At 41.3% G+C, this 144,179-nt stretch overlaps 1 long non-coding RNA gene across 1 annotated transcript; it reads left to right on the forward strand.

Moving 5' to 3' along the window:
• The first annotated feature begins 28,508 nt into the window (after positions 1 to 28,508).
• Positions 28,509 to 116,295, forward strand: LOC139545958 (uncharacterized). Its single transcript, XR_011669162.1, has 2 exons — positions 28,509 to 28,864; positions 115,721 to 116,295. It is a non-coding gene; the product is annotated as an uncharacterized lncRNA (long non-coding RNA).
• Positions 116,296 to 144,179: the final 27,884 nt, after the last annotated feature.

Consider the following 144,179-nt stretch of genomic DNA (forward strand, 5'->3'; position numbering starts at 1 on the left):
AAGGCTGTTTACTCAATCGCCATGCACACAAAAACTAGCTGCACTGTTAGCAATCTTCTCACATGCGACCTTTACTGAAATATTAAGCAGTGTTGGCAATTAGACTTTGGCTATGTGTGCTCGGTAAATATGAACAGAAAATCATGTTATTCACTGGTTTTACATACATTTATAAACCACCCGGTAGGCAACGCGTTTTATTGGTTACAATAGAATTATATTATTATGTTTGCTGTTTAAATAGACGTTGTGTGTGTGTGTGTGTGTGTGTGTGTGTGTGTGTGTGTGTGTGTGTGTGTGTGTGTGTGTGTGTGTGTGTGTGTGTGTGTGTGTGTGTGTGTGTGTGTGTGTGTGTGTGTGTGTGTGTGTGTGTGTGTGTGTGTGTGTGTGTGTGTGTGTGTGTGTGTTTCACATTAAGTTGTGTGGAGCCTGTGGGGCTGGCTGTGATTAGAGCCTGCATGTTAAAATGGGAGGCAGTGGAGGCTAAATCTGGAGCTGGTTAGCGGCTAAGGATGAGTTGAGAGAGACCAGGAAGATTTTTATCAAACACACGTAAGTGGGCTGGATGTCATTTATTTTCCCAGGATGGCAACACACACATGCACGAAACACACACGAATACACAAAATAGCTGACACATCCTGCATCTTTATGAGGACATACAAGCACATATAGTTCACACACACACACACACACACACTCCCATAAAAAACGTAACCAACGAGAGCGCTATACCTTAGCTCAGCGGGACAGTGAAACGACAAAGAAATTAAATTCTAAAAAACAGAACAGCAAAACTCCTTCAATGATATTAGGGGACTTTCCATTGTTGCGTTGCTACAGTAGCAGTGATATGTCACGGTTTCATTGCAGTTCCTAATCTGATCAAGCTTTATGGTTCTTCCTGCTAATACCTTCATCCATTCTGGTTTGAGGTGACGGGGGCAGCCAGTTGCTCTGCCCTCACACTGATCAAATTCTCCCACAGATCTGAGATTGAGTTAAGACTCACGCCACTGCTGGCATAAACATTTGAATGGGGAGCAAAGGAGATTGAGTAATGGTTGTTTTTTGGATGGGGATGTTGTGAAGGAGGGATGAGGCAGGATGATGTTTCCCATGTCATGGCACCCCCTAGAGGTAGGAGAAATTCTTCCTTCTCTCCCGTAACCCCTCACCCTCCCTCCCTCTCTCTCTCTCTTTCTTTTGTTTCCTTTCTCTCTCTCTCTGACTTTTCCCCATAGTCTACAATCGTTTTACAGTATCACTAACATTCTGAGCACACAAAAATGTCCAGTCTTACATTCTTTCAAAATCAAGCCATATGAATTTATGTAGGTCCCGTCTACATTTTCAGAGTAGATGTATCTGCACAACCCAATGTCTCCACGTGACCTAAATATCGATAATAAATCCAAAGAGAATAGAGAATAGCATCTCATAAGATCCAGTGAAATGGCTCTTAATACATTACTTAGAGATGGATATCCTCTTCCAATATTTTCACTTAAATAAACACGGACCTATATGTTTGGTCCTGCATATTATTCCTCCCTCAAAAATTAATAACTGTTAAGATCATGTTTCCACCTAGTATTCGCATGGAGAGAATGGCCTTCAATCCACCGCATCCTGTTCAGAATTAACCAGAAACATGTGTCCACTGATATCTATCTGAGAAGACTTTGGATCTTAGAACACACAATTTTTTTTCCATTCCGAACTAGCAGATAAGACAACACCAGACAAACACACTCCAGATCCGCCTGCTGACTCAATGTAAGGTCACATACTCCTTCTATCCCACGGAGGGAAGTCCCCGAGAATAATAAATTTTCAAATTAATTTGATACTACTTTACTTGACCGCTTCGGAAACATGTTTTGTGTTAGACATCATACGTAATGTATCTGTACTTTCATACAGGGGTTAAAAAGGCAGCTTAAATAGCCCCTGCAAGGTCTGTCTGATATAAAAGTACTGTAATTCTATACACTGCTGATGGATGTAAAGGATGCATTAGAGGGATCATTGATAAAACACCATGTACATTTTAATAATGGTCTAAATGCTAAAAGCTTTGAACTTGTTGTGCCCAACGTCCAACGATAAAGGAGCTTTAACCGGCTGTAATAGGTGGATGAGACGGACCAGTAAAACTAAAAGAGTGTGTGTGGGTGTATGTGTGTATCCCACAACTGTTGCGAAGGAGTAAAAGATGTTAGAGACAATAGAGGATGATCCACAGCTATATATAATACAAATCGAGGTGAGGGCGATGGAAATGCATTTGGCAGTTGATCTACTTCGATTCGGTAAATGGCACTGTCTGCTCTTTTCAAAGGATGGATCTCAGTCGGTTCAGGGCTATGGGATACAGGGGGTCGAGGGTGGTCTGACGGGCATTGATATGACTACCCGACTCGGGATGAGGAGGGCTTTTAGCGGATGGAATAGTAGGGACCAATTGGAGACCAATTGGAGGCCAATTGGAGGTTTACTTAGTAGCAATGCAAATATCATGGTACAGCTATATAGACACTCAATCATCATGTTACTTTTTAATGGTACGTTTACAAACATATATTTTGATAAAAAGTTGTGTCTCATTATGGTAAGTGGGGAAATAAGTATAGCCAGTTACAATTGTAATGGCCAATTGTAATGGCCTAGCAGATAATAAGAAAAGACGATCAGTATTTACCTGGCTAAAAGAGAAGGAATATAATATCATTCAACAGTTTTAGATTCAGTTTTGTGGAAAAAGAAATGGGGGGGGGAAATATATTTCTCCCATGGGCAAAGAAATTCAAAAGGGGTGATGGTTTTAATTTTGATCCAAATCTGCAAATTGTCCAAACAGATCCTCAAGGTAGATGGATTATTTTAAATATGTTATTGGACAATAAACATATATGGCTTATTAACCTATACGGTCCGAATAATGATGATCCAAGCTTCTTTGAAAATATATATAAGAATGTATCAACTCTACAAGCAACACTAGACTATATTATTATGGTGGGAGATTTTGATACGGTCTTAAATACCTCTATGGACCGGAAAGGAAATCACACTACAAACTATCACCCTCAGGCACTTAAGGAAATCAAGAATGTCATGGATATATTGGAATTAGTGGATATATGGAAACTTAAATACTCTGACCTAGTGAGATATACATGGCGGAGGCTTAATCAAGCTAGTCGTCTTGACTACTTTCTTATACCATTCTCTCTGACACCAAAAGTTTAAAAAGTGTTGATAGGGGACAGAATGCGGTCGGATCATCACATAATTGGCATATATATTACTCTTACGGAATTTCCACGTGGGCGAGGATATTGGAAATTTAATCAAAGCCTAGTAGATGATAAATTGTTTAGAACTAGGACAGAAGAATTTATAACTGACTTTTTCAGACATAACATAGTTACAGCAGATCCCCATATTGTATGGGACACTTTTAAATGTGCCTTTAGAGGCCATGCAATTCAGTACTCATCTATAAAACAAAAGCAGTTTAGATCAAAAGAGTCCATATTAACAAAGGAAATTGAAGGACTAACAGTACAGTTAGATAGCAATAAAAACGGTACCATAGAGGCACAGAGTAAGTTAGAGGAAAAACTGAAAGAAATGGAGGAACTTATTCAAGAAAGATCCAGTGTAATATATTATAAAAATAAAGCAAACTGGATGGAGTATGAGGAAAAATGCATCAAATAATTTTTCAATCTTCAATATAGAAATGCTACCAAAATGTTTTTATTAAAACTACAAATGATGGAGTCACGCATGATTCACCAAATTATATTTTGAAAGAGGAAGTAAAGTACTTTAAGAATATGTTTTCATTTCAGGCTCCTCCATCTCCACTAACTGAAACTAATTGTATGGATTTTTTCCCTAATAATAATGTAAAATGAACATCTGTACAGAAAGACTCATGTGAAGGCCAAATTACAGAGGAGGAACTGCTTGATGCAATTGGGGCCTTTAAGGATGGGAAAACTCCAGAGCTGGATGGCATACCAGTGGAAGTATACCAAACTTTTTTTGATATACACAAAGGACCATTATCAGCATGTTTTAACCACTCCTATATAAATGGTAGATTATCAGACACGCAACAAGAAGGTCTGATATCATTATTACTGAAACAGGACCCAAGTGGTATATATAAAGATCCACTCCATTTAAAAAATTGGAGACCTCTTACACTTCAGTGGTGTGATGAAAAAATCCTAGCAAAATGCTTGGCTCATAGAATTAAAAAAGTATTGTCGGATATTATTCATCATAATCAGACATTATATTATGACATTATATTATGAAATATCGGGGACACCAGGCCTGGTTTTCATAGCTGATTTTGAAAAGGCTTTTGATAAAGTACGACTGGAGTTTATATATAAATGCCTAGAATATTTAAATTTTGTGGAATCTCTTATATAATGGGTTAAAGTTATGTATAGTAACCCTAGGTGTAAAATAGTAAATAATGGCTACATCTCAGAAAGTTTTAAACTATCTAGAGTAAAACAAGGTTGTCCACTATCGGCATATCTATTTATTATTGCCATCGAAATGTTATCTGTTAAGATTAGATCAAACAATAATATTAAGGGATTAGAAATCCCTGGCTTAAAAACTAACGCTGATGATTCATGTTTTCTTTTAACTTCTCTAGGGTAGGGGGCAGCATTCGGAATTTTGGATGAAAAGCATGCCCAAATTAAACTGTCTGCTTCTTGGGCCCAGAAGATATGATATGCATATAATTGGTAGATTTGGATAGAAAACACTCTAAAGTTTCCAGAAATATTAAAATAGTGTCTGTGAGTATAACAGAACTGATTTGGCAGGCGAAAACCTGAGAAAAATCCATTCAGGAAGTAGTTTATTTGGGGGTTTTGTAGTTTTCTATTCAATGCCATTACAGTATCCATTGACTTAGGACTCAAATTGCAGTTCTTATGCCTTCCACTAATGTCAACAATCTTTAGAAATAGTTTCAGGCTTGTATTGTTAAAAATGAGAAAGTAAGAGCAGTCTGAATGAGTGGACCCTAAAGTGTCATAGAGCTTTTTCATGCGCACGACCGAGAGAGTGCCTATCTTGTTTACCTTTTATATTGACAACGTTATTGTCCGGGTGAAATAGTATCGATTATTTAGGCTAAAAACAACCTGAGGATTGAATATAAACATCGTTTGACATGTTTCTATGAACTTTACGGATACAATTTGGATTTTTTGTCTGCCTGTTTTGACTGCGTTTGAGCCTGTGGACTACTGAAGAAAACGCGCAAACAAAACTGAGGTTTTTGGATATAAAGAGACTTTATCGAACAAAAGGAACATTTATTGAGTAAATGAATGTCTGCTGAGTGCAACCATATGAAGATCATCAAAGGTAAGAGCTTAATGTATCTCTATTTCTGACTTGTGTAACTCTTCTACTTGGCTGGTTACTGTTTGGAATGATTTGTCTGCTGGACTATGTTCTCAAATAATTGTAAGGTATGCTTTCGCCGTAAAGCATTTTTTAAATCTGACAACGCGGTTAGATTCACAAGAAGTTAATCTTTAAACCTATGTAAAATATGTTTTGTTTTCAGAATTTTTATAATGAGTATTTCTGTATTTGAATTTGGCGCCCAGCAGTTTCACTGGCTGTTGAAGAGGTGGGACGCTAACGTCTCACGTACCCTAGAGAAGTTAAAACCACAATTAGAGTCTCTCCACGACCTCATAGGATCTAGGTACTTTTGCTATCCTCTCTGGATTAAAACCAAATGATGATAAATGTACCATATTACGTATTGGATCACAAAAAAATTCAAATTTTACATTACCATTACCATGTAGTTTAAAATTAAAAGGGCCTATTTATATAACGAATATGAATTCGGAGGGCGGAAATGATTAAATATTAAAGCAGTAGACCTCTCACTAAAGGCATCAGTCATACAAAAGTTATACTTAAATCCAAACTTGTTCTCTAGTAAATCTGTACGAATGTCTCATCCTATGTTCAAAAAGGGCCTTTTTCCCTTTATTCAGATTACACCTGCTCACTTTCGGTTGTTTGAAAAGGAAATAATCTCCAAAATATCTTAATCTTTTAAACAAGCCTTAGAAAGTTGGTTGCAATTTTAGTTTAATCCACCTGAAAGACAGAACAAATAATACAACAAATATTGTGGCTAAATTCAAATATACTAATTGATTAAAAAAACTGTATTTTTCTGAAAAAAAAGATTTAAAAAAAATAATTTTAGTGAATGACATCATAAATAGGACTGGTGGAGTTATGTCACACATGCAGCTAACACAGACATATGGAAATGTCTACTCTACCCAAAATTACAACCAATTAATTGCAGCATTACCACAAAAATGGAAGAGGCAAGTAGAAGGGGAAAAAAGTAAGGAACTTGTATGTCGGCCCTGTATTAAAGAACATAAATGGTTAAAGAAAAGTGTGATAAAGAAAAACATATAGCAATTTCATTTAAGAACATAAAAACTGTTCCATATAAATTGCAAAATAGTTGGGGAGAGATTTTGGGTGATTTGAAAAGCCATAGTCAATCAATCAATAATATAATAATTATTTTAGCAAAATAAAATATTTTTAATTTACAATCTGTAGAAGCTATGAGAAATGGAAGGTTCAATTCTTTTGTGAAGCATCACAGCACAGTTGATAAATATATGGCAAATAGAAACCCGAAATGGATGATGTTGAGAGATAGATGGGAGGGATTGAATGGAGCTGAAGGGTGGGACTAATAACAAGATAAACAATGTAAAACATATGGGATCTGTAAAATGTATATAGGTTCGGAACTTTTGAAATAGCACAGTTACAAATAGAAATCAAACTGGATGGACATCAGAAATAGAGGAAGGACTAAGAACAAACAAGAAAGAACTATTGTAAAGTAGACTGTGTCTGTAAAATGTGTATAAGATGTATAAATTGAAGGTAAAAGCAGAAGTGTTTATTAGTTTATTCCAATTGGGGGGATCGGTGGTAGGGTTTGCGGGGAATAATAATAAAGGTATATTCTTTTAAAAAGTATGTATGTCTATACAGGTATGTGTATGTATATATGTGTATATACGTATATGCATGCGTGTATGGATATATATATTTACCCCAAAAATATAGGGGATTGGAAATGATGCAGACAATTACATTGATGGAAGCAACATTCTTTCCGCAATATTAAGTTGATCCACCCCTTAGAAAAAAAAGAAAAATATCTTGAAACACGGTGTATCTTTATGAAAGCGAATATCAAATGTGCAGTCATTTATTCGTATTTTAGTTAGCCACTAAATTATACATTTTGACATTAAACAGTTCCCGGGCAAATGCATTTACAGTTGGAATTGATAGGATAAAGATTAGATTGTCATTATTTGAATCATTAATGTGTTGTAGAACAGACGCAAATCAAAGTTGTATACTTCCTACACAGCTTGTACCTGCTTGAGCTGAGATTTGTGGGAATTGGATCATGGGTAGAGGTAAGGTGCAGGTAGCCTAGTGGTTAGAGCGTTGGGCCAGTAAACGAAAGGTTGCTAGATTGAATCCCCGAGCTGACAAGGTAAAAATCTGTTGTTCTGCACCCGAACAAGGCAGTTAACCCACTGTTCCTAGGCTGTAATTGTAAATATATGTAAATAATTCTTCCCTGACTTGCCTCATTAAATACTGGTTAAATAGAGAGTGGGTTCTCAGCTGTTTTGTATCACCGATAGTGAGATGCTCTGACCCTGGCGGTCAGTCTGAGACTGACACACACACACACACAGTCCTGGCAGTTAGTCTGTGCATAAAGTTGATCTATGAGATTCTCTGCTAAACCCTTGTCTGGTGTTTGGTCTCCCAGTCAGCTCTACATCTGGAAGAAGACTGATGTCGTGGATGTGACAGATTCTGTAGCTTAGTGTGTTACTGCCAAGCCAACAAAGTATTTGCCTTCTTGCTTAGGTTTCCATGCAAAAGCACAACTCTGAACTTAGACACGTGATTTGTGGTGTGATGATATCAAAGGTTTTATATTAGATTTTTTTCAAGGTTTAAAACCTCTTAGGACTAGGGGGCAGTGTTCGGAAGTTTGGATGAATGACGTGCCCAAAGTAAACTGCCTCTTACTCAGGCCCAGAAGCTAGGATATGCATATAATTGGTAGCATCTCTTAAGTCCCTCTTCTACAACTGTGAAGGGGTTCTCCAAAGTGATTTACAGTCTCGGGGGGAAAATACTGACAATCAATGTTCTGTTCATCAGAGAAGCCATCAAGTTGAATGACTTTGCCAGGTCTGCAGTTCAATGCAAAACTGAAGCATGTATAGCTAGCATGCTAGCATGCTAGCAGATATCCATAGACTTCCGTCATTGCATGCTAGCAGATACCCATAGACTTCCAGTCATTGCGCTAGCGCTAGTTACCAACTTCCTTCAAACTGCATGCAGAGAAAAAAAATGGCATCCACAAGTTCATCTGACTCTGTGGAAGTAGATAAAGAGCCTCATTGTCAAAATACTGAAGTATCCCTTTAATATTTCATGCAGTTTAGACGTTCTGTCTGTAAAATTAAACATTGAGTGTTCCTACGCTACTTCTCACTCTAATGTAACAGCTTAATTTAGCAATCATTCGTTGGCAATGATTGGAGCTAATTATTTGACAAAATAAATATGCCAGGCAAGGAGCAGAATGATTTCCTTTCGGGGGCTTCAGGTTTCGGGGGGCTTCAGAGACCGACAAACAGTCTTTTAGTGTCCCCTCAAAGAAATAAACAAAGTGGAAATACGGGGCTTCCTACTCCAAATAATGAATGTGTATATTAATTAGTGATATGCCTGCTAGCTCAGCAGAGAGTTAAGTAGCGCTATCGTCATAACTCAATCATCGATCTGCGACGGCATCCTCTGTAGAGTCAAACTCTACAATGAATGTTACTAATTAGCTTCCTTTGTTTAACCGCGTCTGCTGCCATCAGCAACTTGATCATACGTCCAATGCCTGCTGGCAACTAGGGCTACGTATTATGTTTCTGTAATACAAATCCAGTTGTTTTCTTGCCTTGTTAAAAGACAAATACAAGTTGCTTCATCTTTTTTCAGGAAAACTGAATGTGGCCACTATTCATGATATTAACTGTGCTGCATACAGTATATAACTGTATGCACTGTTGTGTGTGAGTGTATGTGTGATCCCATGCCATTTTAATTCTCTGTATTCAGGGCATGGTGGGAAACTGAGCAGGACCTGAAGATTATTAGTTTTGTTAGGCTCCCTGAGTAACCTGCTGCTTGGATTCCACCTGGTGATCTGTTCACCGTCTGCCATGGACTGTCTACCCCTGTCTGGTACAGATACCCTGCCACACTCCCCCCTCTCTCCCGAGTTCTCGCTCGCCTCCAGCACACACACACTGTTGGGGCGAGTGACTCTGAACTTACCATGGCTAGCCCCAAGTCGTTATGTTTTTTTCTTGTGCTTTATGCTACTTGTCTCATGACTCCTGCGTTCTTTGTTGACTATGAACTTACTGTCCCCCGACCGTGGGACAGACTATGTTTGTTCCCACACTCGGGACTCTGACTCTCTATTGGTTACATTGACTCTTGGCCTCCAATCCTATTTTAACCACCTCTCGCCGGCTTTGTATTCATGTCACATGATGAAATTGCTGTACATTATGATCTTGTTGCCATCTGATGCACATTCAAATGTCATGAAAAAAATCAACACCGCAGAGCTCTCCTTGTCCTCTGCCGTGCCCTGATTGTATTACTGCTGATGATATCTGGAAATGTGCATGGTATACCCTGGCCCATCTACAGTTGCTAGCCCCAATTCTGACTTGAGCTCTGATATCTGCTTCACTGATTTTTGCTCTCGTAAAAGCCTGGGTTATCTGCACGTTAACACTAGAAGCTTATTAACTAAAATGTATCAATTGAAAGTTTGGGGTCACAGCTCCAATCCAGATGTGTTGGTCATTACTGAGACGTGGATAAGAAAGAGTGTTTTAAACACTGATGTTAACCTTTCTGGTTCTAACCTTTTTCAGCAAGACAGATCTTACAAAGGTGGTGGAGTGGCAATCTTTGCTGGTTTAAGGATTACACTTTCAAATTGCTCTTTGTTGACTGTTTCTGGGTGTTATCATCCACCATCAGCACCTGCCTGTATCCTAATTACCCTAAGCTTCTCCTGGCCACTTACACTAAGTCTGAATTTGTCCTGCTTGGTGACCTGATTTGCTAATTACCTCTCTCAAAGAGTGCAGTGTATGAAGTCAGAACATCTGTTGGCTCAGCCACTGCCTGTCACCAAGGGAGTACCCCAAGGCTTGATCCTAGGCCCCACACTCTTCTCAATTTAACTCAGCAACATAACTCAGGCAGCAGGAAGCTCTCTCATCCATGTACAGTGGGGAGAACAAGTATTTGATACACTGCCGATTTTGCAGGTTTTCCTACTTACAAAGCATGTAGAGGTCTGTAAGTTTTATCATAGGTACACTTCAACTGTGAGAGATGGAATCTAAAAGGGGGAAGGAGGATCTGGAGAAGGTCTGTATGGAGGAGTGGGCCAAAATCCCTGCTGCAGTGTGTGCAAACCTGGTCAAGAACTACAGGAAACGTATGATCTCTGTAATTGCAAACAAAGGTTTCTGTACCAAATATTAAGTTCTGCTTTTCTGATGTATCAAATACTTATGTCATGCAATAAAATGCAAATTAATTACTTAAAAATCATACAATGTGATTTTCTGGATTTTTGTTTTAGATTCCGTCTCTCACAGTTGAAGTGTACCTATGATAAAAATTACAGATCTCTACATGCTTTGTAAGTAGGAAAACCTGCAAATTAGTCAGTGTATCAAATACTTGTTCTCCCCACTGTATATGTAGATGATACAGTCTTATACTCAGCTGGCCCCTCCCCGGATGTTGTGTTAAATGCTCTACAACAAAGCTTTCTTAGTGTCCAACAAGCTTTCTCTGCCCTTAACCTTGTTCTGAACACCTCCTAAACAAAGGTCATGTGGTTTGGTTAGAATAATGCCCCTCTCCCCTCCGGTGTGATTACTACCTATGAGGGTTTAGATCTTGAGGTAGTCACCTCATACAAGTACTTGGGAGTATGGCTAGACAGTGCACTGTCCTTCTCTCAGCACATATCAAAGCTGCAGGCTAAGGTTAAATCTAGACTTGGTTTCCTCTAATGTAATTTCAACCCAGCTGCCAAACTAACCCTGATTCAAATGACCATCCTATCCATGCTAGATTACGGAGGTGTAATTTATAGATCGGCAGGTAAGAGTGCTCTCGAGCGGCTAGATGTTCTTTACCATTTGGCCATCACATTTGCCACCAATGCTCCTTACAAGACACATCACTGCACTCTATAATCCTCTATAAATTGTTGTTCTTCTCTGTAAACCCGTTGCAAGACCCACTGGTTGATGCTTATTTAAAAAACCCTCTTAGGCCTCATTCCCCCCTATCTGAGATATCTACTGCAGCCCTCATCCTCCACATACAAAACCCGTTTTGCCAGTCACATTCTGTTAAAGGTCCCCAAAGCACACACATCCCTGGGTCGCTCCCCTTTTCAGTTCGCTGCAGCTAGCAACTTGAACAAGCTGCAAAAACCACTCAAACTGGACAGTTTCTTCATTCAAAGACTCAGTCATGGACACTCTTAGTGACAGTTGTGGCTGCTTCGCGTGAATGATAGTTGTCTCTACCTTCTTGCCATTTGTGCTGTTGTCTGTCCCCAATAATGTTCTTCCCATGTTTTGTGCTGCTACCATGTTGTGTTGTCATGTGTTGCTGCCATGCTATGTTGTTTTCTTAGGTCTCTATTTATGTAGTGTTGTGGTGTCTCTCTTTTCGTGATGTGTGCTTTGTCCTATATTTTTTTAATTATTTTTTTATCCCAGCCCTCGCCACAGGAGGCATTTTGCCTTTGGTAGGCCTTCATTGTAAATAAGAATTTGTTCTTAACTGTATAAATAAAGGTTAAATAAAAATAAAAACGTTCCTGATAATCTTCTGTGTGCTCATTCTTCACTAGAGAGTAAGGTCTCTATTTAATCTGTATGGCTGAAGTGTTACAGATTGGGAGCTGGAAATGTAAAGGTAATTTCCAATTGCACCGACATACTGTATGCAGTGTTTACTGTGAATGCATTCTCCGCAAACGCCGGAACATTGCCTTTACAATTTCAATCATGCTGTAACACTGAACCTCAGCGAAAGAGATTGAATAGAGCCCAAATACTGCTCACACTCAGCCCAAGAAAATTAACAAAGAGCAGCATTTCTGAAATTCAAAAATTCAATACAATAGGCCAAAATTGATTGAATTATCACAATAATACAGTTTATGCTATTTGATTCATGTCGTACTACCATGAAGATCAGTGATTTTAACTTTACGAGAGATTCCTTTGACGATAGAGCACAGGAGGTTGGTGGCAACTTAATTGGGGAGAATGGGTTCGTGGTAATAGCTGGAGCGGAATCAGTGGAATGGTATCAAATATGTTATGATGCCATTCCATTTTCTTCATTCCAGCCATCCACCGAGATAGAGTTCTTAAAGTGTAATTCCTGCAGTTAGTAGTAATGGCATGTTGAGTGGTGTGGGCTTGCTTTAGGATAGTTTATTTGTGTGTGTGTGTGTGTGTGTGTGTGTGTGTGTGTGTGTGTGTGTGTGTGTGTGTGTGTGTGTGTGTGTGTGTGTGTGTGTGTGTGTGTGTGTGTGTGTGTGTGTGTGTGTGTGTGAGAGAGGAATAGAAAGACAGAGAGACACACAGAGAAGGAGGAAGAGGGAAGAGAGAAGTGAACAGGGAAAGTTAGATGTGATTCATGGCGTTCTGCAGGTTATAACTCATTTCAAAGTGAATGTTCTGCCTGTGTGAATGCATCCTTCCGTAATGCCCTTGACAGAATGGAAAGCACAGCCGATGTTCCATATCTAAAGACAGACATTTTGGGTGTGACTTTGAAATCAAACCCAATAAATTACCCTTATTGTCGCATCAGAAAAGTCCCATTCATAAAGAACCTTTTGCAATGGGGACATTTTGTCATAGAGAAAAGGCTATAATTTGAAATCTAATGAGGCCTATTAAAGAATCAAATGAATAACCTATGAATAGAAATGGTTTGACAGAGCTTCAATATCTCTTGGTTGATCCTTTTCAACCCGAAGTTATGGAGCAAATGTATTCAGCGACAAACAGAACAAAATAAAAACAATAACAACAATAACAACCCTGAAAACAATCGAGTAAAGAGACAATTAGCCTGTCTTTATGAGACGAGCTCATTATCATTAAACTGTTATAGAGGAACACCCAGTAGTCTCCATTACAGCACGCTAGGAGAAAACTCCCTGTTGGCCAGGCTATTTTATTCATTTTAATTCATGACTGATTTAATTTGTTTATAATTTAAGCAAGGTGGAGTGTGGTGCTAAACTCTAAGTTTAAATTTCCATTTCTTAGGCAGATGTGAACTGTTATCACCTGTCTCACTCCTTGCCCATGCTACCAAAGGGTAAACAATCACTAACAAAAAATGTGTGTGTGTGTTTCTGCATCCTACTGCATCCTTACTTCTGTTTTTTAATAAAGGCAGAAATATACAGCCAAAACCCTGGTGAAAAAAATAAATGCACATCAATAAACACTCACCGGACAGTTTATTAGGTATACCATCTAGTACCGGGACGGACCCCTCTTTACCTCCAGAACAGACTGAATTATCCGGGGCATTCTACAAGGTGTCGCAAATGTTCCACAGGGATTTTGGTCCATGCTGACGTGATGACATCACGCAGTTGCTGCAGATTGGATGGCGAACAGACCATTCTATCTCATACCAAAGATGCTCTATTGGGTTGAGGTCTGGGGACTGTGCAGGCCACTCAAGTAAACTGAACTCACTGTCATGTTCCAGGCTATGTTTTTCCACTCCTCAATTGTATAAGCGTCTCACTGAAGCTGCTTATTTTAGCTGATTGGAGTGGAACCCGGTGTTGTTGTCTGCTACAATAGCCCATCCATGACAAGGATCAACGAGTTGTGCGAGCCAAGATGACGTTCTGCATGCCACTGTTGTACTGCGCAGTTATTTGTCTGTTTGTGACCTGCCTGTTAGCTTGCACGATCCTTGCCCTTCTCCTTCTCATCAACAAGCTGTTTTCTCTCACAGGACTGCCACTGACTGGATGTTTTTTGTTTGTCCCACCATTCTCTGTAAACCTTAGACACTACTGTGGGTGAAAAGCCCAGGAGGCCGGACGTTTCTGAGATACTGGATCCGGCACAACTGGCACTGACAATCATACCATGCGCAAAGTTGCTTAAGTCACTCATTTTGCCCATTCTAACATTCAATCGGTAACTGAATCCCTCGATGCCTGTCTGCCTGTCATGTGACTCACTACTTACTGTCTGTAGGAGGGATCCATTTACGTGAATGGGTTGGTGTACCTAATAAACCGTGTATTTGCTTATTTTGCTGTCAGAGTTTGGTATATGTTATGCAGGTACATAGCTGGGATATTTGTGGACAACAAAGTGTGTCTCTCTTATATGTTCAGTTATGATTATTATTTTAATCTCGCATGTCAGTTACTGTTGCAGTAGTGGACTACTCATAAAACACTACTTTTTCATGGAGGAAAGAACTTTAATACAATTAAGTGACGTTATGTGTAACAAAATGACCCAGCCTTTTGGTGCGATTAAATCCAATATAAATGCAGGTCGTGTCTAAACCTGGTGTCTGAAATAATGACTCAGCCCTCAGTACAGGAATGTGTCGGTTGTGGCGCTCTGGGGTTTATGAATCTCTTACACAGGGTTAACTGCTTTAATAATGAGGGTGCCTTTATGTCAGTGCCCACACGCACACACGTGCACACACGCTACTGCACCACAGCACTCCATGAATCAGCACAGCGCCCAATTTCTCAGCACATTTAGAGGGAGGACGGCACCTTAAGTCTCCAAATGAAAGGTCTAATGCCCCTCATTGATTTTTCCTTCTTTAATTTGTGGCTTATTATGGCTGTCTCTTCCTGTGTAGAGTAAGAGGAGGGGGGGGGGGGGGTACAGAGAGATGGAGAGAGAGAGATGGTAGGGAGTGATTCCAGTAATAAGTGCATAAACTGGTGGATAGCTATAAACTCCAGAATCCATAGACCATGAAACCATCCCAGCCTCCATTTTATCTTTCTCCATTCAGTCTCCACTGTCTGATATGAGAAATCAGAGAGGGAGAGAGGTGCTGATGTGTGATGAGCAGAATAGTAGATGGACCTGTGTGTCTCAGTTTGAGTTATTTTTTTATTTAACCTTTTTTTAACTAGGCAAGTCAGTTAAGAACAAATTTTTATTTACAATGACGGCCTACCCCGGCCAAACCCTCCCCTAATCCCGGACGACACTGGGCCAATTGTGCGCCGCCCTATGGGACTCCCGATCACGGCCGGTTGTGATACAGCCTGGGATCAAACCAGGGTCTGTAGTGATGCCTCTAGCACTGCGTTGCAGTGCCTTAGACTGCTGCGCCACTCTGGAGCCCCTAAAGGTAAAAGCCTAAAGGATTTAAAGGTCCAATGCACCCATTTTGATCTTATTATCAATATTTTTCTGGGTAGCAATTAAGTAGGGGAGAGCTGGGACAAAAGTAACACGGGACAAAAGTGACACGCCCTTTTTCTCATATAACACAAAAGCTAGAATGACGTAGTGAAGTCAGCACGTTCCTAATGCAGAGGATACACTCCCTGCAGAAAACAGCCCAGTCCGACTATGTTTTGCCAAGTTATCAACAAAATGTGGTTTTGAGCAATGTAAGTAGAAAAACGGACCCTGAAGGGTTTTTCGGTTGAAGAGTTGTGTTTATTTGTTACCAAATTTTTTTTTTTTCTTAACCCGTCTAGTGACTAAATGACAGCATAGGTTTCAAATATCATACTAGCTAGTCTTAGGTGTTAGCATGGGAGAAGTTACAGGAGAGACAGGTGGGACAAAATTAACACAATCCTAGCTGATGGCCTGGAATAAAATGTAAATAATAATTTATGCACACACAATTATATCCGATTGTATCCTATTCATATTGCTTTTATAATGTTAGCAAAATATCAACAAATGAACAAATATTTTAAAATGATATATGACATCATTAGAATTTTGATTGAATCAATTGACTTGATGGATCAGCTTCTCACATAAGCTTTTATCGACAGGTTAGTGGTGAAAAATATATATCTTTATGATTCTGGGTGTCAATTACCTTAGCCAGGGAAATGTGTTGAGCATGATGAGTTTGCCGTTTGTGAAGAGACATGAGGAGTGCACATGAAAAGGACAGCTGGCGCACACCCGATTGATCCAGCTAAACATGAGGACCAATGAAAATGGTGAAAAATATCTCCTACTGCATTTCCATTACAGTGAGATGAGAAAATGATGGTTAATATACAGTAGCTATTATGTGATCGATTTTAGTCCGATTAATGTTGCAAACAAAATATTGTGGTTGTGCAACATTGCAATGTGGACGCATGGTTCATTTTCATACATTTCAAACCTATAGCATTATTTATTAAAATCGACATGAACATGAAATTATGGCTGATGAATGTAACGAGTTTTACAAACCAGAAACATGGCGATAAGACAGATATTGTGCACTTCTTGCCAGCTGTTACTTCCATCATAAGCCTGTGTTACTCGCGACCTACTGGCATGTACAAAAGTAACGCTGCTGTAGTTCTGTTCTCTGTCTATTTAATTTAATCTAATTTACCCTATAAAGGACATTATAGTTGCTAATGGTAGAAGACATACACTACTGGTCAAAAGTTTTAGAACACCTACTCATTCAAGGGTTTTTCATTATTTTGACTATTTTCAGCATTGTAGAAAAATAGGGAAGACATCAAAACTATGAAATAACACATATGGAATCATGTAGTAACCAAAAAAGTGTTAAACAATTTGAGATTCTTCAAATTACCACCTGTTGCCATGATGGCAGCTTTGTTACTACATGATTTCATATGTGTTATTGCATAATTTTGATGTCTTTACTATTATTTGACAATGTGGAAAATAGTGAAAAATAAAGATAAACCCTTGAATGAGTAGGTGTTCTAAAACTTTTGACCGGAAGTGTGTATACGTTGTCTCTGAGTAATTACTTTCTTCCCAGTTCTCCCCTTCCTTACTGTGATTGTTTTCAATTAATAAAATGGATGAAAATAAAGCAAAAATAGCTTCTTAGCAACAACAAAAAACATGTTGCTAGGGCTGTCTGGGAGTGGTCTGAGTGGGGAGGGGAAAACTGAAAAATCGCTGTTATTGGCAGAGAGTTCTTGGAACTCTCTTTCTTATTGGCTATTACCTTATTCACCTCCTGGAGATTTCACCAGGCAGGCCAAAACTCATTGCCACCAAAACAGGTGGTGTTTTCAGACAGATCTTACACTAAAAGGGCATTATCACACTCAAAAAAATGCTGGGTTGTTTGAATGGCCCATTTGCTTGGTTGCAGGCATTGATTCACTTAGTTGGGTTATTTTCTTTAAAACGACCAAGGTTGGGTTGTTAATGCCAGGTTATTGATGTTGGGTTATTGAGATATGACCCAGTGGATGTGTTAATTCTCCCACCAAATCCAGGTGATCAAAATGATCCAGCAAGCTAGTCAATGAGAATTGTTGCATTTGTGTAACAAGTCAGCCAGACACTGCAGCCGGGTCTGATTGGAATTATTTTTCGATGGACAAATGGGTGGACAGAAGTGTGGCTAGCTAGCTAGCTACATCAGTGCCTGTAGGAAGCTTGTCTTCTGTAAGCCTAATGTTAACATTACTGTGTGGTGCATTGTTTCACTTCAGGCAGCTAGTTAACTCACCCGGTTTGGCTAGCTAAATCAGATAGCTAGCTATAGATTTAACTAAGCTAGCTAGGCCTATTTTTTTTACCTAATTGTTTCTGACTTAGCTAGCTGGCTAGCTAGTCTCAGTCTGGATGCAGGCACAGTTACTTTAGGTAGCAATAGCTATCTAGCTAGCTACATATTGAAATGAAAGGAGTGTCTAAATTTTTCATCCAAGTTTAAGCTATCTATTTTGACTCTCCACTTAAAACTTCTTTGGGATAAGGGGCAGTATTTTCACGTCCGGATGAAAAGCGTATCCAATGTAAACTGTCTGTCACTCAGGACCAGAAGCTAGGATATGCATATAATTGACTTAGACTTAGATAGAAAACACTATACAGTTTCTAAAACTGTTAAAATTATGTCTGTGAGTATAACAGAACTGATATGGCAGGCGAAACCCCGAGGACAAACCATCCCAAAAAAAAAAAATGTCACCTTATCACGGTTTTCAATGGCTAGTACTATAATTATAAGCCCATGTCTTCCCAAATTGCAGTTCCTAGGGCATCCACTAGATGTCAACAGTCTTTAGAAAGAGTTTCAGGCTGGTTTTTGGAAAAATGACCCAGATATTGTAGTTTTTCTACGTGGCTCCCATTTTGACTGTAGTGTTTCCAAGCGCGTGGAGGAAAGCGCGTTCTTTCTTATTTTTCTCCGGTAATGAACATACTATTGTCCGTCTTAAATGATATTGTTTATTTGCGTATTAGGATACCTAAGGTTTGATTATAAACGTTCATAGACTTGTTTGGAAATGTTTATTAGTAACGTTTGGGATTAATTTTGAATGCATTTTGATGGAGGGAAACTGAGTCGATTATTGACTGATAGGGGTTGGTAAAGTGTTTATTTTCTTCTGTGATTTTCAAATGATGTATTGTGCTTCTAAATGTTTGGTTTATTTGTGTGTTTCTTTTGAATGATTTCATTCTGTAGCTGAAATTAACATCTGAAAATAAACATTTGTATTTTATCTACAATTTGTCATGGTTGGCCCTATGTCATTTTAATAATTTCATAGACTGTGTAGTAACGTCGTAACATTTATTGTTATTGTTAGAAGTATATGTACCTTTAGAAAATTAACAGATTATGTAATAGAGAGAAGGTATAAAAAATATCCCAACAATAAAATAAGAAATAACTCATTTCTGGTTCAAAAATACATGAATAATAATAACCTAGCAAAAGAGTAAAAAGCAACCCACTGCTTGGTTAAAATTAACACATTTTTGATTAAGTCAAGTACTATTCCAACCTCATTGTGTAGAATAAATAAAACACGTCACGACTTACGCCGAAGTCGGTCCCTCTCCTTGTTTTGTCTTTGTCTTACACACCTGGTTTCAATCCCACAATTACTTGTTCATTATTTAACCCTCTGTTCCCCCATGTTTGTTTGTGAGTAAATGTTTATTGTATTGCGGTCCGTATTTGTGGCCTTGTATTTATACGATGTGTATTGTGATATATTTGAGTAAAATTGCTTTCATTACTCATATCTGCTGTCCTGCGCCTGACTCATCTCACCAGCTACACACAGACGCTTTACAACACAGAAAATATGTTTTTGACTGTACTGGGTCATTAAGAGTCTGGTACTAGCAATGCTAGGGCAGTGGGTTTGTATGCTGCTGTGGTCCCAAATAATATGTATGCCTATGTACTGTACTCACTCTTCTGTATGTCTAAAAGTATCTGCTAACACCTGAGCCATTGCGATACTAAGACCTCTACAATGCTTGTTATTTAGATTCTAAACTACAGCTATTTTCCTTGTAACCTATTCTTTGCTTGGGAAAACAGAAATGTCTTAGCCCAAAAAAGAGAGAGGCTAAATATCGTTCTACTACTGACCTTTAACTTGAGTGGGCATAGCAGAGTTGACTGACAACTGTAGCAAGAGATGGATACCATCAGATGACACTCTGTTGGTGTCAGTTCAACAAATAGTACAGTAAAATCTACTGTAGAGATACAATGTGTGTGTGCGCACATGTGTGTGCGAGTGTGTCTGTGTGTGTGCATATGTGTGAGCATGTGAGCATGTGTGTCTGTGCGTGTGTGTATGTGCGTGTGTGTGTGTGTGTGTGTGTGTGTGTGTGTGTGTGTGTGTGTGTGTGTGTGTGTGTGTGTGTGTGTGTGTGTGTGTGTGTGTGTGTGTGTGTGTGTGTGTGTGTGTGTGTGTGTGTGTGCGTGCGTGGGTGCGTGCGTGTGCGTGTGCGTGCATCCATTTTGGGTGTGTACAAGTGCAAACCCAAATACAACAACATTTAATGTAGTTCAAATTACCTTTAAAGCTTCCACGAGGTGATACAATATTTTGACAGCCTAGTTGAATTTATGCAGTCATATCTGTTTCACTGTGTATTTATTTCAAATGGGGATTGAAAACCGATAGCCCAGCTGCTTACATTTAGAAATATGGCAGAGGAACGTTTACACTTTGCCCCCTTTTCCTTACCCCGGCGACAATGCCATTTTGTCTCCCCCGTCCACTGTACAGATATATCTTAATTTGAGCCAGTTTGCTACAGCAGAAAAATTATCCTGCAGCAACAGGAAATGTGAATTATGTGGATTATATACAGTGGGGAGAACAAGTATTTGACACACTGCCGATTTTGCAGGTTTTCCTACTTACAAAGCATGTAGAGGTCTGTAATTTTTATCATAGGTACACTTCAACTGTGAGAGACGGAATCTAAAACAAAAATCCAGAAAATCACATTGTATGATTTTTAAGTAATTAATTTGCATTTTATTGCATGACATAAGTATTTGATACATCAGAAAAGCAGAACTTAATATTTGGTACAGAAACCTTTGTTTGCAATTACAGAGATCATACGTTTCCTGTAGTTCTTGACCACGTTTGCACACACTGCAGCAGGGATTTTAGCCCACTCCTCCATACAGACCTTCTCCAGATCCTTCAGGTTTCGGGGCTGTCGCTGGGCAATACGGACTTTCAGCTCCCTCCAAAGATTTTCTATTGGGTTTAGGTCTGGAGACTGGCTAGGCCACTCCAGGACCTTGAGATGCTTCTTACGGAGCCACTCCTTAGTTTCCCTGGCTGTGTGTTTCGGGTCGTTGTCATGCTGGAAGACCCAGCCACGACCCATCTTCAATGCTCTTACTGAGGGAAGGAGGTTGTTGGCCAAGATCTCGCGATACATGGCCCCATCCATCCTCCCCTCAATACGGTGCAGTCGTCCTGTCCCCTTTGCAGAAAAGCATCCCCAAAGAATGATGTTTCCACCTCCATGCTTCACGGTTGGGATGGTGTTCTTGGGGTTGTACTCATCCTTCTTCTTCCTCCAAACACGGCGAGTGGAGTTCAGACCAAAAAGCTCTATTTTTGTCTCATCAGACCACATGACCTTCTCCCATTCCTCCTCTGGATCATCCAGATGGTCATTGGCAAACTTCAGACGGGCCTGGACATGCGCTGGCTTGAGCAGGGGGACCTTGCGTGCGTTGCAGGATTTTAATCCATGACGGCGTAGTGTGTTACTAATGGTTTTCTTTGAGATTGTGGTCCCAGCTCTCTTCAGGTCATTGACCAGGTCCTGCCGTGTAGTTCTGGGCTGATCCCTCACCTTCCTCATGATCATTGATGCCCCACGAGGTGAGATCTTGCATGGAGCCCCAGACCGAGGGTGATTGACCGTCATCTTGAACTTCTTCCATTTTCTAATAATTGCGCCAACAGTTGTTGCCTTCTCACCAAGCTGCTTGCCTATTGTCCTGTAGCCCATCCCAGCCTTGTGCAGGTCTACAATTTTATCCCTGATGTCCCTACACAGCTCTCTGGTCTTGGCCATTGTGGAGAGGTTGGAGTCTGTTTGATTGAGTGTGTGGAAAGGTGTCTTTTATACAGGTAACGAGTTCAAACAGGTGCAGTTAATACAGGTAATGAGTGGAGAACAGGAGGGCGTCTTAAAGAAAAACGAACAGGTCTGTGAGAGCCGGAAATCTTACTGGTTGGTAGGTGATCAAATACTTATGTCATGCAATAAAATGCAAATTAATGACTTACAAATCATACAATGTGATTTTCTGGATTTTTGTTTTAGATTCCGTCTCTCACAGTTGAAGTGTACCTATGATAAAAATTACAGACCTCTAAATGCTTTGTAAGTAGGAAAACCTGCAAAATCGGCAGTGTATCAAATACTTGTTCTCCCCACTGTATATATATATTTTTTTAAATGTGTAGGGGTTCATAATTTTTTGATAGGGCAAATGAAGTCATTTTAAAGTGGAAATTACAAACTTTAAAAGCGTTTATAAACCTCAATTACGGTACAAGTTATAACATTTCTGCTGTACAGGAAAATACTAAGGAACAAAACAGTGATCAAATTAAGATCCTACATCTACACATCAAGGCAAACAGTGCAACTCCTGTCCCGGTGAATTTCTGGCACACTCAACAAGTTTTAAAACTAATTCATTACCAACCTCCTACTGTACATTTGTAGGGCAGAGTGATCTAGAAATACTTACTGTGACGCAAATACACAGCCTGTTGCTTTTTTTGCACCTGGAAACCTGTTGTTAGATTCAATTTGTAGATCTCGAACATGTTGAGTCTGAGCATGTTGATGAAGTTTGGCTGTCACAAAGAAAAACAATTCTCATTTAAATGTGATTTACGATTCAACTTCTGTATGATTCTGTATGGTGTTTTTCAGTTAAATCAAACTTCAACGTTTTTTTTTTCTCCCGTCGTCAATGACTACGTTAATACGTTATGAAGAAATAAAATGGAACATAGTTCATATTTTGCAATTGAATACTAGATAGATTAAAATGAGTCCAGACATAAACAGTAATATTGATCCATCACAAGAATACATACACACTGAGTGGTCAAAACTTCAGAAACACATGCTCTTTCCATGAAATAGACTGACCAGGTGAATCCAAGTGAAAGCTATGATCCCTTATTGATGTCACTTATTAAATCCACTTCAATCAGTGTAGATGAAGGGGAGGAGACAGGATTAAGAAGATTTTTAAGCCTTGAGACAATTGAGACATGGATTGTGTATGTGTGCCATTCAGAGGATGAATGGGCAAGACAAAATATTTAAGTGCCTTTTAATGGGTTATGGTAGTAGGTGCCACGCGCACCGGTTTGAGTGTGTTAAGAACAGCAAAGCTGCTGGGTTTTTCACGCTCAACAGTTTCCTGTGGTCCACCACCAAAAGGACATCCAGCCAACTTGACAACTGTTGGAAGCATTGGAGTCACCATGGCCCAGCATCCCTGTGGAATGCATTCGACACATTGTAGAGTCCCGACAATTTGAGGATGATCTGAGGGCAAAAGGGTGTGCAACTCAATATAAGGAAGGTGTGCCTAATGTTTTGTACACTCAGAGTACATGTCATTAACAATACACATACATGTCACTAACAATACACATACCAGCAGGAACTTCACAAGCTGAGAGCTGGTATCCACTAATGACAACACAAGCAAAACAAATCTACACAGCGCCTGTCAAGACTGTCACCCAAGGTCTTCCAGCAGCTCTGAGGTGCAGTCCTTACTGACCTCTCCATCTAAGGATTGCCCCTAAAGTCTGTGGATTTCCCCTAAAGGATTTCCCCTAAAGTCATAATGCTGTGACAATTCTGCTGAGAGCTGGTCACCCATGGCGGCCGCTCGTGACACACGTGACAGAAGTGCTGACCCTGTTGGTTCGACAAACAGCTGCAGTGCTTACACCTTGGTTTGTAGGCTACCTCTCTATCCCCCTGTAGGCTACTTTCACTCTGTGCACGACCCACACCTTCACAGAGTTAGCTGTGCTTTGTATGTCGTTGTCTTAGTCCAACACACACACACACACACACACACACACACACACACACACACACACACACACACACACACACACACACACACACCACACACACACACACACACACACACACACACACACACACACACACACACACACACACACACACACACACACACACACACACACACACACACGCACACACACACAACAATTTGGTGTTGTCCTGGCTGGTTTAGTATGACAATTCATCTTATGTCACTACCAGTTTCCCACTCTGTCCTCAATACAGAGCATTAAAATGGCGTGTGATTCAAACAGAGATGGATAGACTTACCAATGTTATCTCTGCTATTTCTCCTCTCTGTCTAACCCACAGATATCCCTTCCTCGTGATTTATATGTGGGCCTATTCCCTGCTCTCTCTCTCTATCCCTCTCTCACTCCTTTTTTCTTGTGCACCACATACATATGCCTTAAAAACTCTGAATTAAGTTCAAATATGAAAAAGTCCATCAAAGTAACACATTACTAAAACATATATTTTTGGTATGTATCAAAGTGTACCTGACAAGGTTGTTATGTATCAAGGATTTGGGAGCAGAAATATCTCTGTTCAAACAAACACAACATGCACAAATACACTAATCAGCCTAACCAGTGTAACACATGCTGCCTGGGCCTCTGCAGAGAAGAGAGACCTGTTTAGCTAACTGGACCTCGGGCACAGCTACAGCTAGGGACCACAGACCATCAACACTGACATTGGCTGTCTTGGCAGCAACGGCCATCTACCTATCAAGAGTGTTTACCGCTACCTGCCTTGTGATGTCATCCCCATTCCGCTTGCCAAATTAATAACTGTCTCAGAACCCAGAATGTGTGTGCGTGCGCATGTGCGTGTGTATGTACGTGCATGTGTCTGTATTTATGTGTGTGTGTGTATGTTTAAGTATATGGAATTCAACATGTCAGAGGAAAGCCTGTCAGAGGAAAGCGTTCCAGGCGTTCCTAATGAGTCCTGAACCGGAGTAAAGGATAATAAAGAGTATGGAGAAAGGTCAGACTCATAAACGGCTCTGATGGGTTTCATTTCTTCCTTTATCCTCTCTCTTTTTTCTTTCTCGGCAGTTACTTATCAAAGCTTAAAAAATAATCAGGTTGTTGGAAGAATGCAGGGAGGCTTGTCGTATCTGGTGTCTATAACGTCTGAAAGGAGGCAGACAGGCAGGCAGGCTGAGATAAACGCAAAACAAAGGGGTATTGTCATAAACTTCTGGACAGTATTTCTCATCTAAATACATATTCTATGATAATATTTTAGTTATGCTATCTTTGTATCAGTTTCCGTGAGATAAGCAAGCTCTAAAAGCATTATGTAATCTGATAGTGCCACAGAGGAGTCAATCAAAAATATTCGTGAACTAGTGAACTAGTTAATTGAAAAAGTTTTGTGAAAGACAACTGTGACTTGGCAGGCTGAACCCTAAAGGTCAAAGGTTAAATTGATAGAAATCTTTCAGGCGGAAATGAGGATGAGGACTGTCTTACTTACAGTAAGACATTATTCTAGTCATAGTTGTTTGGGTCACATCTAGAAATATGGTGGAATAAAGATTTGCATATTATTAGTCATGGAAAGAAAGAAAGAGAGAGACAAAGAGAAATTGTGAATGAGAGACGGGAAGAGATGGACGGAGAGAGGGCATATGGTTCAATTATAGCGATAGAATATGTGACAGGAGAAGAAACAGAATGTCTTCAGTGGAGATGGAAACAACGTTTGTGAAGATGAGTGGACTCTATTGGTGGAACCCCAACCTTGTGTCTGACCTCAATGCTAACTGCCTGCTGTCTGATAAAGACAACCTACACAGTGTCATTGTCTGAAGAGAAAACACTTTGTAAACTTCAGCATGTGTGGAGTGCATGTCCTTGACTTATAGACAATGACAATGAAACAAATTATTGGTTTGAGGAAGACTCTTTATTGTATCACTGCAATGTATTACCAAGAATCCTGAAACATAGGCTGCGTTTAGATAGGCTTTTGAGCAATCACATAAGATCTTTTCATATCAGATCTTCTTCAGAACTGATCTGATTTGTCAAAAGACCAATTTGGGGTGGGGAAATTGAATTTGGATCCCTGTGTAAACGCAGCCAAAAGAGAATATACTGGTTAGAGTAGCGCATTTCGTTTTTTAACAATGCTAAGGCACCAACGTTGAGTGTTTGTTGTGCACCCCAGTTACTAAAACAATGTAACTTGTTAACCATGTTTCCACTGTGTATAAAGCTGGCCATTTAAAAGTTCCTGCTCTAGCAATGTGAAATATATTATTAGAATAACGATATAAGTGTTGGTAGAATATATAAGTGATAATTCCCTTGATACCGGTGTTTGGAGGATATATTGACACGGGTGTTGTTAGGCCTGAGACGGTCGTGGGCCGGCAAACCGTGCCAATATATACTCCAAACACAGAGGGCATTATCACTTTTATACAACGGGTTACCAACATATTCAAATTATGATTGACATATTTGACTTATTTTCCATATTTTCTGTATCTATGGACGCAACCCAGTCGTTCGTTCCATATGTTCCATTGCCATGCTGGCTGGCAACGTCCTTATCCCTTGCTTGCTAGCTAGACAACTACGGCTAACTTACAGTTACAACTACAGCTAATTTACAGCCAGATTAACAGTAAAGTAGCTGCATTTGCATTTGTTTAAGCTGTTTTCTAGTGACATTTATTTGGATACATCCATAATAATGAGCTACTGAGGCGCGATTTCGCCTGGCATAGAAAATGTGTTCACTCGTCAGGACACTGTTCTTCCATGGAGCTAGCCAACAATACAGCTAACACAATCACTTCAAACTGAAGCTGGAAAGTCTGCAAAATAGCTGCACTTTGTTTCATTTTACCTTTTTTCAATTTACATTTCTTTGTATTAATCGCAAAATATTATGCCAGCTGATTTATGATTTAGACTGCCTGAGAAACGTTGCCTACTATGGAATAACTGGAGATCTAATTTGAATATTGAAATAATGTTTCAAAGGTCGGAGAGACAGACAGCAAGGTTTACACAAATCTCCGCTGTTGAAAACAAAATGTTATTCTAAAAGAAATGTGAGATAACGTCTAGATACTTTTTATAGTTGAGATCAAGTTGATAAATTCCCTGGCTGGGCTGATGAGACAGTGAATTGCGCAGTCAGATGGAACAGAGTAAATAGCCATTTTAACGTCATAGATTTAGCCGGTGGTAACTTGTCGTTCATTTTATCTGTTCGGTTGACAGAGACGCAACCCAGTCGTTCAGTCTTTTTGTTCTGTATCCATTGTTCATTCTAAATGTTACGTTGCCATAATGGCTGGCAACGTTCTTATCCCTTGCTTGCTAGCTAGCCAACTATGGCTAATATACAGTCACGTCAAAAAGTGCAGCCAGAATAACAGTAAATAATAAGCTAATGAGGAATGATTTTGCCAGGCAGTGATGCAACCGGTCAGGATGCTGTCGATGGTGCAACTGTAGAACATTTTGAGGGTCTGGGGACCCATGCCAAATCTTTTCAGTCTCCTGAGCGGGAAAAGGCATTGTCGGGCCCTCTTCATGACTATCTTGCTGGACATTGATAGTTTGTTGGTGAACACCAAGGAACTTGAAACTCTCGACCCACTCCACTACAGCCCTGCTGATGTGAATGGCGGTGTGTTCAGCCCTCTTTTTCCTGTAGTCCACGATCATCTCCTTTGTCTCGCTCATCTTGAGGGAGAGGTTGTTGTCCTGGCACCACTCTGCCAGGTCTCTGACCTCCTCACTATAGGCTGTCTCATTGTTGTCGGTGATCAGGCCTTCCACCGATGTGTCGTCAGCAAACTTAATGATGGTGTTGGAGTAGTGCTTGGCCACGCAGTCGTGGGTGAACAGAGGGGACTAAGCAGGCACCCCTGAGGGGCCCCAGTGTTGAGGATCAGCGTGGCAGATGTGTTGTTGTCTACCCTTACTACCTGGTGGCGGCCCATCAGGAAGTCGAGGATCCAGTTGTAGAGGGAGATGTTAAGTCCCAGGGTCCTTAGCTTAGTGATGAGCTTTGTGGTCACTATGGTGTTGAACACTGAGCTGTAGCCAATGAACAGCATTCTCACATATGTGTTCCTTTTGTCCAGGTGGAAAAGTGCAGTGTGGAGTGCGATTGAGATTGTGTCATCTGTGGATATTTTGGGGCGGTTTGCGAATTGGAGTGGGTCTAGGGTTTCCTATCGTCATTTTTAAAAGAGCCAACGCTGTAGTGGTTTAACTTCACTCTCACTTTTCCTGTCCTGCCAAGGCTATCACTTAAAATGTTGAAGTTTGGTTAGTTCCAGTGCATTTATATCATTGTCCAATTCCTGAGGGGAACTCTAGATCAGGGGTGGGCAATTCCAGTACTCAAGGACCTGATTGGTGTAACAGTTTTGCCCCAACCCCAAATAACACACCTGACTCCAATAATCACCGAATCATGATCTTCAGTTTAGAATGCAATTTGATTAATCAGCTGTGTTTGCTAGGGATGGGGGAAAAGTGTGACACCAATCAGGCCCTCAAGGACTGGAGTTGCCCACCCATGCTCTAGATAATTCCAAGTGTGAAGGCCTACAGTTTAGGCCTACCATTTCTGTATGGACCTCGCTTTGTGCACGGTGGCATTGTCATTCTGAAACAGGGAAAGGCCTTCCACAAACTGTTGCCACAAAATTGGAAGCACAGAATCATCTAAAATGTAATTGAATGCTGTAGCTTTAAGATTTCCCTTCACTGGAACTAAGGAGCCTAGCCCTACCCATGAAAAACAGCCCCAGACAATTATTCCTCCTCCACTGAACTTTACACTTGGCACTATGCACTGGGGCAGGTAGCGTTCTCCTGGCATCCGTCAAACACAGATTCATCCGTCGGACTACCAGATGGTGAAGTGAGATTCATCAATGTTTCAACGTGTTTACACTGCTCCAGAGTCCAATGGCGGTGAGTGTAAAGATGTCTACTGTAGCAAGGGAATATAAATCCACGAGGGCAAAACATATATTTTGGAATGCCACATGGCACTGCAAATGAGCTTTTTACCATAACTAGCTGGTCAGGCTGTTGTTGTGTAGGCCTACAACTTCCTGTATTACGATTGGCGATGGCAACAATAGCAAAAACATTAGCAAAACTACTTCATGTCGATGCAACTTGATGTTTTTTGGATCCCATAAGAAGCAGCACCCATACAGATTTGACTTTTTCACTGACACAATGAGCTGTCATTCACAATTAGAAATGTTTGCGAGTACCGCCCCTGCCTCCAACTGACTGGGCAGCTGTTATTTTTCCATTTGGAACCGGGCTGCCTCCCAGACGAGATGTGCAGATTACTGTTTGATTTGAGCAGGGCGTTTCTCCCTCAGCGGCTTCGCCCGGCACATTATGGGCCACAGCCCGGTTCAACCTGGGGCTGCTTAACCAAATATTAACCAAATCTCCTGCATTTTCGTTAATTGGGTTAAAAGAGAATTCCAGTCATGTGTAATGAGGGAATAAAACTGGAGATATTGTTTATTTTGTATCTGACTAACGCATGCAAGTTGTTGAAGGTGAAATGTAAAGGACTTAAAATGTAACAGAGCACAGCACTGGGGTGTTTAATTGGAGGTTTATCTCTTGTGTTCCATTGTGTATTTATATATAGGAGAAAAACACATAATTGATTCCACACTGTCAAAGACAATAAATGTAAATAAGACTGGGCTAAATAAAAAAACTTCGGTCCTAACGAAAGATGCTTGGATTGGGACTGGATAATGACATGCCTTTCTCTACAAAATGAGTTAATATTTTATTCTTGGAATGGTGAGAGGATCTACTTTATATGTCTAGTTCCCACCCGGCATTCTTTATTTATTAGTAGGAAAAACAACAAAAGTGTGGCGACAGGCAACCTGTGCAAGGACTGTTTCCCTAATGTTTTCCCATTTCGCTCTCCAAAAATAAGAACACGACCAACTCAATTAAAGACCACCGATCTCTGAGTGTTATACGTTGTCATCCTTACATTCAATGGCAATGATCTCTTCTTTCTTTCCAAGAATACAAACCAAAATGGACGACTAAATTAAAGAAAGCCCCGTCCTGAAAGCAAAGTGTTGGTTGGGTACAATCGGTGTGTTGTCCTTACATTAACATGGCTGTGTAATTGTTGAACATGGCAGTGTGTTCATTCATTAGTGAGTACATACCTCTCTGGACCTACTTCTCATTTTCTCGAAAGGCTTTACTCTTTTAACCTTTCTCAACCACCCATCCCGGATCCGGGATAATTGTCATCAGCAACGCTGAATAGCATAGCGCCACAGTCAAATAATATTACTAAAAATATTTATAATCATGCAATCACAAGTGAAATATACCAAAACACAGCTTAGCTTGTTGTTAATCCACCTATGGTGTCAGATTTTCAAAAAATATATTTTACAGCGAAAGAAATCCAAGCTTTTGTGTAGTGTAGTGTAGTTTTCAATGCTACATCAGCTAACCCCAAATTAGCATAGTCACGAAAGCGTGAAAAACAATCAAATTCATTGCTTACCTTAGATAATCTTCAGACGTTTCCACTCACGAGACTCCCAGTTACACAACAAATCTTCTTTTTGTTCGATAAATATTACTTTTATCACAAAAAAACGCCATTTGGGTTCTGCGTCATGAAGAAAAAAACGACAGCCTCATTCAGGTCCTGAAAGGAAGACAGAAATTTCCAAAAGTATCAGATTAAAAAATATTCCTAAAAATATTTATAATCGTGAAATATACCAAAACACAGTTTAGCTTGTTGTTAATCCACCTATCGTGTCAGATTTTGAAAATATATTTTACAGCGAAAGAAATCCAAGCTTTTGTGAGTGTAGCTTTCTATGCTACATTAGCTTAGCCTTATATTAGCTTGGTTAGCTTGGTCACGAAAGTAAGAAAAGCAATCAAATTAATCTCTTACCTTTGATAATCTTTGGGTGGTTCCCACTCACGAGACTCCCAGTTACACAACAAATGTTCTTTTTGTTCGATAAATATTACTTTTATATCCAAATACCTCCGTTTGTTTGGTGCGTTATGCTCAGAAATCCACCGAAAAGGGCGGTCACGAAAACGCATACGAAAATGCCAAATAATATCCATAATGTCCACAGAAACATGTCAAACGTTTTTTCTAATCAATCCTCAGGATGTTTTTCAAATATATATCAACCGGGAGTGTTGTTTTTTCAATCGGACCAGGAGAAACAATGGCCGCCTTTCTCTGTTGCGCACAACTCACTCTGAGAGCCCCCACCTATCCACTTACGCAATGTGATCTTTCACGCTCATTTTTCAAAATAAAAGCTTGAAATGAGTCTAATGAGGTGTCAAAAGTCTAATGACTTTTGACACCTTAGGGAAGCCATAGAAAAAGGAATCTGGTTGATATCCCTTTAAATGCACGTTAGGCATGCATAAGAACAGAGAGGTTTCAAAAAAGAGGGACTTCCTGATTGGACTTTCCTCCGGTTTTTGCCTGCAATATCAGTTCTGTTTAACTCACAGACAATATTAAGACAGTTTTGGAAACTTTAGAGTGTTTTCTATCCTAATCTGACAATTATATGCATATTCTAGTTTCGGGGGCTGGGAAATAGTCAGTTTCAAATGGGTACGTTTTTTAGCCAAAAACGAAAATACTGCCCCCTAGTCTTAAGAAGTTGAACTTAAGTGATGCATGCTTGTGGCAACCCCTCTAAATCTGCTCCAGTAAAATGGAAACATGCTGTTTCTTCTCCCCCTACTTCCCTATACATCCCTCCCTCTCTTTGTGCAAGGACCTGACGCCGGAGATGAGAAGCAGGTACGGGGAGTCAAACATTTATTCAGGAACACGACGGGAACAGCGTCAGCACACGGGTAACACAGACATAAGACAAACAATCCCGAAGCAGGGAACAGAGCTAGGAAACAGAAAGATATAGGGAAGGTAATGACACAAGTAATTGAGTCCACGTGAGTCCAATGAGCGCTGATGCACGTGACGGGGAAAGGCAGGTGTGCGTACTGAAGGTGGCTTGAGTGCGTAATGTTGGGGAGTCTGGCGCCCTCGAACCCCAGAGGGAGGAAGAGCAGGAGCAGGGGTGACAGTAACCCCCCCCCCCCCCCTCTAGGGGCGCCACCTGGCGTCCCACCTGGGCGAGCCGGCCGAGGCATGGGCGCCGGGCATGCCGGCTGGGGGTAAACTCCTGGCGAACCGGCAGGGGTGTGGGAGCCTGGCGAGCCAGCTGAGGCATGAACACACATACACACACACACACACACACTGACAAACACACACACACACACATACTCTCTCTTTTTCTGTAATTGTTTTTCTATTTTCAGACACCACTATTCAATAGGAAAAATGTGGGCTGCTGTAAGGCTTGGTTGAGGGGGAATAAAAACTGAGTGAGAGAAGTGCAGTGCTGTCTCAGAGGGATGTTATCTTGGATCGGACATCTGTCTGCGTATTCTGATCTCTCTGAGTTCCAATGGCATTCCCTCAGATGATTCTGATCTCTCTGAGTTCTGATGGCGTTCCCTCAGATGATTCTGATCTCTCTGAGTTCTGATGGCGTTCCCTCAGATGATTCTGATCTCTCTAAGTGCCGATGGTGTTTCCTCATGTCGTATCTAGCCAATTCACTGAAAGGGCTAGCGTCATGACACTCAGATGTTTCGGATCTCTCTGAGTTCTGATGGCATTCCCTCAGATGATTCTGATCTCTCTGAGTTCTGATGGCGTTCCCTCAGATGATTCTGATCTCTCTGAGTTCTGATGGCGTTCCCTCAGATGATTCTGATCTCTCTGAGTTCTAATGGCGTTCCCTCAGATGATTCTGATCTCTCTGAGTTCTGATGGCGTTCCCTCAGATGTTTCGGATCTCTCTGAGTTCTGATGGCATTCTCTCAGATGATTCTGATCTTGTGGCGGCTAGAGAAATTACATGCAGGAGGGAATCCTTAAGGCGATAAAGTCACCCCACCATTTAATAAAGAGCACACGTGTTTCCTGTGTACACAGAGGAATAGACTGGTACTGTAGGATCAGCTTCCCTTCTCCCAAATTCTAGCCTTAACCAATAGGCCAGAAAATGCCAAACTCACATTAGACCAGTATCCGCAGAAGGCAGGCAACCATGATGTTTGCGTTTAGAGCAGGTCGGTAAGGTCCAGCCAATCACTTACAGTTTTTTGCAATCACTTTGGCACCAATTTCAAAACCTCAATGTCATTTTTCAAAACTCTAGACACAAAACTCACAAGCGATGACCAAAGATAATTTGTTAACTGAACCAAAATCACCTGTTCAAAATGATACATCGAAGTACTACCATTTCAAAATGTAATTCACGCATTTCCTCTTAAGATGACGGTCTATTAATTTCATTACAATGATCTAACTATCAATTGACACAACTGCTCAAAATGAGCAGGTGTATGTATGCAGGCCCTTGTAATTGCTTTTACAATACTGCCAACTCGTTACTGATGATTGAGTTCACATTTTGGTACGAGTATATAGTGAACTGAGTGGTATCCACCCACAACATAGCGATAACATGGAGCCGGTAGGTGATCCAGGTCACAATAGACGTCAAGCAGTGGGAGGAGGAAGACTAGGAAGATGTGGTGGTCACCCCTTCTGAGAGGTGGTCGTGGGCCTCGTTTGAGATGTGTGGGGGAACGAGGTAGAGGACAAGGCCACGGACCAAGACAGCGGCAGTGACAGCAAAGAGTGTCCAATGAAATCCGAGCAGTAGTTATAGACCATGTCATAAATCATGGCATGACAATGACTGAGGCAGCTACAATGATTCCACCTCAGATCAACTGTGGCCTCAATCATCAGAACTTTCCGCAATGAGAACCGGTTAGTCTTCAGCATGCACTAAACATTAGGCTACTCTCAATTGTCAAATGACTGTATACTGCATGCCAATGTGTACCACAGAGTAGGTGATGTGACTAAATGTGTTCTTACTGCAATTTTCCCTGCAGAATTGAGACTAGGCCAAATAGGAGAGACGGAGGCAAAATTCTTGCTGTCTAACAAGAGCGGGCTGTGGTCAATTTGGTTCGGGACAGAAATAATTTTTGCCTTACAGAAATTCGGCAGCACATCTTGGACAATGACGACATTAGACGCCAAAAATTTGCCGACTATTGCATGCATGCTTAAAAGGCACCAGGTGTCTCTAAAATACCGGATATTGTCGAATTTGATCCCGCTAGAAGGAGTTGCACACTAAGAGGTTAACTTCTTATAGATAGGGGGCTGCAAACATCAAGTTTGGATGAAAAGCGTGCCAAGAGTAAACTGCCTGCTACTCAGTCCCAGTTGCTAATATATGCATGTTATTAGTAGATTTGGATAGAAAACACTCTGAAGTTTCTAAAACTGTTTGAATGATGTCTGTGAGTATAACAGAACTCATATGGCAGGAAAAAACCTGAGAAAAAATCCAACCAGGAAGTGGGAAATCTGAGGTTTGTAGTTTTTCAACTCTTTGCTTATCCAAGATACAGTAGAAATGGGGTCATATTGCACTTCCTAAGGCTTCCACTAGATGTCAACAGTCTTTAGATCCTTGTCTGATGCTTATACTGTGAAGTGGGGCCGAATGAGAGGGGAATGAGTCAGAGGTCTGCCAGCAGCCACGAGCTGGTCATGCGCATTCACATGAGAGGTAGCTCCCATTCCATTTGCTTTTCTGAAGACAAAGGAATTCTCCGGTTGGAACATTATTGAAGATTTATGTTAAACACATCCTAAAGATTGATTCTATACTTAGTTTGACATGTTTCTACGTCCTGTAATATAACTTTTGGGACTTTTCGTCCGTACTTTCCGCTGGACTTGCACGCGCGTGGTGAGTCCAACAAAAGGAGGTATGGTTTGTTTGGACATAAATGATGAACTTTATGGAACAAATCAAACATTTATTGTGGAACTGGGATTCCTGGGAGTGCATTCTGACGAAGATCATCAAAGGTAAGTGAATATTTATAATGCTATTTCTGATTTATGTTGACTCCAACATGGAGGATATCTTATTTGGTTGTGTTGGTCTCTGAGCGCCGTACTCAGATTATTGCATGGTTTGCTTTTTCCGTAAAGTTTTTTTGAAATCTGACACAGCGGTTGCATTAAGGAGAAGCATATCTTTAACTTCTTGACGCTAGGGGCCAGAATTTTAATTTTTATTTTTTAATAACGTTACCAAGGTAAACGGACTATTTCTCAGGCCCAGATCATAGAATATGCATATAATTTACATATTAGGATAGAAAACACTTCAAAGTTTCCAAAACTTGTCTGTGAGTATAACAAAACTGATTCTGCAGGCGAAAACCTGAGGAAATCCAACCCGGAAGTGCTTTTTTTTTTTTTTACCCTGTTTCATTGCCTGCCCCTCTTCTATTTAAAGGGGGTATCAACCAGATTCCTCTTCCAATGGCTTCCTCAGGCTGTGACAAGGCTTTAGACATTTATTTTGAAAAATTTGCGAGATTTTTCAAAACGAGTCAGGTGTCCTTTGAATAGTTCCTGCGCGCGAGAGGGGTAGCTCGACATTTTCTTTCTCTCTTTTATTGTATAGGTTACCGTCCGTTTGAAATATTATCGATTATGTATGTTAAAAACAACCTGAGGATTGATTATAAAAAACGTTTGACATGTTTCTACGACCATTACGGATACTTTTTGGAATTTGTCTGCCTTTCAGGCACGGAACGTGGCTGTGGTTTTCTGAACATAACGCCAACCCAAATGGCGTTTCTTTTTGTTATAAAACTAATATTTATCGAACAAAAAGAACATTTATTGTGTAACTGGGAGTCTCGTGAGTACAAACATCCGAAGATTATCAAAGGTAAGCGATTCATTTTATTGCTTTTCTGACTTTCGTGACCAAGCTAATTTAAGGCTAACTGTTCTAGCGTTGATTGATACACTCACAAACGCTTGGATTGCTTTCGCTGTAAAGCAAATTTTCAAAATCTGACACGATAGGTAGATTAACAACAAGCTAAGCTGTGTTTTGGTATATTTCACTTGTGATTCCATGATTATAAATATTTTTAGGATTATTTTTTAATTTGGCGCTCTGCAATTCAGTGGTTGTTTAGGAAAATGATCCCGGTAACGGGATCCGTAGCGTCATGTGAATAACGGGATACGTAGCGTTATGTTAATAACACTTGTATCTTTTATCAATGTTTATTATGAGTATTTCTGTGATTTGATGTGGTTCTGTGCAAATTGACGGGATGTTTTGGAGGCAAAGCCAAATGTAAATTAAGGTTTTTGGATATAAATATGAACTTGATTGAACAAAACATACATGTATTGTGTAACGTGTTGTCCCAGGAGTTTCATCTGATGAAGAATATCAAAGGTTAGTGATTCATTTTATAAATATTTCTGCTTTTTGTGACTCCTCTCTTTGGTTGGAAAATCTCTGTATGCTTTCTGTGACTAGTTGCTGACCTAACATAATGATATGTTCTGCTTTCGCCAAAAAGCTTTTTTGAAATCGGACACTGTGGTTGGATTAAGAATTATATCGTTAAAATGGTGTCTAATACTTGTATGTTTGAGAATTGAATTATGAGATTTCTGTTGATTGAATTTGGCGCCCTGCAATTTCATTGGCTGTTGGCGCTAGCGGAACCCCAGTCCTAGACAGGTTAATCCAGTCACTCTGTCAGATTTCAAAAAGGCTTTACGGCGAAAGCATCCATGTGATTATCTGAGGACAGCGCCCTGCATACAAAAGCATTACAAACATTTTCCAACCAAGCGGAGGCGTCACGAAAGTCAGAAATAGCAATAAAATAAATCACTTACCTTTGTAGATCTTCCTCTGTTTGCAATCCCAAGGGTCCCAGCTACATAACAAATGGCCCTTTTGTTTGATAAAGTCCTTATTTATATCCCAAAAAAGTTAGTTTAGTTGGCGCGCTTGATTCAGTAATGCACCGGTTTCCCTCGTTCAAAATGCATACAAATGAATCTCAAAAGTTACCAATAAACTTTGTCCAAACAAGTCAAACAACGTTTCTAATCAGTCCTCAAGTACCCTAATGTGTAAATAAACAATACAATTTAAGACGGAGAATAGTATGTTCATTACCGGAGATAAATAACGAAGTGCACGCTCTCATCCACACAATACTACAGCCAAAATGGGAGCCACCTAGAAAAACTACATATTCTAGCAAATTTTTCAAAAAACAAGCCTGAAACTCTTTCTAAAGACTGTTGACATCTAGTGGAAGCCCTAGGAACTGCAATCTGGGAGTTATTCCTTTGATTTTCCCATAAAAAGGATTTGGATGGGCAGAAACACCCGGATGGATTCTCCTCGGTTTTCGCCTGCCATATCAGTTCTGTTATACTCACAGACATTATATGAACAGTTTTAGAAACTTCAGAGTGTTTTCCATCCAATACTACCAGTTATATGCATATCCTAGCTTCTGGGCCTGAGTAACAGGCTGTTTACTTTGGGCATGTCAGTCATACGAAATACCAAATACTGCCACCGGCCCTCAAGAAGTTTAAGATGATTCACTGTGTTTTGGGGTGGAGTTGTCCTTTAAGATGATTCACATAATTTTTGGTGCTATTGAGCAAAATACAATGTGCTCAAAAAGGTAAGTTGGATCATAAAAACACTATTTTTATTCAATTTTGCTTGCTGTAACACTCAAACACAATAACCCAGATACAATACTTTACAAAACAAAGCACATATCCATTATGCTGATTCAGTAGTAAGTGATGATTTTGTCTTACAACAGTGCAGCAAGACAACAGTGCAGCAAGGAAACAGTACAATGTGGCCAAGAAAATCTGTCCAGTAGAAGACGGACAACTCTCTTCCCTCTTGTGAAGGATTTGTTGTCTGGTCTAATCGCAGACGCAGATCCATCTTGGCCCAGGCGATTTGCTCAGCATCACAACCTCAAACTGAAATGTTACTTCAGCTCTCTGCCAGCGCTTGTTGAGGGCCTCTCCCACTCCTACCTGTCCAATACCACACACGCGCACACACACACATACACACCCACACAGGTCATTGTTGTAAAGCCTCCAACAGTACCTGTTCACTACCATCTCTCAGGAAGTTCCCTGAAATTGTCTGGCCTAGCTCCAATATCACGCACATACAAACACAACACAATGCAACCCCACACACATACACAGAGAGAAAGACACAGACACACATCTTTTCCCCCCCATCAAGTAAGCAATTTCAACCAACCTGACACCTTGTATAGGCTCTCGCTCCATTCTCTCTTCCCTCGTTCTCTCTCGCCATCCACCACCCTCCTTTTATCTTCTCCTCCTCACCTGTCAGGATGCAGAGAAGTCAATTTATTTTTGAGAAGAGGAACTATTTGCAGCTCTTTCATACAGTAATGTCCTGCCAAAGACTCTGGATAGAATGTATTAATACACAGGTCCCCATTGGTGTGTGACCACAGTGGTGCGAAAATGGTTATTGCTCAGGCTATGAGGCCGTTGCCTAATACTTTCTCTCTGTTTGTCACCTTCACTGACAGGTAAAAAGACTGAATGGGTCCACTTCAAGTTAACCTATGTCCCTCCCTATCTGGGACACATGAGGGTTAAATCTTTAACTCATATCCCTATATACTACAGTCACCCTCTCTGTTCCAATCTGGTCAGCATATTGCAGCATATGGCTGGTTTATGACCACTGGCCAATAGCAGCCAACCTCTCTGGGATATGTGGGACGGTAGCGTCCCACTTGGCCAATAGCCAGGGAAAATGTAGAGCGCCAAATTCAAAAAAATGATATAAAATCAAACTTTCATTAAATCACACATATAAGATACCAAATTAAAGCTACACTCGTTGTGAATCCAGCCACCATGTCAGATTTCAAAAAGGCTTTTCAGCGAAAGCATAAGATGCTATTATCTGATGATAGCACAATGTCAACAAAGAGAGAGTAGCATATTTCAACCCTGCCGGCGCTACTCAAAACGCAGATATAAAATATAAAACATGCATTACCTTTGACGAGATTCTTTTGTTGGCACTCCAATATGTCCCATAAACATCACAAATGGTCCTTTTGTTCGATTAATTCCGTCCATATATATCCAAATTGTCCATTTATTTGGAGCGTTTGATCCAGAAAAAAACAGCTCAATTTTTGAACAACGTCACCACAAAATATCTAAAAAATTACCTCTAAACTTTGCCAAAACATTTCAAACTACTTTTGTAATACAACTTAAGCTATTTGTAAACGTTAATAATCGATCAAATTGAAGACGGGTCTATCTGTTTTCAATACAGGAGAGCAACAAACTAACGCTACTTTTTTTAGTCTTGCGCAACTCTCAAACAGTACACATGACGTTACACTGCTTCCTGATGGCCTTCTTCTTCATTGCACAAATGAATAACCTCAACCTATTTCCTAAGACTGGTGACATCCAGTGGAAGCAGTAGGAACTGAGAACAGGGTGATTAGAAATCTGGCTTCCCAATGAAATATCATTGAACAGACAGTGACATAAAAAAATAAAAAAAATCTGAATGGTTAGTCCACAGGGTTTTGCCTGCTACATAAGTTCTGTTATACTTAGACATGATTCAAACAGTTTTAGAAACTTCAGAGTGTTTTCTATCCAAATCTACTAATAATATGCATATCTTATATTCTGGGGATGAGTAGAAGGATGTTGAAATTGGGCACGCTATTTATCCAAAAGTGAAAATGCTGCCCCCTATCCTAGAGAAGTTGGACTGAGGACCCACCATCTGCCCTGCAGCAGACCACAACTGATAATGTATATGATGATGCAGATCACAGCCAACACTCTACATCTGTCAAACTCAACTCTGGACCTCGAAGCCAGTTCAACTGCTTTTTAAAAATTGTTCCCCTCCAATCAGAGATTGATGCATAACTGAGAGCATCCTGTCGGGCTGTATCACCGCCTGGTATATCAACTGCACCTCCCGCCACCACAGGGCTCTCCAGAGGGTGGTGCGGTCTGCCCAACACATTACCAGGGGCACACTGCCTGCCCTACAGGACACCTACAGCACCTGATGTCACAGGAAGGCCAAAAAGATCATCAAGGACATCAACCACCCGAGCCACGGCCTGTTCACCCCACTCTCATCCAGAAGGCGAGGTCAGTACAGGTGCATCAAAGATGGGACAGAGACTGAAAAACAGCTTCTATCTCAAGGCTACCAGACTGTTAAACAGCCATCACAAGCCGGCATCAACCCGTTTATGCAACCCGGCACCTTAGAGGCTGTTGCCATATATATATAGTTGAAGTCGAAAGTTTACATACACTTAGGTTGGAGTCAATAAAACTTGTTTTTCAACCACTCCACAAATTTCTTGTTAACAAACTATAGTTTTGGCAAGTCGGTTAGGACATCTACTTTGTGCATGACACAAGTAATTTTTCCAACAATTGTTTACAGACAGATTATTTCACTTGTAATGAATTCACTGTATCACAATTCCAGTGGGTCAGAAGTTTACATACACTGAGTTTACTGTGCCTTTAAACAGCTTGGAAAATTCCAGAAAATGATGTCATGGCTTTAGAAGCTTCTGATAGGCTAATTGACATAGTTTGAGTAAATTGGAGGTGTAGCTGTGGATGTATTTCAAGGCCTACCTTCAAACTCAGTGCCTCTTTGCTTGACATCATGGTAAAATCTAAAGAAATCATCCAAGACATCAGAAAAATAACATTAAGACCTCCTCAAGTCTGGTTCATCCTTGGGAGAAATGTTGAAACGCCTGAAGGTACCACATTCATCTGTACAAACAATAGTACGCAGGTTTAAACACCATGGGACCATGATGCCGTCATACCGCTCAGGAAGGAGATGCGTTCTGTCGCCTAGAGATGAATGTACTTTGGTGCGAAAAGTGCAAATCAATCCCAGAACAACAGCAAAGGACCTTGTGAAGATGCTGGAGGAAACAGTTACAAAAGTATCTATATCCACAGTAAAACGAGTCCTATATCAGCATAACCTGAAAGGCCGCTCAGCAAGGTAGAAGCCACTGCTCCAAAACCGCCATAAAAAAGCCAGACTACGGTTTGCAATTGCACATGGGGACAAAGATCATTCTTTTTGGAGAAATGTCCTCTGGTCTGATGAACCAAAAATAGAACTGTTTGGCCATAAGGACCATTGTTATGTTTGGAGGAAAAAGGGTGAGGCTTGCAAGCCAAAGAACACCACCCTAACGGTGAAGCGCGGGGGTGGCAGCATCATGTTGTGGGGGTGCTTTGCTGCATGAGAGACTGGTGCACTTCACAAAATAGATGGCATCACGAGGCAGGAAAATTATGTGGATATATTGAAGCAACATCTCAAGACATCAGTCAGAAAGTTGAAGCTTGGTTGCAAATGGGTCTTCCAATTGGACAATGACCCCAAGCATACTTCCAAAGTTGTGGCAAATGGCTTAAGGACAACAAAGTCAAGGTACTGGAGTGGCCAACACAAAGCCCTGACCTCAATCCTATATACAATGTGTGGGCAGAACTGAAAAAGAGTGTGCGAGCAAGGAGGCCTACAAGGCTGACTCAGTTACACCAGCTCTGTCAGGAGGAATGGGCCAAAATTCACCCAACTTATTGTGGGAATCTTGTGGAAGGTTACCCGAAATGTTTGAACCAAGTTAAACAATTTAAAGCCAATGCTACCAAATACTAATTGAGTGTATGTAAACTTCTGACCCACTGGGAATGTGATGAAAGAATAAAAAAGCTGAAATAAATCATTCTCTCTACTATTATTCTGACATTTCACATTCTTAAAATAAAGTGGTGATCCTAACTGACCTAAAACAGGGAATTTTTACAAGGATTAAATGTCAGGAATTGTGAAACTGATTTTAAATGTATTTGGCTAAGGTGTATGTAAACTTCTGACTTCAACTTTATATATATATATCTGAATCACTGGCCACTTTAATAATGGAATACTAGTCATTTTAAATCATGTTTAAATAATGTTAACATACTGTTTTACCCATCTCATATACTGTATTCTATTCTACAGTATTTTAGTCAACGCCACTCCATTGCTCAATCTAATTTTTATGTATTTCTTAATTCCATTCTTTAACTTTTAGATTTGTGTGAATTGTTAGATACTACTGCACTGTTGCAGCTAGGAACACAATAATTTTGCTACACCCGCAATAACATCTGTTAAATATGTGACCAATAAAATGTGATTTGATTTAGACCTGGGACACCAGGTGTGTGCAATTAATGATCAGGTAACAGAAAACCAGCAGGCTGATGATGATGCAGATCACAGCTGATACTCTACATATGATGTTTACAGCCATCAAAGCTTGCATCATGAAATACATACACATATTGCATTAATTTAATTCCATTCCGCTAAAATAAGGACTACAGAGCTACAAAGCTGAAGCAACGTCAATTAACTAAATACACACGCATATGAACACATTCACACACACACACACACAGACTGTTTTTCCCAGCTTTTATTACGCAAATGAGACCTGCAAAGAAAGCAAGGGATGGTTGTTAGCAGAAAACCATTATTGGTCGCCCATAGGTCACGGCTGTTTGAATTTGCAGCTTTACGGTGAGAACATCATGTCCTTATTTCCTTAAGGAGATGTCTCGTCCTTTCATCCTATTTCGTGTGTGGTTATTTTCTTTAATATCCATGGTTACAAGGTCTTGGTTCTTTGAGTTGTTTTGACAGTGTTTGAGACTGGAAATTATCTATAGTGTTTGGAAAACCTAGGCATGGACTGTTTCCCTCCCACACATCATTGTGTTGGATCTGTGACTGTTTGCTTTTATCTGTAAAAGAAAAACAATCTCCGAACACTCCAGTGAGGGTGACATCATCGGAGTCCAACTTGTGTAGGATGTGATGTTTCCTTAATATGTTTTGTTCTGGTGTGTGTGTGTGATTCTGTGCATGTGTCTGTGTGTGCATTCGTGTCAGAGTACCTTTCCTGGTTTCTCACACTCGCAGCCACACTAATGACTACGGAACAGAAGTGGACATTGTTTCTTGGCAGAGGCGCAGAATGTTCTAGAAAGGGCTGATGTCCCATCTGTTCTGGTGTTTATAATTAGTGGTGAACACTGAGGGGAGAAATGTATCCAATTTGACAAAACAGCAGTAGCAAACTGCATAGACTGGCCGGGCGCAGTGATTAGAAACACTGCACAACAGAATGAATCATCCACAGTGTCTCCAGTAACAGTCACTCAATGAAAGAAAAGCAGAAATGGAGAATGACACTGCAGAATTATCTGAGTGTCTTTTACCCAAAGACTCAGATGCATGAATACACACACACACACACACACACACACATCCTTACCTCACCTCAGGAGTAAGAGAGAGTGGCAGAGGTGGAGGAGGCGTGCAGGGGTAACAAGATTTAGGTAACGTGTAGATTAAACAGTCTGTCTCAGACAGTGGCGATGCTGCTGCCCTCTGGCTTCACTACATTCCCTTGTTCAACTCCCTGATCACCTTCTGGTCCCCACAAGTATAGTTAAACACGTACACACACACACACACAAACAAGCCATGCTTGCAGGACACACATCTCTCATCAATCAGCAGATCCTATAATCAGTGGCAGAGATGTTGGTATTGCTAGGCAGCTGATAAATGTTGGAGCCACGGAATGGGAGACTAATGGTGGTCTGTGTATTGTTCTGGCAGTGATATTACATGGAGGTACACTTGGCAGAGTGTGGATTTCACCATTTGTGAAGCTTGACTTTATGAGTTTGTGATGGAGGTATGTCATCAAAAAGGTGGGGTTGCATAGATGGCATCAATTGTTCTGTGTGTTGCAGTGGTTGAGCTGACATTGCATCCAATGAATTCAGCAGTGAATTCCCAAACTACAATTCTCACTGAGACATTCACAAAAGTGTGGATTTTAAAACATAGAATGTTTGGATGTTGAGTGCATAGGTTCTTTAATAGTAACCATGCAAGTTTCACCAGTCATCCAACAGGCATCCCCCCCACAGCCAAGATTAATGTTCCATCTCACAGGTTAGGCCTGTTGTGTGGTTTGTCCATCACCACTTCATTACATATGCATCGCTCACTGTCGGCCTCCACACACACACAAACACACACACATTGCTCACTGTCAGACAGTTCTAGGGGGTGTTCAGACAGTCACCCTGTGAATGACTCTAAGCCGAACCTGAGATGGACTGTAAGTACATGTTACAGCTCACCACATCCCTGCCCTCACTTCCTTCTTCTTCTCTCCCTTGAGCTAGATGTAGCTCTCATTGTGTGTTAGTGTACAGGTTATGGGTCTTCTTTTCCCACCCCGTGGTACAAAGGTGTTGTGATGAATGTGGTTGTTTTTAACACCTTTGACTGTTTCTCCAGTCTCTCCCGTACCTACGTAACATCACCACCACCCCCACCACAGGGCTGATGACAGAGTATAACTAATATCGCTGTGTCAGTGCAGCGGTAATGTATGGCTCCCTGCAGCTGTGAAAATAGGTTAATGGCTAATATCATATTTTTTTGTGTGTGTGTTTGTGCGTTTGCATGTGCGTGCTAGCATGCATGGGGTGTTCGGCCACGTGTTGGTCAGCCAAGATTTGTTAGTCAGGAATGCGGGCTTATAACCCTACATTTTACCTTCATAATAATGAATGGACTGGTAAATAATTCAAAGGGAATTCTACGTGCAGAACGACAAGTTATTGTGTTTCTGTGGATCCATTTGTCTTCATAGGGGCTAATCTGTCTTGTGGTGTAATGGTTATATGGGATTCTGACGGTATAATGTAAGTCAATGGCATTTCCAAAATGTGACTGTCTTGTAGCTTCACACACAAACACACACACGTGAGGCTCTCTGTGGGTATGGTAGCAGTCAATGGCATTTCCAAAATGTGACTGTCTTGTAGCTTCACACACAAACACACACACGTGAGGCTCTCTGTGGGTATGGTAGCAGTCAATGTCATTTTCTGCAGACTTCACAATAAAGGCCCATAAGCCTGAATTAATTCTCAGGCTCAATTCCTCACTGGAATGTGCCAATTTATCTAAGCAAGCTACAAGTAATCTGCTCAGTATGACGTGACTTCATTGTGAATAATGTGATTTAAAGAGCTTCTCTCAATAATAATGCATGAAGTGGTAATGCGCATTAGGTTTTAAAGCTATCAGCGGGATAGTGCTCATGTGTTGGTCATACATATTCATGAGTCTAGGGAAGAAAAAGGAAGGAGGCCTATAGTCAGTGCATTAGTCTTCATGGCAGTCTGATGCACTTGGCTTTGATTATCAGGTTAGTCATCTCCCATGACAGATTAAAGAGATCAAAATCAGGCTAATATGGTAAAAGGTTTGACAAAATGCCATTCTCTATAATCACAGCGAAACCACAGCAGTCTGACAGACACAACTCAGGTGCACTTGCAAACTCTGCTTAATAACTGTCTGTGTCCATTACCATTACGGTTGAATGAATGTGACGGCCGCACTGCGAACTGCACATTAAAAGCCGCTGCCTAACAAATATCCTTATCCTTTATCCACGTTAACAATCACTTTGCACTATACACATGGTGATACACATAGTATAAAAAAATGACACGACACACAGCTTTTGTTTCTTATATCCCATCCGTAACTTTATTATAGAAATGCGCTGTCTTGACATTTGTTTTTATCGTTTCTCTATGTCGAGTCGATGGATCATAGTTTACATTGTAACAGTCACTGGTATCATCTAATGTTATAATTTAACTAATATCCTTATCTACAAACAGTCAAAGCTCTAGGCAATGTGTTCTGTTTACGTCCATATCTCTGCAGTTTCCGGCCCCATGTCTACAGCATGGAAGCCAGCTGTGTTCTGGTAAAGGAGGTCCAACCGGAAATCAGTTGTTAAATTATGGTTCCGGAGGGGTGCTGGAAAGTGCCACCCCTCTGTTCACTGAGGGGGGAACACTTTTTCCTTCGTGTATTGAAAAAGCACCTTTCATATGGGCGGCGGGCAGCCTAGTGGTTAGAGCATTGGACTAGTAACTGGAAGGTTGCAAGATTGAATCCCCGAGCTGACACAGTAAACATCTGTTGTTCTGCCCCTGAACTAGGCAGGTAACCCACTGTTCCTAGGCTGTCATTGAAAATAAGAATTTGTTCGTAACTGACTTGCCTGGTTAAAAAAATGCATTGATGCTGTTTACTGTTAATGATAAAATAACATGACGTTTTGAAAATCTGATCAGTACCCTGAAACTTTCTCATGTGTATTCAAAAATGAATGTTTTGCAAAACTTCCCTTCTTCCTCAAAATGGAACTGACCACTCCCCATATATTCTCATACAAAACTCCCTCTTGTCAGTTTTTGTATATATGAGTTGATTTTTTTTGGTTGATTTATGTTAAGTTCTGTTCTGCATTTTTTGACTTCAGTTCTTTTTTAAGTTGAAGATTTAGGACAGTTTGTATTTCTTGCAAATTGGAGGAGAAAAAAAAAGAACTACTATTGGCACCCTATCTCAGTGTCATCCATGACAATAACCCATTCATTTGGATATTTTTTAATTCAACCCATACTTTTGCAGGTAAGTTGATTGAGAACATATTCTCATTTACAGGGGAGAGGAGGTAAGCCAAATGTAAGCTGGGGTGGATTAGGTAACCATGATGGTCAGATTGTGAATTTAGCAGGTACACCAGGGTTTACACCCCTACAATAAGTGCCATGGGATCTTTTACTGACCACATAGAGTCAGGACACCCATTTAAAAACATCCCCCTAAAGGATTTGTTTTTGTAGACCAGAGGAAAGGGTGCCTCCGACTGGCCCTCCATCACCACATCCCGCAGCATCTGGTCTCCCATCCAGGGCCTAACCAGGACCAACCCTGCTTAGCATCAGAAGCAAGCCAGCAGTTAGATGCAGGGTGGTATGCTGCTGGCTTATGAAGTTGATTCATGTATACCATTGATCACAAACCCTGGATGTGGAAATCCACAGAGTGTGCCTTTGTCCCAGAATTGTATGGTTTTCATCACCTAACCATCAATTTCCTTGAATAGCTAAATCAGATCTGTCACTGCTTCTTACTAGGGTAGACCAAAGACCTGCACTGTAACTCTCCGGGAACAGGATTGGAGAGCATTGCTTTACAACTGTGTTGTCCTGATGTCGATAGATCCTATTGTCTTGAGAATTAACAAGCATCAACCAGAAAATCAAAACTCATTAGATTTTTGCTTCAAATGTCAACCTTGCAGCTAGTAGTTTATTATTGTCAATGCTTTATATTGAGAATGAACATCACTGAGTTATGCCTTATTCAAAATGACAGCTTATGTTGTAGTAGAAGTTGCTGTTATTTCCCTTGACAGACCAGACCATATTGTTCTTCTCTGATGTGGATTTGGCTGAATGGCTTTATTGGCAGACAACACTATGGATTCTGGGAGGAGATGATGGGGTGAGAATGAACTATATCAACCCCCCCTCCATCCCTCTGTCCCACCCCTCCATCCCGCTGACAGAAATACATTAACTGAGTCAGTCTCTCCTTGAAGTTCCTCCCTCAGCACTGTCTATCTCACACACTTTATTGAGTAATTGAACGGAGACGGTATATGACAAATGGATTCAGCAGACAGACATACAGAAAGACAGGTAGGGGCTTTGGTTTACATCCCTTTCCAAACACACCGTGTTTACTCTAGGAAATCACAATATAAATCTGAGCCAACAAAAATCCACGGATCGATAGTCTGGTTGGTTACCTTCAAGTGTCAGTCAACAAACACATGAATAATATTGTGATGACTACCGAAAGGCTTCGCCTCAGACACTCTGTCCAAGGCTAACAGAAATAGATTTGTTTTCACAGACTGTTCTGATTATCGACACCTAGAGGCAACAGAGTTTCGACTGCTCTTTGAGAACGTTTCATTTTATGAGGATGCTAGAGGTCTGAGTTTTCTGTATTCACATACAAGACTCTCTAGAATTCATCCATAAGGCTAGAGATGTCTGCCAAACAGGGTGGTGGAGGGATGCTAAGGAAGACATGGGTCAGTCAAGTATTGTGTGTGTGTGCGTGTGTGAGGTGAGACATGGGCCAGTGAGCTTAGAGCCCAGACAAAAGCAACATCTGCCAGACATATCGAGCCTCGTCCTCCCTGGGTGACTATGTGTCTGTCAGCACAGCCCCTCATCTGTCCAGGAGGGCGAGGGATTGACCAGAGGCAGCAGGGGGACCCTGTTCACCCCTCTATCGTCCGTTTGAAAAGCCCATCCCAAACTGGCCTTTGATCTCTGACTTGGCATGTGTGTGTGTTTGAAGGGGAATGAGAGACCAGGAGAACAAACATAGTATACAGATGCACACATACACACACACACACACACACTCCTGATCCATCCATATTGATTACTTCAGGAATGACCAAAACACATTGGTGAAGTTAACTTCTTGCAACTATAGGGGGTGCTGTTCCGCATTAGCATATTTGGGTCTCCAAATTAAACTGCCTCGTGCTAAATTCTTGATCGTACAATATGCATATTATTGTTATTATTGGATAGAAAACAGTCTATAGTTTCTATAGGAGTTGAAATTTTGTCTCTGAGTGGTACAGAACAATTTTTACAGCACTTTTCATGACAGGGTTCAGATTTCAGAAATTTTTACCTCTGATCTGGGGTCTGTTTATAAGGCCACAGTGAATGCTATGAAGAAACCGACACTGCCTACGTCTTCCTCTGGGTGTCTGTACGTCATCACGTTTTCAATGAAATCGATGGGACGTTCACAGCCATTATAAATGACCAAAATGTACAGAGACCGCCCTTTCTCAACGTGCGCCTCAAGCGTGAAGGCCATCGGACCTGCCTCGTTCCAAATCGTTTTCTAACCAGCTATATTTCTCCGGTCATGTTTTCAGTCGTTATAGTTGTTAAAAACATCATAATGTAATTAATTTTAACCGTTTTATAGCAATTTATATCCGTTTAGTGCGATTCTGAGGAATTTATTTGTCGTGCACTTTCTAGCTTTGGGAACGTTTCGCGGTCTCGGTCGTTGTTAGTGGACATTTCGAAGGACAGAGGACATCTATCGACCAAAAGACGTTTATAACATAGAAAGGATACATTGCCCAAGAATATGATGGAAGATCAGCTCAAAGTAAGCAATATTTAATATGATAAACCGTGTTTCTGTCGAAATATTTTAAACGCATACATCGCCATTTTGTTTGGTATAGCTTCACTTGGCCAACCCTGTATTGAAAAGTAAGGATAATTTTAAAAATGTAAATCAGCGGTTGCATTAAGAACTAATTTGTCTTTCGATTCCTGTCAACCCTGTATTTTTTAGTCAAGTATATGATTAGCTTTTAATTAAACTAGATCACTCTGATAGATGACGTCAGACATATTGAGGCTTGATTTCCTAGTATTTTTATTGTGTAACCACGGTTTTGTATGGCTAAATATGCACCTTTTCGAACAAACTGTATATGTATGTTGTAAAATGATGTTACAGGAGTGTCATCGGAAGAATTCTGAGAAGGTTAGTGAAAAAATTAATATCTTTTGGCGGTGATTACGTTATAGCGTTCTTTGGCTGGAATCGATGCTCTGGTAACGTTTTCACATGTAGTATGCTAACTTATCGATTTATTGTGTTTTCGCTGTAAAACGCTTAGAAAATCTGAAATATTGTCTGGAATCACAAGATCTGGGTCTTTCCATTGCTATGCTTTGTCTATTCTTATGAAATGTTTTATGATGAGTAAATTGGTCATACACGTTGCTCTATCTAGTAATTCTAGTCGATTTGCGATGGTCGGTGCAATTGTAAACTGTGATTTCTACCTGAAATATGCACTTTTTTCTAACAAAAACTATCCTATACCATGAATATGTTATCAGACTGTCATCTGAAGAGGTTTTTTCTTGGTTAGTGGATATCAATATCTTAGTTGAGCCGAATTGGTGATAGCACCTGAAGGAGTAAGAAACTGATGGAGTTAGAATAGTGGTGTATTTTGCTAACGTGTTTAGCTAATAGATTTACATATTTTGTCTTCCCTGTAAAACATTTTAAAAATCTGAAATGGTGGCTTTATTCACAAGATCTGTATCTTTCATCTGGTGTCTTGGACTTGTGATTTAATGATATTTAGATGCTACTATCTACTTCTGAAGCTATGCTATCTATGCTAATCAGTGTGTGGGGGGTGGGGGGTGATCCCGGATACGGGGTTGAGGTTCGGTAAAGGTTAAAGGCTGATTTTAACTTAATAATCAAAATCCTCTATGCCAGTGAATATGTACAGTCCTCAAGTCCAGAACAGATTATGGGAAGCGCACAGTAATACATAGAGCCATGACTACATCAACTAACTCATGCAAGCAGTAAAATTACATTTAAAAACAGATAAAAATACACCTTATGAAACAGCGGGAACTCTGAAGAGACAAACACAAACACACACACGATAACATACGCACTATACACAGATGTACACATGGATTTCGTGTCGTAGATATGTGGTAGTAAAGTAGAGGCCTGAGGGCACACACATGTGTTGTGAAATCTTTTCTGGTCTCCAGGAAGAGTAGCTTGGGAAAATACAAATACAAATGTACACCGTCAGAAGCTCCATGTAATTGATGTGTAGCGTGAATCGAGCTGACCGCGCACAGCTCACCCAAACTTTATATGTGACCGACCGCTCTATTCGGTCATATGTAGCAATGAAATTGTGTTTTTTACATTGGATAAAAGTAGAGACTCAGAGCTAGAAAATTGTATATCATACAATACAGTTGAGGAAGAATGGGAAAGTATTCTGCTATAAATTTTTGGGAGAACCATTTAAGAACTAGAGTTATTATACAGTCTGATAGCAATGGGTAGAGTGGCGTTTCTCAGGTGGTTCGTACGGGCAGTTATACAGGAGAGTTATACAGGACAGTTTTACAGGACAGTTATACAGGACAGTTTGTGGCTGTTTCTCAGGAGTCTGGTGGTGCAGTTACCTCTTTTTGGAGGGAGCAGGTCATTCAGTGGATTGTCAAGATTGTGCATGTCTTTCACCAGATGCACTGCATTCTGCTCTTGCCTGCTCTGCAGTGAGGGGAGTCAAGCCCCTCTGCACCCTGTCTAGTTGGGCCTGCTGCTTTTTACTGCATCCAACTAACAGCACTCCACCGTATTCCAGACAAGGTCTGACCAGTGTAGTATAGACTGTGACCAGATCTTCAATGGGTAGAACAGTCAAAAAGTGCAGGCGTCTTGAGGCCTTCCTCACTGACTGCTCCACATGTGTGTCACCACTGAGGTTAGAGTCTAGATGAAAACCAAGATACTTAGTTGTTGTTGTCACTGGTATTTTCTGTCCTCCTAGGATTAGTGGTGCAGGTTGTGGATGGTCTCTAGAAAAATGTATCCACATTTCCACAGACCTTTTCCCATTCAGGAGCATGTTGTTGGATGTGGCCCACTCTTCCGGTTGCTTTGCCTCCAAGCCCATGGAAGTGTCCTCTTTGATGCTGGTTAATGGTATGGCTCGGGACAGCCCTGCATCGTCTGCATACCCAGTGTCCAGTGTATCACTGAAGACAACTTTTCGGGGGGACATGTGAAGGAGAAACAGATATGGTGAAACCACACCCCCTTGTGACACACCAGAGGTGACCTCTGACCAAGGGCTAAAAGTGCCATTTGCCATCACCCTCTACCTTCTTCCTGTGGTGTAGCTGTGGAGACAGGCTAGTAGCTTTGGACACAGTTCAATGTCAGACCGGTATTGCAGGAGCTTTGCATGATCTACTCGATCAAAGGCTTTGACTGTTTTTTTGGAGTCTGTAACTGTCATCCAGGAGTGTGTGGCTTTCACAAGGGCCATAGTAGTGCTGGACTTTGGTAGGTAGGCATACTGATGTGTGCACTCAGATAAAACTGTTGGCATGAGGTTTTTGTATGATGAAGCTCTCCTGGACTTTTCCAAGGCATGAAGTTAGAGAGATGGGCCTCCAGTCACTCGTTGTATGTGGGTTTGACACTTTAGGTATGGGACACACATTGGCAATCTTCCAGGCAGCAGGAACAGTCCCCTGCCAATAGGAGGTGTTAACAATGTGTGTGATGACAGGGGCTAGATTTTCTGCTCTTTTAGTAGCCAGGCTGGAGTGCCATCAGGCCCAAACGCTTTATGTGGGCTCAGTCTGGTCAGAGCTTGCTTGATCTGGCCAATGCTGCACAGGTCTATCTGCCTTGTAGGAATGGGCAGGTTGTAAGATGGCAAGAGGTGGTGCTTGTCCATGCTTCTGCTAAAAATACATTAAAAACATCAGCCGCATCATTGTCTTCAATTCCTTCGACCTGTATTCTCCCTCCTGATGATTTCTGTCGTCATAGTCTTTTATTAATGTAGTCCCACCACTCCTTAGGGTTTTTCTTCTTTAGGTCCTGGATTTCAGGTTTGTAGTAATTTGTCTTTGCTTCTTGATAAGCGTTTGCACTGTGTTTCTATATTTTCTCCATTTCATTGTTTTACCCAGTCTCTTGAAAATCTTCTATCTTTTCCTGATGGCTGCTTTTATTCGTTCAGTCATCCAGGGCTCGTGTTGCTGTTTTCTTATTTCTTATTAGCATGCATACATCAAGTGCAGTTTGAATGCAGGAGTTGAACGTCTTCACCTTTGCATCGATGCTGTCCACCTCATATATGGCAGACCAGTCAGTACTGGCCATACATCGTGCCAAGGCCTCCTTTCTGTTCTGGTTTACCAGACATTCTTTTTTCCGCTGCACCTCGCTTCTCCCTCCTGATGTTGTTTTTGAAGAGAACAGCAGACATTTGTGATCACTGGATCCGAGAGGAGCAAGTACGGTGGGGGTGTTGGGGATAATTTAGATGGAGTACACAAGAGGGAACCTGTATTTTTGCAAAGTTTCAGACTGATAACTTAAGGAATGAGTGAGATACATGACATTTTAGCATGAAGTCACCCATGAAGTCACAAGTTGCCCAAATGTACCCAAGTGGCCGAATTGGTGAAGTGATACATTTTATGCAAATAACTATATACAACATAACCAAATGCTATTCTAACACAACAAACATTTTTGTAATATATATATATATTTTTTATTACAAATTAAAATAAAAAAAATAACAAGGGTAGACCCTTGGAAGACCCTCAGTCCTCTACACAATATTTTGCTGCTGATGTCATGTCCCAAAGCAGTCTCTTTCTGCTGTAAATCAGAGGCAAACCGAACAAGTGGTGGAGGTGATGGGGGACTTCATGCGACAAAGAACACAACGACGCCTACATGCTGTGCCCTTTTGGCCCTGAGGCACATTCATGCCTGAAGTTATGAATTTTGGCATGTGAACACCACTGGTGGCAGAGGTAGAGTGGGCCGAGGTAGAGGGGGCAGAGGTAGAGGGGGTAGAAGGTGATGCAGTGGGTTTTGTGCTGTAGCCAGCAAGCTCCCGGATGAGCAGCTCCCTGAAGGCTAGCTGTGAGATGGGGGGCTGTCCACAGCTCTTAGCCATTTCCTTCTGGAGGATGAAGGCATTCACTACAGCAATGTCAATGAAATGATAGAACAATGTCTTGTACCATTTCATTGTCTTGTGGAGAACATTGTAGTATCCTATCAGCGCGTCTGACAGGTCCAGACCTCCCATGCCCTTGTTGTAGTCCTTTATAGCTGCAGGAATGGGGACATTTTTGATGGTCCATGCCCCAGTAGCATCCTTCACACGCCTGACGACGTGATCGCCACTGAAGGACTTGTAGATAGTACTGCACATGACCTCTGTGGTATCCATCCACTTCACAAAGAGCAGGGCATCTTCACGAATCCATCGCATGGTACCCCGATCAGCCCGCTTAGGCATGTCGTTCACCTTTGTCTTTGGAAAGCCCACTCTGTTGGTTCGAATTGTGCCACAAGCCAACACATTCAGCTTCCTCAGTTCTGTGAACAGGGTAGGGCTTGTGTAGAAGTTGTCCACAAACAGTTTGTAACCCTTCCCCAGCAGTTGAAAATCCAATAACTCCATAACGGAATCATACCTAAGTCCATTACCGGTCGCACAACTGTTTTTCCCCTCATAAACAAAAAAATTGCAAGTGTATGCACACACAGAATCAGCCAAAACAAACAGTTTGTAACCCCATTTTGTTGGTTTGTTACGCATGTAATGTTTGAGGCAAATTCTGGCCTTTGAGGCTACCATCCTCTCATCTATGGGCCAGTTCTGGGCGGGCTGAAAATAGGGCTTACAGGCCTCAACCATGCTGAGGTAGAGAGGTTTGATTTTGCAGAGCCTATCAAACCTTGCGGTGCCTCTCCTCTTGGCATTGTCCTCATCAACTTTGAGTCACTGATGTGAAGCAGTTGATAGAGTGGGGATGTTTTCCAGTAATCCTTGAGGGGTTTAACTTCACCAGCGTCATGTAAATGACCAGCGAAAGGTAGTAGAAAAGGTCTTGCATGAAAATGGGCTTCCATGTCACTTTCTTGCCTGCTTGCTTCTTAGCTCCATACTTGTTGGTGTTCGACACAAGGGAATGAACAGCTGACGGGGTGAAAAACAGTTGAAGGGTGCTGTACTTTGCAGGCATGTCTAGTTGAGGTCCTGGCTACCTTTTTGGTCTAAATACTGGTGTAATTGGATCCACATCCTCTTCTAACACAGTGTGCCATCGCCCCTCTGCCAGCAGGTTTCACACCCCTCCTCCGCTTCTTTGTTCGTGCCTTCACACCTCTAGATGGCCAGGCGGGGGTAGGTGTGGAGCCGGAGACAGCAGGGGTCCGGCTGGATGAACCAGCTTCAGTGGGGGATGGGCACCTTGGCACCGGGGGCTCCCAGTCGGAGTCGGTATCACTGTGAAAGAAAACATTTCAGAAAATAATATTTGTTATGTATGAGCCTTGTATCATCACGAAAAAAAAAACAGATGTGTATTATATAGAGCAGAGGGAACACAGTCACTGTGGTTAAGTGCTGTCCATTCCACTCCTGCCATTGTTGTGGGCCTGCCCTCCTCCAACAGCTATTTCATATGGAAATGGGGTGCAGTGGAGCAGCGGGCGCACGCATCTCAGCACAGTGGCCGTGTGTTTGCTGTTCAATTCTAATCCATTCCATTTTTATAAAAATTAAGATTTTTTTTTTCGATATATATATATACATAAACACCCACACAAACAAACACAAACAGGTTATGGATCATTGTCACGCCCTGACCTTAGATATCTCTGTGTTTCTATCATTTTTGTTTAGGTCAGGGTGTGACTAGGGTGGGTACGTTAGTTTAGTATGTCTAGGGTTTTTGTATGTCTAGCGTTTTCGTATGTCTAGGTTTTTTTTATGTCTATGTTGGCCTGATATGGTTCCCAATCAGAGACAGCTGTTTATCGTTGTCTCTGATTGGGGATCAAATTTAGGTAGCCATTTTCCTCGTTTGTGTTGTGGGATCTTGTCTGCGTATAGTTGCCTTAGTGTACATCAGTAGCTTCACGTTTTGTTTGTGCTTTTTGTTTTGTTTATGAGTTTCTCTTTATTAAATATGTGGAACTCTGCTCACGCTGCGCCTTGGTCTCATCATTACGACGATCGTGACAATCATACACACACACACACACACACACACTATGTATAGCCAATGTGTACTTTACACATTTCATTACACATTTCATTACTGATTATATTTCTATAAATTGCAACAACAAAAAAATATTTGGCCAAAAATCTCAAATGAATATTATTTCATATTATTAATTTCAAACAACGGCATTAGCATTAGAACTTACTAGTCCAAAGTGATGTCCTCTCCGTGCATAAACATCTCTTCTCTATGCTCACTCAGAGACTCGTCCTCTTGTAACAATTCCATCTCACTTTCTCTATCTATTTCTTTTATAATTTGGTGCAAATTTGTATACCTGGACTTTGACTTTGCTTTTCCCGATTTAGTCGCCATAATGTTTTCTATAAAATTGTTGAAAATACTCTTTACAAAATACTGCTGTGTGTAACGCGTGTGCCTGCAACAAGTCTGATCTTGAATGGCGAATGAACCTTCTTACGCGTGTGTTTACTAACAAGGGCTTGTCTTCCAACCCATAACCATCACATACTGGCGTTTACCTCAGCTCATTGGCTATCTACCAAGCTAGATTTCAAGACGATCAGTGGTCATTGGACCGAAATACAGTCAATCAACGAAACTTCGCTAATATTATTGGTGCGCAATGAGGTCATTGCTCGATGTCTTCAAATCAGTTCCTTTCGGTCAATACGCCCCACAAAAAGAACAATCAAGTATGGCTGTGTTACAAACAGGATTACAATGAAACCAACCATGAGTGGATAAGCGTATGTTTAGTGTGTGTAATTAAGTCGAATGCTTCATCGAAAGTTGATAGAGACGGAATTCACTACACAAGCGGTTTACAAAATGTTTCGTGTTAGGCTATAAAAATGGATTTTATCAAAGAAAACGGCACTGCATTTGATCACTGGGACCATCAGAATGACAAATTAGAGCAAGATTTCAGAATGTAAGTCATTATTTTACCTTCAGATGTGAATGTGTCAAACCTGTCATGGCAGAAAAAGTGTGTTGTTGATCGCTCTTCTAAAACAAAAGCATGGCATTTTTTCTCTGTAATAGCTATTTTAAATCAGACAACACAGTTCGATTACCGATATTCTAATATTTTAATGGATGTAAGACACTTCTATTTTCAAGCATGTTTAATGTTACGATGTTGTATTTTTAGTTTGTCGCTCTGCAATTTTCCCCGGATGTTGTCAAATCGATCCCGGTAACTGGATTCGAGCGTTAAGGATCCCTAAGAAGCTAGCAAGCCAGCACACCAGCTAACATTAGCTAGCTAGCTAACATTATGCTTTGACTTGCAATGAAAATTACTTTCTGACTAAATTGGAAACATATATAATATCTGAAAATGTAGCTAGCTAGACTCTTACCCATATACATGGATGAACGCTTCTCCTTCTCTGTCACGGATGCCATGGTTGCCCTTAGTTTGAAGATGTAGTCTGGAGACAGGTGTTTTAGACAGGTGTGTTCTCTTTTTGAAATCCTCCGCATGTTTGCAATCAAACACCAGAATTGTCTCCATCTCCTTAGCTATCATACTCTGCTTCCACCGGGTATTCCACTGATTTCAAAATTCTGTCCTCCAGAAAGTATACAGCAACACTTTTGCAGTTATTCGTGATATCTTTTTTAAAAAGCATGTTAGAAAGGATTACCTATACATACTGAGCAGCCCTTTGTTTAGACAGAAGCGTGCTAAATGGCAGACCAATCCAAACTCATCTCTCGGCATGTCTAACCCATCCATTACCTCAGCCAATCATGGCTAGCGGGAAGGTTCCGGTCTTTTTCCGTGACTAAACGAACTAGGCTTGTAATTTACAGATGGCATACACGTTTTTTGTTAAGGCACATTTTCCAGAAAGCATTTCTGCCAGAAACGAATTTTGTGAGTAGTGATGTGCGACATACGCCTAGTTTCCTGTCACATATGTGCTGCATGTTGAAACTATATTTTACAAAATCTAGGGGGAGGCAGTGTCTGTGTGTGCGTGTGTGTGTGAGTCTGAGTGAACGACTAGCTGGTGGACAATCACCCCTCCACTCTCAGTGAGTGATGAGGCAGGGCTTTGTTTACAGATACATTAGAGCACCAGCATCCCTCTTTGGCCAATTAGCTAGTGGCATTGCAGCTCTCATTCCCCTGCTAATCATCTCAGTCAATTAGATTCAAATGAGGTGGATTCATCTACTACATTAAAGGAGCGATCTAAAAATGTAGGGACTTATTAATGATATGTACCCAATGATTCTTGAAGAATATAACTTATAAATGCCTCAGGAGCTTAGTTCAACTCTCGTACACCATCAAAACCCAAAATATAAGATTGTTTGGTAACACTTTACTTGACAACGTGCGTCATAACATGTTATAACATTATCGTAACCATGTCATAACAGCTAACAAAACTTGTCATAACCTTCAGGACTATCGGTAATCACCGTAGCATCCACATTAATGTCGACGAGCTACCGCATAGTGACATAGTGATCTTGTATGCAGGTTTGGTTAGACTAGAGTGCCATAGAATGAGTGACATTCAATAAAAACTACTTCATGAAAAGGGGGATATTTTTTTATGAAAATGTTGAAAGTAGTTGATTTAATGACCAAATATGTGGATTTTACAGGCAATCAGTTCCTACGGTGGGTGCCAGGAAAGCAACCTCTGGTTGGCCAGATAGAGACCAGTAAAACAAGGTTACTGGTTTTATGACATGTACATTTATAGTGTGAAATCAATAAGTGCATCGAGGACGTCGTCCCCACAGTGACTATGTACATACCCCAACCAGAAGCCATGGATTAAAGGCAACATTCACACTGAGCTAAAGGGTAGAGCTGCCGCTTTCAAGGTGCGGGACCCTAACCCGGAAGCTTATAAGAAATCCTGCTATGCCCACCGATGAACTATCAAACTGGCAAAGCGTCAATACAAGGCTAAGATGGAATTTTACTACACTGGCTCCGATGCTCGTCTTATATTGCAGGGCTTGCAAACTATTACAGACTACAAAGGGAAGCACAGCCGCGAGCTGCCCAGTGACATAAGCCTACCAGACGAGCTTAATCGCTTCTATGCTCGCTTCGAGGCAAGCAACATTGATGCACGCATGAGAGCATCAGCTGTTCCGGACGACTGTGTGATCACGCTCTCCGTAGCCGACGTGAGTAAGACTTTTAAACAGGTCAACATTCACAAGGCTGCGGGGGCAGACTGATAACCAGGACGTGTGCTCCGAGCATGTGCTAACCCACTGGCAGGTGTCTTCACTGACATTTTCAACATGTCTCTGCTTGAGTCTGTAATACCAACATGTTTCAAGCAGACCACCATAGTCCCTGTGCCCAAGAACACGAAGGAAAGATGCCTAAATGACTACAGACCTGTAGCACTTACGTCCGTAGCCGTGAAGTGCTTTGAAAAGCTAGTAATGGCTCACATCAACACCATTATCCCAGAAACCCTAGACCCACTCCACTTTGCATACCGCCCCAACAGATCCACAGATGATGCAATCTCTATTGCACTCCACACTGCCCTTTTCCCTCCTGGACAAAAGGAACACTTATGTGAATGCTATTCATTGACTACAGCTCAGCGTTCAACACCATAGTACCCTCAAAGCTCATCACTAAGCTAAGAATCCTGGGACTAAACACCTCCCTCTGCAACTGGATCCTGGACTTCCTGACGGGCCTCCCCCAGATGGTGAGGGTAGGTAGCAACACATCTGCCACGCTGATCCTCAACACTGGAGCCCCCCAGGGGTGCGTGCTCAGTCCGCTCCTGTACTCCCTGTTCACCCACGACAGCATGGCCAGGCATGACTCCAACACCATCATTAATTTTGCAGACGACACAACAGTGGTAGGCCTGATCACCAACAATGACGAGACAGCTTATAGGGAGGAGGTCAGAGACCTGGCCGGGTGGTGCCAGAATAACAACCTATCCTTCAACGTAACCAAGACTAAGGAAATGATTGTGGATTACAGGAAAAGGAGGACCGAGCATGCCCCCATTCTCATCGACGGGGCTGTAGTGGAGCAGGTTGAGAGCTTCAAGTTCCTTGGTGTTCACATCACCAACAAACTACAATGGTTCAAACACACCAAGACAGTCGTGAAGAGGGCACGACAACGCCTATTCCCCCTCAGGAAACTAAAAGGATTTGGCATGGGTCCTCAGATCCTCAAAAGGTTCTACAGCCGCAACATCGAGAGCATCCTGACTGGTTGCATCAATGCCTGGTAAGGCAATTGCTCGGCCTCCGACCGCAAGGCACTACAGAGGGTAGTACGTACGGCCCAGTACATCATGGGGCTAAGCTGCCTGCCATCCAGGACCTCTACACCAGGCGGTGTTAGAGGAAGGTCCTAAAAATTGTAAAAGACCCCAGCCACCCCAGTCATGGACTGTTCTTGTCTACTACCGCATGGCAAGCGGTACCGGAGTGCCAAGTCAAGGACAAAAAGGCTTCTCAACAGTTTTTACCCCCAAGCCATAAGACTCCTGAACAGGTAATCAAACGGCTACCCGGACTATTTGCATTGTGTGACCCCCCCCAACTCATCTTTTACGCTGCTGCTACTCTCTGTTTATCATATATGCATAGTCACTTTAACTATACATTCATGTACATACTACCTCAATTGGCCCGACCAACCAGTGTCCCCGCACATTGGCTAACCAGGCTTTCTGCATTGTGTCCCGCCACCCACCACCCACCACCTGCCAACCTCTCTTTTACGCTACTGCTACTCTCTGTTTATCATACATGCATAGTCACTTTAATCATATATCTACATGTACATACTACCTCAATCAGCCCGACTAACTGGTGCCTGTATGTGGGCTCGCTACTGTTATAGCCTCACTACTGTACATAGCATCGCTACTGCTATTTTTCACTGTCTTTTTACTGTTGTTTTTATTTCTTTACTTACCTATTGTTCACCTAATACCTTTTTGTACTGTTGGTTAGAGCCTGTAAGTAAGCATTTCACTGTAAGGTGTGCTACACCTGTTGTATTCGGCGCACGTGACAAATAAACTTTGATTTGATTTAAATGTAACCCTGCCTTGTTACAAAGTGCGGGAGCAATACCAGAGGAAACAGTTTTTATTATTAGAGTTGCAAAAATGAAGCAATCAACCATTACCAAGAATGGTTCAGAGATGAAAGCTTAACAAGCATAGTCGGTTTTCTGCTTCTTTAGCTAAAGTACAACCTCTTTTGTCTATGTGGTAGTTCAGCAGATGTGTGGAAACAGGGGCGCAACATAGTGTAAAAGGCGATTCATTTGTCTGTGCAGATTAAGATAGGTTGAGGGCTCAACCGTGTAACTGTGTTTTGTCAAAGTTCACACTGTAATGTGCTCCTTTCTGCAAGGTTCCACACAGCTGACTTCCTGCAGATTCTAAACCCACGGGATGTCTCACATGCTGCGGCCGCACATAAACGGATCTTAGCTATATGCCCAGTCTTATGACTAAGTCACACAAAGACAAGTTTGTATCAGGTTAGAAAAAACACTATCATATAACAAGATACTATTCTTTAAGCAGTAAAACACGGGATAGCATGACTGCATGATGTAATTTTCCACAACATTTCCTCACTTTGAGACTACGTCTCAACCTAATAGAACATTACTTTCAAGCATTTTCATTAAACAAGCATTAACATTAGGAAAAAAAGGAAAGACTTTCTTACACTGTCAATGACCTCTGTTGTCATTGAGTTTCAACCCTTCACATAGTGCAATTCATTTTCAGAAGGGGGAAAGGAACATATGAATTTTAACATTAGTACATACTTTATCACCACACAGAAAACAATTGCTTCGTTGAGACTGTCCATATTGCCACAGGGTCACCATGACGATAGGCCCTTAACTCTACTTTGAGAGCACCATTCACATAACCCCCACTGTGAGCATGGTCTATGGACACGCTGCGCCATTAACTCAATGTTTTTACATTGGTGTTATGGATTATCATCGTCTTCATCAGATATGTAATCAGACATAGGAAATAAACAAGGTAAATATGGTTCTGAGGCATCTCCTTCAGGGGTCAGTAATGGCATGGCAAGAAAAGTCAACGGCTTTAATGCACAATTTCTTAACACAAGTTATAATAAGCATTATTGTAAAAAAGATAACTAAGCCATAAATCAGTCAATGAAATATTGTAGCTACCATTACACCAAATAATGACTGAACCCGTCCAAACGGATTCCAATCGTTGTCTGGTTGGTGTTCGTTTACGAGATCACCATTGAGCTCTTTCATATGTTCCACTACAATAGTCAAGTTACCCTCACCCCGGGGTATGAATGTACAGCCATGGTCCTATCATTTGGTACACTCCCCCCTCCTGTGCTAGCAACATGTCAAGTGCTACCCTATTCTGTATAGCCGTGAGGCGAGCGGCTTGCAATTCCGGTCGTATTATCGGAAATCATGAAGTGGTTAAATTTACCAAAAATTCTAAATTATATCTAAATCATGGACATTTTCCGATGCCCCATACCAAGGAATTAACCCGCGCCAAAACCTTTCAAGTTTCGAGGATCGTCGGGACTCAATTGGAACATTATTCAATTGTGAAATGATCCTTCTAACCCGTCTTAATCTGCTTGCATTGGAGGAGTTAGTTTTGTGCATTAAAACATTGGAGATATTTATTTTACCAAAAACACAGCACCCTGTCCAATTTGTTGGTAAATAAAGATATGCCTTATCACCACAGATTGCATAATGATCAGTAAATGTGGCTGAGCCATATTGATGTGGAGAGTGAATGTCTGCTTCTGTCTGAGTAGTGGTGTACCCCACATCCAGTTTAACTATTAGAATAGGTTCTGGTACACAGTGTCTGGATTCCAAAATAAAAAATGTGTGGAAAAAGACTACATACATAGCAGGAGGTGTTTTCTACAATCAGTTTTTACTGAACGATTAAGCAGTGATTCCAGGCTGTGATGCTCGTCAAGTGGATGCATCAACCTCCTGCTTCGTCTGGTATCAGGACGGCTATTGTTTGCTGGACTCCCATCCTGAGCCTGCCGTTGGCTCGAGCTGGAGCGGTTGTTATTTCAGTCCCGCCGTGGGACTATGCTGGTGTTGTATACCTCAGTTGCATTGTGGGCACTTCTCGCTCTAGGCTGTTCTGCTCCTCCCAGGGCCCATACAACAACTGCAATGAGAAGACTGACCACAAAAGCAACAAACATGATGCGTAGAGTCCAATCCTGGTGCTCCCATGGCATCTTGGGCTGCCTACGACGGGACATTGGCTGGTACATTCTTGTCTGGGTTGTGGGGCACCTTCCTGCAGTGGCTGGCGTGACATCACAAAGACCTCTCTCTCAGATAGTCCCTCCAAAAAAATGAAAGGAAGTTTGTTCTGAAGTGTCTGTCTTATATCTGTGAGATACAGTAAACTGTATTTCCATTTTTAAAAGTTCAACTGTGTTAGCAATTTGTTTTTCTTCAATAACACAAACTCCAAAGCAAATCAGGGGGAGAAAAATAGGTTTATTCAGAGGACAAATCAAGTTGTTATGCTGGGAGGTAGATGTTCAGATGTTCAGTCTCCCCTGTCCTCACCTTTCCCCACTGAACAAAGGAACTGGATGCCATTTATAACCTCCCCACCCTAGCCTGGGGTTGACCAATCAGAGGTTCTTGCAGGACAACTGAGCCACTGACATCCCACAGATCCTAAACAGATGTTGAACTGAAAACCAACTCCTATTGATCGTTAATCCTAGTCCTCTCGTCCTCTGTGTTGTGTATTTATCGTCAAAATATTCTTACAACTGGTACCGAGGGGACCTTCAGACAGGTCTTGTGAGGCCTGTGGGCAACCTAGAGCAGCTGACATGTTCGTGAGAGTCTTACCTTTCCACATAGGGGTCAAATTAGCGTGTAGCCCAAACTGTTGGGTCACTACAGACAGAAGTTGGCAGATTGGCTGTACCAACTTCAGATGAGTCCCAAGACTCTTGTGGGGGTTGTAGAGCAAAAAAACACCATTGGGTTCTTGAGTCTAATCTTTCCATAGAGGTGTCATAATAGTTCCGGCGCTACAGACGATTTTGTGAGAAGACCGATTTTCGGTATGTCTCATGATCTGACAAACTCTGCTCTAGCTCTGCAGATGCAGAAGTGCGACATCAGGGGAGGTGGTAGATTGAGACACAGCCCTTGCAAAAAAAAACACATCTCTAGCTTAAAATTACACATTCTTTTGGGGAATTTATGGTAATTAGATTTCTGCGGGATCGTGGACACCGACTCTAGGGGGTTAAGGAGTAAAGGGTTAGTTGGTAGGGTAAATAAAATAATGTATTTTTTTACCAATTTCCCCATTCCCATTTTGTATCACAAAGTGTAATGGATCTATACTATGCATCAGTTGGGGGCGGTAAAGCAAAATATTGGATATCATCCGACATTAAACCTCACCGAAGAAGAGCACATGGCTAATATGCAGTTAGTATGATAAAACAAAACAAATGAAGAAATGGTTGCCTACCTGCTGAACTGTGTCACTTCCTGTGCTCCTTTTTGTTTGGTTTGTTACGTTTTATTTAAAAAGTAAAGGAAATATTGTGAAAATGTGTGTGTGTGTGTGGAAATGATTTACGGAACTGAAACACGAATGTGAACCAATAACCTGCTTGAACTTTGATTTCAACTTGTGGAGAACATGCCTTACTAAGGAAATAAATGTTACCTGTCCTTTTGTTGTCTGCTTCACTCTGCCAGCTCAACGCAGACCTATAACTTGTCACTTTCCATCCTGTGACATGTCTTTTGAAGTTGTCTTAGGCTCTTTTGATAACAGATTCGGAATGAATAATAACAAGGTGTGTGGTAGTTTGAAAGGGTTTGATCCACCTTACAGTAGGTCATGTGAATTGGACTGTTTCCAATTCACATGACCCGACAAGAAAAAACCCAGCCCTATAGTCATAGCACTGAGGAAAAGGGAAGCTATCCATAATAATATTTTGTCAAAGCCTATGAATAGGACCCTGAGTTTTACATGCAAAGATGGCGTAGCAGTGCAGGAGTGGTTTGTTGTCCTCTCGTTTACCTTTTGTATTTTTCGTCTTTTTTTGTATATATTCAAATTTATTTTTTTTATCTCTTTTTCCATTTTAAAATTATATATACCTTCCGGTAACCCGCCTCACTCAATGTGACATGGATCCGCTATTTTTTTAATAAAACCTTCATCAGAAGGGAGCCAGCTAATTAGCGAAGTTACTAGCTATTTAGTCATCGTTAGCCACTGCTAGCGGCCTTTACCCTCTGCTCAGGCAGCAGCCGTTTTTTGCCTGGATAATACCTTCCAGCCTTGGACTGTTTTTCTCAACAACAACGCCAGATTCCTGCCGTAAACCCTGGACCATTGATCATCACAGCTAGCTAGCTGCCACTGAGTGATCCAGCCCCGAAGCTAGCCCTGAGCCAGGCGCATCTCCCGGCTAGCAAACAAAATTATCACAACTACAATACCTCTTTCGCCATCTGGCCCGGTCCCTTCGTCGACACGGCGCCCCGCCGTACCACCACGACTGGTCCGCAGACGTAATTCCATCAGCTGTGCCTTCAACCGACCTTTGCCGAACGACGGAGCAGACGCTTCTACTTACCCCGGACTGCTAACTTTAAACGCTGTGTCTCCCGCGTGCTACCGTAGTAACGACTACCTAGCGGCTTCCCTGTTTCATCTATTGCTGTACACTGGATCCTATGATCACTTGGCTATATAGCTGATGCCTGCTGGACTGTTCATTTATCAAGGTACTCCACTTTGTTTACCTGTCGGGCCCTAGCCCCGAACTCAGGGCCTGTGTGTAGTTAACCGACCCTCTCTGCCCATTCATTGCCATTTTACCTGTTGTTGTTGTCTTAGCTGATTAGCTGCTGTCGTCTTACCCGTTGTTGACTTAGCTAGCTCTCCCAATCAACACCTGTGATTGCTTTATGCCTCGCTTTATGTCTCTCTCAAATGTCAATATGCCTTGTATACTGTTGTTTAGGATAATTATCATTGTTTTAGTTTACTGCGGAGCCCCTAGTCCCACTGTACATGCCTTAGATACCTCCTTTGTCCCACCTCCCACACATGCGGTGACCACACCCAGTATAACCAGCGTGTCCAGAGATGCTATCCCCTATCTGTACCCCTATCTGTACATTATGATTGAGCTAATCATGTAAATGTAATTAACTAGAAAGTCGGGGCACCACGAAATAATATATATATAGCTGTTATCTTCCGAACAAACTCTTAAAGACCTAGTAATATTTTACATCAATAGCAGTCAATATTAATCGTCACCTTATTTCAGTCTCATCTGAAAGTTGTAAATTCTTGGTTATCTTCACGAACCCTGGTTAACAAGTTGAATCAGCAATACAAAATTGGGTTTAATTATTTATTTACTAAATACCTAACTAATCACACAGAATTACATATACACAGAATTAATCATACGTTGACTACAAATTATGTCATAAAGGAAAACGTCCCTAGCGAACGGAACAGATATGACAGCTGGTTACACAAAGAAAAGGGGGCTGGGTTTGAGTGAAAGAGCGGGAAAATTGAAGAACAAAGGGAGAAGCGATGTCTCCATTGGGCCATAGGCAGCTACTCTATCATAAATACAGAATCTTATGCATTCTAAATTACCGCCCATTTGGAAAAGGAAAATGCAATAAATATTTACTCTGAGCTGCGCTTCAATAGGTTGGTGGTAGATGGAAGGCCGTGTTTCCCAACATAGTCCTTTGTCCTTTGAAGAGTGTCTCTGGTGGTGAACGGGAAACGTTGTAGTGTCGTCGTTGTGTGGTAGACGGGATACTCTGTCTGTCCTTTCCTAGCCCACGTTTACAGCGGCCACTGCTAACTCAATGACTAGGAGATATCACTTCTGTAGCAAATAAGAGTTCAAAGTTCATATCATTCGCAACCGAAGCTTATGGTGAGGTTGGCTTCGTTCTGTAGTTATTATCTGAACCCTTCTGACATCGGATCGTCATCCTAATGTACCCGGAACAGAAGGTTACATTTTCATCAAGGGCTTATATAGTGGAGGGAGAAGGGTGTGTTTCATAGTTTTATAACCCCTGTCTCTTCACAGGGGCGGGCCACTGATTGAGCAGAGCCCTAACCTTATAAAACCCAAATCTCTCATTTGGAAGCTAAAATTACATTTAATCTTTTCACCAATAATTGTATATTTTCAACATTTGAATTGCACAACAATTCCATGTGAATCTGATAACTATAATGTGTAGACTTTCCCAGATACAGTTTAGGTCATCAGTCATAATGTCTCAGATGACAACCGAACTGATATCATATTCATTAAGTACCAACGCATATCTTCAACTGGTTCTATTACCGAAATATGGTTCCTTTCCCTCCACTTGTTTGATGTTCCCAGACTCTCTATGTTTAACAAAGGCTATTCAAGAGAGAGAGGGAAGGGAGAAAGGTATTTATGGGGGGGGGTCATAAACCTTACCCACAGTCCAACGTCATGACACCCCCCATCTATCTTCAGAGTTCGTTCTGTTAGGTGACCTAAACTAGGATATGCTTAACACTCCAGCAGTCCTACAATCTAAGCTAGATGCCCTCAATCTCACACAAATTATCAAGGAAACCACCAGGTACAACCCTAAATCCGTAAACATGGGCACCCTCATAGATATCATCATGACCAACTTGCCCTCCAAATACACCTCTGCTGTTTTCAATCAGGATCTCAGCGATCACTGCCTCATTGCCTGCATCCGCTATGGGTCCGCGGTCAAACGACCACCCCTCATCACTGTCAAACGCTCCCTAAAACACTTCTGCGAGCAGGCCTTTCTAATCGATCTGGCCCAGGTATCCTGGAAGGATATTGACCTCATCCCGTCAGTCGAGGATGCCTGGTCGTTCTTTAAAAGTAATTTCATCACCATCTTAAATACGCATGCCCCTTTCAAAAAATGTTGAACTAAGAACAGATATGGCCCTTGGTTCACTCCAGACCTGACTGCCCTTGACCAGCACAAAAACATCCTGTGGCAGACTGAAATAGCATCGAATAGTCCCCGCGATATGCAACTGTTCAGGGAAGTCAGGAACCAATACACACAGTCAGTCAGTAAATCAAAGGCTAGCTTTTTCAAACAGAAGTTTGCATCCTGTAGCTCTAACTCCAAAAAGTTGTGGGACACTGTAAAGTCCATGGAGAACAAGAGCACCTCCTCCCAGCTGCCCACTGCACTGAGGCAAGGCGACACGGTCACCACCGATAAATCCATGATAATTGAACGTTTCAATAAGCATTTCTCTATGACTGGCCATGCTTTCCTCCTGGCTACCCCAACCCCGGCCAACAGCTCCGCACCCCTTGCAGCTACTTGCCCGAGCCTCCCCAGCTTCTCCTTCACCCAAATCCAGATTGCAGATGTTCTGAAAGAGCTGCAAAACCTGGACCCATACAAATCAGCTGGGCTAGACAATCTGGACCCTCTCTTTCTAAAATGTTCTGCGGTAATTGTTGCAACCCCTATTATCAGTCTGTTCCATCTCTTTCTTTTCATCCAAGATCCCTAAAGATTGGAAAGCTACCGCGGTCATCCCCCTTTTCAAAGGTGGTGACACTCTAGTTCCAAACTGTTACAGACCTATATCCATCCTACCCTGCCTTTCTAAAGTCTTCGAAAGCCAAGTTAATAAACAGATCACCGACCATTTCGAATCCCACCGTACATTCTCCGCTGTGCAATCCGGTTTCTGAGCTGGTCACGGGTGCACCTCAGCCACGCTCAAGGTACTAAACGATATCATAACCGCCATCGATAAAAGACAGTACTGTGCAGCCGTCTTCATCGACCTGGCCAAGGCTTCCGACTCTGTCAATCACCGTATTCTTATCGGCAGACTAGCCTTGGTTTTTCAAATGACTGCATCGCCTGGTTCACCAACTACTTCGCAGACAGAGTTAATGTGTAAAATCGGAGGGCCTGTTGTCCGGACGTCTGGCAGTCTCTATGGGGGTGCCACAGGGTTCAATTCTCGGGCCGACTCTTTTCTCTGTATATATCAACGATGTCGCTCTTGCTGCGGGTGATTCCCTGATCCACCTCTACGCAGACAACACCATTCTGTATGCACCTGGCCCTTCTTTGGACACTGTTAACTAATCTCCAAACAAGCTTCAATGCCATACAACACTCCTTCTGTGGACTCCAACTGCTCTTAAATGGTAGCAAAACCAAATGCATGCTTTTCAACCATTCACTGCCCGCACCTGCCCGCCCGACTAGCATCACTACTCTAGACGGTTCTGATCTAGAATACGTGGACAACTACAAATACCTAGGTGTCTGGCTAGACTGTAAACTCTCCTTCCAGACTCGTATCAAACATCTCCAATCCAAATTCAAATCTAGAATCGGCTTTCTATTCCGCAACAAAGCCTCCTTCACTCACGCCGCAAAAGTTACCCTAGTAAAACTGACTATCCTACCAATCCTCGACTTTGGCGATGTCATCTACAAAATAGCTTCCAATACTCTACTCAGACTACATCCAATTTGCTATCACAGTGCCATCCGTTTTGTCACCAATGCGCCTTATACCACCCACCACTGCGACCTGCATGCTCTAGTCGGCTGGCCCTCGCTACATATTCGTCGCCAGACCCACTGGCTCCAGGTCACCTACAAGTCTATGCTAGGTAAAGCTCCGCCTTATCTCAGCTCACTGGTCACGATAACAACACCCACCCGTAGCACGCGCTCCAGCAGGTATATTTCACTGGTCATCCCCAAAGCCAACACCTCCTTTGGCCGCCTTTCCTTCCAGTTCTCTGCTGCCAGTGACTGGAGCGAATTGCAAATATCGCTGAAGCTGGAGACTCACATTTCCCTCACTAACTTTAAACATCAGCTATCTGAGCAGCTAACCGATCGCTGCAGCTGTACATAGTCCATCTGTAAATAGCACACCCAATCTACCTACCTCATCCCCATATTGTTTTTATTTTCTTTGCTGCTCTTTTGCACACCAGTATCACTACTTGCACACCATCATCTGCTCATCATCATCTGCTCATCTATCACTCCAGTGTTAATCTGCTAAATTGTAATTACTTGGCTACTATGGCCTATTTATTGCCTTACCACCTCATGCCATTTGCACACACTGTATAGATTTTCTTTTTTTTCTATTGTGTTATTGACTGTATGCTTGTTTATTCCATGTGTAACTCTGTGTTGTTGTTTCTGTCGCACTGCTTTGCTTTATCTTGGCCATGTCGCAGTTGTAACTAGCTTACCTGGTTAAATAAAGGTGAAATAAATTAAAAAATATCAGAAAAAACTCCAGGCCCCAGAAAATACACATACAAATTTTACCACACCACTTTTGAAACTGGTGCTCATGCCTATCCCACTCCAAGACCCCTCTCCCCCCATTGTTTCCACTTAACAATTCCAATTATATTTGAAGAGGAACCATATGAATACATATGAGTGCATTCTCCCTAAATCGATAAGTAAAAAACAAACACAATATTCATCTGTTGTCAATCTATCACTTTTACGACAGTTCAAAGTGCTAAGAAAACGGCAGTCAACAACACATCCAAATGTCAGAAATCTGTTTCTATCAGGAATGTGTTTATGTAAATGTCTTTGTCATTGATGTCGTCTTCTCCATCCTGTGTCATCACAACATGTCATTTGATTATTCATTATTCAGACTTTTTTCATCAGTCTCTCTCCAGCCAAGCATTAAATCTCCTTGAGGAAGACTGAATATTACTGACAGGTGGTAAATGGTACAACAAATAAGTGCATAACGTTCAATTTTCTCTGTCAAGCCCCATATTATCTTGGGCATCTAAAGAACTTTGTCGCAGAGCCCTGTCTGGTCTGTTTATAAAGTACATGCTTTTGGGTTTTTAGGTCCGTAGACGTTAGTTTGACTTTCTCTCCACATTTAAATGTATTATTATTTTTATCCTCTTACCCTTATCTATTCAGGTAAACATCTAACTTGGTGGTGCCTGGGCTTTTCTTCAACAGTATTTCTGCATGTGTGACGTTATGCACCTTCATCCAAAGGCAACACACCTTCGCTTTATCCTTCAGAATGCATTCCCCTGGCGAGTGGAGCTGACCTCAGAGCAAATGCAGATGAGTGAGCGTGAGCGTGTGCCAAGTAAAGGTCAAGAACTTTGACTTTTTACCCCCTTTGGCTCAGACATGGGGAGTTATTTGTGCATGTACACTTGTATTTTCAGCATAGATGTGTTTACGGTATAAGTTGCTGCCTCTCATCTGCCCTCTCCTGGGGCTCTGGCAGACAGTCAGTCACAGGATGGCTACTGCAGTTCAGAGAAGGACCTGACCTTTGTACCGTCCGCTAGTAACCAATTCTGGGATGTGTTACGAGATCTGCATGGCTAATAAAGATACTATGAGTTAGAAAATAACATTTACAAGAGAATCGTGGCATGTCACTGCAATCTTCATTTTGATATTACAATGAATAGCATAAGCAACTAGAGACACAAGTCCAGGCCTACTTTTGTGCTTATGCGGTTGGTTGGTGTTCTGCATGGTGAAATGGTTGAAGAGGGTATTGGCTGATAGCAGGTCAGCCTGTAGCCTGAATGGCTGGCATGTGAACTGGTTTGGCTGCATAGAGTCTGTCTCAGTAACAGGCTTTGTCACAGCAGCAGCAATTAACCAGGCCTGGCTTTGAGGAGGAATGATGGAGGTGTGAATTCTCTCACCACTCAGTCTGGCGTTCCCTGTGTATAAGATGTCACCCCTATCGTGCTCAACACTCTGTGTATGCTAATCCGGGTAAACACACTAAACTTTCACTGAACGCTACAATAATGATGGGTTTAATGTGACGTTGTTGCTTATTGAGGGGCAGGGAATAACTCCACCGGAGCTTACACAAAAGATTAAGTGGAATAATTATCGCAGGTGCAATTATGAGTGACATTAGGGTTGATTAGAATAGCCGTTGATAATGCTAGGGATGACAGTGTACACATTGTTAGACGAGTGTCAGAGTGTTGTTTAATTACAGGTTAGGTGTAATGGATGTAGGAGAATATATTCTTGAATTTTGACAACCCCCATTGAACACCAGCTTGTTCTATACAACCCATTGAACACCAGCTTGTTCTATACAACCCAATGAACACCAGCTTGTTCTATACAATCCAATGAACACCAGCTTGTTCTATACAATCCATTGAACACCAGCTTGGTCTATACAACCCATTGAACACCAGCTTGTTCTATACAACCCAATGAACACCAGCTTGTTCTATACAACCCATTGAACACCAGCTTGTTCTATACAACCCATTGAACACCAGCTTGTTCTATACAACCCAATGAACACCAGCTTGTTCTATACAACCCATTGAACACCAGCTTGTTCTATACAACCCAATGAACACCAGCTTGTTCTATACAACCCAATGAACACCAGCTTGTTCTATACAACCCAATGAACACCAGCTTGTTCTATACAACCCATTGAACACCAGCTTGTTCTATACAAACCACAATAGTTGGTTCTAAAAAGTTGCTAGCCTTAGCAGGGTAGGATTTTGTTGATAATAGCATTAGAAACTGATGGTCGTAAATCTGTCAGTGATATCACCGTTGTATACACTATTCCGAGAGCAGGACAGAGACCCCAGTGATATTTGCTGCAAAACCAGCCCTTTGTTATAGGAATGGTTACCAAACTCAATCTGTCATAGGATTAGGAAATTAAATAGTTTAACATCGAAATCCATATTCTTAAATACTGTACCTGTACTGTACATTCTAATAATAATAAATTAATAATCATAATAATCATACAAATATATTTCATTATTATTAATAATAATTAATTAACTCATGATGTCATAATGCATGACTTGGTCCAAAAGTCTAATTTGGGAAGCCATTTAACACAAAGGATCAAGCCTGTAAAGTCTGAGCAGGTGATGTATTTATTATAATGAACTGGCCTGAAATTACAGTCCCACTCTCCAGTGACACCAGCCTTAGGCTATATCCCTCCCAGCTATTGACGGAGAGGATAACCAAGAGGAATTAATAGCTCTTAAGACCAGACTGGTAAGAAAAAAAGACAGATAGAAAAGAGGAATGAATAACTTAAAAGTTAAGAGGAGGAGAATGAGAAGGAAGAAGAGTGGAAAATGTGTCTGCTGATGCGTAAAATTAGCAATTACACTGGGTGTCATTTGTAATAACTATTTCAGGCTGGATCTAGGGGTTAATGTTGAACAGTGGGACTGTAAATCAGCCGTTACACCTGTGTTCAATCAGGCGGGGAGGGGGTGGTGTGATACAGAGCACACCCTGGCCAAAAAGCCGTGCCTAAGAGCCGATAAGCTAAGATGGCCACCATCTGCTAGAAAAGCATTTCTGTTGCAATTTATTTTTTAAGACCCAAAAGCTGACTCTGGCCGAGAGAGTACACATTTGTATGAAATCACATTGCACGTTTATCCGTGGGGTGGGGTGGGGTGGGACTAAGGTCATAAGGTCAGCAAATGTGTTAAACATGACAGGTGGAGGAATGGATTTACTTTAGCTGGTCTTCTCAGGAAATGGGATTTGTGATTATTATTACACAATATGACGGTGTAATCCTTTTGTTTTTTAGGAGGCCTGAGTAGAAGAATAATCAAACCAAATGAGCATGACCAGTCACTGCCAGATATGAAGGCAATGTAGCGTCTGAAATCAAGATGTTAATGCAGAAATATTGCTGAGTTTGTTTGAAGTTTATATTTATTTTATTTTGGAGGGACCTTGCAAGACGTCAGCGGGGATAAACCATCATGTACAATGCATATAACGAGGTGAACTGCCTGTGAATGTTAATGCCAGAAAGTCAGAACTTAACTTTAATTAGAATGTTGAAAGGATAAAACCCCTTGAACGTACCATCTTGTTTCCAGAGACGCTTTTATGGATAACTATTAAAGTATGTCTATACACACGCAGACACGCACGCACACAAACATACATCAAAGCCTCTCAGAGTAGGAGTGCTGATCTAGGATCAGTTTCACCTTTTAGATCATAATGAATAAGATTATATGGACCGGTTGGGACCTAGATCAGCACTTCTGCTCCGAGACGCTTTGTGGATACGGGCCCTGTCCTTGGTTTCCACAGGAAGCTCTTTCGAAAACCCCAGCGCTTTGATTCATCACCATGATGTCACATCTATCACCACAGTGACGAGAATACAAACGAGGTGGATGCACACTCAGTGGCGCACCCGTAAATAATTTACTGTTTTATTGAAAACAGAGACACAACATTATTTCCCGGTCGGATTCCCCTTAGCCAAGGTCTGAAGACACATTCGCCCTGAGGGGAGAGAGGAAAATAAATCTCATTCTATCATACTTTATTATGCCTTATTACCAAGCATAAGGCTGGGGACTCTCCTACGGCCTGGGTGACACAGGGGTGTTGCTGTGATACTTTGGCATGGACCCGGCTCAATTAATGATATGGAAATGGCTACATAGTGATATATTAGTTGTATTGTCATATATTTCTGTAGCAGTGCTTCCTCCTCTGTTTTAAGCATGACATACGTATGGTATTTTAATGACACTTGCGCACGCACACACACACACACAGTGCATGAATATATGTACGCCACATTCACATTTACAGTGCCTTCATAAAGAATTCATACCCCTTGACTTATTCCAAATGTTGTTGTGTTACAGACTGAATTCAAAATGGAATATATAGATTTTTTTTCTCATCCATCTACACATATTGCCCCATAATGAGAAAGCGAAAAAATGTTTTTGGTCAAGTTTGCAACTGTATTGAAAATGAAATAAAGAAATATATAATTTACATAAACATTCACACCCCAGAGTAAATGTGAGTCTTTCTGGGTAAGTCTCTAAGAGCTTTGCACACCTGGATTGTACAATATTTGCCATTATTCTTTTCAAAATTATTCAACCTCTGTCAGATAGGTTGTTGATCAATGCTAGACAACCATTTTCAGGTCTTGCCGTAGATTTTCAAGCAGATTTAAGTCAAACTGTAGCTCGGCCACTCAGGAACATTCACTGTCTTCTTGGTAAGCAACTCCAGTGTCAATGTGGCCTTGAGCTTTAGGTTATTGTCCAGCTGAAAGGTGAATTCATCTACCAGTGTTTGGTGGAAAGCAGACTGAACTAGGTTTTCCTCTAGGATTTTGCTTGTGCTTAGCTCTATCTCGCTTTTTTTTTATCCTGAAAAACACCCCAGTTGTTAATGATTACAAGCATACCGAAAACATGATGCAGCCACCACTATTCTTTAAAATATGGAGAGTGGTACTCAGTAATGTGTTGTATTGGATTTGCCCCAACATAACACTGTGTATTCAGTACAAAAACAGATAATTGATTTGCCACATTTTTAGCAGTATTGCCTTGTTGTTGTAGTGCCTTGTTGAAACAGGATGAATGTTTTTGAATATTTTTTATTCTGTTCAAGCTTCCTTATTTTCACTCTGTCAATATGTTTACTATTGTAGATGAACTACAATGTTGTTGATCCATCCTCAGCTTTCTCCCATCACAGCCATTAAACTCTTCAACTGTTTTAAAGTCACCATTGGCCTCATGGATAAATCCATGAACAGTTTTCTTCCTCTCCGGCAAATTAGTTATTAAGGACGCCTGTATCTTGTTAGTGACTCGATGTTGTCACGACTTCCGCCGAAGTCGGCCCTTCTCCTTGTTCGGGTGGTGTTCGGCGGTCGACGTCACCGGCTTTCTAGTCACCATCGATCCATTTTTCTGTTTCGTTTTGTTTTGTCTGTATTATACACACCTGGTTTCAATTCCCCTATTATGTTCCCTATTTAACCCTCTGGCTTTCATTTCTGTTTTGTCCGTGATTGTTTGTTACGTTAGTGGTTGTTGTTATTTCTTATATGTTTTGTAATTTTTTTTGAGTAAACGTTTTGTGTTTCGCTCAACCCTGGTGTCCTGCATTTGACTCTGCTACTTCGCCGCACACAACCCTGACAGATGTATTGATACAACATCCAAATTGTAATCAATAACTTCACCATGCTCAAAGGTATTATGTTCAATGTCTGTTCGTTTTTTTACCCATCTACCAATAGGTGTCCTTCAAAAATCATGTTAATGTCACACCCTGGCCTTAGTTATCTTTGTTTTCATTATTATTTTAGTTAGGTCAGGGTGTGACATGGGGAATGTATGTGTTTTGGTTTGTCTAGGGGGTTGTACGTTTAATGGGTCAGTGTCTTGTCTAGGTGTTTGTATGTCTATGGCTGCCTAGATTGGTTCTCAATTAGAGGCAGCTGTGGTTTATTGTCTCTGATTGAGAGCCATATTTAAGGCACCCATAGGCAGTTGGGTTTTGTGGGTAATTGTCTATGTTGAACGTTTGTTGCTTGTCTATGCACTTACGTCGTTAGCTTCACGGTTGTTTTGTTTAGTTTGTATTCAGTGTTCGTTTCGTGTTTTTCCCTTCTCTAAACAAAAGAGAATGTATTTTGCACACGCTGCGCCTTGGTCCTCTCTCTCACCCATAGACGATCGTGACAGTTAAACAGTAATACTACACACAGAGAGAGTCCATGCAACTTATTATGTGACTTGTTAAGACATTTTTTACTCCTGAATGTATTTAGGATTGTCATAACAAAGGACTCAAAACGTTTGCGCTTTCCATTTATGATTAATTTGTCAAAATTTAGAAACATAATTCCACTTTGACATTATGGGGTATTGTGTGTAGGCCAGGGACACAATCTCATCTATTTTACATGCAGGCTGTAACACAACAAAATGTGGAAAAAGTCAAGTGGTGTGAAGACTTTCTGAAGCACTGTACACACACATTTTCAAGCACAAACCCAGCTAACCCTCATTTGGGCCTACACTCAACTCACACTCATAACACTCTCTACATCCCCCTATAACTCATTCCTCATTGCATTTCCATTCAACACAAATCTAATAACATTTATTGGCAGTGTCTGCATTCGGCAATTTAAAGCACAACTCTGACCATTAATCCTGGCGCAGTTCAGTAAAGTGCTGATTATAAAAGCTTTAATTGCACGCTTTAATTGCTTAAACATTGCCACCGGAATGACAGTTTAAGAACTGTCCACTTTCCGCACCTTTAAACTCCCCAGTCGTAATGCCGTTGGTGGGGTGACATACTGGCCTTGGCCCCTGCTGTGATCTACAGCCACCTCATGACATAACAGGAACCATAAAATCAAACCTAGAGTACAAACAGTACCCAATGACTTTGGTTACACAGCCTTGAAGAGCTTGCCTGACGGCTCTAATTTAATTATTCTGCTGCTCTATCTTTCGGTACATACAGTGCCTTCAGAAAGTATTCATACCCCTTGACTTATTCCACATTGTATTGTGTTACATGTCATTTGCACTCTGAAACAGATTCTCATCAAGGATTTGCCTGTATTTGGCTCCATTCATTGTTCCCTCTGTCCTTACCAGTCTCCCAGTCCCTGCTGCTGAAAGCATCCCCATAGCATGATGCTGCCCCCACCATGCTTCACGGTAGGGATGGTGTTAAATGGGTGATGAGCTGTGCCTGGTTTTCTCCATAAATAATGTTTGCATTCAGGCCAAAGAGTAAAATGTTTGTGTCATCGGACCACATAATATTTTGCCTTAGGATCTCAGTCTTTCACATGTCTTTTGCAAACTCCAGGAGTAGCTTCCGCTGGCCACTCTCCCATAAAGCCCAGATTGGTGACGTGCTGTAGAGACTGTTGTCTTTCTGACAGGTTCTTCACTCTCAGCTAAGGAACTCTGAAGTTATGTCAGAGTGGTTATTGGGTTCTTGGTCACCTCCCTGGCCAAGGTCTTTCTTACCCAGTTGCTCAGTTTGGATGGATGGTCAGCTCTAGGCAGAGTCTGGGTAGATCCATATTTCCCAATGATGGCAACCACTGTGCTCTTGGAAACTTTCAACACTCATGAAATTGTTTTATACCCTTCCCCAGATATATGCCTCATGACAATTCTATCTTGGAAATCTACAGACAGTTTCGTGGACTTCATGGTCTATTTTCTGCTCTGACATGCTCTGTCAAATGTGGAACCTTATATAGACATGTGTGTTTCTTTCTAAATCATCTCCAAATAGTTGAATTTTCCACAGGTGGATTCCAATGAAGTTGTAGTGACATACAGTATCAAGGATGATCAAAGGAAATTGGGTGCAGCTAAGCTCAATTTAGAGGATCATAGCAAAGGTGTGTGAACTCGTATGTAAATGAGATATTTCTGTATTTAATTTTCAATAAATGTGAACAAAAATTCTAAAAACATGTTTTCACTTTCTCATTATAGGGAATTGTGTGTATAATTTTTTTTATTCAGGCTGTAACACAACAACATGTGGATTAAGTCAAGGTGTATGACTACTTTATGAAGGCACTGTACTTTAGTCTGAGACTCCCATTATTGAAGTCGTTGTTGTGCTGATATCAAAATGAGGTGTTGTACAAAACAAAGTCATCAGTGATTGAATCATCTCTGACCAATCAGAGTATTAACGCCACTTTACCCACGCTTGTTCGGGCTCTAGCCCAACCCATCAGTTTCTGGGACCAATCAGACAGTCTAGAATGGATTTCCAGTCTAGAAATCACCTGGGAGGTACTCAGATCCAGACTCAAAGTGGAGAAGAAACTAATGTCTGTGGACGTGACGTAGCATTTGGCTGGAGCATGAAGTTTCGGAAGCCAGGCAATTGAATAACTAACCTTAATATCAATTAAGCAGTCAGCTGGTCGTTTGACCAATGGCTCATAAATTCATTCCTAATTTTCGCTGACTAGCAACACAGGATATGTGAAAGCATTACATCAATTGTTCAGGGCGATTTCCCGAAAGGTTGATGTTTATTGTCAAGAGTCATGTCCTGGAGGCAGAACTGGGTGATTTCCTCTTAGATAGGCCTGCTACAAAGTCAAAATTGTCTGTATTGTAAAAATTTATGAAAACAAAATTAAGCTGGTCTTGATATAAGGTTAGGGTTAGGCATTAGGGTTATCAGTGGGGTTAAGGTTTGGGTTAAGGATAGGATAGGATTAGGTTTTAAAACAGGCTTTGTGGCTGTGCCAGCTGTTGACAACTCTACAGAAATGCCTCCAGAACAAGATTCATGATGAAAAATGCTAACTTGACAGATTTTTCTTGACTGGTAGAAGCTGTTGTTATCCAATAGCATACAGAAAATGGACTTTGCAAGGCCCAAACACAGCAAAGCCTCAGTATTTTAGCCTCTGGTTTCCATCTCCTCGTTTGGTTGGCCAATGTGGTCAAGTGGCGCTGACATATCTCTTATTCCTCTTTGCCCAAAGCAGCCTATACCAGAACTATCCATGCAGAGAAAATCAATTTGTCTTCTACCGCCTCTATCTCTTTCTCTCTCTCTCTACCTATTTATTTCTCTCTCTGTCTCGCTCTCTCGTGTGGAGTGGCCTCAAGCTGAGGAAGACTCAGCTTGTTGTTGCTGAGCAATAAAAATATGTCAGACAAGATGACCAGAGAAACATTTTGGGCTGACATCACAGCAGAGACAATATGATAGAGCCTTTGGAATATTAAGGACTGGCCTACCAAAAATTCCCACTACTTTGAAAGTTACTCATAATAGCGTTGAAAGTAATATTTTCTTCAATTGCCTACACAAAACTGCAGTACTTAACGATCAAAACACTGACTACCACTCACTATCACCTGCCTATACTTCTAAATTGTCTGCTTGACAGCACCAAAGGTGTGGAGTCAACTGTCAAAGCCTCCGATAAAACACTTGGTCCTACATTTAAATGAAAACAGAAGTATTCCTCAGCTCAAGGTTAACTCAGTAAATGCAGCACTTCGCGCTCCACAGTGTCTCCAAAACAAATTTTCATTATTTTCAGGGAAAAATCGACGAGCTTTGTCCAGTGAGGTATTACCTGCTTCTCCAATTCATTTATGATTTGAAACACTCAGACTCCACTACCGCTAACAGGTTTGAGCTTTTCAAGTTATGAATCCATCGAATGTTACTGCTCGAAACTCTCAACCTCGATACCTGATAAATGGCTCATGAAAATGATTTAGCCTGTATAGGACTCCATAAATTTCTAATCCCAAATGCACCCTATTCCTAATTTAGGTCATTACTTTTGACCAGGACCGATAGTGCACTATATAGGGAAAAGGGTACCATTTGGAATGTAGACCCTATTTAGATCAATGTGTTTCAATGTGTCTGTGGTGTAGAGTTTATACACTGTACTGCTTTGGAACCAAAAGGCTCCATAACAGATTCTACCCCCAAGCAATACGACTGCTGAACAACTAATCAAATGGCCACCCGGACTATTTACATTGACCCCCCCCCCCCCCCCCCTTGTTTTTACACTGCTGCTACTCGCTATTGCTAATCTATGCGTAGTCACTTTACAAATTACCTGGATTAACCTGTACCCCCGCACATTGACTCGGTACCGGTACCTCCTGTATATAGCCTCCGCATTGACTCGGTACCGGTACCCCCTGTATATAGCCTCTGCATTGACTCGGTACCGGTACCCCCTGTATATACCCCCGCACATTGACTCGGTACCGGTACCCCCTGTATATAGCCTCCGCATTGACTCGGTACCGGTACCCCCTGTATGTACCCCCGCACATTGACTCGGTACCGGTACCCCCTGTATATAGCCTCCGCATTGACTCGGTACCGGTACCCCCTGTATATAGCATCCGCATTGACTCGGTACCGGTACCCCCTGTATATACCCCCGCACATTGACTCGGTACCGGTACCCCCTGTATATAGCCTCCGCATTGACTCGGTACCGGTACCCCCTGTATGTACCCCCGCACATTGACTCGGTACCGGTACCCCCTGTATATAGCCTCCGCATTGACTCGGTACCGGTACCCCCTGTATATACCCCCGCACATTGACTCGGTACCGGTACCCCCTGTATATAGCATCCGCATTGACTCGGTACCAGTACCCCCTGTATATAGCATCCGCATTGACTCGGTACCGGTACCCCCTGTACAGAGCCTCCGCATTGACTCGGTACCAGTACCCCCTGTATATAGCCTCCGCATTGACTCGGTACCGGTACCCCCTGTACAGAGCCTCCGCATTGACTCGGTACCAGTAACCCCTGTACAGAGCCTCCGCATTGACTCGGTACCGGTACCCCCTGTACAGAGCCTCCGCATTGACTCGGTACCAGTACCCCCTGTACAGAGCCTCCGCATTGACTCGGTACCAGTACCCCCTGTACAGAGCCTCCGCATTGACTCGGTACCGGTACCTCCTGTACAGAGCCTCCGCATTGACTCGGTACCGGTACCCCCTGTACATAGCCTCCGCATTGACTCGGTACCGGTACCCCCTGTACAGAGCCTCCGCATTGACTCGGTACCGGTACCCCCTGTACAGAGCCTCCGCATTGACTCGGTACCGGTACCCCCTGTATATAGCCTCCGCATTGACTCGGTACCGGTACCCCCTGTACAGAGCCTCCGCATTGACTCGGTACCAGTAACCCCTGTACAGAGCCTCCGCATTGACTCGGTACCGGTACCCCCTGTACAGAGCCTCCGCATTGACTCGGTACCGGTACCACCTGTACAGAGCCTCCGCATTGACTCGGTACCGGTACCCCCTGTACAGAGCCTCGTTATTAATATGTACATTTCTTGTGTTACTTTTGATTGATTAGATTTTTTTTCAGTTTATTTAGTAAATATTATATTAACTCTATTTATTGAATTGCATTGTTGGTTAAGGGCTTGTAAGTAAGCATTTCACGGTAAGGTCTACACCTGTTGTATTCAGCGCACGTGACAAATACAATTTGATTTGATTTGAACAGATCTCTGTCTACCGGCTCCTGTACATGGTGAGGTCAGTGTAATGGAATGGTGGCCTGGGGGTTCATGTAGGGTGAACCATGTCTCTAGAGCACTCTTGGTGAGTTAACAGTCCACTGTATAGACCCTATCCCCATTATCCATCTGCACTAATTGGCCCATTTGGCCTACTCATGTACTCTGGTCTGAATACAGAACAGGGAGTTCTCTCTCTCTCTCGGTCTCTTTCACAGTTTAGATCTCTCTTTCATGGTTTAGATCTCTCTCTCTTATGGTTTCAATCCATATATCTATCTATCCATCGATCTATCTTTCTTTCTCTCACTCTCTCTTAATTCAATTTAAGGGGCTTTATTGGCATGGGAAACATATGTTTATGTAACATATATTATCAACTGAAAAAGATAAGAAAAAAAAGTGAAATAAACAATACAAAATGTAGTGAACATAACACTCAAAGTTCCAAAATAATAAAGACATTTCAAATGTCATATGTCTATATACAGTGTTGTAATCATGTGCAAATAGTTAAAACACAAAAGGGAAAACAAATAAACATAAATACACAGTAGGTTGTATTTGCAATGGTGTTTGTTCTTCACTGGTTGCCCTTTTCTTGTGGCAACAGGTCACAAATTGTGCTGCTGTGATTGCGCACTATGGTATTTCACCCAATAGATATGAGAGTTTATCAACATTGGATTTGTTTTTGAATACTTTGTGGGTCTGTGTAATCTGAGGGAAATATGTGTCTCTAATATGGTCATACATTTGGCAGGAGGTTAGGAAGTGCAGCTCAGTTTCCACCTTTATTATGTGGGCTGTGTGCACATAGCCTTTCTTCTCTTGAGAGCCAGGTCTGCCTTCGGCGGCCTTTCTCAATAGCAAGGCTATGCTCACTGAGTCTGTACATAGACAAAGATTTCTCTCTCTCTCTTATGGTTTCGATCTCTCTCTCTCGTGGTTTTGATCTCTCCCTCTCTCTTGCCGTCTCTCTCTTCTTTATGCTATAAAGGAAGAGAACAGTCTGACCAGCTACTTCAGTGAGAGAACATGAGGTAATCCAATCATCAGTGTAGTCCTCTTTTGTCCAAACTCCCTGCTCTGCAAGAAAGTAAGATTGACAGGTGAAGAGGCACTACTTTGTATTTGTCGGGGAAACGTACATAATCCTGACATTTTTTAAGGGCTCTTGAAGGAGCAGCCGCTTGCCAGCCTGTAGTAGACTACCAACAGTATGTGTGATGGGAACTTTAGCGGGCATGTTGAAGAACAGAAGACAAATGCAATTTGAATGGGAACCATGCTTAATGAGGCAGAATAAACATTGCCCACTAGTTTGTGAGCTATGTCAAATTCAAACAAATTGAGTAGGCAGGTTCTGTATGAAAACAGCCATGCTCAGATCTGAATTTTCAGTTGTTTCATAATTCAAATAATCAAGTGATTTTGGCATACATAATGTTTGTTTTCAAGTCTGACAGAAAAATTTAATGTACTGCTTTGCTCACATTCAGCACACCACTTTCAGTGAGTATTGATGTGGCTGGGTCTGTAGAGTGAGGGAAACATTGGTAATGACAGAAAGGTGTTGTGGATCTTGAAGGTTGGATTAACTCACACATGTCATGACAGCTCTATTGTCAGTTAACAACACAGTCAATCAAAACTTTGGCTGCAGAGAAACACAAACTCTCTGGCATCTATTAGAAATATTTTATTTATACACTGAGTGTACAAAACATTAAGAACACCTGCTCTTTCCATGACATAAACCGACCAGGTGAAAGCTATGATCCCTTATTGATGTCACTTGTTTAATCCATTTCAATCAGTGTCGATGAAGGGTAGTAGACACGTTAAAGATGGAATTTTAAGCCTTGAGACAATTGAGACATCAATTGTCTATTTGTTCCATTCAGTGGGTGGAGGGGGGGGTGCAACTCAATATTATGAAGGTGTTCTTGATGTTTTGTACACTCACTATATATAGAGTGAGAGATGGCCTTGACTGTTAAGGCAGTTTAACATTGATAAATGGAAAGGTAAAATGACTGGTAGGCAGGCCATGATCTGACACTATACACTCATCCAGGGAGTATTACAGACCAATAGTGAGTGGTTCTTAAGAGTCTATAATGAGATAAAGAAGGATAGGGAAACAATTTTTCATTTCACAATTCTCCTCCAACAAGTGTAATTTTGTAGAATATCTCTCAGAATGGCAAACACAAGAAGTCTCTCCAAATACATGTCAAACAATGACAAGATGCCAACTAATTCCATATAGCTTTCATAGTGTATCGAACTGAATTAACCTCCAAATGGACATTTGGAACCCCTACAAATGTATTCTTCTGTATATCCTCTAAGACATAATCTTTGTCCTATTCCAACCTAGTTATGTTCATATTCTCCCCGGGCCAACTTGGAGCCTGAGAGAAAGGATTCATCAGGCCTGTTAATGTATCTTCCACTGATTATAATACACCATAGTCCATTCAGGCCCTCTGGAGAGCAGGCATGACATAATATTTTGCCTGGTTGTAAATAGGCTATTGATTAAGCCTGCAGGCTACCTTTTACAGCCCACTGATATTATTATCATGCAGGACATAGCACGACCCTGTTATTCTGCCTACAGAGCCATACTGTAAGTCTCCATGCATCACAATCAGAGCAGCAGCATTGACCTTGCAACAGGGGTGAAGCAACCAAAATGAACCCACACACTGTTACATGTGTATTCGTTATGATAGTATTTTGAGTGATAACGCTACACAGTGTTGGTCCTAGAGGGTTATATACCATCAATGCTTGCTGTAATGTTATCTTCTTACTGTTATGTTCTTATCTTTTTGCTGTTATGTTCTTATCTTCTTGCTGTTACATTCTTTCTGCACTCAGGGATTGTTTTGTTCAGGTAATACTTTTTGGAGAGTTTTCACTTATTTCTCTGTGCCCTGGGTGTACACTACACGACTTTCAAAATCCTAACATTACTGAGCCTCTCACCTTAAACGACAATCTTTCCTATAGTGTTTTGTCTTACCAACGTAGTGGTGCGTACACTACACGGTCTGGCACAGATGGGGTGTCACACACTACAAGATTCTTCACTTTGTCATGAGTATTCTCTGTACCACCACGCTGTCTCGCAAAAAACAATGATGTGATTAGATTGTTAACGTACCTAGAGAAAAGCAGCCTCAAACATGTTCAGTCAGACATTCAAACCTGCCATACAGAGTTGAAATATCTAGCCAACATTTTGAATTGAATAACACACACTCCAGACTTTGGGAATCTCGCTCCACGCTCCAGTCAAATTGGGCACGCTCTACTCCAGCTCCGCTCCACTCACATAATCTGTCTGGGACTGCTCAAAGATGGGATCGGTAGCCCTCAGATTGTGTCTCTGACCTGCTCATATTAAACGTGCATCGTCGACCGCCAAACACCCCCAGTTGGCAAAGACATGGGGATTATGTCTCAAATCTCAAAAACGTAACTATTGTTAAAGACTAGGGATATCTTCTGTGATCTAGAGGTACCATAGAGATCTTATTACAAACCCCTAGAGCTGTGGAAATCGAATTAGCATAATAAAGAAATCCCCATAAAAAATCTGCCACCATAAACTAGAGATGTTTTGAATTGGAAGTGTCTCAATCCGGCACATCCTCATCTGCAGTGAAAGGTGACAGAGTTAGAGAAGTGTTTGTCAGACCCTAAGTCATCCTGAAAATCAGTCTTCTCCCAAAATTGTCTGTAGTGTCTGAACTATTATGACCCCTCTTTGGAAAGATGAGACTTTCCCGAACACCATGGTGTTCTCTGTTTTGCCCTATAACCAACACTACACTTGGTACTTGAAGTCGGTACAGATGATATGCCAAATTCTGTCTGCAGCGTCCGAACAGTTTGGGCTACACACTAGCCCCTCTGTGGAAAGGTGAAACTCTCACAAAAAATGTACTTGTCAGTTGTTTTCCTCTTGAATGCCAACAGACCTGTTGAAAAACATGGAAGTATACGTACAGTTGAAGTCGGAAGTTTACATACACCTTAGCCAAATACATTTAAACTCAATTTCTGACATTTAATCCTTGAAAAAATTCCCTGTCTTAGGTCAGTTAGGATCAACACTTTATTTTAAGAATGTGAAATGTCAGAATAATAGTGGAGAGAATTATTTATTTCAACTTTTATATCTTTCATCACATTCCCAGTGGGTCAGAAGTTTACATACACTCAATTAGTATTTGGTAGCATTGCCTTGAAATTGTTTAACTTGGGTCAAACATTTCAGGTATCCTTCCACAAGCTTCACACAATAAGTTGGGTGAATTTTGGCACATTCCTCCTGACAGAGTTGGTGTAACTGAGTCAGGTTTGTAGGCCTCCTTGCTCGCACACACTTTTTCAGTTCTGCTCACAAAATTTCTATAGGATTGAGGTCAGGGCTTTCTTGATGGTCACTCCAATACCTTGACTTTGTTGTCCTTAAGCCATTTTGCCACAACTTTGGAAGTATGCTTGGGGTCATTGTCCATTAGGAAGACACATTTGCGACCAAGCTTTAACTTCCTGACTGATGTCTTAAGATGTTGCTTCAAAATATCCACATCATTTTCCTTCCTCATGAAGCCATCTATTTTGTGAAGTGCACCAGTCCCTCCTGCAGAAAAGCACACCCACAACATGATGCTGCCACCCCTGTGCTTCACCGTTGGGATGGTGTTCTTTGGGTTGCAAGCATCACCCTTTTTCCTCCAAACATAATGATGGTCATTATGGCCAAACAGTTCTATTTTTGTAGCCTTTCTTCAGACCGTAGTCTGGCTTTTTTATGGCGGTTTTGGAGCATTGATTTTTTCCTTGCTGAGCGGCCTTTCAGGTTATTTCGATATAGGACTCGTTTTACTGTGGATATAGATACTTTTGTACCTGTTTCCTCCAGCACTTTCACAAGGTCCTTTGCTGTTGTTCTGGGATTGATTTGCACTTTTCGCACCAAAGTACATTCATCTCTAGGAGACAGAACGTGTCTCTTTCCTGTGCGGTATGACGGCTGCGTGGTCCCATGATGTTTATGCTTGTGTACTATTGTTTGTACAGATGAACGTGGTACCTTCAGCCATTTGGAAATTGCTCCCAAGGATGAAGCAGACTTGTGGAGGTCTACAAAAAATAAGGTATTGGCTGATTTCTTTAGATTTTCCCATGATGTCAAGCAAAGAGGCACTGAGTTTGAAGGTAGGCCTTGAAATACATCCACAGGTACACCTCCAATTGACTCAAATTGTGTCATTTAGCCTTTCAGAAGCTTCTAAAGCCATGACATTATTTTCTGGAATTTTACAAGCTGTTTAAAGACACAGTCAACTTAGTGTATATAAACTTCTGACCCACTGGAATTGTGATACAGTGAATTATAAGTTAAATAATCTGTCTGTAAACAATTTTTGGAAAAAATTACTTGTGTCATGCTCAAAGTAGATGTCCTAACTGACTTGCCAAAACAATAGTTTGTTAACAAGAAATTTGTGGAGTGGTTGAAAAACGAGTTTTATTGACCTAAGTGTATGTAAACCAACCTAAATGTATGTAAACTTCCGACTTCAACTGTATATATACAGTGAGGGAAAAAAGTATTTGATCCCCTGCTGATTTTGTACGTTTGCCCACTGACAAAGAAATTATCAGTCTATAATTTTAATGGTAGGTTTATTTGAACAGTGAGAGACAGAATAACAACAAAAATATCCAGAAAAATGCATGTCAAAAATGTTATAAATTGATTTGCATTTTAACCTTTTGTCAATAGGGGGAGCTGTTAGCATTATTTTTTTTTTTACATTTCCAAATTAAACTGCCTCGTACTCAATTCTTGATCGTACAATATGCATATTATTGTTATTATTGGATAGAAAACAGTCTATAGTTTCTATAGGAGTTGAAATTTTGTCTCTGAGTGGTACAGAACAATTTCTACAGCACTTTTCATGACAGGGTTCAGATTTCAGAAATTTTTACCTCTGATCTGGGGTCTGTTTATAAGGCCACAGTGAATGCTATGAAGAAACCGACACTACCTACGTCTTCCTCTGGGTGTCTGTACGTCATCACGTTTTCAATGAAGTCTATGGGACGTTCACAGCCATTATAAATGACAAAAATGTACAGAGACCCCTCTTTCTCAACGTGCGCCTCAAGCGTGAAGGCCATCGGACCTGCCTCGTTCCAAATCGTTTTCTAACCAGCAGTATTTCTCCGGTCATGTTTTCAGTCGTTATAGTTGTTAAAAACATCATAATGTAGTGAATTTTAACCGTTTTATATCAATTTATATCCGTTTAGTGCGATTTTGAGGAATTTCTTTGTCGTGCACTCTGAAAGTTTGGACACGCTTTAGGGTGTCGGTCGTTGGTGATGGACATTTCGAAGGACAGAGGACATCTATCGACCAAAAGACGTTTATAACATAGAAAGGATACATTGCCCAAGAATATGATGGAAGATCAGCTCAAAGTAAGCAATATTTAATATGATAAACCGTGTTTCTGTCGAAATATTTTAAACGCATACATCGCCATTTTGTTTGGTATAGCTTCACTTGGCCAACCCTGTATTGAAAAGTAAGGATAATTTTAAAAATGTAAATCAGCGGTTGCATTAAGAACTAATTTGTCTTTCGATTCCTGTCAACCCTGTATTTTTTAGTCAAGTATATGATTAGCTTTTAATTAAACTAGATCACTCTGATAGATGACGTCAGACATATTGAGGCTTGATTTCCTAGTATTTTCATTGTGTAACCACGGTTTTGTATGGCTAAATATGCACCTTTTCGAACAAACTGTATATGTATGTTGTAAAATGATGTTACAGGAGTGTCATCGGAAGAATTCTGAGAAGGTTAGTGAAAAAATTAATATCTTTTGGCGGTGATTACGTTATAGCGCTCTTTGCCTGGAATCGATGCTCTGGTAACGTTTTCACATGTGGTATGCTAACTTATCGATTTATTGTGTTTTCGCTGTAAAACGCTTAGAAAATCTGAAATATTGTCTGGAATCACAAGATCTGGGTCTTTCCATTGCTATGCTTTGTCTATTCTTATGAAATGTTTTATGATGAGTAAATTGGTCATACACGTTGCTCTATCTAGTAATTCTAGTGGATTTGTGATGGTCGGTGCAATTGTAAACTGTGATTTCTACCTGAAATATGCACTTTTTTCTAACAAAAACTATCCTATACCATGAATATGTTATCAGACTGTCATCTGATGGGTTTTTTTATAGGTTATTGGCTATCAATATCTTAGTTGAGCCGAATTGGTGATAGCACCTGAAGGAGTAAGAAACTGATGGAGTTAGAATAGTGGTGTATTTTGCTAACGTGTTTAGCTAATAGATTTACATATTTTGTCTTCCCTGTAAAACATTTTAAAAATCTGAAATGGTGGCTTTATTCACAAGATCTGTATCTTTCATCTGGTGTCTTGGACTTGTGATTTAATGATATTTAGATGCTACTATCTACTTCTGAAGCTATGCTATCTATGCTAATCAGTGTGTGGGGGGTGGGGGGTGCTCCCGGATCCGGGTTTCTGAGGCAGTAAAAGTTAATGAGGGAAATAAGTCTTTGACCCCTTCTCAATCAAAAAGATTTCTAGCTCCCAGGTGTCTTTCATACAGGTAACGAACGGAGATTAGGAGCACACTCTTAAAGGGAGTGTTCCTAATCTCAGTTTCTTACCTGTATAAAAGATACCTGTCCACAGAAGCAATCAATCAATCAGATTCCAAACTCTCCACCATGGCCAAGACCAAAGAGCTCTCCAAGGATGTCAGGGACAAGATTGTAGACCTACACAAGGCTGGAATGGGCTACAAGACCATCGCCAAGCAGCTTGGTGAGAAGGTGACAACAGTTTCTGTGATTATTCGCAAATGGAAGAAACACAAAAGAACTGTCAATCTCCCTCAGCCTGGGGCTCCATGCAAGATCTCACCTCGTGGAGTTGCAATGATCATGAGAACGGTGAGGAATCAGCCCAGAACTACACAGGAGGATCTTGTCAATGATCTCAAGGCAGCTGGGACCATAGTCATCAAGAAAACAATTGGTAACACACTATGCCGTGAAGGACTGAAATCCTGCAGCGCCCGCAAGGTCCCCCTGCTCAAGAAAGCACATATACATGCCCGTCTGAAGTTTGCCAATGAACATCTGAATGATTCAGAGGACAACTTGGTGAACGTGTTGTGGTCAGATGAGACCAAAATGGAGTTCTTTGGCATCAACCCAACTTGCCGTGTTTGGAGGAGGAGGAATGCTGCCTATGACCCCAAGAAACCATCCCCACCGTCAAACATGGAGGTGGAAACATTATGCTTTGGGGGTGTTTTTCTGCTAAAGGGACAGGACAACTTCACCGCATCAAAGGGACGATGGACGGGGCCATGTACCGTCAAATCTTGGGTGAAAACCTCCTCCCCTCAGCCAGGGTATTGAAAATGGGTCGTGGATGGGTATTCCAGCATGACAATGACCCAAAACACACGGCCAAGGCAACAAAGGAGTGGCTCAAGAAGAAGCACATTAAGGTCCTGGAGTGGCCTAGCCAGTCTCCAGACCTTAATCCCATAGAAAATCTGTGGAGGGAGCTGAAGGTTCGAGTTGCCAAACGTCAGCCTCGAAACCTTAATGACTTGAAGAAGATCTGCAAAGAGGAGTGGGACAAAATCCCTCCTGAGATGTGTGCAAACCTGGTGGCCAACTACAAGAAACGTCTGACCTCTGTGATTGCCAACAAGGGTTTTGCCACCAAGTACTAAGTCATGTTTTGCAGAGGGGTCAAATACTTATTTCCCTCATTAAAATGCAAATCAATTCATAACATTTTTGACATGCGTTTTTCTGGATTTTTTTGTTGATATTCTGTCTCTCACTGTTCAAATAAACCTACCATTAAAATTATAGACTGATCATTTCTTTGTCAGTGGGCAAACGTACAAAATCAGCAGGGGATCAAATACTTTTTTCCCTCACTGTAGACCTTTTGGGGCCAAAAATAAGGGGTAAAAATACATAGGACAGACACCTAAGACCAAATATCCTTCAGATTTTTTGTGGGACTATCTGTTGTTCCATGTAGTGAATCTGTTATTCAATGTGTTTGTATGGGCTAATAGCAGTACTGCCAAATTAAATTGTTCATCAAATATATATATATATACAGTATATATATATTTTTTTTTGATACTTCAAGGGGTAATAAAATAAAATAGCTAAATGATCCAGGGTAGGACCTTCTTAAAACAATTCCATATAGCTTAGTAGAATGAATAGGGTTATAATTTAGCTATCCATCTACCTAGGCTAATCACCCTATTTGAAGCAGTTTGCAGGACTGACACCTTGCGCCTCTTCTCGATGGTGGCAAAAGATCGATCACAAGGAAGAAAATAATGACCAGAGACCATGAACGTCTGCTCAACTTGGGTAAAGTAACCCATAGAGACGAGCATCGACATCAGATTGAGCATCCGCCAGTTGTTATTCTGCCCACAGCATCTGACACTGAAGATGATCAACTTCCGCACCTCTGGTTTGGTGAGTGGCGTGAATTTTGTCTTCACCCACTTCAATATGCAGCTTGCCACCTCAATGGACCCTCGGTGTGCAATCCCCTCATGCCAAACACACATGTATGCAGGATCTTCTTTTCCAAGTTCCTGGATGCAAAGGTTACAATTTGACAGCTGCCGCTGGTAGTAGACCTTGGAGTGGGTGAGATTAGGGTTGTACATCACCCCCTGTAGATCGACAGAAATTATATGGCAGTCAGCATTGGCTTTAGCCCACTCAGTGTCACTTTGAAGCTGTGTGTAGGCCTTTTCGGCTTTTCGATGGTGCAACTCACTTTCAACTGCAATCTTCCTCTTCTCCTCTTCAGATGTTGCTGCTGACATCTTAGTGAAGAATGCGTGACATTTGCCACAGGTGTCACTCCTGGGTTGGCCGAAATTGAGACTGCTGTTTGAAAATGTCCCTATAAACCCAGAATTTTGCAGATGATGTGGTATTCTTCTCTTTGTAGATTCGGTACATTCGCAACAAATTCAGATCATGGCTGAGGTATTCCCTGTGTACATCCACCTTCATCCAAGAGTTCTTGGGAAAGATAGAATGTGCTCCTTGATGCCTTCTTTCACTGTAGCATGTATCCGATGTGACCTGTAAGGAGACAACAAGATGTTGTGAAACTTGTATTCTCTCAATGGTCTAGGGACCTGCCTTAGAGTGCAACTGTGTTGCTATAACCGGGGTACAAATCCTGGTCACACCATTGCCGTTTGTGGCCGGGGGTCCTGTAGGGCAGCGAGAATTAGGCCAGTGCCGTCCGGTGGGAGGGGGAAGGTAATCGGCACTCAGTCCTCAATGCTCAGGTTGTAGTTGGACAGCTTAGTTACCATCATTTTGTTTAAAAGTAATAAACATTTTTATATTTTTGTGTCAGAATTCGCTATTCATCCATTCGATACTCTATGTTAATGTTTAGAAGATTCTTTAGAGCACTGCTTTTGTGAAATAATCCAGGCTGGAATCCATAGCGCATTACCTATTGCTATGCTTCCCTCTTCCATCTTCTAAAGGAGACCTAGCTTCAGTAGCCTGATCTGGAGACCCTGCAACCTCACCTGCCTCAGCCTGAACTCTTAACTTTTCCTGAACAACCTGACCAAAACAATTACATTTCAATTAGCAGGTTCTTAAAAACTAGTAGAGAATACAATATGTTTGTAATTGATATTCATATAGACATTAATTCATATTTTCACTTGCCTGAAGACTGCTGTTGGTTAGCTGGAACACGGACATGAAAGTGACCTTGTGTAACGGATGTGAAATGGCTAGCTAGTTAGCGGTAGTGCGCGCTAATAGCCTTTTAATCGGTGAGGTCACTTGCTCTGAGACCTTGAAGTAGAGGTTCCCCTTGCTCTGCAAGGGCCGTGGCCTTTGTGGTGCGATGGGTAACGAGGCTTCGTGGGTGACTGTTGTTGATGTGTGCAGAGGGTCCCTGGTTCGTGCCCGGGTCGGGGCGAGGGGACGGACTAAAGTTATACTGTTACATTGATGCTGTTGACCCGGATCACTGGTTGCTGCGGAAAAGGAGGAGGTCGAAAGGGGGGTGAGTGTAACGGATGTGAAATGGCTAGCTAGTTAGTGGTGGTGCGCGCTAATAGCCTTTTAATCGGTGACGTCACTTGCTCTGAGACCTTGAAGTAGTGGTTCCCCTTGCTCTGCAAGGGCCGCGGCCTTTGTGGAGCGATCGGTAACGATGCTTCGTGGGTGACTGTTGTTGATGTGTGCCGAGGGTCCCTGGTTCGCGCGAGGGGTCGGACTAAAGTAAAACTGTTACACCTATACACAGAATGAGTTTGTATTGCACCATTGTGTAACACTGCACTTTTAGAGTTAACGTTAATGTACGTATCATTACTGTCAAAGTTAAACTATGCAAGTGTTCAATATAGCTATTATAATAATAGGCGTTTTGTCTTATTTCTAACCTGTTCTAAGCCGGAGAGAATCAACGCTTGTTGTTTCTCGCATGGGACAGTGTAGAAACTGTTGAACAGATGCAGCTTGCGCTCATCAGTCAACTCGCTCTTCCCTGCAGGATACAGTGTAACGTTACATATAACTAGCTAGCTACAGTAGCCATGTCGAATCATCAGGTAGATGGAGAAAAAGTAGCTAGCTATATTTCTTCTATAATCTAGCAATAACATTTGTAACGATAATGTATAAGTTAGTAGCCAACGAACTTTAGCTAATATGTTTTCTCTATAGTTACAAATTAGACAACCCAGAACATACATGTTAGTTACTGTACTCTATAGCTAGCTAGCTTGATTGTTTGATATACGGTTCTTCCACATACCTCTTTTGGACAGCTTTTCACAGTTTTTTCTTGACCCTTACGATTTGTATAGGGTTTTCCCGCATCCCGTAAGATCTTCCTTTGCCTGTCTTTCCATTCTTTTAGTTTTGTTTTACGTTTCTTTCCCACATTTCGTCGATTTTCATCAGCAACAGAAAAGTTGTGCGCTTGTCCGTCCATTCTGAGTGGTGCACATAAACGGTTATTCCACGAGAGCCTATCTTTACATTTAAAATGATTGTTAATTAGCGCGTGGAAAGCTTGTGAAGCCGGTTCACTATAGGAAAAGGGTGTCCAATAATGATTTTTCATGTATATCTCTTTTTTTTTTTTATGTCACATATGGTTCTTCGTCTGTAGGATTCAACTGATTTCAGCCAGTGTATGGCTGTGGATTGACTGCATTGTTTCAATGGATTGTTGGCATATTGGCAGTTAATTAGGGCTAGGCGTCCCGCCAGCGAGACACCTGTCGACAACTTCCGGTGAAATTGGAGGGCGCGCAATTCAAATAAATAATTGTAAAAATTATGGATATTAAACATTTAGGTACATACAAGTGCCCTATATCGGTTAAAAGCTTAAATTCTTGTTAATCTAACTGCCTTGTTCGATTTACAATAGGCTTTACAACGAAAGCATGCCATGCGATTGTTTGAGGTCGGCGCACAACATCAAAATATTTTTCAACCAGCACAGGCTTCGTAAAATCACAAATAGTGATTAAATATTCACTTGGCCAAAAGCCAGTAAAAATGTAGAGCGCCAAATTCAAATAAATTACTATAAAAATCTAACTGTCATGAAATCACACATGAAAGACACCAAATTAAAGCTACACTTGTTGTGAATCCAGCCAACATGTCAGAATTCAAATGGGCTTTTCGGCGAAAGCAAACGATGCTATTATCTGAGGATAGCACCATAGTAAACAAAGAGAGAGAAGCATATTTTAACCCTGCAGGCGCGACACAAAACGCAGAAATACAATTTTTATTCATGCCTTACCTTTGACGAGCTTCTGTTGTTGGCACTCCAATATGTCCCATAAACATCACAAATGGTCCTTTTGTTCGATTAATTCCGTCTAAATATATCCAAAATGTCCATTTATTTGGTGCGTTTGATCCAGAAAAACACCGGTTCCAACTTGTGAAACGTGACTACAAAATATCTCAAAAATTACCTGTAAACTTTGCCAAAACATTTCAAACTACTTTTGTAATACAACTTTAGGTATTTTTTTAACGTAAATAATCGATAAAATTGAAGACGGGATGATCTGTGATCAATACAGGATTAAAACAAACTGTAGCTAGCTTTCTGATCATGCGCCTCTAACAAACAGGACACTTCGAGTGACCCTCGTTCAAGATGGCCGTACTTCTTCACTACACAAAGGAAAAACCCTCAACCAATTTCTAAAGACTGTTGACATCCAGTGGAAGCGGTAAGAACTGCAAGAAGGTCAATTAGAAATCTGTATTCCCAATGAAATACCATTGAAAAGAAAAAATCGTAATGGTTTGTCCTCTGGGTTTTGCCTGCTAAATAAGTTCTGTTATACTCACAGACATGATTCAAACAGTTTAAGAAACTTCAGAGTGTTTTCTATCCAAATCTACTAATACTATGCATATCTTATCTTCTGGGGATGAGTAGCTGGCAGTTGAATTTGGGTATGCTTTTCATCCAAACGTGAAAATGCTGCCACCTATCCTAGAGAAGTTAAAACAGTCAAACTACGTTTTTATTTAATCCTCAGGTACCCTAAAATGTAATTAAACTCTAATATTTCATACGGAAAGAAGTATGTTCAATAGAAAAGCTAAATTAGCAAGTGCGCGTCCTCTTTGTCGCACACACACAGACTGATTTCCAACTCTGACTCCCTGTACCAAAACTAAAAATTCTTCCTTGTTTGGGAAGAAACAAGCCTGAGAATTTGAACAAAACGTCTAGTGGAAGCCATAGGAATTGCAATCTGGGAGCTGGAATTGCATAGGACCCATGGCTTTCCATTGAAAGAGCATGGGTTCTCAAAACAAAAAGAATTCTGGGTTGGTTTTTCTTTGGACTTTCTCCTACAAAATCAATTGTGTAATAGTCTCATACATTATTTTAACATTTCTACAAACGTCAAAGTGTTTTCTATCCAATGGTACCAATTGTATGCATATCCTGGCTTCTGGGCCTGAGTAACAGGCCGTTTACAGGAAGTGGAGAAAAATAGACCCTAGCCTGAAGAAGTTCATTGAAACTAGATCGCTAGCAAGCAAACAAACATTTAGTGCAGATAAATCCTTCAAATTCATTATTTTGCACAATATCTTATCACAGCACTGGCAAACCACAGTTGACCAACTCCCTGACCAACATGGCTGACCTTTGGACAATCATAAGAAGGTTCATGCCAATTCTACTATTGTAATTCCTAATTCTATGTAGATGTCTTTGCATTTAGAAGATTAAATCTTCTATCAAATGTTTTAGTTTTTCAGGTAGTTCTAAAGCCACTAGGAACCTATGATGATACAATACATACTGTAGAGGGCCGGGAATATCTAATCAAAATAGAAGGGATGTTTCTGCTAACCAAATAACTTCAGTGTGTGTATATTTAAATAACCTATTACGTTTTACTCTAATTCTGCAGATGTATCTACAGCCACCTGTGAAGACACAGAGCAGAATGCAGTATTTAACAAATCACAATAAAATAGATTTCAGATTTCGGTGTGTGAGTGTGTGTCTCTGTGTATGTGTGTAGAGGTGTGCATGTGTGAGCTTTCTTAATCTCCTGCATCGCAGGGGTCGGTCTCATCCCCTCCAGTCTCATCAGTTAATCTGCAGCCTTATCATTGCGTTCCAGCGAGAGCGCCGGCCCCGTAAGTCCCGCTGAAGGTCGCTTTAATGTTGGTTTGAGGTCATTTTGGCAACGTGGCACTTCACAGCTTGGCGAGCTGAGTGGGGCCCACATGAAACTCCCTGCTCCCCTCAATCACTGCTTGAATTTGCGAATCCGAGAAGGAGCTGTCGCACATATGCTACTGAGCCTCTCTCTGCGTTTAGCTCTACTAATCCCTGGAGGAGATGGGAAGCAGCCGACCATGGTAATTTAGACTGGAGGGAGGAAAGGAGAGGACAGGATGGACAGGAGAGGAGAGGATGGACAGAGAGGAGATGACAGGTGTGGGGTGGGGGGAAAAGAAGAGAGGAGGAGAGACACAGATAGTGGCTGCAGTGAAGGTGGCCCCTAACGAATCAGACAGTGGGGATGAAAACTTCAATCCACAGCACTTTCCCTGAAGTGTCTGATATGAGATAAGGTAAAGCTGAGCGATTTAGCTAAGTCTTCATATTCAGAACATGGCTTAAGCTGTGTGATGATATCTTAACTCTGTTGATGCCACAGTGTGACTTTGTGCTTGTTTTATTCTATATGGCTAACGTAGGATTATATATTACGACTATTTAATCTGGGATGTAATATTATGACACATGATGGTTTACCTGAACGAATATGTTGTACATTTATGACATTGATGGGCTAAATCCAATAATGATTCAACTCATGATCCCTGGCTGTGGAAGAAGGAGTTGGGATATGCAAAAAACACATTTCCATTTCACACCTTGCACATGTACAGGTTACCAACATGCAGTGAAACAGGACAAATATAAACACCCCCTATATGTGTGTTGGTGCATTTTCAACCCGAGTACACAAACTCAATACTAAATGCACTAAGATTAAAAAGAGCAATCAAGTCAGATTTTCAGACACCAAAGCAGGACTAACCATTTGTAAACAGTATGCGGCAGGTCAAGACATACTGATTTCGGTATCAAATCAAGTGGACACACCAAATCAATATACACAATATACGGTAGATTCCTCCTGTTCCAGTTCTCTGTGTCCTTGTCTATACTCATAAAATTATTGATGGTTTTGTTTCTTTGTTGTAAAGACATTAAATATATTACTATCTTTTTAGAGAGAAGTCAACCATATAATCCGTCATGATCCTTGTCATAAACATGCTTAAAGTAGAACTGACAGCATTTGAACTACTTTGCAGATAAGAAACAAACAGATATTCATAATATAAGTAAAAAATATAAAATTCCTAGTTTATGCCACAAAGCCAACCTAAGAGGTTTAAAAATAGGTTATATTTTGTCATATTCCATGACATCCACTAAGGCATTGTTGGCAGAATAGATGGATGCAGTTCAATGCATGATTCATATAATTCACCAATATATTTCTTGGTAGTCCAAAAAACATTGCTATCAGGTTGTAAATCACAGCTGGTCTGGTACGTTGTTTTCTGCCTCCAGGATGCACTGTTTCAGTTTCAATGACTCAATATTTTGGACAAAAACGGCCGAATGTAACTAAGCCTGTGAATATCAATAAAATCTAACTAGCAATGTCAATGATCACAAGTCAGTCACAACGTGGCTAATAGACTAGCGTATGTATTTATGTAGCAAGCTAAAAACACAAAGTCTAATGTTAGCTAGATAGCTAGCTGCTAGCTGCTAGGAGGATGTCATGTCATGTCTTTGGAGGAGTGGGTGAGTAACTGACTTTTCCCCTCATAATTTTTTGGGTGGCTATACACAACTAGAGGTGCAGGTGTCATTTAGTTAGCTAGTAAGAACTTGAACGACTGTTATCCAGTTAGCCTATCTCTAGTGTTCACAAATTCACTCTGGCTGTCTACTTCAATTTCAGAGCACTCTCGTCTGATATTGCCAGTGCACAGAATAACTGATTTGTTTACGAAAGCACAACACCCGCTGAATAAGACTGGTGTCAGTAAACATAGGCAAAAAAAGTAATAGTTAGTCAAGAACGCTCTAGATAACATGTAAACAGCCTAACCAGCTCTGCTAGGGCGATTTAAAATAGTCAGAGCGAAGTGTTCATTTTTGTCTGAAAATAGCTAGCTAGCAAGCTAACCAACTTTAGCCAGTTAGCTTGGGTGCTTGGTTGGGACAAGCATGCATTGGCAGGCAAGCTGCAGAAAGACGAGTTGGCTACAATGTCTCATTGTTTATAGGTGCAATTTTGACGGCCAACAAGCTGAAAAAGTTTGAGAGGTTTTATCTAATTTTCCTTCGTTAGATTTTAGATCAACTTCCTCAGGCTAGCATTAGTTGTTGATCTTGTTGTTGTTGATGTGCATAACGGAGAGAGCGAGAGCCTACCATTTCATGGTTGTTTGATCAATAGGACTGTAAAGTTCCCAAATGTAAGAGGACTCCAGTGGTATTTACATATTAGCAGAAATCCATTCAGGTGTATTTTGTGGCTTTGGCGATTGCGTTCTAATGATGTAAAGTCAATCTGTTGCAACTGCCCGTAAACACACAGTTGAGTTCCAAGTGAATGGCTTGTTTGCATAAAGACCTACTGTAGCTCTGATTGGCTTTGGTGCACCGTTCTGAGTAGACTCCGATCCTGGACGAGACACATGTTTTTATTAGATTTAATTTACTGTATTGTCTATTAATTGTCAAAATGTACGGCCACTTTCCAGCTCTATATTGCTATAGAATTTCCACAAATGCCTTAGTATACGCAATTTCCAAACATTCTAAGAATTTATGAAAACGTGAAAATGACTCTACACGAATCTAAGTGCTCTCTTGTCAGAATTTTTTTTAAGTGTCATATTCTTCCTAGGTGTGTATATGAACAGATTTTAATAAGATTTCATATTGCTAAAATGCTGTCAATTCAACTTTATGTTGCACGCAAACATCACTATCCATATCTGAAGAGCAGCTTTGGTGATGATGTACACACATCTCTATAGTCCTGTCAGATAGACACATACTGAGGTGGGAGGGGAGGGATACATCAGCTATGAAACTAGTAGACAGATTAGTCTATAAAATAACAATACTTGCACCATTTCAGATCTTCTTTTATTATTGTTTGCCCCTAACACACCCTCCTCTGCTTGGAAGACTTGAAACTAGCAGACAGATTAGTCTATCAAATAACATTAGTTGCATAATTTCTGATCCCTTATCATTTATATTATTGTTATTATTGTTTGCCCCTACCACCCTCTGGTTGGAGGACTTGGTGGAAAACATTACAATTCAGTTATATAGTGCATATTCAGTGCATATAGCCTCCTCCTATGTGAACAGTACTCCATCAAATCAACCAGTCCCTCTAATCAAATGTCACCCCTCAGATGTCCACAGACTAACCCATCTTTCCCAGTACACTACCATTTTGCTATTTCCTTTTGCAATACATCCTAAGGGTATAATAATTTTTCCCATTGATTGATTTTTGTTTTTCAGATCTCCTAACAGTACTGTTTGTAGGTTCATCTGAAAACAGATTCTATGACTCAGCAACCACTCCTGGACCCAAAGGAGATCTATTGATTCTGTTTCTTCATTGCAGAGTCTGCACAGAGCTGACTGCTCAATGCCCCATATATTGAGTATTGTTTTTGTGGCAAGAATTTTATATATTAGCTTAAATTGAAAAGAACGGATTGATGCATCAAATGTTGTTTTGTATATCAGTTCATAAACCTGATGCCAATGGTATTGGGACATCAAAAATCTGTTCACAACTATTTTGAATTGTATACGGTATAGTTCTCAAACCTTTAGACCTTAAGTGAAACTGATACATTTGACGATTTATACTAGTAATTTTAACTTCTCTGATCTACGGATACCGGATGCGGGTTTAAATTCGACAACATACGGGGATCGCCACAAATAGTCATATTAAAACCTTTTGTCAATAGGGGGAGCTGTTAGCACTTATTTGTTTTACATTTCCAAATTAAACTGCCTCGTACTCAATTCTTGCTCGTACAATATGCATATTATTATTACTATTGGATAGAAAACAATCTCTAGTTTCTAAAACCGTTTGTATTATGTCTGTGGGTGGAACAGAACTCATTCTACAGCACTTTTCCTGCCAGGGAGTGAGATTTCAGAAATCTTGGCCTCTGTTCCCAGGTCAGTTTATAAGTCCCTGTGAATGCTGTGGGGCTACAAACACTGCCTACGCCTTCCTCTAGATGTCAGTAAGTGGTGACAATTTGAATGGGGTATTGCGCAATCTGGGACTTTATATAAACCCAAATTGCGGAAGTACCTTTCTTTTCTGCCCTGCGCTTGGCGCACGATGGACGTCGGACTGGCCTCCTTCCAAGCTTTGGTTTAGCAAGTTCTATATCCCCGGTCATGTTTTTATTCGTTATAGGTGTTAAAGACATCATAAGGTAGTTAATTTAAACCGACTTATAGCAGTTTATAGCAGTTTATTGCGATTTTCTGGCATTTCTTTGTGACGCACTTTCAAGAGTTGGACACTTTTCCGGTACATGCCGAACGGTAGTGGCCATTTCGACAGGACAAGAGGACATCTTTCGACCAAAAGACGATTAGACCGGAGAAAGGACACATTGCCCAAGATTCTGATGGAAGCTCAGCTAATAGTAAGAACTATTTATGCTGATAAATCGTTGTTCTGTTGAAAAATGTTAAACGCATAAGCCGCCATTTTTTTGGGGGTAGCTTCGCTTTGGCGAACCCTGTATTGCGCAGTAAGGTTAATTTTAAAAATGTAATTCAGCGATTGCATTAAGAACTAATTTGTCTTTCAATTGCTGTCCACGCTGTATTTTTTAGTCAAGTTTATGATTATTTATTGATTAGACTAGGTGTCTTTCCAAGATGGCGCGCGACATTTTCTGACCAGCTTGGCTACTTTTCTCATTGTATAACCACAATTTTTGTGGCTAAATATGCACATTTTCGAACAAACTCTATATGTATGTTGTAATATGATGTTACAGGAGTGTCATCTGAAGAATTCTGAGAAGGTTAGTGAAAAAATTAATATATTTTGGTGGTGATAACGTTATCGCTCTTTTTGCCTTGAATCAATGCTGGGGTAATGTTTGCACATGTGGTATGCTAATATAACGATATATTGTGTTTTCGCTGTAAAACACTTAGAAAATCTGAAATATTGTCTGGATTCACAAGATCTGTGTCTTTCAATTGCTGTACGCTGTGTATTTTTAAGAAATGTTTTATGATGAGTAATTAGGTAATACACGTTGCTCTCTGTAGTTATTCTAGTCGAGTTGTGATGGTGGCTGCAATGGTAAACTATGATTTATACCTGAAATATGCACATTTTTCTAACAAAACATATGCTATACAATAAATATGTTATCAGACTGTCATCTGATGAAGTTTTTTCTTGGTTAGTGGCTATTTATTTCTTTATTTGGTCGAATTGGTGATAGCTACTGATGGAGTGAAAAAATGGTGGAGTAAGAAAAATTGTGTCTTTTGCTAACGTGGTTAGCTAATAGATTTACATATTGTGTCTTCCCTGTAAAACATTTTAAAAATCAGAAATGGTGGCTAGATTCACAAGAAGTGTATCTTTCATCTGGTGTCTTGGACTTGTGATTTAATGATATTTAGATGCTAGTATTTACTTGTGACGCTATGCTAGGCTATGCTAGTCAGCTTTTTTACTGGTTGGGGGTGCTCCCGGATCCGGGTTTGGGAGGAACTAGAAGTTAAGTCATGTGTGGTTTTTGATTGGTGGTAGTAAAACTAATTCATTCCTTTCTCTTTTGAGTAATAGCCTCTTTCATTTTTGTGTCAGAACTGCGATGAGTTGGTTATACTTTTGTATTGAGCATACATCTCAATACTGCTTTGTTAGTCTCTTGTGTGACAACATTTTACCATTCTTATTTACAATGTCATTCATAAACATGATCCCTTATGTATTTTTTCAAAGAAAGTTGTATTTTCCTTTAGAGCCCCCTTTTGAACATTTGGATGTGCCTCTCTTAGTAGCCAGCTGGAAAACCAGTATGGATTTAGATATAATTTTGGTATAATGGAGTGAGAGGTTTAATGCCTTAATATTTCGTTATATAAATATATTGTCTGGTTTGCCATTCCAGATAAAATGTCCCAAAAAATCTCACATTACTTAAAGAAAGATTATCCTGCAGTCGGTAGAGCCATGAATAGATACGTAAACTGCGATATAACTAGGGAATTAATACATTAATTGTCCCGTAGATGGACAAGTGTGTCCCTCTCCATGTGTTCCTCCATCTATTTTACAAAGTTTTATATCGAAGTTAAAAGTTTCAAGATCTTTCAACTTTTCCGGGATATGTACACCAAGCACATCAAGTTCTCCATCCTCTCATTTAATCGGGAGACCACATAGCAATTTAGAGTTTGTATATTTTAGAGACCCAATTTGTAATGTAGTATGCTTATTATAGTTCAGTTTAATCCAGAGAAACTGGAGAAATTATCCAGGTCCTCAATAAGGCCCGTCAAGGTTGAGAGAAAGAACTTGATCATGATGAATAATGGTAGGACATTTTTTTATTTAACTTCTTTGATATAGGGGGCAGCATTTTTCACTTTTGGATAAATTGCGTGCCCATAGTGAACTGCCTCCTACTCTGTCCCAGATGCTAATATACACATAGTATTATTACTATTGGATAGAAAACACTCTGAAGTTTATAAAACTGTTTGAATGATGTCTGTGAGTATAACAGAACTCATATGGCAGGCAAAAACCTGAGAAAAAATCCAAACAGGAAGTGAGAATTCTGAGAGTGGTCGATGTTAAAGTCATTGCCTATTCAATTCCCTGTAATATATGGATATGTTTGCACTTCCTACGCCTTCCACTGGATGTCAACAGTCAGTAGAACGTGGAATGAAGCTTATGCTGTGTTGTGGGACCGGATGGGAGGTGTTTGAGTCAGAAGATTGATTCTCTACTAAGTTTGACCAGTTTATTCGACTTGTAATATAACTTTTTGAAGTTTTCGTCCGACGTTTGCCTGCAGCTGTGCGAGCGTTTGGACATGTGTACTACACATGCTAGCAAAATTTGCTAATTGGACATAAGTAATGGACATTATTGAACAAAACAACAATTTATTGTGGAACTAGGATTCCTGGCATTGCATTCTGATGAAGATAATCAAAGGTAAGAGAATATTTATGATGTAATTTCGTATTTCTGTTGACTCCAACATGGCGGAGCGCCATCTCAGATTATTGCATGGTGTGCTTTTTACTAAAGTTTTTTTTAAATCTGACACAGCGGTTGCATTAAGAACAAGTGTATCTTTAATTATATGTAAAACATGTATCTTTCATCAATGTTTATGATGAGTATTTCTGTTATTTGACGTGGCTCTCTGTAATTACTCCGGATATTTTGGAGGCATTTCTGAACATGGCGCCAATGTAAACCGAGATTTGTGGATATAAATATGCACATTATCGAACAAAACATAAATGTATTGTGTAACATGATGTCATATGAGTGTTATCTGATGAAGATGTTCAAAGGTTAGTGATTAATTTTATCTCTATTTCTGCTTTTTGTTACTACTATATTTTGCTGGGAAAATGGCTGTGTTTTTCTGTGGCTATGTACTGATCTAACATAATTGTTTGGTGTGCTTTCCCCGTAAATCCTTTTTGAAATCAGACATGTTGGCTGGATTCACAACATGTGTAGCTTTAATTTGGTGTCTTTCATGTGTGATTTCATGAAAGATTGATTTTTAGAGTAATATATTTGAATATGGCGCTGTAACGCTCGTCGTAATCCTCCTCGTCTGAGGAGGAGCAAGGATCGGACCAAAGCGCAGCGTGGTTTGAATACATACTTTAATTATTTAAACGAAGACGAAAAATACTTGACAAAATACAAAACAATAAACGACGTGAACAAACGAACGAAAACAGTACCGCGTGGCGAACAAACACAGACACGGCAACAATCACCCACAAACAAACAGTGAGAACAGCCTACCTTAATATGGTTCCCAATCAGAGACAACATAAAACACCTGCCTCTGAGAACCATATCAGGCTAGTTAGACAACCCTAAACCAATGAAAACACATAACATGGAATATACCCACCCAGCTCACGTCCTGACCAACTAAACAAAGACTAAACAAAGGAAATAAGGTCAGGAACGTGACAGGAGCGCTACATTTTTTCAGGATTTTGGCCAAGTGGGACACTACCGTCCCACCTATCCTAGAGAAGTTAATACATTTTAAGAAAAAAAATTGTGGAGCGTCTGCCACAGGACTCACCAGGCTGGAGAGATATACAGGAGGCCTTATTTGAAAAGACGCCGAACAAAACAATAAACACTACAAAACAAACCGTGAAGCTAAAGGCTATGTGCCATAAACAAAGTCAACTTCCCACAAAGACAGGTGGGAAAAAAGGCTACCTAAGTATTGAGAACTGATTGAGAACCCTACCCGGACAAAACATAGAAATACAAAATAATAGAACATAGAATACCCACCCCAAATCCCACCCTGACCAAACCAAATAGAGACATAAAAAGGATCTCTAAGGTCAGGGCGTGACAATAGAGCAGTCTTACCTTTCCGGGGAATACCAAATCAACGTCAAATGCTTTTGAGGACCACCATTCGCGATGTCGCTGAATTTTTGTAGATTCATTTGTTAACATTTATTTGCAGTCATATTTAAGGTATATTCTTACAGATGGATGTTTTTCTAACCCTTGTGTTGTCTTAAGGGTCAAAAATCACCCGCAACTATGTTTAACAGCAGAGAAAACCGCCTTGAAATGTGATGACTTTTCCTAGAGTGACCCCAACATTAGAAAAAGTGAAACATGTACACCACCAGGGTACAAAGATTGTCTTAAGGTAACACCACAAAAACCACATAGACTTACACACACACACACACACACACAATGAGAAATTGAGATTATGTGTGCTACTGATTGAACTCAGACAAAACTAAATATTTGTTGTGCATGCGCAGCATCTCCCCTCCATGACCCCACACATGACTCAAGTTCACAGACAAAATGAACAAAATTTCTGAAAAAATAAACATGTCTTGAAAGCATTGTTTACTAATTGGTAATGCAGTCAGAGGCTATAAAGGTGTCTCTCTTTACTGAAGCCATGAGTGCCCATGCCCAGGACATCAAACTAGCCATCGAAAGAATCTTCCTGGAGATGACACATTTGCAGCGTTTCCATAAATATGGAGACAACTGGAAAAGGATGGTTGAGATTTACCTGCGTGCCTACATAGCGCTGCTAATCCTAGCGGGTGTGTATAGGTCCAGAGGCGAGGCTACATGTAGTCTTTGGGATGCAGAGAGTAAAAGGGCGATTTTCCGTGCCACGATGCCACTGAAAGTCTTTCACAATTTCTCAAGAATACTACGATTTGATAACCGTGAGACAAGACCTGCAAGACGTGTGAGAGACAAACTGCTGGCCAAAAGAGAGGTCTGGAAGAAGTGGGTGGAGCGTCTGCCATACCTCTACAACCCTGGGCCTGAAGTAACAGTGGATGAGCAACTGGTTCCATTCAGAGGTATATATTTATTTTCATATCTGTAATCTAAGTGATTTTCACAGTTAATATTGCTGTAATATCATAGATTTATGTGATTGTTTTCTGTGACACTGATACAAATTACTAATAATAATCTCTTTTGTCAAAAGGTCGATGTTTTATCCGGCAGTATATGTGACTCACCACCTGGATTTGGCCATACGTAGCAACATCTTAATTTCTGTTTTTTACATTGGTTAAAAGTAGAGACTCAGAGCTACACAATGGTATATCATACACTGCATTTGAGGATAAAATGGGAAAGTAATTCTGCTTTGAAAGTTGATCAACTTGTAAACTCATTTTTGAGAAAACCGTCTTTCAATGTTTTGGTACTACTATTGGGCTACTATCGCAGAGCCCTTCGTTGTCTACACCCATTCAGCATTGTCCAATAAGTAGGGTCGTTCCGAAAGCTCTGACCTCACAACTACAGTAAAGCACCTAAGCTAACTGGCAAACATTGACTAGCTACTTCCAGACACATAATGAGAGAACACCCCACTTTGACCATTTTACTCGCCCTAGCAGAGATGGTTAGGCTAATTTCACATTATCCAGGGCGTTGGTGACTGTACCTGTGATGGTGTCAACAATTGAATTACGCTTTGTTGCTGACGTTTACTGACACTGGACATATTCAACGGTTGTTGAACGTTCAAAAATGCATCAGTTATTCTGCGCTCTGGCACACTAAGACGAGAGACTTCTGTTAAGAAATGTAGCTAGATAGCTAGCTAGGTAAAAAAATGAATCCCAATGCATGACGTAACATTAGTTAGCGAGCCAGCCAGCTAAAGTTATCTAGCTAGCTAGCAGTACACTTTAACTTGAAATGGAAATACTTTGTCAAAATAAGAGTGGAGTATTTTGTCAGATGTAGCTAGCTAGATAGCTAGCTAAACAATGGACCATCATCACAACTCATGATGTTACTACCCTGCATGAATCTGCAAGTAGCTAACCACCAGGTACTATGGCTATAACTAGTCAAGCAAATGTGTCTGCATTATGAAGAATAAGATCATACACATAACGTTAGGTAGCAACCCAGCCAGCTAACGTTAGCTAGCTAACAGAACACTTAAAATGAAACCCCTCTCTGTCAAAATTTAGAAACGTGTAATATCTGAAAATCTTACCGGTATATATCATGGTTGGATGCGTCTCCTGTCTGATGCCATGCATGGTTGCCTTAGTTTGACGATGTATTCCAGACTGGTGTTTTCTCCATCTTCTTAGCTATCATACTCGAATTCCACTGATTTCAAAACTCGGTCCTTCAGAAAGTGGAGAGCATACACATAAAGTTAGCTAGCAAGCCAGCCAGCTTAAAGTTAGCTAGCTAAAGGTACACTTTAACTTGACATTAGGCTTGTGCAGTTTTGATACGCAATTTAAAAAAATGTAAAGCCGCGTTCGACACGATTACCTAAATATACTGACCAGCTACAATAGACAGACACATGCTATATGGTAGACCAATCCAAACTCATCTCTCGGCATGTCCAGCCCACTCATTATCTCAGCCAATCATGTCTAGCGGGAAGGTTGCCCACTTTTTCTGTGGCTAAACCTACTAGGCTCATAATTTAACAATTTAATTCATATTTACAGATGGCATACAAGTTTGATATTAAGGCACATGAAAGTTCACACGTTTGAGAAGGCATTTCTGCAAAAAAAATCTGCATTTTGATAAAACATATTTTTGACATTCAAACAGCTCTCCTGTGAACTCGTGACTTTCCTGAATCGGGTCACATATGCCCAGCAAGTATGGCATCAAGATATGGTTGACCTGTGACGCACAATCCATCTACGCTTGGAAGATGCAAGTCTACAAAGGGAAGCCGACCAGTGGAGGCCCGGAGAAGAACCAGGGGATGTGGGTTGTGCTTGATGTGACAGATGGACTGAGGGGGCACAATTTCACGTGGCAATTTATTCACCTCTTATGAACTCGGCCAGCATCTCCTGAAGAGGAAGATCACCATGGTTGGCACAGTTAGAAAGAACAGGCCTGAGCTCCCCCCTGCACTCCTCGCAACAAGGGGGAGAGAGGCCTTCTTATCAAAGTTTGCCTCCACCTCCACCACCACTCTAGTTTCTTACCTCCCAAAGAGGAACAAGAATGTGGTCCTCCTGAGCACACTGCACCAACTGGCTGAGATCAGTGATCGTGAGGACAGGATGCCAGCCATCATCATGGACCACAACCACAACAAAGGAGGCGTGGACAACCTGGACAAGGTGATTGGAACTTACAGCTGCAGGAGGATGACTGCCCGCTGGCCCCTGGTCATCTTCTTTAACATCATTGATGTGTCCTCATACAATGCCTTCGTGATATGGAACAAGATCAACCCTACCTAGATGCCTGATAAGTGGAACAAGAGGAGGGTGTTCCTGGAGCAGCTGGGAAAGGCACTTGTAACCCCACACATTCAAAGCAGGGAGCGCCTCCCCCACACAGCAGCCTCTGCGGTGTTTGTGAAAGCTGTTCAGGGGGCTGAATCTTGTCCTGATCCACCTGAGGCTCCAGCTGGGGCAGGCAAGAGGAGGAGATGTCAATTCTTCCCCCCTAAGAAGGACTGTAAAACAAATACTATATGCCGCACATGTGAGAAATACATCTGCAAAGTCCATGCACACACACTTGCATACTGTTCTATATGTGCTAAGTAGAGTTGATTGATTTATGTTCTACATGTTTTTGTTTTGTATCTATTATCTTATTTTATTCTTATTTATTGTTGTTTATACACCTTGTGGGTGGGGCAATGGTTAAACAATGGGAGAAGACTAGTATTTCGTATTTGAATTCCTCATTGTACAGTATATAAGAGTATATCACTATGTTGCCAAAAAAGTTCAAGACTGTTATTGTTACTGTTATTTCCCTTCAATAAAATGCATTCAAAACTACTTTTGCACATTTCTGCTACTTTCTTATGCTAAACACGTGCTATCTCTTGCTAAAAAATGAATGTATACACCTATGCAGACCTTTAGCAATAATAAACCTCTACTTTAGTAACAAAATAAATATATTACAGGTGTGTTGTAATAAAAACAAGTGGTGTTCACTGATTAAATGCAGTCTTTCTGCATTGTGAAGAGGCAAAACCCAGATTTTCACAAAGTGTGTGATGAATGACTGGCTGTTTCTTCACGCAAAATAGATTTGGGGTTTAAAATTCAATTAAGCTGCTTTATTTTATGGGTTTATTGAAAGCGGGTCATTTTTTACCCTTAGGACAAGGGGAGTATACAGAATGTGAAGACTACAGAATGTACAATGGTTTATAACATCATTATAGTCCCAACAGTTATTATTTTTGGAAAAAGAAAGAAAAAATACTATATATTTTCTTGTAAAAAAAACATCAAAACATATTTTAACAGCCACCTTTTGTCTTGATGACATCGTTGCACACTCTTGACATTCTCTCAATCAGCTTCATGAGGTAGTCACCTGGAATGCATTTCAATTAACAGGTGTGCCTTGTTAAAGGTTATTTTGTGGAATTTCTTTCCTTCTTAATGCATTTGAGCCAATCAGTTGTGTTGTGACAAGGTAGGGGTGGTATAAAGAGGATAGCCCTATTTGGTCCATATTATGGCAATCTCAAATAAGCAAAGAGAAACGACAGTCCATAATTTCTTAAAATGTTTGATTTTAGGTTCAAACATGACAACTCCTCCCCTTTATACAATTCTTAGCCTAATTCATTCAAAACCATTATTATTTTCCATCCCTCTCTCCTCTTCTTTTGGAGCAGAGATATCCCAACACAGCTGGCATGAGACGCAGAGGAATTCTCAAAACGATATCTTCTTCATTCACCAGTGTTGGCGTGAGTGCGTGTGTTTAGTTATGTAAAGATCTGTTGAAAGAGACAGGTGGAGTGGCTGAGCATGAAAGTATAAACGGGTCTGAGTATATCTCTCTAATCATCATCATTGTAGTGTGCACATACACACACACAAAATATAATAACCTGTCCAAGCAGGAGCCACCTGCACCGGCCCCTCAAAGTGGGCTGTGCTACTTTTCAGCAATCAGTGCCACACACACACACACACACACACACACACACACACACACAAAATTCTGTTTAGCTCCCTACTGCTTTCCACTTTTCCAAAGCGTTCACATGTCCCCTTTCCTGCATTCACATTAATTGGCTACTCTCTCACTTAATGACCACTACATGATCAGATCTCTGTTTGTCAAGGATTATTACTTTTTTATCGTTCCCTTATCTTTTTATATATTTACTTTCCTGTTTTCAGATTTACCACATGCTTTACTACTACATCTTGCTCTCTCTCTCACACACACACACACACACACACACACACACACACACACACACACACCTCAATCTATGACAGGAAGTGGAAGTGATTTACTGTCAGTTTGAAACGTGTCATATTTAAACTAACAGGAGGCTAGCTGAAGGAGAGATGACAGTGGAATGAAAGTAGCGAGGGAGAGCTCATCTCTTTCTCTTCCTGGCCGGAGGACAAAACCATCCCTTGTTCCCCTGGCCGTTGGAGTGAGTGATCGAGTGGCATACAACTCACATGCACACACGTCTGTGTGAAATATTTTCCCTGCCTGCTCAAATAGAAAACATACAAATGGCAAAAGGACGAGTGGCAATCACATTAACACACTGGAAAAAAACAGAACAGAAAGGACTTATGAAGCGATGTTGAGCTGCTGAACACTACTGTTAGTGAGAGATGATGATGGTTTTTGACAGAGGGCATATGGCCTGTCTGAGGGCATGAAGTCAGTAGATGCTCAGTTGGATGCTGAAGAAAATATGTGGCTTTTACCACGATACCATGTTATTAACCTAAAAGAATGCCTGAAACGAGATCCCTTCTGCACTATAGAAACAATTAAATAAATGTGGAGGAGGAGTTAAGATGGACTGTCGCCTTGTTAACATCCAAAAGGGGAAGTCACGTAACAGGCTCTCTTTCCATTTGTAACATTTATAAGTATGGTTTCATTTAAAAAATCTAGAGATAACATATTTATCTAAACAGTTATGAGTTTTCTGGTAATTTTAATGCATAATTTAAGTATTTTGACAGAGTAAAAATGAGTGAGCAAGCTAAGCTAATGAGAACAAGATGGTGTCTTCGGAGATTTTTATTTCTAGAAATACTTTGTCTTTTAAATGTTTTTACAAAGAATGTCTCAAATTGAGTGTATTTACATGTGTACATATGAACCACGCAAATTCTATGTATTTTAGAAATGTACTTTTCATGAAAATTGTATCATGAATTCTTTCATGAAAATTGTAAAATTGTCACATGCTAATTGCTAACTACTAAGGTTAGCTAGCTCAGCACTAGGTGCTAGCTAGCCTACCATGTCATACTACTAGCTAGCTTATGTTGTTGTTAGCTAACTGCTCATGTTTTTTTTTACATTTAATAAATAGGCCTCGTCTACAATTAGCACTATATAGATAGAGTGAATGAGATGTATTGTTGTTGCCCATACAATGCATGGGTGTCATAGCTACATACAGTGAAACGCAAAAGTATTCATCCCCCTTGGTGTTCTTCCTATTTTGTTGCATTACAACCTGTAATTAAATTGATATTTAATTGGATTTCATGTAATGGACATAAACAAAATATTCCAAATTGGTGAAGTGAAATGAAAAAAATAACTTGTTTTAAATAATAAAAATATTGAAAAAATGAAAATATGTTGTGTGCATATATATTCACCCCCTTTGCTATGAAGCACCTAAATAAGATCTGGTGCAACCAATTGCCTTCAGAAGTCACATAATTAGTTAAATAAAGTTCACCTGTGTGCAATCTAAGTGTCACATGATCTCAGCATATATACACCTGTTCTGAAAGGCCCCAGAGTCTGCAACCCCACTAAGCAAGCGGCACCGTGAGGACCAAGGAGCTCTCCAAACAGGTCAGGGACAAAGTTGTGGAGAAGTACAGATCAAGGTTGGGTTATAAAAAAATATCTGAAACTTTGAACATCCCACGGAGCACCATTAAATCCATTATTGAAAATTGGAAAGAATATGGTACCACAACAAACCTTACAAGAGAGGGCCGCCCACCAAAACTCACGGACCAGGCAAGGAGGGCATTAATCAGAGAGACAACAAAGAGACCAAAGATAACCCTGAAGGAGCTGCAAAGCGCCACAGCAGAGATTGGAGCATCTGTCCAAAAGGACCACTTTAAGCCATACACTCCACAGAGCTGGGCTTTACGGAAGAGTGGCTAGAAAAAAGCCATTGCTTAACCTCTCTGGTACAAGTGGGACGCTAGCGTCCCACCTCGACAACAGCCAGTGAAATTTCAGGACGCCAAATTCAAAACAGAAATACCATAATTAAAATTCCTCAAACATACAAGTATTATCCTCCATTTTAAAGATAAACTTCTTGTAAATTCAACCGCTGTGTCAGATTTCAAAAAGGCTTTACGGAGAAAGCACACTTTGCGATTATGTTAGATCAGCACCTAGCCACAGAAACCCATACAGCCATTTTCCAGCCAAGGAAAGGTGCACAAAAGTCAGAAATAGCATTACAATTAATCACTTACCTTTGATGATCTTCATCTGGTGGCACTCCCAGGTCTCCATGTTAGACAATAAATGTTCATTTTGTTCAATAATGTCCCTCTTTATGACCAAATACCTCCTTTTTGTTTGCGCGTTTTGTCCAGTAATCCGAATGCTTAAGGCGCATCCACTAAGCCCAGACGAAAAGTTAAAAAAATACAATAAAATTCAGTAGAAAAATGCCAAACCATGTTTAAAATCAATCCTCCGGTTGTTTTTGTCATAAATAATATTTCAACCGGACAAAAGCTTCGTCAATAGGAAAGGAGAAACAAAAGAGGCAAGTTCCCGATCAGGTGCATGGCTGATGAATGGAAATTTCCACTGGCCACTGATTGAAAGTGCTGTATCTCCCTCATTTTTCAGAGTAAAAGCCTGAAACAATGCCTAAAAACTGGCCACATGTAGAGGAAGCCATAGAGCTCGTGAACTGGGTCCTAAGTCTTTGTATGGTGGATAGGCTTTCAATGGAAAAACAGCCTTTCAAAATAATTGGTTGGATTTTCTTCGGGTTTTTGCCTGCCATATCAGTTCTGTTATACTCACAGACATTACTTTAACAGTTCTGGAAATTGTAGAGTTTTTTCTATCCAACTCTACTAATTAAATGCATATCCAATCTTCTGGGCCTGAGTAGCAGGCAGTTTAATTTGGGCACGCTTTTCTTCCAAAATTCCAAATGCTGCCCCCTACCCTAGTGAAGCTAAAGAAAAAAAGAAGCAAAAACGTTTGGTGTTCGCCAAAAGGCATGTGGGAGCGTCCCCAAACATTTTGAAGAAGGTTCTCTGGTCAGAAAAGACAAAAATGTAGCTTTTTGGCCATCAAGGAAAATGTTATGTCTGGCACAAACCCAACACCTCTCATCACCCGAGAACACCATCCGTAGCAGGATCATGCTGTGGGGATGTTTTTCATCGGCAGGGACTGTGAAACTGGTCAGAATTGAAGGAATGATGGATGGCGCTAAATACAGGGAAATTCTTGAGGGAATCCTGTTTCAGTCTTCCAGAGTTTTGAGACTGGGATGGAGGTTCATCTTCCAGCAGGACAATGACCCTAAGCATTCTGCTAAAGCAACACTCGAGTGGTTTAGGGGAAAACATTTAAATGTCTTGGAAGGGCCTAGTCAAATCCCAGACCTCAATTCAATTTAGAATCTGTGGTATGACTTAAAGATTGCTGTACACCAGCGGAACCCATCCAACTTGAAGGAGCTGTAGCAGTTTTGCCTTGAAGAATGGGCAAAAATTCCAGTGGCTAGATGTGCCAAGCTTATAGAGACATACCCCAAGAGACTTGCTGCTGTAATTGCTGCAAAATGTGGCTCTACAAAATATTGACTGTGAATAGTTATGCTTTCTGTCTTTTTGTCTTACTTCTTGTTTGTTACACCCCAAAAATATTTTGCATCTTTAAAGTGGTAGGCATGTTGTGTAAATCAAATGACACAACCCCCCCCCAAAAAATACATTTTAATTCCAGGTTGTAAGGCAACAAAATAGGAAAAATGCCAACAGGGGTAAATACTTTCGCAAGCCACTATACACATCTAGTGAGACAAGGTTCTGTTTACGCAGGAGAAAAATAGTTAAACTCTCAAAGGTATGTTTAATGCACTTTTTACAGACAATAGAAAGGTGATGCACCGGTGTCCTGCCACCAAAACAACATAAATTTACATTTTGCTTATATCCATTGCAGGTTGTTGTGCCACCTATTACGAGATTGTGAGGTGGGCGCATCTCTCAGGTTCACCTGAAAACATAGGGGACACAATCTTGGACAAATATATTCAAAGAAGTGTCGTCAGAGGAGAAATCATTTCAGCCTTTCTGTACAAGTAGCTTCTGTGTAAGACTAGGTTTATTACACCTGGTCTTTGGAATACAAAGTGCATACATTTCCCTATTACATGTTTCAAGTTATACATTTCAGTCTAAAAGAGTAGAATGAAAACAGACGTTGAATTCCACCCACCTGGTCTAGAGTGGCTTTTATAGCCCCCATAGTTCCATTATTAATCACCGATTGCTGTACTTTGTTGGAACACTAACTGCCCCTGTATCAGAACTGCATTCACTGTTTTACTGAAAATAATAGTAATCATGAGCTAAGTGCACGTTTGGCAAAAATTCTGTTTCCTACTTTAGTCCACATGCCTGTAGCTCTGTGCACTGCCAGTATCAAATGCATAACTTGTATCATATCTCATTTGATTATAATGACCTTTGGGTAGGTGTTTGTAGGTGATCAGTCAGTTTAAGCTAGAGAGATGTTTTTTTGTGTTGGATGACATCCCAAAAATTATTCGTCTCACATAAACATCTGTAGAGTCTGAACCATTTGGGCTACAAACTAATGGGAAAACGAATTATCACTAATTCTCACGAAAACGATGGTGTTCTCCTTTTTTCTCTATGGCCCCCACAAGTATCACGGGACTCATCTGAAGGTAACTGGTACTGGTTTTAAAAAATGAATGGAAGTATGAAGGTAATTCTGTGTCTACCCCAAAAAAAGGGGTTAAATATGTGTTAAAAACTATATACATATATTTCCTGAGCTTTTTTAATATGTCCTAGATTTAGGACAGACACTTCAAAACCTTGTTTCTTATGATTTATGTTTTGACTGTCCTTTTTGCCATGTATCAATGTGTTTCTATGGGTTTAGTAGTAATGGCCAAAATCAATATTTTATCAATATTTTTTTAAATATATTTTGTAGATACCTAAAGGGGTCCTAAAATACAAAATAAAATAGCTAAATGATCAATAATATGACAATCTTAAAACAATTCCATATGTCAGTTTAGCTGACAATCTGGGGTTTGTGGGGATTTAAAGTAATATTCAGACTTGAATTATATGAATATGCATAACTTGAGCCTGATGCATTTGTTTACTGTGTTTCTTTCTGTTCTTTGTTTTTTGCTTCTAGATGCACGGTCAAGGGTGCTTGCAGACAATGAGAAATACATTTGGACAGGAGTTTATGTTGACCTGATGAGCGATGAGGATGGCCTTCAAAATGGAAAACCAGTGTGGTTCATCAAGCCCCCTTGCTTCCGGAGTAAGATGCTCACTCCCCTTTGTAAAGAACTACAGTTCCGCTTGGAAAGGGACCAGAGCTACTTGGCGAGCCACAAGGATAATGTCTGGGGAGTTTGTCAAAGCAACCTAGATCCCATGGACCTCTCAACCCTCAACACTATAGCACCACAGTAACCCTGTCAGTACAGTGCTTGATTCTTTTGAAAACATTTTAAATAAGCTTGTTCATATCTTTCATCTGGTGCTTACCTGTTTACACCCATTTAAGCAGGTAAGCACCACATTCGAAATTTAAAGATGAATGAACATAAAAAAAATAATAATAATCAAGCAGAGTACTGGCAAGAGTCATCCAGTTTGGCCCAGGTTGAGCCTCCACGGGCCCTGCTTACACTAAATGCAGATACTATTAACCACTTTCTCCTGCTCTACTGAAATAAATTATCGTCCTTCAAGAAGTGATTAAGTGGATTTGTGTGTTTTATTCAATGAACTAAGAGATGTTTAGCGATGTCACGCCCTGACCTTAGTTATCTATGTTTTCTTTATTATTTTGGTTAGGTCAGGGTGTGACGAGGGTGGGTATGCTTGTTTTTGTATTGTCTAGGTTTTTTTGTATATCTAGGGGTTTTGGTATGTCTAGGTATATGTAGGTCTATGGTGGCCTGAATTGGTTCCCAATCAGAGGCAGCTGTTTATCGTTGTCTCTGATTGGGGATCATATTTAGGTTGCAATATGCCCTTTTGGTTTTGTGGGTTCTTGTCTATGTGTAGTTGCCTGTTCAGCACTCTTTGTATAGTGTCACGGTTCGTTTTGTTCTTTTGTTAAGTGTTCATTCTTATAATAAAGAGATGTACGCATACCACGCTGCGCCTTGGTCTCCTCCCTACGACGGCCGTGACAAGCGATAGCATAATATAGTATAGGGATCTTGTGAGGTGCTGGGAAAACCTTGATAGTGGTGCTAAACATTTTTATATGAAAAGGTGTAGGAACCCTGATGTGTAATATTAATAACATAACAAAAAAAGTATTACACAATTTATTAATGTATTCATTAATTCATAATTCATTGTAATTCATTATTTCAATAATGAATTGTGTTGTTAATATACTATTGACAGCCACTAAGGCAAGCTAGCAATGACAAGTATTAGCATTCAGTGGGGCGAATAAGCATGTGCAGCCTTGAGCAAGTGCACGGCCATTTACTGACATTAATGGGAGAGACATGGGCGGATGTGGACGGAGATCTCTCATGGTACGTGGTTGGACGTGTGTGGTCGTTCAGGGGATTTACTGAACCGTTTCCGGACATATAATGTACACGCCTGTGCACGTCCGCACACAAGAGTGGTCTGTTGTCAGAGATATAAGTGACGTGTGCAGGGCCTGCAAATTTCCAGAAACGGTATGTTTTTGGAATTGTGCACTGGAGTGTTCGCCCTGTAAATGTGCCTCTTATTGCAATGCCAGTTGTTGGGGCTACCACGTTATATATGTGGCTTTTACCACGTTACCACGTTTTACCAAGTCCCACCTTGGATTAAATGTATATGTTCACCCTAAAATCAAATGTTGTCAGACGTATTATTTACTGGGATAGTACATGGTCTGGGATAGGTCATGGTCTGGGATAGTACATGGTCTGGGATAGTACATGGTCTGGGATAGTACATGGTCTGGGATAGTACATGCTCAATGCATCAAAGTTCTTGTGACTGCATAAAAAAGCTCAAGGCTGCCATTGATCTGCCCTAGTCTGAAGCCTTGATTGACAGAGCCAATCAGCCTATCACGGCCCTGGAGACTGACAGACATTTATTTTCAGGTCGAACAGGGGCGGGAGTGATGTGTGATCGATTGACAGGTTGTCTCTGAGCATTGAACCATGGTTGGCGGCGTCACGGAATCGGTCTAGCCAAGTGTGTGTGTGTGTTCGTGTTTGTGTGTGTGGAAGATGGAGAGGCAGCTCTACAGATTAACCATCACACCTTGGGAGTGGTGACAGGTAAAGAATCGGCCTGTCAGACTGGCCCCTCCCACATCGGCAGCGACAGGCGGAATTAAAGCACCTATCAGCCTCCAGCACTGACAGGAGGCAGTCAGCCCTGACACACACACACACCCACAGGCACACACAGACTCTCTCTCCCTTTCTCTTTCTGTCTCTCTATCCCCTGCTCTCTCTCCGACACACACACACATAAACCAAATGACTGTTTTGCTAGCACAGACAGGAATATGTTCCAGGATTCTTCCGATTGAAGAGTACACCAGATCAGTCACTGGCTTCATCAATAAGCGCATCGGTAACGTCGTCCCCACAGTGACTGTACGTACATACCCAACCAGAAGCCATGGATTACAAGCAACATCCGCACTGAGCTAAAGGGTAGAGCTGCCGCTTTCAAGGAGCGGGACTCCAACCCGGAAGCTTACAAGAAATCCCTCTATGCCCTCCAACGAACCATCAAACAGGCAAAGCCTCAATACAGGACTAAGAGCGAATCGTACTACACCGACTATGACGCTCTTCGGATGTGGCAGGGTTTGCAAACTATTACAGACTACAAAGGGAAGCACAGCCGTGAGCTGCCCAGTGACACGAGCCTACCAGACGTGCTAAATTACTTCTATGCTCGCTTCGATGCAAGTAACACTGAAACATGCATGAGAGCATCAGCTGTTCCGGACGACTGTGTGATCACGCTCTCCACAGCCGATGTGAGTAAAACCTTTAAGCAGGTCAACATTCACAAGGCTGCAGTGCCAGACAGATTACCAGGACGTGTACTCCGAGCACCCGCTGACCAAGTGTCTTCACTGACATTTTCAACCTCTCCCTGACTGAGTCTATAATGCCAACATGTTTCAAGCAGACCACCATAGTCCCTGTGCCCAAGAACACTAAGGTAACCTGCCTAAATGACTACCGACCCATAGCAATGAATTGCCTTGAAAGGCTGGTCATGGCTCACATCAACACCAATGTGCATACCGCCCCAACAGATCCACAGATGATGCCATCTCTATTGCACTTCACACTGCCCTTTCCCACCTGGACAAAGGGAACACCTATGTTAGAATGCTATTTAAGCTAAGGACCCTGGGACTAAACACTAAACACAACTGGATCCTGGACTTCCTGACGGGCCGATTCCAGGTGGTAAGGTTAGGTAACAACACATCCGCCACACTGATCCTCAACACGGGGCCCCCTCAGGGGTGCATGCTCAGTCCCCTCCTTTACTCCCTGTTCACTCAAGACTGCACGGCCAGGCATGAATCCAACACCATCATTAAGTTTGCCGATGACACAACAGTGGTAGGCCTGACCACCAACAGCGATAAGACAGCATATAGGGAGGAGGTCAGAGACCTGGTCGTGTGGTGCCAGGACAACAACCTCTCCCTCAACGTGATCAAGAGTAAGGAGATAACTACAAGTAGAGGAGGACCAAGCACGCCCCCATTCTCATCAACGGGGCTGTAGTGGAGCAGGATGAGAGCTTCAAGTTCCTTGGTGTCCACATCACCAACAAACTAACATGGTCCAAGCACACCAAGACAGTCGTGAAGAGGGCATGACAAATTCTATTCCCCCTCAGGAGACTGAAAAGATTTGTCATGGGTCCTCAGATCGTCAAAAGGTTTACAGCTGCACCATCGACAGCATCCTGACTGGCTGCATCACTGCCTGGTATGGCAACTGCTCGGCCTCCGACCGCAAGGCACTTCAAAGGGTATTGCGTATGGCCCAGTTCCTGCCATCCAGGAGAGGAAGAGGAAGGCCCTAAAAATTGTTAAAGACTCCAGTCACCCTAGTCATAGACTGTTCTCTCTGCTACCGCACGGCAAGCGGTACAGGAGCGCCAAGTCTAGGTCCAAGAGGCTTCTAAACAGCTTCTACCCCCAAGCCATAAGACTACTGAATATCTAATCAAATGGCTACCCAGACAGTTTTCATTGCACCCCAACCCTTTTACGCTGCTGTTACTCTGTTATTATCTATGCATAAGTCACTTAACTCTACCTACATGAATACACTACTGTTCAAAATGTTGGGTCACTTAGAAATGTCGTTGTTTTTGAAAGAAAAACAAATTTTTTGTCCATTAAAATAACATCAAATTGATCAGAAATACAGTGTCGACATTGTTAATGTTGTAAATGACTATTGTAGCTGGAAATGGTTGATTCAATTTTTTTTCTTCACAGTTGACTTTGATTCTGGTGTTTTGCGGGTACTATTTAATGAAGCTGCAAACTGAGGATTTGTGAGGCGTCTGTTTCTCAAAATAGACACTCTAATGTACTTGTCCTCTTGCTCAGTTGTGCACCGGGGTCTCCCACTCCTTGTTCTATTCTGGTTAGAGACAGTTTGCTCTGTTCTGTGATGGGAGTAGTACACAACGTTGTATGAGATCTTCAGTTTCTTGGCAATTTCTCGCATGGAATAGCCTTCATTTCTCAGAACAAGAGTAGACTGATGAGTTTCAGAAGAAAGTTCTTTGTTTCTGGCCATTTTGAGCCTGTAATCGAACTCACAAATGCTGATGCTCCAGATACTCAACTAGTCTATAGAAGGCCACTTTGATTGCTTCTTTAAATCAGGACAACAGTTTTCAACTGTGCTAACATAATTGCAAAAGGGTTTTCTAATGATCAATTAGCTTTTAAAAAAAATGATAAACTTGGATTAGCTAACACAACGTGACATTGGAAAACAGGAGTGATGGTTGCTAATAATTGGCCTCTGTATGCCTATGTAGATATTCTATTAAAATTCAGCCGTTTCCAGCTACAATAGTCATTTACAACATTAATAATGTCTACATTGCATTTCTGATCAATTTTATGTTATTTTAATTGTTTTAAAATGTGCTTTCCTTTCAAAAACAAGGACATTTCTAAGTGACCTCAAACTTTTGAATGGTAGTGTATATTACCTCAATTTCCTCGACTAACCGGTGCCCCCGCTCATTGACTCTGTACCGTTACCCCCTGTATATAGCCTCACTATTGTTCTTTTACTGCTGCTCTTTAGTTATTTGTTACTTTTATTTCTTATTTTTCTTTAGGTCTTTAAAAAAAACTGCATTGTTGGTTAAGGGCTCATAAGTAAGCATTTCACTGTAAGGTCTACGCCTGTGTATTCGGCCCATGTTACAAATAAAATGTGATTTGATTGATTTGATGCACTCTATCTTTATCACTCTCTCTCTATCCTCACTCAATTCAATTCAATTCAAGGGGCAGTATTAGCATGGGAAACATATGTTTAAATTGCCAAAGCAAGTGAAATGGATAAACAAAAGTGAAATAAATAATAAAAAGTGAACAGTAAACATTACACTCACACAAGTTCCAAAATAATAGAGACATTTCAATGTCATAATATATCTATATATAGTGTTGTAAAAGTGTTTCGACTCACTTGATCTCTGTACTCACTCTATTTTTATCCCCCAGCATCTATTACTCTACCTCTCTCCCTTCATACATCCTTTTTCTCACCCCTCTCTCACTTTAGCCTTCAAACCAAATTCTCCAAACCTTCTCAGTGTTTGCGATTGACTGTCTTTGCTTTACCGCTTAGTCATTAAGTTTGAGGGCATCATCACAGAGGATGCCTCTGTTGGGCTGTGTGTGTGTGTGGGAGGGGGGGGGGTCATAGCAACGGCTGTCAGATGTGTAGCTTGCTGAGTGTCATTTAGCCACATGTTACACCCAGCTTCACCGGCTGTCATACTTACTCCTTGGAAGATGTTATTTCACACACTTACGTCTCGTCAATGTCTGCTCACTACAGTAGAATGCAGAGATGTGTGTGTGTGTGTGCGTGTGTGCGTGTGTGCGTGTGTGTGTGTGTGTGTGTGTGTGTGCTCACCCTGCCATTCATGACCTGCATGGACCACAGGCAGATAGACGGGTCAGTTCACCCAAGACAAGTAGCTCATTTCCTTTATCCTGTTGTTGGAGGGTGAAAGGAGGAACTCTGGAGATAAATCTTTATATTCCTCTCCTTCCATCTGTCTCCGTTTCTCTGACTCTGTTTTGCTCTACTCTTTCTCTTCGTCTCTGTCTCTCTCTCTTTTCCCACATAGAAAGGCTTTCAGATTATCATGTCTCTGCCCCCCCTATACCCCCCCCCTATATCCCCCCCTCTCTCTCCTTCTTTTCCTGGTTTAGTGTGGGATTCGTTGGGTGCCATTACTCAAACATAGCCTGTCAGTGCAGATAACAGTTGTCGGTTGTTGAACACTGTACAGAGTGCTGCATAGACTGCCAAAATCTGGAACCATATTTCTATTCTGTTTGCATAATTTCACATTTATCTTTTTACATGGATGCTCTAGTTCAAGACATAAACCAGGGAAATGTTTTATATCTCAAAAATCATAATTAGTGGAAAAAATTATTGAGTTGCAAAATGTCGATTCAGCATCTTACTAAATGTGCATGTGCAGGCCCACAGCAGATGAGTTGGATAGTTTTTCTGATAACTTTATCAATCTGCCTCTTAGTAACGACTTCTTTCTAACCGACAACCACTAATCTATATCTAGTGTGTTTTTTTTGTGAGGGAGTTTGACTAATAACTCTTGCTACTGTACTCTGTCTTGGTTTCTCATATTCAAATGGATATTTTATTCCTGGATATCTACTGCCATCTAGTTGACAATGCCAGGATGAGCTCACAGACATACTGGCTAAAGCAGTAGAGAATTAGCTGTACCGGTTGTCCATACCAGTCAGCACCGGCCCACCTCAACCACTCACTGACTATGAAAAACCCTTTGTTTGGCTTCGCAGTGGGTGGTTCTGCAGGATTCCATGGAAACAAAAGAGGATGCACATGGTCGAGCAGTTATCTGTTCCATGGCCAACAGGGTGTGTTGGGTGTTTATTTTTTAACTAGTCAAGTCAGTTAAGAACAAATACTTAGTTACAATGACAGCCTACCCAGGCCAAACCCTAACCAGGACAATGCTGGGCCAATTATGCCCCTGCCCTATGGGACTCCCGATCACAGCTGGTTGTGATACAGCTCGGGATCGAACCAGGGTCTGTAGTGACATCTCTAGCACTGAGATGCAGTGCCTTAGACCGCTGTGCCACTCGGGAGCCCGTTGAAGTGCTATTGACGTGTTATTGTGAGGACAGTCATGCTCTGAAATAACCTGTTCCTATGGATCTGCACCTGTTCCCAACACTCCCACAACCATAGGTTCACCTCCCCCTATATTCCCATCTCACTGTATGCTGTAAATAGGCCAACCCACCATGGATCTTTGCTTTGAATGGGAGTGTCTGTTCAAACCATTCTCAATCTATCTTTGTCATTATAGGGAGGTCAGAGTGGCATCCAGAGCTTCTGTAGCTCTGTCAGTACTGGGCATGTGCGTGAACTGCGTGACTACGTTTGTGTGTGTGTGTGTGTTCAGCACACACTATCTGTGTTTACTTGTATCTATTTGTGTGTGGCCTAGCTGAAAAGTGTCTGAATGGTTTGCATTACTTTCATACTGTCTGTCTCGAGAGGCCCTTTGGTTGTGTTTCTCTGCATGTGTGGCCTTGGTGAAGATGATTGGAGTAGTTTGCTTAACTCACAACAACTGGGTTCTAGCATTTTTAACAGACCACTAAGTTATTGTTCCTGGTACTGTCTGAAGAGACAGTACCTTAAAACAGTGCCAGATTTTCTCACACAGTAATTAAACCACACACACAATCTTTATCTCTCTTTCACACACACTCTGACACACACCAAAGGAGATGCACAGCTATCCCATGTGAATCCTTAAAGAGATGGGTGGGGCTAAACCTTAAAAGGGTGTGAATGATGCTGAATGGGTGTAGACAAAGAAGAGCTCTCCATTGGGTACCAGAACATTCAAGGGCAATTTTCTCAAAAGTGAGTTTACAAATGGATCAACTTTCAAAGCAGAATTACTTTCTCATTGTTAATCAACTGTATTGTATGATATACCATTTTCTAGCTCTGAGTCTCTACTTTTGTCCAATGTAAAAAACACCATAAAACCGAATCAGGCCGGTTGGTCACAATTGGCCTGCATGTGATGGTCAGTCTGAGGGGAGGGAGGGAGAGAACAGTAGTGAGACTCACCGTCCCTCCGCTCTCCCTCCCTCCACTGAGAAAAGGGGACACAGTCTTCCAGCTGATGGTGAAACTCAAGTTACACTGCATTATTTCTGCCTCATGCACCAAATCATGTTGTTATTGCAATGACAAGAGAAAGCTAAATATTCCTTGATATTAAAACTTCTTATGGCTGCAATCCCGCTAACGGGATCGATATGACGACAGCCATTGAAAGTGCAGGGCAACAAATTCAAACAACAGAAATCTCATAATTAAAATTCCTCAAACATACATGTGTCTTATATCATTTTAAAGTGTCCAATTTCAAATAGGCTTTTCAGCGAAAGCACTACAAATGATTATGTTAGGTCACCACCAAACCACAAAAGGCACAGCCATTTTTCCAGCGAAAAATAGCAGTCACAAAAAGCAGAAATAGAGATAAAATGAATCACTAACCTTTGATGATCTTCATCAGATGACACTCATAGGACTTCATGTTACACAATACATGCATGTCTTGTTTGATAAAGTTCATATTTATATCAAAAAATCTGAGTTTACATTGGCGCGTTACATTCACTAGTTCCAAAAACATCAAGTGATTTTGCATAGCCACATCGTTTCAACAGAAATACTCATCATAAATGTAGATGATAATACAAGTTATACACATGGAATTATAGATATACCTCTCCTTAATGCAACCGCTGTGTCAGATTTCAAAAAAACTTTACGGAAAAAGCAAACCATGCAATAATCTGAGACGGCGCTCAAAACAATAGCCAAATTAGCCGCCATGTTGGAGTCAACAGAAACCAGAAAATACATGATAAATGTTTCCTTACCTTTGATGAACTTCATCAGAATGCAGTCCTAGGAATCCCAGGTCCACAATAAATGCTTGATTTGTTCGATAATGTCCGTTATTTATGTCCAATTAGCTACTTTGGTTAGCGTGTTAGGTAAACAATTCCAAAGTCACAAAGCGCGTCCACTATAACGTGACGAAATTTCCAAAAGTTCCGTAACAGTCAGTAGAAACATGTCAAACGGTGTACTGAATCAATCTTTAGAATGTTGTTAACTTCTCTGCGCTACGGATCCCTTTTACGGGATCATTTTCCTAAACAACCGCTAGAATTGCAGGGCGCCAAATGCAAAAATATTACAAAAAATATTTATAATCATGCAATCACAAGTGAAATATACCAAAACACAGCTTAACTTGTTGTTAATCCACCTATCATGTCAGATTTTGAAAATATACTTTACAGCGAAAGAAATCCAAACTTTTGTGAGTGTAGCAATCAATGCTACAACAGCTAGCCCCAAATTAGCATGGTCACGAAAGTCAGAAAAGCAATAAAATGAATCGCTTACCTTAGATAATCTTCGGATGTTTGGACTCACGAGACTCCCAGTTACACAACAAATGTTATTTTTGTTCGATAAATATTACTTTTATCACAAAAAAACGCCATTTGGGTTGCGCGTTATGTTCAGAAAACCAAAGCCTTGTTCCGTTCGACAAATTCCAAAAAGTATCCGTAATGGTCGTAGAAACATGTCAAATGTTTTTTATAATCAATCCTCGGGTTGTTTTTAACAAACATAATCGATAATATTTCAACCGGACCATAACCTATTCATTAAATGGAAGAAAGACGGTCCAGGAAACACAGATAAAAAAAAATATATACAGTGGGGAGAACAAGTATTTGATACACTGCCGATTTTGCAGGTTTTCCTACTTACAAAGCATGTAGAGGTCTGTAATTTTTATCATAGGTACACTTCAACTGTGAGAGGCGGAATCTAAAACAAAAATCCAGAAAATCACATTGTATGATTTTTAAGTAATTAATTTGCATTTTATTGCATGACATAAGTATTTGATCACCTACCAACCAGTAAGAATTCCGGCTCTCACAGACCTGTTAGTTTTACTTTAAGAAGCCCTCCTGTTCTCCACTCATTACCTGTATTAACTGCACCTGTTTGAACTCATTACCTGTATAAAAGACACCTGTCCACACACTCAATCAAACAGACTCCAACCTCTCCACAATGGCCAAGACCAGAAAGCTGTGTAAGGACATCAGGGATAAAATTGTAGACCTGCACAAGGCTGGGATGGGCTACAGGACAATAGGCAAGCAGCTTGGTGAGAAGGCAACAACTGTTGGCGCAATTATTAGAAAATGGAAGAAGTTCAAGATGACGGTCAATCACCCTCGGTCTGGGGCTCCATGCAAGATCTCACCTCGTGGGGCATCAATGATCATGAGGAAGGTGAGGGATCAGCCCAGAACTACACGGCAGGACCTGGTCAATGACCTGAAGAGAGCTGGGACCACAGTCTCAAAGAAAACCATTAGTAACACATTACGCCGTCATGGATTAAAATACTGCAGCGCACGCAAGGTCCCCCTGCTCAAGCCAGCGCATGTCCAGGCCCGTCTGAAGTTTGCCAATGACCATCTGGATGATCCAGAGGAGGAATGGGTGAAGGTCATGTGGTCTGATGAGACAAAAATAGAGCTTTTTGGTCTAAACTCCACTCGCCGTGTTTGGAGGAAGAAGAAGGATGAGTACAGCCCCAAGAACACCATCCCAATCGTGAAGCATGGAGGTGGAAACATCATTCTTTGGGGATGCTTTTCTGCAAAGGGGACAGGACGACTGCACCGTATTGAGGGGAGGATGGATGGGGCCATGTATCGCGAGATCTTGGCCAACAACCTCCTTCCCTCAGTAAGAGCATTGAAGATGGGTCGTGGCTGGGTCTTCCAGCATGACAACGACCCGCAACACACAGCCAGGGCAACTAAGGAGTGGCTCCGTAAGAAGCATCTCAAGGTCCCGGAGTGGCCTAGCCAGTCTCCAGACCTGAACCCAATAGAAAATCTTTGGAGGGAGCTGAAAGTCCGTATTGCCCAGCGACAGCCCCGAAACCTGAAGGATCTGGAGAAGGTCTGTATGGAGGAGTGGGCCAAAATCCCTGCTGCAGTGTGTGCAAACCTGGTCAAGAACTACAGGAAACGTATGATCTCTGTAATTGCAAACAAAGGTTTCTGTACTAAATATTAAGTTCTGCTTTTCTGATGTATCAATTACTTATGTCATGCAATAAAATGCTAATTAATTACTTAAAAATCATACAATGTGATTTTCTGGATTTTTGTTTTAGATTCCGTCTCTCATAGTTGAAGTGTACCTATGATAAAAATTACAGACCTCTACATGCTTTGTAATTAGGAAAACCTGCAAAATCGGCAGTGTATCAAATACTTGTTCTCCCCACTGTATATATCACTTCCGGGTTAGATTTTATCAGGTTTTCGTCTGCAGAATACGTTTTGTTATACTCACAGACAATATTTTGACAGTTTTGGAAACCTTGGAGTGTTTTCTAACCTAATCAGTAAATTATATGCATACTCTACGATCTGGGCCAGAGAAAATGTCCGTTTACCTTGGGAACGTTATTTTAAGAATAAAAAATATTCTGACCCCTAGCGCTAAGAGGTTTTATTAACATAGATCTTGAATAACGTTCCAACCGGAGAATTACATTGACTTCAGTTGGGCGATGGAACAGTACCTACCTCTCACGTGAACGCACGTGTTCAATGCGTGGTCAACTCATGGCAGTGATTACTCATTCCTGCCCCCCTTCACATTAGAGTCATCAGACAAAGTTCTACTGACTGTTGACATCTAGTGGAAGCCGTAGGAAGTGAAAACTCATCCATATCTCGCTGTAATTTCAATGGGAGCTTGGTTGAAATTCTAGCAACCTCAGAAAGAATCCAAACATGAAGTGGAACTTATCAGGTTTTTGCCTGCCATATGAGTTATGTTATAGTCACACACACAATTCAAACAGTTTTAGAAACTTCAGAGTGTGTTCTATCCAATACTAATAATAATATGCATATATTAGCAACTATGACTGAGGAGCAGGCCGTTTACTCTGGGCACCTTTCATCCAAGCTACTCAATACTGCCCCTGCAGCCATAAGAAGTTAAAAAAGACACAAGCCGCTAATAATAACAACGCAAGCTGATGGAAACAGTTTAAAGGTGCACTTTATTTGCTCTCTGGGCCTGCCAGAGGTGGAATGCCTGTATGAGGAATTCTACATTCAGACTCACGAAGTGGTTCAAAATGGGAAAATTGACTTCCCGGCGCTAGTGCAGCTGAATTATGTCCACCTACCATCAACAGAGGTAAGGGAGTGAACGTTATTTATAATAAGGGTTACATGGAGAAAATCAGACTTCTCTGAAATGAAAATGGATGGCCCTCTCTATAGCAAAATATATTTAACCTAAACCCTCACTCAATGCTTGAAAAAACAAAACAAGTGACCCTACCCTATACACAAAATAATAATTAAAACAAAGTGGATAGCAGAGAACATGTCTATTGTTTACCCTCACTTCTTGGACAGACCAGAGCCTTAGATATGCAGTTTTATAAACTGTTCTTCGTCCTATAAGTATTACAGTGCAATGCAAGAGTTTTGATAGCACAGAGGGCTATTGAAGGTCAGAAGGTTGTGGGTTCACAGACCACCGTAGACAAGAGTAGGGGTGGAAATATCTCCTTTGTAGTAAAAGCATTGCATTAATCTCTCATCGAAATTTCAGGTCTGAGAAAAAAACAAACATTTTATAAACATTTAATGCAATTCTATATGATTTTACATATTAGCAGAATATTATTTAATAACATACAAATTACCAAAATTACAGGCGAAGAATGGACAGAGAGATGTGTTCATATATTTGTCCCTGTTTTGCAAATAATTAAATCTGAGACATCATGTGAGCATGGCACTTACAAAAGGTAGGCCTACCTTTCCACGCCAGATAGGGTAGGTCTACCGAACAGAACAATGTAAGCTTTAACTGCTGGCTGTTCTTCTTCTGTGCCATAACCCAATGAGAGAAGGTCACAAGTGTTTCCCTGAAAACTGTCTGGGTTTAAACATGTTCTATTGTAAGGAAAGTGAATAGCTTAATAAATTGATAGTAACAGAATTAGATTATTCACAATCAAAGTCTATATGAATACCGAACTTGTTTTTTCGTGTATTCTGCGACACGGTTAGCTTTTAACTTCTTTCAGCTAGGGGGCAGAATTTTTATGTTTGGAAAAATAACGTTCCCAAGGTAAACGGACTATTTCTCAGGTCCAGATGCTAGAATATGCATATAATTGACAGATTAGGATAGAAAACACTTTAAAGTTTCCAAAACTGTCCAAATATTGTCTGTGAGTATAACATAACAGATTTTGCAGGCGAAAACCTGAGGAAATCCAACCCGGAAGTGCCTTTTATTTGGAAAAATCCCTGTTCCGTTGCCTGCCCCTCCTCCATTTAACTTCTTGCCGCACGGATCCCTTTAGCGGGATCATTTTCGTAAACAACCGCTGAATTGCAGAGCGCCAAATTCAAAAATAATACTAAAAATATTTATAATCATGAATTTACAAGTGAAATATACCAAAACACAGCTTAGCTTGTTGTTAATCCACCTATCATGTCAGATTTTGAAAATATGTTTTACAGCGAAAGCAATCCAAGCGTTTGTGAGTTTATCAATCACTAGACAAAACAGTAAGAACAGCTAACCCCAAATTAGCTTGGTCATGAAAGTCAGAAAAGCAATACAATTAATCGCTTACCTTTGATAATCTTCGGATGTTTGCACTCACGAGACTCACAGTTACCCAATAAATGTTACTTTTGTTCGATAAAGATTAGTTTTATAACCAAAAACCGCCATTTGGTTTGTGCGTTATGTTCAGAAAACCACAGGCTCGTTCCGGTCCGAGCTACATCTCTCGCGCGCAGGAACTAATCAAAGGACACTAATCAAAATCTCGCTCATTTTTCTAAATAAAAGCTTTAAACTATGTCTAAAGCCTGGTCACAACCTGAGGAAGCCATTGGAAAAGGAATCTGGTTGATACCCCTTTAACCCCCTAAGGACAGGGCATTCATTTTTCCAATTTTTTATTTATTTTATTTTATTTTACCGTTATTTTACCAGGTAAGTTGACTGAGAACACGTTCTCATTTGCAGCAACGACCTGGGGAATAGTTACAGGGGAGAGGAGGGGGATGAATGAGCCAATTGTAAACTGGGGATTATTAGGTGACCGTGATGGTTGAGGGCCAGATTGGGAATTTAGCCAGGACACCGGGGTTAACACCCCTACTCTTACGATAAGTGCCATGGGATCTTTAATGACCTCAGAGAGTCAGGACACCCGTTTAACGTCCCATCCGAAAGACGGCACCCTACACAGAGCAGTGAACTTTACCAAGGCAGTAATTGCAGATTTTGCCATGATCTGATTTCACATGGGAACCAGTCAACCCCTGAGAAAAGATCAGGCCCAGTAGGAAAGAATTTAGTCGCAAAACTCTCCCTGCGACCAACAATGCAATGACGGGGTTCCCCAAAGTGACCTTTATGCGTCAGCACATATTCATCAGCCAACACGGCAGCATCAGAGGCGGTCTGCACCTTATGCTCATTTACACTACCGTTCAAAAGTTTGGGGTCACATTAGTCATTTACAACATTAACATTGTCTACACTGTATATCTGAGGAAATTTCTAAGTGACCCCAAAGTTCTCAACGGTAGTGTCTGTATGTGGCAAGGCGGTCAGAAACAATCTTTTAACTGCTCCAGCACAACTAAACTGCACAACTGCTCGTAGGTTGTAACATCCAACGAAGTGCACCATTGGTTAAACTGGGTGTGCAAATCCCGTGCAAACTCAACATAAGTCTGTTAGCTTTTTCCCAGGTTCTAAACCACTGGCGATACGCTTCAGGAACTAACTCACAGGCCTGCAACACAGCAGCTTTAGCTTTGCCATAGTTTCGGCTGTCAGCAACGGTAAGAGCCGAATAGGCCTCCTGCTTTCCCAGTTCGCACACAGTGCAACATCAACGTACGGTCGGTGTCAGGCCAATTCATGGAATCTGCTACCCTTTAAAAAAATAATTGGATTCCTTTTGACTGAATTTCAGCTGTAGCCTCAAGTTTGCAGCTACATCGGAGGAAAGTAGAGCACGGCCTCCAGAGAAATCACTGTAACTGTCATTAAAGGACCTCAGAGAGCTCACCATCTGACCAAATCTAAACAGACTTGTTGCAGCGTCAGTTTGCCACGCTCCGTTTCTTGTTTAAGCCTTTCAACCGCCAAGGTGTGTTGCTGTTTCAGCCCACCATGCTCTAGTTGTAGCAACAGTTCCTTTTGCTGTTCAAAAGACAGGATTGGGGGCATTCGTAGTGGACCGAAATGTAGCCAAACCAGGAGAAGACTTTTAAGAATGCCGGATTCGATCAAGTTGGCTTTTAGTATGGACTTCACCGTCTCTGACATTTATCACTCTCAATATTATGTGTCACAATTCGTAACAATTAGTTTAGTATAGCAATCCAGAAGCTCCTCCCTCGGTACTTGGAAGAATTCCTCAATGTTAGCCATAGTCAAACAGTCTACCAACCGGGTATGAACAACAACTTACTCTCGCCCCATTTGAGTACACCAAACAGGAGAGAAAACAAAAACAAATGGAGCTTCCCCAAGACCAATTACTATCTCAACCCTAGTCTTCATGCAGATACTGGCAGTGGGTATTTATTCACTTTAGTCCGCTGTCACAGAAAAATCTCCCAGCAAGCTTGTTACCTCCCTGAGCCACAGATGTGCTCCCGAGACAACTGCTTCAGCCACGGTCACCACACAAAAATAACAAAGAGCCAACACTGCCCAACGTGTGTCATAAGGGACACACGTTGCTAAACCTACCAGGGTAGAAGACAAGAGTCCAGGTAGCCAATCCACGCTACCCCAACAATCTCTCACTGCTAATGCCGCACAAACACTAACCCAATGTCCCAACAATAAGCAAAGCAGGATCTCCAACCGGTACAAGGGATGGAGAAACTGTGGTCCTCTCCACCACAGCACAAACCAATCCTACTTCCACACCAACCACAGTCAGTATCCAAATGTCAGAAATACTTTGTACGTGTACCTCAATACATAACTCCCCAATCAAAGTGGTGCCCGCAAAATAACACCATAGACAGAAGGGTTAGCCAAATAATAATCACAAAGCACTTCACTTTGAAATACCACCTTAACTAGTTAGCAAATGTTACCAAACAAACACAATTCCAGGGAGTAACTCCACAGAGATCCCAGATGAGCCCCACTTGTTACAACCTGGCTCAAGATAGTAACAATGCGAAACCACACACTGAGTAAAGGAATAACAACATTCATTTATTCCATAAATAAAGTGAACAATAATCAGACAAGGGATGAAGGTCAGTAAATTAGATGTCAACTGCCAAAATCACAACGAAACAACCAACAGTATGCATGGAGAGAGAAATCTTTTGCTGAATAGGGAAACAGTGGCTTTATGCCACAGCTGAGGTCACACAGGTGTGCCCCATCAGCACTGACAACCCTCCCAGCTCCGCCCACCTCTTCTACTCCGCCCACCAATCTCCTGCAATAAGTAAGCACAGCAAAACCCAGTTGACAGAGCAGGGAGGGGCTGTCACACCATGTATGCAGATGACTCAACACTACACATGTCAGCAACTACAGCGACTGAAATGACTGCAACACTTTAGTTTCAGAGTGGGTGGCAAGAAATAAGTTAGTCCTAAATAATTCAAAAACTAAAAGCATTGTATTTGGGACAAATCATTCACTACACCCGTAACCTCAACTAAATTGTGTAATAAATAACGTGGAAATTGAGCAAGTTGAGGTGACTAAACTGCTTGGAGTCACCCTGGATTGTAAACTGTCGTGCTTAAACATATTGATACAACAGTAGCTAAGATGGGAAGAAGTATGTCCATAATAAAGCACTGCTCTATCTTCTTAACAGCACTATCAACAAGGCAGGTCCTACAGGCCCTAGTTTTGTCACACCTGGACGACTGTTCAGTCGTGTGGTCAGGTGCCACAAAAAGGGACTTACAATTTGCTCAGGACAAGGCAGCACAGCTGGCCCTTGGATGTACAGAGAGACCTAATATTAATAATATGCATGTCAATCTCTCCTTTCTCAAAGTGGAGGAGAGATTGACTTCATCAATACTTGTGTTTATGAGAGGTATTGACATGTTGAATGCACCAAGTTGTCTGTTTGAACTACTGGCACACAGCTCGGACACCCATGCACACCCCACAAGACATGCCACAAGAGGTCTCTTCACAATCCCCAAGTCCAGAACAGACCATGGGAGGCGCACAGTTCTACATAGAACCATGACTACATGGAACTCTATTCCACATCAAGTTACTGATGCAAGCAGTAAGATTTGAATGAAATAACAGATAAAAATACACCTTATGGAACAGCGGGGACAGTGGAGCAACAGAAACATAGGCACAGACACATGCATACACACACACACATATGATAACATACGCACTATACACACACGTACACATGGATTTTATACTGCAGATAATTGGGTAGTGGTGGAGTAGGGGCCTGCGGGCACACAGGGTATTGTGACATTTGTGAATGTATTGAAACGTTTTTAATATTGTATGAACTGCCTTAATTTTGCTGGACACCAGGAAGTGTATCTGCTGCCTTGTCAGCAGCTAATGGGGATCCATAATAAACACAAATACAAATATAAAGTCTATAACAATAAAAGGTTGGCCTATTGCGCCCTCTCTCATACCCCATCAATTTGAGTCTTGATTTTAACTGAACAGCTTTTCACTGACATGGAGGTAAGCTATTTAAAAGTGCATGGTGGGTGGAGGAATTGACAGACATCTATGGATATAGCAGACTATAGACTAATTTAGTCTGTCAAACAGGTAGGCCTACCTCTTATTTTTTAAATGGGAAGAAATAGGCTCCAACACAAAGCCCTCATGTTAGTGAAGTCTAATTAAAATGAAGACGATTGAAATGAATTATGCCAAGATGGTGATATTGTTAAGACGTTGTTCCCAAACACAGATCTAGGATCAGATTATCATATTATCAGTAGGTATGGGAAACTTCTCTCTCTGTATAAAAGGTTGATATCTGCATTCACTGTGATGAAGAAGACTGATCAGAACTAACAATGTCATCAAGCCATTGGAAATGTAGAATTAATATCTGCATTTAGATATACATCAAATTATATCAAATACATCTAAATATAATTAGTATTTCATTAAGGCTATGATTGAAATTAGAGTTTGGAGGAGGAAAGTGAGAGTGAATTCTTCTTGCACAGAGAAGGAAATGCAGGTCTGTCGTTGCTGGGAAACGGGATGGTTTAGCATAAATCTGGAGGGAGCCTTGAGGAGCTGAAGAGTGAGAGTGAGAGCGAGAGAGTGAGAGTGAGAGTGAGAGTGAGAGTGAGATTGAGAGTGATAGAGAGAGAGAGAGCGAGAGAGAGAGAGAGAGAGAGAGAGAGAGAGCGAGAGAGATATGCAATCAATGCAATCATAAGTAAACCACTCCATCGCCAGGAATATCAATTCCGGTTGCACAAAATTGTCATCATCACTGGCACAAACTTTCAGGTTTCCAGGAATAAGGGCAGGGCATGGTTATAGTGACTAAAAAGTGATTGTATTAGACTATTGATCAAGAATGCAAATTCAGAGAGCCCTTACAACAAATTCAATTCTGAAATTGCAATTATCTAAATTGGGGGATTTTTTTAATTCATAAATTTGCATGCTTTTATGTCAATTATTTTGACACAGCAAAGCATTCAGCAGTTTTTATTTGAGCTTTACATCCATTTGTCCAGCAGAGGGCAGTAGACGCTAGATAATAATGTGGATGTCTGTAAAAGACCTGCTGCTGCTGGGATTCTCAATGTGAGTCACCAGCTGATTTATAGCCCTAACAGCCCTGCCTAATTCTCTCCTCTCTCTCTCTCTCTCTCTCTCTCTCTCTCTCTCTCTCTCTCTCTCTCTCTCTCTCTCTCTCTCTCCCTCCCCCTCTTTCCCCCTCTCTTTTCTTTGTACACAGCCACAGGCAGGTGTCCGCTTATGTGTGCTGTGGCACCGCAGCAGATGTCGACAGAATGCACATGTAACAACACACAACAACATGCACCTGGATGACTAGTTTGATTGTTATTGAAAAGGACCATTTGTTTTGACCTACCTTGGTTCTCAGTAAAGTGGAACATGTTGATGTAATACAACGTCACCAAGAGTGTTTGAATCTAAAAATACACATTTGATTAAATGTTTGTTAATTTAATTGCATAAGCCTTTCTTAGAATCCAAGCATGTCTAATCGCTAATCACCATCCCCAAAATGATCCTAAAGACAGTTGTCTTCTTCAGGATTGGTGTCCCTTCCACGGGAAGGTTGAGCTAACGTAGGCTAATGTGATTAGCATGAGGTTGTAAGTAACAAGAATATTTCCCAGGACAGACATATATGATATTGTCAGAAAGCTTCAATTATTGTTAAACTAACTGCACTGTCAAATTTACAGTAGCTATTACAGTGAAATAATACCATGCTGTTTGAGGAGAGAGCACAATTTTGAACATGAAAAGTTATTAATAAACAAATTAGGCATATTTAGGCAGTCTTGAAACAAAATTTTGAACAGAAATGCAATGTTTCATTGGATACGTCGAAAACGTTGCACTGCTGCCATCTAGTGGCCAGAATATAAATTGCACCTGGGCTGGAATAATACATTATGGCCTTTCTCTTGCATTTAAAAGATAATGGTACAAAAAATACAAAGAACGGTTGGTTCTTTCTCTGTATTATCTCTTACCAGATCTAATGTGTTATAATCTCCTACATTAATTTCACATTTCCACAAACTTCAAAGTGTTTCCTTTCAAATGGTACCAAGAATATGTATATCCTTGCTTCAGGGCCTGAGCTACAGGCAGTTAGATTTGAGTACGTCATTTTAGGCAAAAATTGAAAAAAGGGGGCGGATCCTTAAGATGATTTATCTCACACCTCAGTATTGGCTGTTGGCCATTAGCTCGATATGTTTGTAGAAAATGTTTGCTTTGACTCTTGTTTGTTGTCAGAAGGGACTAAAGCTGTTTCCTTCCTGCCTTCATTGGGGCATATGTCAAACTTTGGGGAGGGTCTTTAAATATTGATAATTTGACTAAGACATGCGCTGACAGCAAGATATATCAACATCACCGGAGAAAGTATCCAAGTGCCCCTGTCTCACTATGTCATAGTATTTTTGGCCAGACAGCATCAGATACATGGGCTATACATACTGAGACAGAGGGGCGCTGTTTATTTGCTCAGATGCTTTCTCAGTGAGAAATTAATAGCATAAATTTTGGCTTCCCTTGGCATCCATGTAGACCTAATGACAATTGCCGAATGTCATTACACTTTGATGTTTGAAGTATATGTCTCTTTCCATTCGTAACGGCGTGTGCATAGTGCACTGATTGGAAGTGGACTGTTTGAATGCTGGAATTATTTTGGAGTGGATGAACGTGAGCAGACGCAGGTAGCCTATTTTGGTAACTGATTTGTTTGACAGTCAGATGAAAACATCATGACTGGTTGCGTTAATTTTTTAAACGTTAAAAGTCTTTACTATTAGGCCGTAACACATTTTCCCCAATAGAAGCTCCCCCCACGGTTTAAATCTCACTCCAATTCCAGTATTATTATCCTCATGTTACATGATGGAGGAGTCTTATAAGAATATTTGCACAGTGATGATGCAACATGGACATTGCTGACATGTACATAACATCAGCGCTGAACAGTTCCTATGTTGGGTTTCCATGTCAACTGCCTCAACAACAGGCAGCACTGGGCCAGTCACATGATGTCCTCTGACTGGGAAGGACACCTCTAAAGGCACAACGCTTCCGGTGCTGTGTTCTTCCTTTAGAGTGTCAGGCGATTTTCCGTTCCACTGCTGCCTCTGCAGGAGGACAAGGTCATGTGGGGCTGAAATGTGGAATGTGGAATGCAGCTAGTGGCTTACCAGAGTGGCGGCATGCCCCTCTGTAACATCATCAGACTGCTGACTGACCACTAAGGTGCTGCACAAAGGAGTCTTTCTTTGGAGACATTTTTCTAGCTGCCGCTACCTAGGGGGGAAACAGAATGCATAAAATGGATGGACAATGTATCGTAGATCACCATGGGGTTTGAAGTTTGACTTCATACCAGTGAAATCAAATCAAATTGTATTGGTCATATACATGTGTTTAGCAGATGTTATTGCGAGTGTAGCAAAATGCGTGTGCTTCTAGTTCAGACAGAACAGCAATATCTAACAAGTATTATCTATCAATTCCACAACATATACCCAATACACACAAATCTAAGTAAATGAATGGAATTAAGAATATATAAATATGTGGACGAGCAATCTCAGAGCGGCATAGACTAAAATACAGTAAAATAGTATAGAATGCAGTAAGTAGAAATGAGATGAGAAATGCAAGACATGTAAACATTATTAAAGTGACCGGGGTTCCATTTATTAAAGTAGCCAATGATTTCAAGTCGGTTTATAGGCAGCAGCCTCTCTGTGCTAGTGATGGCTATGTAACAGTCTGATGGCCTTGAGATAGAAGCTGTTTTGTTGCGCCTGTACTGACCTCGCCTTCTGAATGATAGCGGGGCAAACAGGCAGTGGCTCAGGAGGTTGTTGTCCTTGATGATCTTTTTGTCCTTCCTGTGACATCGGTGCTGTAGGTGTCCTAGAGGGCAGGTAGTTTACCCCCGGTGATGTGTTGTGCAGACCGCACCACCCTCTGGAGAGCCCTGCGGTTGTGGGCGGTGCAGTTGCTGTACCAGGCGGTGATACAGCCCGACAGGATGCTCTTAATTGTGCATCTGTAAAAGTTTGTGAGGGTTTTGCGCCTTCTTCACCACACTGTCTGTGTGGGTGGACCATTTCAGTTTGTCAGTGATGTGTACGCCGAGGAACTTAAAACTTTCCACCTTTTCCACTGCTGTTCCGTCTATGTGGATAGGGGGTGCCCCCTCTGCTGTTTCCTGAAGTCCACGATCATCTCCTTTGTTTTGTTGACATTGAGTGAGAGGTTATTTTCCTGGCACCACACTCCCAGAGCCCTCACCTCCTCACTGTAGGCTGTCTCGTCATTGTTGGTAATCAGGCCTACTACTTTTGTGTCATCTGTTGATGATTGAGTTAGAGGTGTGCATGGCCACGCAGTCACGGGTGAACAGAGAGTACAGGAGGGGGCTGAGCACGCACCCTTGTGGGGCCCCAGTGTTCCTACCTTCACCACCTGGGGTCCGGCCTGTCAGGAGTCCAGGACCCAATTGCACAGGGCGGGGTTCAGAACCAAGGCCTAGTGCTTAATGATGAGCTTGGATACTATGGTGTTGAATGCTGAGCTATAGTCAATTAACAGCATTCTTACATAGGTATTCCTCTTGTCCAAATGGGATAGGGCAGTGTGCAGTGTGATGGTGATTGCAACATCTGTGGACCTATTGGGGCGGTAAACAAATTGAAGTGGGTCTAGGGTGACAGGTAAGTGGGAGGTGATATGATCCTTGACTAGTCTCTCAAAGCACTTCATGAAGACAAAAGTGAGTGCTACGGGGCGATAGTAATTTAGTTCAGTTACCTTTGCATTCTTAGGTACTGAAACAATGGTGGCCATCTTGAAGCATGTGGGGACAGCAGACTGGGATCAGGAGAGATTGAATATGTCCGTAAACACACCAGCCAGCTGGTCTGCGCATGCTCTGAGGAAGCGGCGAGGGATGCTGTCTGGGCCGGCAGCCTTGCGAGGGTTAAAACGTTTAAATGTCTTACTCACATTGGCCACGGAGAAGGAGAGCCCACAGTCCTTGGTAGCGGGCCTCGTCGGTGGCACGGTGTTATCCTCAAAGCGGGCGATGAAGGTGTTTAGCTTGTCCAGAAGCAAGACGTCGGTGTCTGCGACGTGGCTGGTTTTCCTTTTGTTATCTGGGATTATCTGTAGACTCTGCCATATACATCTCGTGTCTGAGCTGTTGAACTGCGACTGCATTTTGTCTCTATACTGACGTTTTGCCTGTTTGATTGGCTTGCGGAGGGAATGACTACTCTGTTTGTATTCTGCCATATTTCCAGTTACCTTGCCATGATTCAATTTGGTGGTTTGCTCTTTCAATTTTGCGCGAATGCTGGCATCTATCCACGGTTCTGGTTAGTTTCGATTTTAATAGTCACAGTGAGTACAACATCTCCTATACACTTCCTGATAAACTCAGTCACCTTCTCGGTGTATACGTCAATATTATTCTCGGAAGCTACCCGGAAGATATCCCAGTCCGCGTGATCATAACAATCAGGTTTGAATAGTCCTTAGCTCGGGTACATCCTGTTTGAGTTTCTGCCTATAGGAAGGGAGGAGCAAAATGGAGTCGTGGTCAGATTTGCCGAAAGGAGGGCGAGGGAGGGCCTTGTATGCATCCCGGAAGTTGGAGTAACAGTGGTCGAGCGTTTTAGCAGAGCAAGTACAACAGTCGATCTGCTGATAGAATTTAGGCAGCCTTTTCCTCAAATTCCTCAAAAATGGCAAGTGATTATTGGGGATGCATGATTACTTATTGTTCTTCTCAACATTGTTTTTGTATGCAACAATGCATTTGTTTCATTGCACAATTGTAGGAAGCTAAATAGTCAAGTCACTTCTTGTTCTTCTTCTATTACAATGCCAGTTTAGCATACCTATCTTTTACGCATCTCTTTTCCCCTCTGGATTCCACGCCATCAGAAGTGACTTACATAAAGTGTTTACAATACTCTGGAGTAGTGGTGTAAGCTTATCCAGCCCTGGGACTCTCTGTACAGTGGGTCATCCTATGGGAGCCTGGGAGATATACTGTAGGTCACAAAACCCAATCAGGTCTTTACTCCTGGGTGTCAGAGTCCACACATACCTCTCAGGGATCAGAGAGAGAGAGAGAGAGAGAGAGAGAGAGAGAGAGAGAGAGAGAGAGAGAGAGAGAGAGAGAGAGAGAGAGAGAGAGAGAGAGAGAGAGAGAGAGAGAGAGAGAGAGAGAGAGAGAGAGAGAGAGAGAGAGAGAGACGAGACGAGACAGACAGACAGACAGACAGACAGACAGACAGACAGACAGACAGACAGACAGACAGACAGACAGACAGACAGACAGACAGACAGACAGACAGACAGACAGACAGACAGACAGACAGACAGACAGACAGACAGACAGACAGACAGACAGACAGACAGACAGACAGACAGACAGACAGACAGACAGACAGACAGACAGACAGACAGACAGACAGACAGACAGACAGACAGACAGACAGACAGACAGACAGACAGACAGACAGACAGACAGACAGACAGACAGACAGACAGACAGACAGACAGACAGACAGACAGACAGACAGACAGACAGACAGACAGACAGACAGACAGACAGACAGACAGACAGACAGACAGACATACATACATACATACATACATACATACATTCCTGGCATAGACAATGTATCACATTTGCATAGAAGTTTTTGTTCCCCAGGCAGGAAGTTCATCCTTTAGCCTAGCACAGAGAGAGAGAGAGAGATAAAGCACCTGTTTATTGCTTCCCAGCCAGGAATGCTTAAAGTAAAAAACAGACAAATAGTAAAGGAAATCCAGTCTTACAACAGCCATAAGCAGGCAATACACACTCTGGCTCTGGAGTAGGGATTAACACAGGTATCTGGGATCCTGGGTTTGTCCTGGGACCACTCTTCACATTTCCTGAAAAACTTAAGACCTGGGAAAATACAATATTTTCTCTCAATGTCTAATGCAATTAAAAAAATGTGCAGCAGCACATTGGCAAAAAATAAAATAGCACTTTATCAAAACAGGTTGTAGAAAGGAATCCTTTAGCCTAGCACAGCTGACGCGAATGCAGTTTAGAGTACCCATCAGAACTGGAAATTGGATGCCGGTCCTACCCAAGCCCTACCCAAGCAAAGGCCTGGTCAGAAGTTCCAGAAAATAAATGTCCGAACCCGAAAAAAAAGCCAGATTTCTATAAAACAGTAGGCTATGTTGATTTAAACTGTTGTTGATAACAATGCGGCGGAGGCAAGTGGCAGCGAAATGAGGAGAGGAAACAGCCATTGGGCTAGAAAAGTGAGGAGAGGAAACAGCCATTGGGCCTAGAAAAGTGAGGAGAGGAAACAGCCATTGGGCCTAGAAAAGTGAGGAGAGGAAACAGCCATTGGGCTAGAAAAGTGAGGAGAGGAAACAGCCATTGGGCTAGAAAAGTGAGGAGAGGAAACAGCCATTGGGCCTAGAAAAGTGAGGAGAGGAAACAGCCATTGGGCTAGAAAAGTGAGGAGAGGAAACAGCCATTGGGCCTAGAAAAGTGAGGAGAGGAAACAGCCATTGGGCTAGAAAAGTGAGGAGAGGAAACAGCCATTGGGCCTAGAAAAGTGAGGAGAGGAAACAGCCATTGGGCCTAGAAAAGTGAGGAGAGGAAACAGCCATTGGGCCTAGAAAAGTGAGGAGAGGAAACAGCCATTGGGCCTAGAAAAGTGAGGAGAGGAAACAGCCATTGGGCTAGAAAAGTGAGGAGAGGAAAACTCACCTTAGTTATGATCAATTGAATGACGCAAATATCGGAATAAAGTACGCTAATGTAATTGAAGGCATGTGTTAGATTATTGCTTATACTGAAACTCCCAAGTCATATACAGACTTTATACTAATTTAAAGCAATAGTCCTGTGTGGTCACCAATGTTATCATTTCAGCACCATTTTGATTGGGACACCTCCATAAATACTTTGAGACAAGCGTGGGGGACTCTTCTAGATAAATCAATCGATGTCAGAACTTTGTTTTCAGTGAATCCCATTTGGATATTTGGTAACAATTAGTCTGGGGAAATGTTAGCAAAATTGAGGTGAATGCAATTTAGTTTGCTCATATATTAGCTGATCAGAACAAGTGGATTTTGCTCTTCACACGCTTAGTAGCCTGTCCTACTCCCGACCTAAAGTCTGTGACTTGTCTGATAATCAATCAATGTGTCAATTGATTTTTGTCTGGACAAGTGGAAGTGGTAGCCTATTTATTTGTTTGCTCGTCTATCACTGATCACAAACATTTAGCATGTAATAATGTAGTCTAAATCAGGAGTAGCCTATTATTTATCTATTGACTTACGTAGTAGCCCTAGATAGCCTTTTATAGAGGCTGTTTTCATATCATCCCAATCCCACTGAAACCCAAAATCCTGACTCCTGTTTTGCATGAAAATGCCAAACCTTTTTCTGTAATCCATAGGTTGCATTATCAAAGCACATCTGGCCTATATGATCAAATACCACTATAATATTTCTGCTGCTTCTCTGCGCTGTCTCGTATTGATGCCCATATGAGAGATTCGGTAGATAATGTGTGATCAACTTAAGTTATGAAAGTAGATATGGATATTAAACAGAGTTGGTCCCCATTAAGATACCTCAATATTTAAAAAATATGTCCTCTCTTCATCTCCCCGTTATTCATGAGCTGATCTGCTATCTGTATAATCATCAATTTGATTTTGCCAAATAGGAGATATTCTGTCATTCGTTGGACATTACCAAGCAAGATTAGAAACTTTGGTCATTCATTTGACATTTGTTTGACTGCCGTTACAAGGTTTGTATGATAAGACTGCTACGGCCTACTCGGGGTGTGTTCTGTGCGAACTGAGCTTGCTCTGTGTCGAGATAGCCTCCTAGACCTACGCTGAAATACGCTGAATTAATTGAGGAACATGATAAAGTTCAGAATTTATGAACAGCCTGTTTCACAACAATGTCATTGGCGATCAAAGTTACTCTATCATTACTAAATGTCAGTTTCACTTGCAGTGAAATCTTTACATCGTGGCGCAGCTAAGACCGCAATGTGGAGCAGCGACAATCTTATTTTGGTAGAACCTGAGTGACCATATCTTGGTTTTATGTGCTTTAAATTGACACTTTTTGAAGTATTTCCTGGGACTCTCGGGATAAATATGAATTATTCCTGGTATTGAAACTTGGTCGATTTTCTGGAAAAAAATGATCCCTACTCTGAAGTACTGGAGTCTGACACCACTGGCTTAGATACTGTAACCGTTCCATCTCACCAGTACTCTGTTTAAATTTAGCCTTTTGCCTCGAGTGGCGGAGTGGTGTAAGGCACTGCATTGCAGTGTTATGGTGTCACTACAGCCTAGGGTTCGATCCCAGGCTGTGTCATTACCGGCCATGACTGTGAGTCCCATAGGGTGGTGCAAAATTGGCCCAGTGTTGTCCGGGTTAGGGGAGGGTTTGGATGGGGGGGCATTACTTGGCTCTTCATACTCTAAAGACTCCATGTGGTGGGCCGGATGCCTGTAGGCTGACTTCGGTTGTCAGTTGAATAGTGTTTCCTCCGACTGTCATACCCTGATCAGATTCACCTGCCCTCGTTATTGTCTCCACCCCCTGCAGGTGTCGCTTGTTTTCCCCAGTGTATTTATCCCTGTGTTTCCTGTCTCTCTGTGCCAGTTCGTCTTGTATGTTTCCAAGTCAACCAGCGGTTTTCCCGTTCTCCTGCTTTTTGCATTCTCCTTTTTCTAGTCCTCCCGGTTTTGACCCTTGCCTGTTTCTGGACTTTGTACCTGCCTGACCATTCTGCCTTCCTTGACCACAAGCCTGTCTGCCACTCTGTACCACCTGGATTCTGATCTGGTTTTGACATTTTTGCCTGTCCACGACCATTCTCTTGCGTACCCCTTTGGATATATAAACATTGTAAAACTCCAACCATCTGCCTCCTGTGTCTGCATTTGGGTCTCGCCTTGTGCCTTGATACCGACACATTGGTGCAGCTGGCTTCCAGGTTAATCGAGCGGGTGTTAAGAAGTGCAGCTTGGCGGGTCATGTTTCAGAGGACACATGACTTGACCTTCGCCTCTCCCGAGACCGTTAGGGAGTTGCAGCGATGAGACAAGGTTATAATCACGAAATTGGGGAGGAAAAAAATAAGTAAAATATATATACATACAGTGGGGAGAACAAGTATTTGATACACTGCCGATTTTGCAGGTTTTCCTACTTACAAAGCATGTAGAGGTCTGTAATTTTGATCATAGGTACACTTCAACTGTGAGAGACGGAATCAAAAATCCAGAAAATCACATTGTATGATTTTTAAGTAATTC

This window comes from Salvelinus alpinus, chromosome 19 (assembly GCF_045679555.1).
Source record: "Salvelinus alpinus chromosome 19, SLU_Salpinus.1, whole genome shotgun sequence".
Classification (NCBI taxonomy): domain Eukaryota; kingdom Metazoa; phylum Chordata; class Actinopteri; order Salmoniformes; family Salmonidae; genus Salvelinus; species Salvelinus alpinus.